At 40.1% G+C, this 143,746-nt stretch overlaps 4 protein-coding genes across 4 annotated transcripts; all 4 read right to left on the reverse strand.

Moving 5' to 3' along the window:
• Window positions 1-989: 989 nt before the first annotated feature.
• Window positions 990-4,602, reverse strand: bhlhe40 (basic helix-loop-helix family, member e40). Its single transcript, XM_068316038.1, has 5 exons — window positions 4,151-4,602; window positions 3,977-4,040; window positions 3,765-3,872; window positions 3,275-3,398; window positions 990-3,089 (listed from the first exon to the last, which is right to left on the reverse strand). The coding sequence occupies exons 1-5, from the start codon at window positions 4,225-4,227 to the stop codon at window positions 2,230-2,232; spliced, it is 1,233 nt and encodes a 410-aa protein (XP_068172139.1). The 5' UTR covers window positions 4,228-4,602; the 3' UTR covers window positions 990-2,229.
• A 3,021-nt stretch (window positions 4,603-7,623) lies between these two features.
• Window positions 7,624-77,866, reverse strand: itpr1b (inositol 1,4,5-trisphosphate receptor, type 1b). Its single transcript, XM_068315183.1, has 62 exons — window positions 77,745-77,866; window positions 76,207-76,320; window positions 73,575-73,645; window positions 70,346-70,461; window positions 70,078-70,164; window positions 69,289-69,447; window positions 68,893-68,991; window positions 68,669-68,752; window positions 68,334-68,480; window positions 68,140-68,244; window positions 67,980-68,024; window positions 67,869-67,898; window positions 67,186-67,340; window positions 64,335-64,434; window positions 64,087-64,247; window positions 63,829-63,970; window positions 63,571-63,729; window positions 63,310-63,482; window positions 62,778-62,897; window positions 62,503-62,694; window positions 61,845-62,096; window positions 61,607-61,748; window positions 61,361-61,514; window positions 61,007-61,200; window positions 60,782-60,920; window positions 60,611-60,665; window positions 60,352-60,517; window positions 60,045-60,212; window positions 59,875-59,943; window positions 59,635-59,772; window positions 59,420-59,545; window positions 59,087-59,287; window positions 58,734-58,985; window positions 57,937-58,062; window positions 57,625-57,753; window positions 56,464-56,584; window positions 56,167-56,351; window positions 54,596-54,744; window positions 53,624-53,735; window positions 52,017-52,052; window positions 47,044-47,079; window positions 46,171-46,218; window positions 45,422-45,551; window positions 43,616-43,800; window positions 34,301-34,484; window positions 32,482-32,738; window positions 31,543-31,743; window positions 29,422-29,532; window positions 28,881-28,976; window positions 28,648-28,782; window positions 28,156-28,263; window positions 27,441-27,633; window positions 25,033-25,155; window positions 20,952-21,127; window positions 20,325-20,489; window positions 19,923-20,112; window positions 19,590-19,682; window positions 18,553-18,701; window positions 17,237-17,402; window positions 15,717-15,877; window positions 10,248-10,409; window positions 7,624-8,880 (listed from the first exon to the last, which is right to left on the reverse strand). Exons 2-62 carry the CDS (start codon window positions 76,296-76,298, stop codon window positions 8,794-8,796), a joined length of 8,307 nt encoding a protein of 2,768 aa, XP_068171284.1. The 5' UTR covers window positions 76,299-76,320; window positions 77,745-77,866; the 3' UTR covers window positions 7,624-8,793.
• A 7,084-nt stretch (window positions 77,867-84,950) lies between these two features.
• Window positions 84,951-91,614, reverse strand: setmar (SET domain and mariner transposase fusion gene). Its single transcript, XM_068315819.1, has 4 exons — window positions 91,518-91,614; window positions 86,814-86,885; window positions 85,924-85,985; window positions 84,951-85,819 (listed from the first exon to the last, which is right to left on the reverse strand). Exons 1-4 carry the CDS (start codon window positions 91,612-91,614, stop codon window positions 85,022-85,024), a joined length of 1,029 nt encoding a protein of 342 aa, XP_068171920.1. The 3' UTR covers window positions 84,951-85,021.
• A 5,207-nt stretch (window positions 91,615-96,821) lies between these two features.
• lrrn1 (leucine rich repeat neuronal 1) lies at window positions 96,822-112,784 on the reverse strand. Its single transcript, XM_068315467.1, has 3 exons — window positions 112,656-112,784; window positions 108,088-108,535; window positions 96,822-100,008 (listed from the first exon to the last, which is right to left on the reverse strand). The coding sequence occupies exon 3, from the start codon at window positions 99,845-99,847 to the stop codon at window positions 97,694-97,696; it is 2,154 nt and encodes a 717-aa protein (XP_068171568.1). The 5' UTR covers window positions 99,848-100,008; window positions 108,088-108,535; window positions 112,656-112,784; the 3' UTR covers window positions 96,822-97,693.
• Window positions 112,785-143,746: the final 30,962 nt, after the last annotated feature.

Raw genomic sequence — 143,746 nt, forward strand, 5'->3', positions numbered from 1 at the left:
GACAAAAAAAGAACAGAAAACACAATTATAATTAGGGGTTTGACGCTGACATGTGAACACATTCCCTAATTATTACTCATATGTTCTCAGTGGTAAAGTTTCGTGTGATCCCTCAAAGGTCAAAGCCAGAAGGAACCAGCTTGGTTTGTTCTACTTCCACAAGATGGAGCTGGTGTTACAGATTTTGAATACATTTTCTCTGTCGCCAGGCATGTGAGCAGGAAATGTTGGAGAAAAAAAACTGTGTTGGTATGACTCCGCAGATCAGCAGACCACATTACGAAATATTGTTGTGACTACTTGAAAAGAAAACGTGTCATTTCCACATTTCCCGGGGAGGCATGGTGGGCGGTGAGCAAAAGAAGCAGGTTTTTTTTTTTTTGTATTTTCACTATAATGGCATCTACTAAAGTAATACCAGCCAGGAAACAGACAGAAAGCAACAGACATGGGGGGGTTGGAGGGGAGTGCTCTTTCATAATATCAAATGTGAAACTACATCACAGTTTTAGTCTTCCTCTGCCACTTAAAATAGTATTTCCTTCCACTGTTGCCAGAGAGATGTTCAAGACACTCCGCCAGATTCTAGAGGCTGCTATGCAATACATAGACAATACAGATTGAGAAATTTTTATATTAAAACTTTAAAAAAATCTACACATTTTAAAGAAAGCCAAAAATCTCTAGTTTCTAATATGAATCGAATCATCATGGTTCAGATTTGTGGCTGTGTTCAGTGACCGAAACCCCTTATCTCAGGAACTTAAGTTGTCAAGATGATAAAAATGAAAGCCAAAAAAACGCCAAAAACCATTCTTCTTATAATTCCTAAGAAATGTTCTGGACATGTTTACAGCCTGTAATCTAAAACATGCAATTGATTTACACCGGCTCTGCTGCATTATGGGTTATGTAAGTGTTATGTAAGTAGGCGCTGTTATGATGAGCTGTCAGGTTGGACGTCCACAACACGTTTAAGCCCTGTGGCAGAGAGAGACACAACTTCCACGGGGTGAAAAAAGGCTTTATTAATATCTTAATATATATCAATAATACTTTATATACAAAATATGTACAACAAAAACAAGTTTTTTCTGACATTTCCCAAAAATAATAATCCCCAAAAAACCTATTTTCTATATGAAACTATTATTTCTGGTTTGAGCTACATTCACTCTCTTCGCCACAGACACCACATTTAAAGCAAATACATTGAAACACCTGCCGTCGTTGTGTCTGTGTTAAGTGAGTAAAGGCAACAGCATGAAGCTACGGTCAGGCCTTAACTTGACTGGGAATTTTTGGGGTAAAAACTGCAAATGTGGCTGAGAGCGTATAGCGTATATACCATACACACGCTCTCTTGGCAAGACAGAGAACAACATCGGTCATCCTCCGCTAGCGAAGGGGGAATACACTCGTGTGTCACGTATCAAAAATAGAGATGTACAAGTAGCATGAACTGTAATTACAAGAACTGACTTAACAGGAGCTCCGTGTAGAATAGTCACGAGTCTTAAATTAAGTCATAAAAACACGTATGGCCAGATCAGTCGAGCAGACATGACTGACACACCTCGTAAAGCGACAACGCCCTGAATTCTTTGAACATCACGAATGCTCGTGCTCGGTTAGCTTCTGATGTAACCCGAAGAGGTCGAAAGAATCCTTTGTGACTTGTGATGGTTAAACGTGAACATTTCTGCGTACCATTCTAGTCCAAGAAAAAAAAAAAAAAAGTTTGTTGCAGTTGCAGTAGCGACAGGCAGATCCTCGGTTCGCGGATCTACGGCAGGTAAAAACAACAACAACAAAAAAAACGACGCAAGCAGCATTTACACGGGGCTGTTTTTTCAATCTTTACATTCATTACAAACTTGTGTGTGTGTGTGTGCAAAAAATAGGTCCAAATAACTTTTTTTAGGGGGGTACATGGGGGGGGGTGGTTAAATGTTGCCCTACATTCTGGGTTTACCTCTGACATTCAACAGAGAGATGAATCTCGCTGAAATGCAAACCTCTAGCGGCCTCTTCCAAACTCATTGTCTTTAAATCAAGATTACGCACCCCCAACCCCGCACCCACACCCCAAGTTGGGCGATGGGTGATCTGGGAACTCCCGCGTTCACTGTCGTTTGAAGGGATGCCAGTGCGTTTTTGCGTGTTGACTCTACTTTCAGTGGACACAACCGTTCAACCCCGACGACACGCCGTCAGAAAGGCATCTGCTTAGTCTCTGGTCTCCATATTCAGGGGGGGGATGTGCGTTAAAGCTTTGTGAAGAGCAGACGAGTCCATGGGGTTGTAGTGGATGACTGGAGACCCCGCCCTTGGGGACATCACCAGAGATGACGGGCGCATATCCGGGGGCAAGCTGCCAACGGAGCCGCCAGCGCCCGGGTACATCACCGGCATGCCGCCGTGATACCAACACTTCTCCAACATGGGCAGGTAGGCTGCCACCGGGGCAGTCGCGGGGGGGACGAGGTAGAAGGGGAGGCTAAATGGAATCTGGTTTGGAGAGAAGCCCATGTAGCTGCCGGCGCCTCCCGCCGTGTGACCGGAGAGAAGCTCCTCCGGGGAGTCAGGCCTCGACTTCTTGAGCGGGGGCTCGTCGCCCTCCTGCTTGATGCCGCCGGCCGTCATCTCAGACATCACGTGTTTGAGCTCCCCCTCCTTCGCGTGTCGTTCTGACCACTGTGTTTTGGGGTCACGCTTGTCAGGCTCTCCCCCGTAGCCGCTGTCAGTGTCTGTGTCGCTGCCGCTCTGCTCCCCCATCCCTTGGGGGTTAGTCCTTTGAATGACCGGGACACAGTTCTTAGCCGGGCCCTCGAACATCTTTTGCGGCTGCCCGGCCGGTTTCTTCAGTTTTTCTGCAGCCTGAGGTGGGTACTCATCTGCTTGCGGGTTACTTCCGTGCTGCAGGACTTCAGCTGCTACTTTCTGGATGTGGCCGATGACGTGGGAGGGGGTCAGGTCTCTGCTTCTGTCTTGGCTGGCCACGTACTGGAGGACCTCTTTTGCACACAAGTGGAAGCCGGAGCGGAACATCTCCTCGCTGGTTTCTGCACTATCGCCTCCGTGATCACCTGTTCAATCAGAACGGCAAAGGTTAAAAAATAATAATCTCGAGTGCTCGGTCCGTCCACACTTCATTAAAGTCGTTTGTTTGCATTTCACACACACACACACACACACACACACACACACACACACACACACACACACACACACACACACACACACACACACGACATCATGCCATCGAACTTACTGATCTGCAGGTCTTTCTGGAGGGCGATAATTTTCTGCTGCTGCTGCTCCAGGAGGGTGCTCAGGGCTTTCACATGTTTGAGAGTGAGTTCCAGCACCACAGCTTTCTCCAAATGACCCAGTGTCTATAACAGGAAGACCTTCGATAAGCATGTTGATCTTTCTTATGTAACTGCATTCTGCAGCCAAACAGAGGACAAGCACTCAAACACCCGGGAAGCCGTGCAATCCACGTCCACACACACACACACACACACACACACACACACACCATTTCCAAAAAAAAAAAAAACCCCAACAACCCCAAATTAAATTGTTTTAGCTTGTGTAAACAGCCAAACAAATTTAAATTATTGTCATAAAAATTTCCTGTTGAAATCTTTTTTTTTTTTACACTATAAAAACTGAATGCTCATGCCGGAAAAGGCATTCGACGTTCCCAGATTACCTGGACGTTAGCAGACATGCCATATGTAGAAGATAATACTCACTGTAAGCTTAAGATGTTCTGGCAACAAATCTTTCAGCTGAGCAATGCATTCGTTGATTCTGTCACGTCTTTTCTTTTCGATCAGGCGGTGTGGCAACTTGTACGTCTCCTAGAGAGGGTTGGAAAGTTGTCAGTGAAATCCACATGGCATTACCTGATTGAAAAGTAGGAAAGTTTTTTTGTTTTTTTTTTAATTTAAAATGGGATTTTTACCTTGCTTTCATTCCCGTGCTTCATCCCTCTTCTGGGTTTGTACACATAAATGGGAAAATCCATCCTTTGGGAGGAAATCAGATCAGTCAGTGTACGATTTGGGAGGGAAGGTTAGGGATCTGGGTAAAATGTTAATACAGAAGAAGAATCAGAATAAAATAGATTTTCTCTTACCCTTGCATATCTGCTATATCAAGTGATGCGTGTTTTGGCACACACGGAGGTGGTTGCGCACTGGTAATCCTTTCCATGTCGCTTTAATGTAAAAACCAAATAAATTACTTTAAAAAAAAAGCTTCCGGTTGAAAACGGGAGAAAAGTTGTTCATATAATAATAATAATAATAATAATAATAAAAAATATATAATAAAAAAAAAAGTATCCGTTGCGTTGGAGTTGCGCGTAAGCTGCTGTTGGGAAACGGCGCGCTGCTCGTCACGCTGAAGTCAGCCTGGACTGTGTGAGGACGATCCACGCCCGCGTCAATGTGTGAGAGCTGGGTGGGTTCCTGACTACGTGTTAAATAAACCCTCTGACTGCAGGCACGTCTCTCGGCCTGAGACAGACTCCACGCCGTCACATGAGCCTCACGTGTTGGACGGCGCTCTCAACTCCTCACCCTCCCCACAAGCACACTCACGCAAACGCGCCTCCTCCTCCTCCTCCTCCTCCTCCTCCTGTCGCGGCTGCTGCCAGAGTACAACCCTCTTCTGTAGTACTCCTCCACGGGGGCCGAGTCCCGTGTACCACCATGCTCCAGCTCTGGAAGCCCACGTCCGTGCCACGCGTGTTTAGACCGACTGAAATGGAACAACTGTTATGGAGCGATGAGTCATTATAAGTGATTATTAATGATTATAACCGCTCACAGCGGCGCGCAGAGATTCAGAGAAGTGTGATAGAGTAGACGTTAAGTTTTATTGGGGCACACCCCCCCCCCAACCCCACTCCACTTCGCCCCCCTCCCTCAATGAGATCACATTTTCTTCTCTGCTGTTATGCGATATGTGCTGAATGCATTCTATCAATCCAGCCTAATATTACTGCCGCTGCCGATCACGGCTGGTCAAGAAGATAAAAATAGAGAGAGATTCATCTCAAAATATTCCTAACGCCGTATTCTAAATGCGTTAAAGTAAAAGTAAAAGTTTGCACGTGTAAATAATGACATAAAGACCATTCATGCTGTTAAACGTCTTACCCGGGCCTCGACCGATCCGGTATGGAAGCCATAGATTTGATTCGCTTGTTTGATTTGGCAAAAGTTTTACGCCGGATGCCCTTCCTGAGGCAACCCTCTGTATTTATCCGGGCTTGGGACCGGCACAATAAGACACTGGCTTGTGTCCTCTTGTGGCTACATTCAGTAATAATAATAATAATAATAATAATAATAATAATAAGAATTATTATTATTTTATCAGTTATAATCAATAAGAACTACTTTTAAGTTAATACTGTGTGTATTTTGTTTTAACCACTAAACTGCCACATTAAGTTCATAAATTCAATAGCCAACGTCATCATCCTAATATTCAATAATAACAACAACAAGAACAACAACAATAATAATAAAAATAATAATAATAATGATGATAATAATAATAATAATAATAATAATAATTTCGGTGCGTCACGCGCCCGCTCGGGACGCCGTTTCGGTTCGGCACGTGCGCCAGCGGCGGTTTGTTTGTTGTTTTTACGACCGACCGCCGCACCGACGGCACAGACCGGCTTGTCCCCGCGCGGGTGTCACGTTGAGCTCCTCATGGTCGGGAGGAAAGACGAGCGGATCCGTGACGCTGACGTCACGCACGTCCTCCTCCGAAACCGCCCGAGTGGTCGCTCGGTTCCACCCGCCGACGTCCCGGAGATGACTAAAGATAGACGCGGCGCTAATCCAGCGGATCCGGAGTTGGACGGCGGCCACCGGCGACACCTCTGCCCCGATGATATCTTCCAGGAAGTCAAACTCTTGTCTGCTTCTATGGAAAAGAGCCGTGGGAAAAAAAAAAATCCTGATGATGTCATTGCGTGGTCCTCACGTCACCACATCCACTCCAGTGTGTTTACACCACAGAATGACAAATACAAATACTCAGGAATAAATCCTTACATTTATGGACAGTTTGAGAAACATGAAATCCATCATGGCTCCAGCTGACGCGGATTGATTTGTTATCTTTGAAGGTTGTGTGTTATGGACATGTTTGTTTGTCTGCCTGTTTACAGGATTACACAAATACCACATGAAACCAGATTGGGGGGGGGGGGGGGGCAGGGAGAGGAAAGAATCTGAAGGAAAGGGCAGCACAGTGCTAAATTATTTTAACACAACATCAAGACATCCAGGAACCCTGTTGGCTCTATGAAATGTGGCCCCTTGCTACTGAAGCCCAATTTATTAGTCTTGAGTTGTTTGCCTTGACCTCTGTCACCTTTGAGTCAGAACCAGGAAAGTGGACCATATGAGTCCAGTGTGTTCACACTGGCTGGAGCTTTCAATTCTGATCTCCGCAGTCAAAACCAAATAAAAGGAAGCAGCATTTCATTTTTATTTTCATTTTTATGACCCACATTTTGAACTACCGTATCCCCTAAAGAACAGCAGCTCCACCACAAACCCCACCGTGGTCTTTAAGTTTAATTTAAAACAACAGTTTACTGCCTCAATATAATAAATTAATTAGTAATGCATTACGTAGCAGTGTAACTTTTACTCTTGTGGTTCTTAGTTCCTGTTTAATTCTTTTTAATTACTATTCAAATGAGCCCTTTATATTCTTTTATTTCCTTTACGTGTAGTTTCAATGCTCTTTAATATCTGTATGAACTTTGAATTGCCTTGTTGTTGAAATGTGCCACACAAATAGCCTCACTTTGCCATCGCAGTCTGCAGTTAAAGTTACTTTCTGTTTTCATTATGTCACATTATGGGTCTACATGTTGATTTGATGTTTTTAACATCGAAATAAATTTAAAGAAGGTCAGCTTAGGCATAGTCTCCTCTTACAGGAGTGTTAGCCTTACAGTAGAAATCAGCTCGACCCAAAGTGGAAACAGTCATGCGTCTGAAAGGCAGATCCGAATCAACTTGTCTGAAGAACAGCAGGGCTTGAATAAATTTGTGGAATGCAGAGAATTTTGGGGGAGAGCTGCTGAGTATTGATCATGCACGCAAATTTAAGAATGTTTTACTGCTGACATTCGTTTCTCAGGAAACCTCAAAAAAAATTTATTCAAGGCTTGACCTAGAAATGAAATGATTAATTCTGACTGAAACATATTTTTTAGAACTCACGGTTCACTTACTGGATCAATTATATCTCAATGTTTCCACAGTCAAAATATAATCTGTTCTTAATTTTTTAAAAATTCATTTGCATTATATTCCTCATTGTGTTTTCTTTTCTTATGAATATCTCCTTTGTATTTATTTGACTGACTTTTATAGCAATTGAACTGAAATTAGTATACCAGTATTTACAGAAGCTGTTTATTTTAGAAGTCTTGAAGGCTCATAGTGTTTGTTCAAAACACACATTTTTAAATACTTAAGAACATTAATGGTTTGCTTGTCATGGATGAGTTCTTATGATAAAATAATACCTTGGAAAAAACCAACAAAATATGAATTAAAGGATAATTACAGCAAATTTTAATAAATAATTCTACTTTAATATACAAGTTGACAGTGTTTGATTTTCAGTCAAAGTTAACACTTTTCCCCCGTATCCTTTTTTTTATCCAGAAGTAAGGATGAGTCACACATTTATGTACACAAAGTTGTTCAAAACAGGTTGTTCTAAAAGCAGCATGAAAACCAAATAATACATTTTAGTGACATTGAACTTAAATATGAGTACCAGCAACAATCTTGTATCCCACTTTAAAAATGAGAATCCAAACAGGCACAAATGGAAAGAAAATTTGCTGTGGAACTACAAATTATGCTAACAACATTTATTTAAGTAAAAGTTTTATAACTCCTGAGCAAACTGTAATAGCACAAGTGATTCCAATGAGATTTACAGTAATTAAATTTCTATTAGATTTCTCATTAATGAAATAAGAAAGCAAATGATCATGAAATAAGTTAGCATTGAAATATGACACCACTGGGCTTTAACAGGTGAAAGAAATCTGTAAATATTGCTCTCACATAATATGCTATCTCTATTGTGTCATTGACATGATCAAGAAATAACACAGGAGAAATAAAATTGAGAAGGCCAGCTTATTAAATATAACTTATTTATCTGTGTAATTTAAAACAACCAGCTACTCCCTATTTTATCCATTGGCAATACAGTACAAACAGAAACATTGGCTTTTAAATAAGACGTAAATGATGGAGCCTAAATACACAAACCAATGAGAGTGCATATTTAAGATAAGATATTGCACAACATACATAAAAAAAGACATGAAATATTGTTCTTTATGTAATAAATATAAATAAAAACACTAAAATAAAATAATAAAAATGAATGAGACTAGTCCCCCTGTCCAGTCAGCTGTGTCATTTTTCAAGTTCAACCAGTGAAGGCCATGTATTGAAGAATCCAATTTATTTCTACAAAGCATTTGGCACCAATTTCGACTGGACCCAACTGAACAAGGTGGAGGACTGTTACTGCTGAGGGTACCCGGTGCATGGGGCACAGCTACACATCGCCTTATAACTAGCTATTCCTTACTGTTCTAAGCCACACTCAGTGCAGCGTACATAATGTGCAACCTCAGAGCGAGGATCTCAAACGCCGTCAAGACACACAGCCAATGACGGACCGCTTCAGGGCCGCTTCAGGTTTGTTTTAAGCAGGCTGCTGGGGGTTGACGTTCATGTGCTGAGGATGACCCAGAAGGCCGATACGTTGCTTCTGCTTCCTCTGCTCAGTCATCTGGAAAGCACAGAAAATGCAAAAAAAAAAAAAAATCATCCCACCTGTACATCTTTTGCATGCACATCCTCCTCTGGTAGCTATGTCTGCACCCTCTTCAGTCAATCTGCCATTCATTCTTTCATATCACTTAGCAGAAACTAACAAGTGAAGAAGCAAACTCTACACCGAACTGCGAACGATACTTTTGAAATCGTGCCACTTTTGTTACCTACGCTGTTTAGTCTTCTGACGAAAGCAAAAGAAACAAATTACTAATAGTGAAACTTAGTCAGAAGAAATTTTGGAGATCAAGCAAACATGTGAGTCATAACAGATGTTAACCTTCATACCAGCACTGAAAAGAAGGGTTCTCTGCTAAGGGCTAACTTTAAATAACATAAGGTAGTGATTTGCACACTGAAACACAAACAATATCATCAGAGAGAGAATGGGGTTCTTCACAGATGGACGTGTTTGACAGAACTATTAAAACACTTAAAGACAAGTTTAAATTAGATCGTTTTCTTTGGAATGAAACAATGTTGTGGTTTTCTTCACCACAGTTGTGTTTTATTCTGAGAGGACACCAGTTTTTCCTTAAAAAGAATGATCATTTCATTCCAAGAACTGTCGCACTATGCTGTTTGAATTGTTTATCGAGTAATAACGGACCCTGTGACTTGAAGCTGAAATGGGACCGATGCCACCGGTCATGACTTTTAGCAACACAGCGATCACCCCCCCCCCCTGTCTGGGTTAAAACGTCTCAGTAACGTTTACTTCCTCACATATAGTTCTCATTTCTAGGGAAAAGACACTTTTACAACTTTGTTTACTAGGAACAGTGGATTGCAGAATTGAATTGAAAGATTGTGCAACTGAATCCAAATTTTGTTTTATATGCAGTATCAGCAGAACGGGCTCTCTTACGCAACTTTATCGAGTTTGACTGTAATTTCTTGATAATCTTTTGAACTATTCTCCAACCGGGTTAATGCATCATTAGTCCAGCTGAAGAAAAACATATTCTTTGAAGTAAATCACTTGGAAAATGCTCTTATTGTGGGTGTTTTTGATTATTAACAAAGGCTTCATCTTGTGAATCGATTCGTAAATAAATAAGATATACACGATAAGATAGAAGCTCAAATGTTTGTCGACACGTGGATAATGAAATCCGGATAGATTGTTACTCAATACAGCAAACAAAATCAAGTTGTTTACTGCACATTGCCCTTTAGATACAGCGCTGACTAAATGCAAAAGTTAGTGAGTCATACTTCGCAGAACAGCTTATGAAGCTCTCAAACAAATGTAAAGCAACATCTGCTCTCCGTACAGTTTCTCCATGATGTCTCTGTCAGTGCTGCTGTTATTGAACCCACCTGTTCTTTGAGCTCCGTCAGCTGACCCGACAGGTTGGACACCAGCTTCATGGTGGACTCCAGCTTCTCCTGCAGGCTTCTGATCTCGTTCTGCTCCCCGTCTGCGTCGCTGCTGACCAGCGACATGGCCCGCATCCGTGGGAACCAGTCCAGGTTGTGTTCCTGGTAAACAGAATTTTGATAGTAATAGCCAACAAATCAAAAACTGTCATGAAGCCAATATATTACGTTTTTTTAAGAGTAGTGGTTTCTGTATGTTTTGCAAATGTCACCTCCTTCAAAGAGATGATATTTTCTGTTTCTTAGGATGACACAAAAACTACCTGATGGATCTTTGTCAGACTTGGTGAGACTGAGCACTTGATAGAGAAGAAGCAGACCATTTTTGGAGTTGACCTGGTCAAACATTCTAAAAACAAACTTGTTGAGACTGGGCCTTTTTTAATTTCTGTCTATAAAACATCAATTTAAGAAAACCAGACAGGAGGACTGGTATTAAGGGCCTTTAAGTTTAAAAAAAAGATTTTTTATCCTTTTACTCTTTGGACTGTCAGTTACACATAAATTATGTGATGAATTACCCTAAACCTGGATAGAGTGGTGGAGCCTGTGTCATAGAAAATGTCAGAAATCATCAGTGTTGAAACATTTTCATGATTAACTAGCATAGCAAAGACATCGTTGTGATTCCATATTCTTGGTTTACATGATCAGAGTCTTATAACGAGAGTCAAGCTATCATGGGACCATTAGATGATGTAACGGGGAAATAGAGCTGCGTTGGCATTGGTCTGCAGTCTCGGGGTTGGTGTCTCGATTTAATTCCTCAAATAGGCTGGTCGGGTCTAAAGGTGTTTTTTGAAATGACCTGTAACGAACGATTCACTTCTGGCGAAATCATAAATCTGGCAAACCATAAATATACCTGTAAATCAATTTAGAGAAGCACAGTGCCTCGGTCGATGATATCACTTGTTATTCAGAGTTGGCATAAACACACAACGCTAAAAGTGAGGAATTGAGCTGGTGTGAATTCTGTAGACTTCGTCATTCGTTGACGTTAAACCTCGGTTTGAAGATGCAGCTACTGCACAGAGAAAGTCATTATTTCAACATCGTCCAGAAAAACTGACTTCTCATGAAGCTCCAGCACATCTGGTAGGGAGTAACATCAAATGCACGTTCTCCTTTGGTCTGATGAGTCCACATTTCACACAGTTTTGGGAAATTCACGTCACGTCCCCCAGGCTAAACAGGAAAAGGAACGCCCAGATTGTTATCGGCTCAAAGTGCAAAAGCCGGTCAGACTGACTGAACGTTTGTAGACTCAGGCTATAGTTTGTCACATTATTCTGTCATATACGTGCTAGATCATATTTTCCTGCTATCACGGTGGAGGTATTTATTTAGTTCAGCCAGTCACAACCTGCCAGTAGCACAGTGACACCACTTCATTGTCATCTCTCGTCTTGCTGTTATATTTTAAAATAAAAATTCACCTTCCTCCCTGTTTTAATTCAGCAACTCCATTATTTAGCCTCAGGAGGCTCATCGGCCACCACCACCAGTGCCTAGACTCCAAGCAAGGATGTATATTTTGCTGCTGTTCAAGACAGAAGTCCAATGTTTTCAATCTACCTTTAGAGTCTAAGCGCCCAACACTGAAGAGTTTCTGACATAGTCGGTATCATATATCTTTCAATCACTAGTCTCTCATGATTTAAATACATTCCACTCATTTGCATTCTTTCATGTCTCTATCTCCTGTGGGATTTGAGCACCACATGCCGCCGTCATTACGTACCGTCTGACCCCGCTTCTAAATGAGCCCAAGTCACAGTAAGGCATTCACGCTTAAGTCAACATAAGTCCCTATGCAACGCAGCCATGACAAAGTCATGCGCCCTCAGTCCTGATGCTGCATGAATGAAAAGGGAGGATGCTCCGAAGCCACTGAGGTCAGTAACTAGAATCAGAGCTTGTGTCAAAAAAAAAAAAAAAGTGGTCGAAAAAGTCCCTGGGTTTCAGTGGTTGACTTCGAGACAGAGTGAGTGAGGTGTCTGCAGGAACCACAGTGGCCCCGGGTCAGATGGCAGCTCGAGGGGAATCACACGGCACTTAGATCATGAGCACACACACTCATTCTGAAAGGAGGAGACAACTTCCTGAATGCGAAGAGAACGAGATTTTATTTACCAACACCCTCTCAAAACACACACACACACACACACACACACACACACACACACACACACACACACACACACACACACACACACACACACACACACACACACACACACACACACACACACACACACACACACAGTTCTGCTTATATTCTCACAAAAAAAAGAAAGATCCAAAAAGACATATTTCATTTCCCCATTTTGAACTCGGTCAACCAACCGAACAACTTTGTCTTCTGCAGCCCAGCCTTCCTTCCATGCCCAGTGTTTACAAATGAAAGACTTCCAGTAAACTGAAAAAAAAAAAAAAAAAAAAGTGCAACCATATCTTTAAAACTTTTCACCAAACGCCAGTTCGATGGAAATGATGGAAGCACATTTTTTATTGTAAAAACCGCAATGCAGTGACACAGAAACAGGATGCTATGTGGTTTTAAAACAGCAACAAAACACGTCACAGTGATGCCACAAGCCACCTGACAAGATGACATCCCACAGAGTCAACAAATATGCCCATGAATGCCAAAACCTATCACACACACACGCATGTAGAGATATGTTTTGAGCATATTTTGTTTCAAATTGGTTCACAGAGATGGACGGATGACTGTGGGCCAAGCATCATCTTTTTACACCTTAGATGTGACAATACAGTCAGAACCCCGAGCCATTGACGTCAGTTCCAGTCATTGTCAGAGTAGTCTGAGTTTGACACCCCCTTCTGTAGTGTTGTTTCTTCACAGTCAGAGACAGAACAGCTCAAAGAAACTGATTCAACAAATTATGCTTTATATGCAATTATGAGTCAAAACAATGGGATAAATCTATATTAAAACCTACATTGAAATACTGCAGCGGGATGCGACTGTTGATACAGGCATCTATCCAATGAGTAACTGCTTACTTTTTCTATAGCTGATAGTAATTTTATTCATTTTATTTCTTAAATAGGTAAAATAAATTAAAAACTCATGCTTTATAGAACATATATTACAGTAACAACTTTTATTTTAAGAAATTATGGACAAAGTGTTAGGTAAGACTGATTCATTTTTTTCTCCACTGGTATAATTATCAGTTAGTAAAATTTTATGTAATATGAAAACACACATTTTACACAGCTAATTAGATTATTTCCATGAGCACACGGTAGTTTTGCATACACTTTTGTTTTTTAATAAATAACTGCTGAATGCCATTCCTCTGTTTCTCTCTCTCTCACTCTGTATACACAAAAAAATCCAGAAATACTAAATTTATTGCCAAAAATGGAAAAAAAGAAGATTTTTTTTTACTCAATATTTTAGATGTGGGAAGTTTTGTGAAGCAGCTCAGACATAGGGAGGCTCAGCATCAGACACATGAATGTGAAGCTGATACTTAAAGGATCACTTGGTCAGCTGATGGGTCAATGGGGTCTTTTGCACCACATGTGCCCCCCTTTGCTCAGCTTTCCCCTTCAAACTGGACCCTGGACAAACTCGTTTTTGGCTCAGTCGGGAAGAAGGTTAATGGGAGCGAGGATGGGGGGGTTAATCCAAGAGGTGGTTCCTCACATGATCAAGTGGAGCAGATCAAAGCTACAGGCTGGAGAATGGACTTATTGAAATCTACCTAGAAACTATGTCAGAAGCTGACAGCAGCACACAAGTGCGTCAAGGAAGCCACCACTTCATAAGAAGGGGCTTTCCTTTGTCAGTTAAAAATACTCTCTGGTAGCTACTAGGCTACGATTGTGATGCAACAATCCAACCATTCCATTTTCATTATGAGTTTTATTTTTGTAATCGTGAATTTCCAGTTAATCCAGTTAAAACAACTGTGATGTTATCTGGGGTAAGCGCTAACCTACCAGTTGAGATCTCCTTAGTTTATTGTACTTTTTTGCTTCAACCCACAAAACTTTACTCATTTTGAATGTTCTGTTTCATGTCCATCAAGGAGTCGTGGGGAGGCTTTGCTGCTGCAGGTCCATGATGACAGTATTATTACATGAAACATGAAATCTGCTCCCTTCCAAACAGTTCGTAATTCTGAGTGTCATCTACAATTTGATGGTTGAGGTTAAAGCCCAACACGATCACGCAGCAAGAGAGTCATTATAAACATAAGACTAAGTCCAACACTGTAAAGGAATAAAAGTTAAGATTTGCAGTGGCCTAGTCAAAGTTTGGACCCGACCCCAATGAAAGGCTGTGGAGAGATGTTGGTGCTAACATTGCTTTAGCAACACTAAAGCAATTTTGTGATGAACAGAGGGCCAAAATCACATCACGGTGATGCCAGAGACTGTATTCCAGCTGTCACAAGTGTTTGGGTGCTGGCTGATCATGCACTGGATAAACCTCCTGCGTTACACTTGCATTTTGTGTTTACGTAGGTTACCTATGTTAAATATTGTTAGAAGATATGACAGTGTAGTGTGAGATAAGAACAGAAATAGTAGAAAGCATCTTCTTTTTTTTCACAGCACTGTATATAATAAAATCTACATGTTTTACGTACAAAAAATATCGCTTTTTTTAAAGATAAAATCATGTTACTGCTAAAAAAAAGGATAAAACAAGGCTTTGCTCTGCTCTGTGGCCACCATAAGAATGTGCAAGGTGAAACCGGTGTGTGTCAGAGTGTGTGTCTGCTTTCAGCAAGGCATGACTGCTTAAGGGGATTAACACATTTTATGCCTTTGGTAGACTGTCTTAATGTTCATTCTCCATTCACAAAGCTGACTGATGTGATAATGCTTTGGGGAGATTTAAGGTCAAGGCGGGGATTACATAAGGGAGTCCCGGTAATTGGGGTCAGATCAGGTAAAAAAAGAAAAAAAAAGAGTGAAAAAAGAAATGCTGGTCATTAATTTTTTTTACATGTTTTTTTGTATACTTGTCTGATCCCTGAAGGGAAATTATGGCGGAACAAAACAACAATTAATTCTGTTCAATATAAGCCTTGTTTCTGGAATCACAGCACCTTTTGTGCAGTACCTCTACATGGATGAGACGCATGAATTACCCCCCATAAATCTGTGTAGGTTCTCATTCTCATACAGGTCATAGTTGTCCAAAGTTGTATAAGTCAATGTACTGCACTTTAAAGTCCTGTGGATTGACTTAAACAACTTTGGATTGTCACCCATAATAGTAAAGAAGGTGTATTTTTTGAGGAGAGCCTCAAGAATTGAAAACTTTGCAGAAAATACATATAATCCAGAAATTATTCTTAGTTTACTACATGAGACCTGGCAGTGAAGTACTAAAGTGTTTTTAGGAGTCATCAGTACCCTGATCATTTCAGCCACGTAGCTCTCCGGGCCGGTGTACTCAGTGGAGTCCTTAACCTTCACCAGGACGATGAAGAACAGGTAGTGCCACATGTTGTGCTCAACTTTGATATGTTCTTCAAAGGTGACGGTCTTATTGTCAAACTTGTCTCTCTCCAAACCTGAAAACAGAAAGGAAGAGCAAGCAAACATAAACACACACACACACGCACGCACGTACGCACACACACACACACAGACACACACACACACACACAGTGCTCTTATTTCTTCGGGAGAATGAAGAAGTACATTTTAAGACATGATGATTCTCGTGACCTTAAGTGAAGACAACCAAAAAAACAAGAGGAAATGGGGTCACAAGGGGATGTTCACATAAACCAAAAAAGGATGTTCCAAAAATAATTTGTTTGTTGTGCTGATCTAACCCTCATGTGTGGTTGAATTGATTTGTTTTCTCATATATATCAGTTATACTTGATTCAAAGTATGGATGGGTGACGAGGACCCCCGCTTCTGTTTTGGTTGTTCCAATTTTACATACAGTACATGGCTTCATGACTCACACAAGCCACTTTTGTGCTCAGAGAGAAAACGACCCCCTAACAGTGTGTTTGACTCAACTGTTAACTTGTGACCTTAACAAATGGGTTGGCGACTTCAGAAGAAGAGTAAATATCTGTTCTCCCCCAGCAGTCTACTGAAGGAGCTTCTTAGATAAGAGGTGAAAATATCTGTAAAATCTAAACACATGTCCAGTTCAGAGTTAACCTTGAAGGAAAAAAAAGTGGAATAATCTCAGTCCAAGACAAAGCAGTAAGAGTGGCCACAGCTGACCGAAGAATGATATGATGCAAAGCAAATAAGTGACGGTTTGGTTATGGATGAGTGTGCAGTCTGACATGGTCAGGACCCATATGGAAACAGGAAGACACACTCCTCCTCCACAGCAGCACCTGCCATGACTAACAGTTCATTCTGGGAAGAGGAGGCGTATCGTTGTTTATACTACCCAGAAAAACAGTGCGCGTATATCTGCACAGAGCAACGCTGCAACACAGCAGTCGCATGTTCGTACAAGAGCAGACTCGGGTCAGACCACCAGTTTGATGTGGTCGTCTCCTGTATTCACACCTGCTGATCACACCTCCAGACTATGGGGACACTGTGGGGACGATCGATTGCAGCTTTGACTTAAACGGAACGCAATTTGTCAATTCTATGAAGGGAGTGCAGCTATTAAACAATGGAATGTGAGTCATGGATTCTTCGGGAAATATCTTCCTGTCTTATTCCCATCACTACTAATTTTGAAGAACCATTGCATCACATGTCACAGAAGTAAAATGGCTGTAAAAATAAAATGAAACAGAACTTGGCGTCGATGATGAGTGTTCAGTTAGTTGTAGTCTGGACTGATGGATTTGTTTTGAACCCTTTACTATTTACCTTTAAATGGTCTAAAAGAATCATTTGAAAACATCACCGTGTCGACCAACGCTGAAAATGAATTTCCTCACCACAAATGAAACACGTGGTTTTCAATATTTCTTCTTTCTTCTGCTTCTCACTCCTCAGGTCAGCAAACGTATCAATGATGACACCAAAAATAAGGTTGAGGACAATGATGATGACCATGAAGAAGAACAGGAGGTCGTAGATCACCCTGGCAGCGAAAAGGGGCTCCTGTTGAGGCCGAAGAGGAGAAAACATGTAAGAATAAGAAAATACAGGTGACACACAGGGAGAGCAAACCTTATCACTGAACGATGTGTGTATTTCGTTTGCACATATTGTATGCTAATGCTGCATGCTCACAAAGTGCATTGTGGACCAAAAATAATATGTCACCAATATGAACACTACTTTAGATGCTGATGCGATTTAGGTGAATTTAACAAAGTTGTATATAGTTATTAGTAATATGTATTCTAAATTACACATATATACATTTCTCGTGTATACAGACTTGGATCTATTGAGCAATTTTGAAAGTTGAGAACAAAATCTTTGCTTGCTATTCTGAACCTAACATTTAGGTGTGATATGATAAGTCTCATAACCAAAATATATCAGATGTAAAATCCTGTTTAAAACTACAGGAGGAAACATGGAGTCAAGTCATCATGGAGCCATTTGTTTTAAAGTTCGCTGGGTCAACCCAACACATAAGAATGCGTCATCCTGGCCCGTCTGTATAAAGGGATTTATCTCACCAAACATAAGCTATGCTTAAATGTTAAACACAGTCTGACAACCAAAAGCAAGGAATTCACATCAGTGCTGGGGTTATATACTGTAAGCATGAATGAGTCCAGAGCTCATTGTGGATCGAATGCATGTAGTAACGTACAAGTTTATCTTTATTCTAGATAATATTCAGTAATGTCTTATTAGGTATTTTCAGTATAATGAAGCTCATCTATATAAACTCTTTGACCCTCCAGGATTAGAGCAGCCTGGTTGGACATCCTGTAACTTCTCACCACATATCTTACAAGCATAAATGCATTATTTTATTCTTTTTGGTTAATTCAATAAATTAATGTCCTCCATAAACATCTTGGTCATCTTAGCTTTCTCCTCTTTAATTTAATTGAAGTTGATTTAATTTTGTGTCGGTGTGTGTGTGTGTGTGTGTGTGTGTGTGTGTGTGTGTGTGTGTGTGTGTGTGTGTGTGTGTGTGTGTGTGGTAGGGGTTTGTGCAGTTATATTTGAAGTGATTGGTAATCTATTTTACCATTAAAGAAACTAAAACAAAAGAAACACACAAACAATAAAATAAAGCATTTGTGTTTTTTTCTTTTTACACTTGTTCCTTTCCTGTTCTCTGTACCTCTTTGGACGGCTTCCTGAGAACGTCCCCAACACCTCCTCCACTCCTTAGGCCGTGACTCAACACTGTGACAATGCACATGAGCAAGGAGTCACACGTTCGCTCCTTGTCCTCTATGACCACCGCTGATGGCTGTACTGCAAGAGAAGCTATAGAGACAGACCGCTACTGTTAGAATCTTTATGGGCTCAATACAAAAATTTATCTGCCTTGTAAATTGCACTACTATTAACAGCCAACGAAGGATTTAAAACTAATTAGATAAAGAAAAATCCTTACGGCTACCCCAAACATAGATCCAACTTAAAAAAGGTTATATATATATTAAACTGTCATTTCATACTCTATTATATTTATTGAAGTCAGGCCATTTGGGGTTTGTGAGACCATAAAAAGATTGGGACTGTTCCATCTATATACAAAAAAAACAACAACAAGTCACCAGACCTCCACAATTACAGTTCCTACTGATGATGGATAGGAAAGTCTTTAGAAGGTCAGGCTCCAGGCATTTTGGAGATTTGACACAGATGGTTGATCAATTTTAAGGTTGCACACGTGGTCTTTTTTTGATTGGAGGACTTTCCCCATCAAGGTTCACAAAAACCTTTTGTTTGCACTAAGAAGCTCTCTGCACCATCGCAGGATGGTCATATGGACCTGCTTCTATCTGGTGGCAGTTAGTCCCTTATCTTAAAACGTTGGGCTCTGTCGTAGCACAAGAAGTCCAAACCTATATGTTTCACACAGTTCCCTGAAAGTCCTAAACCACATTTAATCCTGTGATTAAATCACTAACAGGGACATGGGCACAGACAAAAACACTCCCCAGCCAGAGCACACAAACACACCCACACACACACACGCACGCACACACACACACACACACACACACACACACACACACACACACACACACACACACACACACACACACACACACACACACACACACACACACACACACACACACACACACACACACACACACACATATATATGCATTTTCACGATACCTTTGACTTTTATCAACTTACCTTCGATCACAGCCTCTGCTGAACAGTTCTCCCCATTTTCTTTCTGGCATACCCCACCAGAGAAGAACTCTCCAACCATACTGGTCCCACGATCTATTCAGTTTAAGAACACAGATATTTGTATGATTTTTAGTGTGTTTATAAGTGTATGTGTGTGTGTGTGTGTGTGTGTGTGTGTGTGTGTGTGTGTGTGTGTGTGGTGTGTGTGGTGTGTGTGTGCGTGTGTGTGTGTCATGCAACAAAATTCCATTCTGGTGCACCCTGTCTGTCTGGGTCATGGACAGCCAGTGCTTTATGTTTGCCCTGGGAAGCATTAGCAGTGTTTTAATGTACCTAATGTTTTGTTGGGTATCCTGTCCACAGCCAAGATAAAGTCATCTTTGAAGAAGATATAGCCCACAATGGAGAAGAGGTAGACCAGAATAAGAGCGAGCACAGCCGTCAGGACAATGGAGCGGCCATTCCGGGTGACGCTCTTTATGACGTTCAGCAACGTCTCTTCTCGGTAAACGACATCAAAGAGCTAGAGGAAGAGGAAGGGTTCAAAAAATTGTGTGTGGAAAGTATGGAAGAAAAAGAGAACCATGTGTAAATATGAGTAAGCTATGGGTAATTAGATTATTGATCATTAAATGGTCCACTAATCAAACAGCATTTAATTCCACCTTCTTTTATGTGCATATAAATATGTATTCTATGGTTAAGAGTGCATGCTTTTTACGTGTGCTCACATACTAGCAGGCTGTAAAAGAAGACATGGACAAAGACCCCCAGGCTGCAGATTATCAGGTAGAGCAGGTGGTACAGAAACTCCACATCCGTGATCATGGCTTTATAACCACGTGTGAAGGTTCCACGGTTCCCAACAAAGCTCATCAGGAAGATGACCTTATTACATAACTGAAGAACAGCAGACACGTCAGATTACACGGAGAGACCACGGCAGTGTCATGATAAAAGCGAGAAGAGAAGGCTTACGTGTAAATATAGTACTTTTTAAAAATAACTACAATTTAAACCATTAAAAATAAAGAGGATATGATTTATCACTGGCTGCCACTTTCAACGCTCTGAACGACATTCCCATTAACAGCTTTATTGCTACGTTAGCTTTTATCCTGACATGTCAACATATCCACTTGGATGTGCAATCAGGCTGAATGCTTGATTTTACAATGCTTGACTGGAAGTCCTGCACTGTCCTGTAGCAACAAGTCAAGTATTTGGTTAGATTTTAGCATGTGGGGGTACATATTTTGCCGATGCAAATTTCAGTCAACCATGTACTTGGATATGAAACCTTTCTAAACCTGATGAAACGTGTGCTCATCAACCTTTATCAACACATTCAAGCGCACTTACATTAAAGCCCCCGAGCAGGAGCAGCGTTGGCTCCAGGCCTACAGAGAAGATCAGGCGCAGTATGGTGGATGCAATAAGAGCCCGAATGCCATGAGGCTGAGGCAAGACGATGACTATAGCTAGAGAAACCAGCATGGCCATCCACAGCAGGGCAGACAGATGGGGCTCCAGGGTTCCTGAGGGTGAAGGTCAGAAAAACTTGTTGTTAATTGTCAAGCCTCTCTTAACTGAGAGAAAAACATGACTTTAAACACACATCTATGTGTTTCCAATCTAAATGCAAGAAACCTGAAACAGACATGTTCACTGTTTTCATACACTGGATTTCAGATGTCTTTCAGAATCTCCCTTCAGAAATAAAAACTTATAATTATAAATTATTTTCCTTTGTGTGTCTGTTGGGCATTATGGAACAACTGATTCTTATCATGAACTCACCTGGCACTAACTGAGTGCCAAGTCCGGATAATCACGCAACAGAAAGTCTGCACCGCATTGTTAATTCTAATTCCTCAGTCAGGCTTTCTTTTCACCAAGACCACAACTCTTAAGATCTCTATGATCCCATCCCCTCCCTTGTGAAGGCCTCTTTCTTCCCGCCTCTCTACGGGCAGATCACATGACAGGTACTTGTTACACAACCCCAGTTGGCTAAAAATACACTGCAGCTAAATTCATCAGGGACAGTCATGGGTATTGCATCGTAACACGCCACCTCGGCACTTGGACTTGGCAGCCAACCCAAACTCAGCAGCTTGTGCATCACCCACTTATAGGTGAAGACCTTTCAACTCTCTTACACGCTCTACAGGTATTAGAAAACAGGGAGATGGACCTCCACACCAAAGTCTACATCTGATGTTCGCTGATGTTTGAGCTGCTGTAGTCATTATTTCTTTACACAGAAATAAAACAAGAGATCAATAGGAGATGAGAGAATGGTGGGGGAAAGGGGAAGGGATTTCCCGTCTGCTTGGTGGCACAGTCAACTGCTTTTGGTCGTCTCTTTTATTGTTATAATGGGGCCCTGTTCTAAAAGCACTGACATATCCAATTAGAATTTAACGTCTGGAGGTCAAACACATTTGAAAGTTATCAGGACGGCCCTGACGGTCTGATCGGATCTGTAAAAAGGCCTCACACAAACAGAATACTGAGACCACTTCCAGACTACATTTAGGCGTGATGGGAAAGAGGAATCCACGGAAATCTGTCGGATTATCCTGAGGTGTGAACCCACATTGAACTGTCTTTTGTCTGTGTCTGAGCTATAGCTCTGATGTTTGCTCTGATTCACATTCAAGATATGCCTGCTACTGGGAGGAGGCTCTGGCACTAAAACATGTCATACCTGACCCCTAACAAAGAGCCATCTGACTTGAAACTCAGCATTAATGTGCAGATGCTTTTTTGCCTTTGTTATTTATTGTGCTCTTTTCTTTTCTCAGGTCACTACAAGGGTAATGTTTCCAGTCCCTATTTTTTTTTCTTTTAATACCTTTAAAACTACAGAAGTGTCTCAATGTCAAACTTGCTGTAAATGTTTGTCATGTCCCGTATAGTCTATTCAAGGTTTGCAAGCAACTGACTTGAATATTAACAAGAGACCTGAGAGTGTGGAAGAATGAGGACATAGCCAGTATGTGTGTGTTTGTGTGTGTGTGTGTGTGTGTGTGTGTGTGTGTACACATCCCATCAATATGAAATATTCCCTATTCAGCAACTTTTTTCACTTGATAACTCAGTTGAAATCAGTTGAAGCGAAATGAGTGTCCTGGAATGAACTGCTGAGCACTGCGACCTTTGACACTGAAAACCACACGGAGCTTCTCAAGCTAAGCTAACAAACTCTTTCTTGTTTATTCTATACTGCTGTGAGGAAGTTCAAACAAAAGGGACCTCGCCGTTTGACCCGAGACCAAACAATTGAAAGTTTATGTGTATCACAATGTGTGTTTTCTCTCTGGCATTCTGCACTGGAACAATGCAAGCCTGGTTGTGGCTTTTCACATCTCTGCAAATATTACCATAAAGGAGAACCGAGACAGATCTAACGAGTAACCGATGGAAAAACAGACCAAAAAAATATATATATCTGACGTAAAACGGTGGAGTTTTTTCTTACTACAAAATATTACATTTGGACCACATTATTGACCAGGGGTTAATATGGTGTAGTGAGCAAGATCCCATATGCAGCTACCACATGGAGGTTAATAACATCAAGCTTTTTATGTTGTAAACCCTGATAAAATAGTCCAAACCAAAATTTTTGTCCCTATAATTCTTTTTAGTCATGTTTATTTGACTCTTTTCCACTTAAATATGAAATTATTTCAAGCTGTTTGTAAACAACTAAAAAACTTCACTTGGTTTTTTTGTCGGCGTTCCGTGAGACAGACGGAAGAAGATGTTTACAACGTATGTGCACTTCCATGATCTGACAACTCAAGGCGGCCGTTTGCCTGGTCTTTTGTGCAAATATATTCTACATCATTAGATCAATTTAAGGTGGGAACAGTAACCTTAAGTGATCAACTTAGGATAATGACTGACAGGTTTATAACAGTGGTGAACTTAGGGTAATGACTGACAAGTGTAGAACAGAGTTCTACAGTAGGAAATTATAACTTGAATGTCGACGGGATGTATAAGTACGAAACAGATAATTTGAAAATGCCTTTTGAATGTTTGTGTAATAAACATGACGTGACCTACAAAAACAGCTCGTAATAGCTTGAAGTCTGACAGGTTGATTAACATCTTAATTTAAGGCTGCATTCCGTCTACTGAATCAGATCAAAGTCAGAACTGTCAGCTGACATTTTTCTGTCTTTTTTTTGTGAATCCCCCTGTTATCAGGTAGATTTAAGTCACTTTAAATAGAATCTCAATTTAAAACACAGCCACTCGCATAGCATTAAGCATTAAGATATCTATGAAGTGAAACACACATCTAATTACCTGAAGTGACATATGTGGAAAAATGAGCTTATTTAAACCCAAAACAGTGTGAGAATAAAATCTGATACAATGTTAAGTATCAATAAAACAGGTTCGAACCTAACTAAGGACGACAGCACTGCAGCTCAGCCAGTTTTACTTAATTGCACCATCACTTGAGGTGAAACTCACATTCTGCCCTTTCGCCTGTGGTTTGGGCGCAGCCTCACAACTGCAAAACCAGTGTGCTTTGTAAGATCCTGTACACACCTATGAAAATTAATAAATCTTCTGATCACATGCCAAAGGCAATAAATGCATAAGTTACATTATAAATGTCACATGGAGATATTTCACACGCTATCAAGTGTCTTTGTTGGGCTCTGTTTGTTCTATATTTATTTCCATTAATTCATACAATTGCCAGCCATTTTTAAATGTAGTGTGCAGTTTCAGCTGCCAATAAATCAGTCAACCCTTGAGGGGAAGTTTAAAATTCTTCATGGCTCCTTTTGGAGTAAGAAAACATTTTCTTTAATATTTATTCGATATATAACAAATATTTTGGTAGCATTTGTCTCTCTGTTCAAATTAAATTTTTAATTTAAATAACAGACTTTTGGGATGTGGACTGATAAAAAGTGTCTTTTGAAAGGTTTTTAAAATATTTTGTCTACGCAATGCTTCCGTCTTTCAAAATATTAGAATAACAGTTCAAACTGCTTTGTAATATGAAAAGGTCCCATGGGAAACATCTCTGCAGCAGGTCTGGAGCAGCCGGGGTCAACTTCCTTTCATATGCACTGAGCTACGCAGTTTATTTTTGCTTCACAACATGGAGCTGCATCTTCAATTTGCAACACGCACGGGTGGAATACTGTCGTTCCAGGGTTTTAAGTAGGGCACAAAAAGACGTGACTCCACTTCTTTTCATTTTTCATTTCGGCCTCATGCATTTCTGGCAAATCACATTATCCACTTAATTCCTATGAAACATTCTACATTGTAAGTCACACACATTGTGTTAGCCAATAATATAAAATCTCAAATTGGGCACTGAATACAAACTTAATTACAAACAAAATGTATTGCTCTGCAAGTATTAAAGGTACAACGGATAAAAATTTAGCACACCAACCTCCACGGACACCCTCCAGGGGGTAGAAGAAGGCCACCAGCAGGTTCATGAGCACAGCCAGGTTGAAGGAGATGCTGCTCCAGAAGGACATGTTCCTGGAGCACCAGTACAGGATGGGCTGAGCTGGAAGACAGTGGGTTCATGCAGGTTAATACTGGTGATCATAAAGCAGGGGGGCAATTTACTGATCGTTTCAAGGAAGTAGATAATGTGTTTTTGCTACTCATATTTAAGGTTATTGTAAAGATAACATGAAGATATCCATTATATCAGAAATCCTCCACGGACATAACTTGTCTCCTGTGTTTGGTGTGAAATAAAATATCTCAGAGAAAGAAGTCTTTTCATGACTCCTCAACAACACTACAGTTTTGTGTTTGAGCTCATGCTTTATCCATGTGACAAATGTTATGAAGTAAAAATGGGATGGTTCAGGTGATTGGAGACACACACTCGGACTGGGATCAAAAACATTAATAGGAGTGGTCTGTGTGGTTTTAAATAGTGTTATAAACATTAAAATATAATAGAAATAATTCACTTTGAAGAAATCAGACAAAAACTTCAATTGTCATGCTTATTTTAATACAACTAGTTTCTAGACATGATGCTACACATACACTTCTCAGACCAGGTCAATAAATCATTATCAGGAAAGGTTATTTCTTCTTCATGTGAGAAGTTGGATGTGGGTAGTGACTTTAATAAGAAAAGTCATTAAAGTCATGGTAAGCCTTTAGCACGATGTGTTTTCTAAAAGTTGAGTTAAATTTGCATATAAGAGAGTCATTATACAGTAGATTATCACATTATAGACACACCATCGCTTTGTGGCCTCATGATGGGACAGGCTACAACATGAAAACATCACTTCACTGCAGAAGCTGACAGAGAATCACCAAGGGTTGTTGACAGAAATCCAGAATAGTATTTATTTGTGCATAGCTGTGGTGCTTTTAAATGAAGACATATAATATCCTCACCAAGATTTTAGGATTTGCACCTGATGACATCGTCAGAGGATTCAATGTTCAGCCTTTAAAGTAGTAAAGCCATGTTTGATGTAGGAAATGTGTGACTCGAATCGACGGGTAGAGAGAGTGAATCAATGATTGCTATTAGTTACAATGTTCGATATTTTTGTGGACAAATACAATACAGGAAGTCTGTGGAGAGAATACAGGGACTATTTTGGCCTGTATTATGGAGCTACTGTATTTGCATGCTGACAGGTATACCATCCATTACATCACATTCACTGAGCTGGCATTGTTCTCTCCCTTCTGAAAAACATTACGTTTCATCTTTTTACACGTCTTACTTTGCCATCTTTACTTAAATCATTCAAAAATGGTAGCTTAAATAAGGCAAGGTGCTTTAAAAGTTCACATGCTCTCTCCATCTGCATTCCTCCAGGGTTTATAGGTAAACAGTGTGCAGCCCCGTTCACACAGATTAATAGACTTTAAAATCATAAAATAGATACAGATGGTTTTGAGAAAGAATATGAATTCATTTGGCCAAACAATGGTTTTAGAGTTGTGTTTCAATAATGACAATTGCAAATATTGTCAATTACAGGGAACAGTGGTAGAAGGCTTGTCCTAAACTCAAATAACAAGCATGTTTTATCGTCTGTATCATCTTTTTATCCCATATGATATTGCCCAAACATTCTTATTTTACAATGAATGTTTTGGCTCTTCCTGTTCTGTTTGCCTGTGAGCAGCTATGTGAAGATTCTGTGGTTTGCACAATACAAACAGAAAGTTTAGGGTCAGGCCCTGTGTGACCGTCTAACATCAGCCCGCACGATTTAACTTCTGTTTGTATTGTCATATTTAGATTTCCTGGAGTGCCAAGTAATATATGGCTGTAAGTCATGCAGCTCGTCTTGCTCCGAGCTTTATTTAAAATCCCTATTGGTTTTTCATTTCAAGTTCCAAAGATGTTGAATAACACAGAAATAGCTTCAAAAAAAGTACAACCTGTTATGTTTCCTGTCCTATAGCATTTTAATAATCAGAAACAGGTGTTTTATTTGCTTTTTGAGCAGGACCTTTTGCCCTCTACTGCACTGCATGTCACAGCTTCTGATCGTACCACAGCCGTGGAAGAAGAGTTGGAGAAATTGGATCTTCAGTTGGCAGACTGGAAGAGTAATATGCTGGGATCTTTATTCTGCAGCAACAATGATGTCAACAACTCCAATCGACATGACATTTACTGGGAATGTGCGTGTGAAAGAGGCTTCAGTATCTGTTTCCATTCATAAAGGAAAGGAAGGGAGGTCCTATTGGGCCTGGAGGAATGCGAGAGGAGTGTTTAAACAAAGAATATCAGCAAAAAAGTTGAGGAAAAAGACGCACAGGGAACTGTATTTGTGTTACCAGTAGCCTCTTGAGTACCTCGCAGCTTCTTCTGCCAGTTCATCTCATTAAAGAGATCTTCAGAGCGCAGGAAGAAGTCATTGATCTTGCTGCCTTGCTCATCCCGCTCTGTGGTATAGTAGACACGCAGTTTGGATTCTTGGGTAAGAAATTCACAGATGTTGGGCACCGGAAAGACTATCTGCTCCATGGTGCGATCCATACGAATAATCTAGACACAACCACAGAGATGGTCGTCAGTCACACTCTGTCACTGTGGTGGAGAAATACACACAGACTTCTTTCTTCTTTGAAGCATTGAGAAATCATTAATCCAACCTGTCTGACCGATTGTTGTTATAAATTGTAATACAAACAAAAGGGCCGGTCTGTTTCCAAAGAGACTTAAAGACTGAACCAACAACTTCAGTTTAGAACACTGTCAAGAAGCAGCTTTCCTTCTTCTCAAGAAGAGCACACAAAAATGTGCAAACATGCCAAAGGTAGTTGCCATTCTATCAAGGTACGCAATGAGCTTGTAAGCAGGCCAAGAAAAACACTGTCACAAGCCGTAAGTCAATTGCAAACGAGGACCTGTCACAAAAGCTCCGTAGTTACCATGTATGACTAAGAACAGACATTTGAGTCGGGTAGACGAGAGAGAAACTGTGGAAATGTTTCTCAGTAAAGGTTAAAGTTAAAAATAAAACACAAGCAGATTCAAACTGGTTCAGACCTGGATGGAACAACCAACCTCAATCTGAGCTGTGTGTTTGGCATAGAATTCCAGGGCCTCGTCGCCCTCTCCATACGTCCCGCCCGGCTTCAACATAGCCTGCAGTTCCTTGTTGTGACGAGCTAACTGAAAAAACACCATCAAATCAATGTCAACCAGGCCAGTGATGGATTGTCATCATGTAAACAATTCTTAACCGAGCAATTCATGCAATCCCAAGATGATGTTTTTGGTGTTTAACTACTGGTCAAGTTTATGCCATTTATACTTTCTTGAAATTCAAGAAGCTCCATTTGCATAACGTAAGGCTGTAAAATGTGGACTGATCATTTCATTATTGTAAAAACTTCAACACGTGGACTGCATGAACTCCAGTATAATTCTAGTAGCCACAGGAAATGACACAGACATACAGCCATACATCCTCTGGCTATATACTGTGTAACGTCACAAACCAATTCCTGGATGATTCTGTCTCCCTAAATTTTTTACAAATAGCTGGTGACTTACTTGATGCGCCAAGATGTAGATATTGTGGCCGACATTTCGTGGAGAAGCAGAGTGCTCTTCTTCCCCATCCTCACCCTCCTGAGGTTCCTCCACCTCTATCTCACCCTGCATGTAGGCCTTTTTTATCACTTCCACCTGAAAGAGTGTAAACTATCAGAAATCATCCAGTGACACCAAGTGATGACGTGCACGGCGTGTCACACACGCGTGCACACATTCACACACGCACTCACCAGCTCTTTAGGCCTCATGTTGTACAATATCCTCTCAGCGTTCTCGCTGTCATGGCGACTCTCCATAATTGCGAGGAGAAGCTTCGATGCGTTATTCTGTGAAAAGACGACAGACGAGAACAGAAACAGACCAAAAGGAATCACATCCTGTTCGCTTTCTCTCAGTGGTGGTGTTTACCATTCCAGACTGGGAAATCCAGCTTCTCTTATTGCTCCTTATTGTGTGATGAAACACTTTATGTTGAAGTGTTAAAAAAATACTTTTTGATACAGTCACTATGTAAATAAACATTTTTGTTCCCTTACATCCTTATGTTTGTCAGTTTCTGAGCAACATACCACAGATAGACAGACAGATATTATATAAATTTCAGAGGAAATCAATTTTTAATTTTTTTAAACATCTTATTATGCTTTACTAGAATTGCAAATAGTTTTTCCTAGGAATAGGAGCACTTACACACACACACACAGGCTGTGTTACAGTGAAAATGTTTTCAAGTGATGTTTCAAAACCACCAAATAAGCAGTAATCACTGACCTTGAGCTCCAGCACCAGATCCATTCTCTTCTTGCCAAGGGGGTTGATATCATTGAGAATGAGTGCGATGATGATGTCAATACCATTACATTCGTGCGTGGCAATGCAGTTCTGAGAAAGAGATTAAATGGACGTAAATAAACGTAAATAAATCATTGGAACAACGGAGGTTTTACTGGGAAACTCTGCTATGGGCAGAATCTTAATTGACAGGACATGGATGTGTACAAACCATACGAGTCAATGTAGAGAACATAAGATTGGTCTCTTCTGCTGCTGCTGCTGCTGCTGGAGGTTTTTGCATTTATTTATCACGCAGTGACTGAACAGTCAAGTCAAACAGTTTTATAGGAGTTTTAAGAAAATTAAAAAGTGTTCTTGAATGGTTTTTCCATTTTTCTGATCAAATGTACTTAGACTTTTAGAACCTACAACCTAATAAGTGTTTTATATGTAATCTATATTATCACCAGTCTTGTACTGAACTCTTAATTTCACTTAACTATGAAAATGGATTAAAGGAAGTGAACAGACTAATACTGTAAAAATGTGCTTATCATCGGAGATGACAATGTCCAACTTGAGCAACATTCTGCTGTGTTTTTCTTGTGCCACAGCAACAAACGACTGAAACTCAGTGAGAAAGGACGAAAAAAATCACTGAGGGACTGAACTACAGAAAAAAACACAATTTTAATGGGACTATCATTGATACAAAAATACAAATGACATTTCAGGAGATAGTCTAACAAGAAGATGTGTCACATCATGTGATCTGGCCTTCACAATTGATATGCTCTAAACCCAGTTGAGATGATTTGAGATGAGCTGGTCTGCATTTTGAGGGGAAAAGGAGGCAAAAATTTTTAACATATTTGGGATCATCTTCAATGCTGTTGGAAAACCATTCCAGGTGATTGTCAGCAACCCAAATACTATCTAAAATATTTCACTTTGTTACTACTTATTTCACAGCTTTGATATCTTCACTACCATTCAAAGTCATGGAAAGGTTATGCCCAAACTCTAGAGTGGCACCGTGTGTGGGGAAGGATATAAATAAAATCCAAATTCTTGAGTCATGACCAAAAACATGTTCTGTGAGTTCACAGTGACCTTCAAGTGGACATTTGTGTCAAATCTGAAGAAGTTCCCTCAATGCGTTCCTGACACATTGAATTCACAAGAACGCCTCCAGCCACATTTATTGCCAATGCACAGGCTAAAAATAATTCCAGCTCTCTCCCTCTTTACGGCCTTGGTAGATATGAACAGAGAGCTTTGTTTATTCTGGCAATTCTTCATCGACTCTAGCACTGTCTGGAAGAACTGAAAGCAGCTCGAACAGTGACTGCATTCATATAGTTGCTGGTTTAGTCATGCCAGTGTCATACTTGCAATAAACTAACCTTATCATGTGCATAACTTAAGTGTGGCAATATAAATTTAGTTCAATTTGCAGTTCAGAAATAACTGATGCTCTCAAAACTAAAAATGTAATTTCTTTGATATTCAAGCTTATATATTAAAAATATTTTGAAAAAATGTATTTTTTACATTTTGCTTCCACCTTATTGGATTTTGCTTCCACCTTTTTGGATTATTGCTTGCTATGCAAATGAATTTCTACATGAGCAAATGTTTTTAGTTTTAAAATACAGTGCGCCCTCGTTCTTCGCAGGTATTGCATTCCAGGAACTGCACGGCATTAGCAAATTCTGCGATAGAACGACAAACTATTTATCTTATTATTTACGGTAATTTAGACGTTTATGAACCTTCCTCATGATATTAAACCAGCTTATATCTGTATTACCTTTTCCCACACTGCTAACGAATGTTTAAAGCACTTTTGTGTCTCACAGAAGTCCAAGACTCACGGAACATAGCGCACTTCTAGGATGCCGTCAGCCAATAGAATGCACGTACAATATCACGTGACTGCCTACCAAAAACCCGCGATGAGGTGAAGTTGCGAGCGTTGATACGTGAATGCGCAAGGGCGCACTTTATTTGTCTGTCTTTATGTTGTAAAGACACTCTGCTCTCTGAATGATTTGAATAAAATCCATAAATGCTCTGTAACGCAAAGACATCTCGTAGTGTGTCTATATGGATCACCTGGTTCTCATGGCAGGGACCCTGGCAGTACTCAGTCAGGCTCTCCACAGTCTGGTTGATGAGTCCAACATTCTTCTCATTAATGTAGAGTCCTAGCAGCCCCAGTCCTCCTGTGGTGCTGCCACAGATACAGTCCAGGAACTGAAGTGTCTCACATACCAGGTTGTAGTTGTTCTTGTTATTCTGATTGCGCAGGAAGTTCTGGAGTTGGATGGAGATTATATGCATTAGCATGACATATCTTTTTCCAGAATCATGTAATTCCCACAGCGCTGGGCATTAGGTATTTTTTTTATTTCAGACCTTATACTAGCAGTAAGAAAGTCAAAACTGGCCAAATGGATTTTGAGAAAGTCAGTGATTAATCATTGTTCAAAGAGTTCTACTCAAAGAGTCTAAAACATATTTTCTTTCTTTCTCTGAGATGAAAAATAAATATATCAAGTTAGGAATTGTGAAACTCATTTAACTTTTCTCCTATGATGCAACAGCCAGACAATTACATCATGTCTTTGGAAGGACCAGAAAGATGAAATAATTGATCATCGGTGCTTCGTGGCTGGCAGTAAATCAATATCTTTCACAGACGCCGGGTCGAGATGGGTGAGACGCAGTGGTCCAACACACAACACACTTCATTATATAAACTGACCTGATTTAAGGTATAAAATGAATCCTAGCAGTCTTCTGTGTGCGTCTCTGTAGCTACAGTTGGCTTTACCAAACAACAACACACTTCTCATAGTGAAACTAGACCAAGACACCCCAGAAATGGAAACAGCTGCATCAGGAAGTTGAATGGTTAAAGTCAGATGTGAATGTGGTAAAAGACATTTGGAGCACAAGTCATGAAATGTTAGCATGTGAGGGCGGTTGTTGAGTTAAAAAAAAAGAAAAGAAAAAAAAGCCACAATGCAACAAGTGAGCGTGATGGCTGACCTGTAGTTCTCTATTGTGGTTCTCACAGAGCAGCTGCATGAGTCTCAAGATTGGTTGCATGATGGTGATGATGACACTCATTTCTCCCTCCTCCTGGCCTTTGTCCACCGGAAGCACGTTGGTGCCATCGGCGGCTGCTTGGTGCTCCTCAGCTTCGATCTCGCGGCGGTAGGTTGTGAAGGCCTTCCTGGTGACAGCGGAGGCCTCTAACAGCTGCTCCTTCACCTCCTCAGTCACCACGGCGACCAACGGCACATCTTTGATTACATGTAATTCAAGTTAGGTCAAATCCTCCGTCAGAGATTACTTCAGAGAAACAAAAAATATGTGCATGATTAATTAATAATTTGCTTGCCTTTTTTCCCCCTTTTTTGTCTGGATTGAGTTGATTTATTAATGAGCTCATGTATAATTTTGTTCTTTGGGCAGATGGGGTTCACTTTACAATAATCAATAACTGCATTTGGGAGTTTGATGACGAGTAAGACTGAATGAGATCTATACAGAAGACCACAGAGGTGTGCTTTCCAGATTAGGATTATTTTATTATGTTTTCCTTATTGTGACGGTTATAGATTCTGGAAGTAAGGCTGTATCCATAGTTGGTGTGATGGCAGGAAAACTGAGACAGGAAAATAAGCGGTATACTTTTGTGAATGAGGGCAGTAGCAAAAGTTAACTCTCTAGGAAAAAACCATAATGCCTGTGTTAAGAGATAAGGAACCTTTTCCACACTGAGACTTCATTAAAAATATTTAGTCCTTTTTACCTAGCAACCAGACAAGCTTTTCAAACACAGACAATGTTCTGAAGCTTAGCCTAAAGTGTTTCCCCCTCTAAAAGGCTGTCTGGTGGAAAAGTAAAGCAGATAAAATACTCTAAATATTTTCTCTACCCCATCCACCAACTACAATCCATTCAGTATGAGACATCACATTTCTACATGCCCTTAGTGAAGACATCCCTATGCATGCCTTTAAAGCAGATGACCAGTGTGAGGTCCAGCCCACACATAAATACCCCTGTTCCCACAGGGGTCCTTAAGTTCTTACAACAGGCCTTCCCAAACACGACCGTTATGAACCAAAATGTGTCCTTGCTGTCTCCGATTGTAGCTCAGATTTCAGGTGCATTATACTATATTCCCCAGATAAACTAACCAAGGTGTTTTGAGTGTTAACATGTTGTTATTGCCTCATTGAATGGGCCTTTTTGTTCACAGCCTGAATGTTTAAAATGTTCTGCCAAAATCAATCAAGACCGTTCAGAGTGCTTCTCTCAATGAAAAACAAATCACATAAACAGTCATTAGATGCCTTTGCCCTCCGGCGTACCAGTGGGTATCATCTCCACTCCTTACAGAGCTTGCAGTTCATCCCCATTAACATGCATGCAGACAAGTCATGGTGGATCGAGATCTATTACTAAGGGTAGCTACTTACCTTTCCAAGTAATGCCACCATGTTTTATTAATGTTACACAGTGCTGTGCAAAGGAGTGGTGAGGTGACATTTGGTTTCCCAACCGACCAGTTAGGTTTGGTGAAGACCGGCTGTCCTGACAACAACCTGTACTAAGGTGTTCACAAACACGTCACCACAGGTCATCTGTCTTTAAGGTGTGAATAGACATGTGTTCACTAAGAACCTGGAGGGCTTGATGTGTAACACTAAATGTGATGGACCAGAAATTTCGATCATCACATTCTGGTCTACTATCGACCATAGACTGTGGATGAGTACCTCATATAATTCCACTTCAGGAAACCATCTCATTAAGAACACGTTCTAATATTTTTTGGTTTGCCCCCCCCCCCCACCTTTCTTGCGTGCCGGTGTGTCTTTGTCTGGTGGCTCCTCATCCTTCTTCTTGCTGCCCAGGTCACTCGTATTCACCGTCACTGTGGCTTTAATCTCCTGCTGAGCCAGCTTCATGCGCTCGTAAAACACCTTGAAGAATTTTTCCGACTTGTTATCCCCAGTTAAACGCTGATAGAATGACCGCTGAAGAAAAACAGACACAGGAAAATGAATGGAATATGCCCATCACATTTTATGACCTCTTCAAGCCTATCAAATTTTTGTAAATGTCTTGCATACATACTGTTTAAAGATGGTGACTTCAATGCCCTTTTCCTGTTTGATAGTGATGAACACCATGACTTTACCAGTAACATTTACCTTTGATCAGAGAAGATCTTCAAGGTTATTAGTTTAATTACTTGGCTCTAACTCTTAACGTTTCAACAGCTTTCAAATGATTAGAAGCAGTCACATAAGTGTTCATTCAGAGTACCAAAAAAATGCTGTCATGCCTCACTGTGGTCACCTGACATCTGTTGTTCGCTTCTTGAACATTTTGTGGTAAACATAACAAAAGGCAAGACACTGGATTTACATGACAAACACCGACACAATTACACCCCTCTGAGAACACACCAAGCATGTGCAGGGCACGGTGCGGCAAAACCAAAATGTGACAACATGTATGACATAACAGACAAACGTCTTCACAGAGTTTGCCACACAAGTCAGAATAAAAGCTTTATTTGAAAGATCGCACAGCACTAAATCCTTCTTCTGTGGTCTGTTCAAAAAAATATGACAGCAAATAGTTCATCCAGCATGAGTTAGACGTTTAGGAAGTATAGGGTTGGGAAGGAAATGTTCAGCCTATAGCAAAGTTACACAAAGGGCTGACTTATACGCACATAGCTGTTGTTTCTCTGCAACAGGCTCATATGTTCTGTCCCATTTTCCTGCCGACAATCCCTCCTTACATAAGACCTGTAATCAGCTGAGTGGTTACAGTGAGGGCACACAGCGCCTCAGCGCTAACACTGTTACATCAGCCCACTGAGGGTGAACATTGGACGGAGGCAGAGTGGAAAAGGAAAACCCTGCCCTACTTTTCAGAGCTGGAGTGGCATGAAGTCAACGCGTGGTGTGAGGGAGAGGAGGGAGAGTCGTGTGTGTGTGTGTTCGCGTACTGTACAGTATGTGTGTTGGAGGGACGTTGAAGCGATCAGGAGTTAACGCATAGATTCAGGGCAGTTTTCAAAGCCTGTTACACAAGAATCTTTCCAGGTTTAGCACAACTTTGAGTTTCTGAAAGAGTGAATTAACATGCAAGTGCAATGCAGAGCATGTGTGATGTTATCTGCATAGAAAGCCTCTGGAAATATGAAGTCTGTTGAGCAACAATCTTTGTCAACTGACTTAAGTCTTGTGGGATACGGAACATTTAATGGATTGATCACCAATTTCACACAGAAGTTTCTTCATGCTTGTATTTCAAGATGTCTCCATTTTTTTATGGACAAGACAGGGACATTAATGGATAATAATCTGTTCAAGAGTTAGAAGAAGTCTTATGCAAGCAGGCCGACTTCTGCAGAATACAGCTCTAGGACATCAGCTTTATAAGATTATCATATTCAACAGATCTCATGACTGTGGTCATGAAAATAATGTTTTTTTTCACTAATGCAAAAGGAATCATTTAGTCAACACTTATCTGTCATACGTGCCGAGGGCTAAAGGATCAGTAGTCAACAACTGCTGATCTTGGTTGTGCCTAAAGTCACTTAGACCAAGTTTTTGAAATAAAATAAAAAAAAGTGCTTAGATTTATAATTTATGTGTCAAAATTATTATTACTGTATTTACAATAAGTTGACTATAATTTTTAAATCTCATTATCATCAACTGACTGCACACTGCCCTGCTTTCAAAAACGTCAAAAGAGATAATCTAACTTTTTCGGAAGGCAAGGTCATGCCAGTGATAGAGGAGATTGCAGCCAGCATATTATTCAGTGGACCAAACAGTGGGTTGACAAACAATACCAAACATCAAGCTTGGGAACGTGTGAATGTTGCTGTGAATGAAGCGAAGCAGAAAGACAGAACTGTTGTCTATTTTAACAAGCGTCATCTGAAGGTGACCGATGACTGAAAAGACAGAAACTTCTGCAGAAAAAAAATTGTATTTTTCTCAAAGTGAGGTAAAAATAAATTTACCGTCTGTGCTAAACTGCAGGGTGTTTTAATCTCTTCCAGTAAATCAATCCATATTTCAAGAGCCAAACAAATGTGGATCTTATGAAAAGCAGATGTCATATTGAGAAACTGCTGAATGAGTCCATATAAAAACTGTCTTGGTTAAAAATGTCAACTTTACAACATGAAATTCTGCTTTTCTCCAAAACTCGACGTTACGTAGATACGTTTGTACTGGGAGCCTAAAGGAACGTTTACTGGTACTCCTGGTGTTTCACATCTTCTGAGGTCATCACAATAAATCTCTTCCATACTTGCATGAACAAAGCAAAAATTCAGCTAAAATAATGAAAGCAGGAAAATTCAAGCAAAAGACACCATTCCTATGAACGGTTGATGCGTAAAGCAAAGTTTCATGAAAAAAATAGAAAATGTCTTTGGATAACTTGGACAAATAAAAATGTTGACAGATTTATGGACACTTTTGATGCTGTGTTAGTTAGCTCTATGACTTAGATGAATCATGAGAAGGTCGCCCACTGAATTCAGTTAATACATTAATTTCCTTCAACATGTTTTGATCAGGCGGCACTGGCGTCGTGCCCGGAGTGTCCCCCTCTTCACGCCCCATGCCAGCTGAGTTAGGCTCCAGCTCCATGTGACCCGCTACGGCGGATGAAGCAGCAGAAAATTAATGAATGAATGTTTTGACCAAAAAAGTGATTAAGCAAATTAGTAACTGCTCAAGAGTGAGAATTGGGGCACATTTTCCACGCTCTATATTAACAGCTATGCCAGTTTCAATATTATTAAATTCTCTTGAGATATATATCACTGTGCGCGTCTGTATAGGTTCTCTGTTAACCGAGTCGAGGTGAATCAAGAAGAGCAAATAAAGAATCAACTGGACTTGCTTTAGTTTGGTTGAAGACGTTTCACCTCTCATCTAAGAGGCTTCTTCAGTTCTGAAGAACCGAACTAAAGCAAGTCCAGCTGATTCCTTTTTGCTTGTCTTGATCACTGCGCTCACATTCAGCGCTCATCTTCATTCCATTGACCGCTGAATTAATTTCAAGAAAATTATCAGATACTAATCTGTATCAGCTGTTATCCCCGAGAACTTTTATGCCTCTATGTACTCTCCTGGGGCAAAGCTGACCCTAATGCTATCAGGCATACAAAGCACAGCCTGTTTAAATTGGCCGATGATTTACTGTTTTACAGATTTAACATGGTGGCAAGAAGGACCTTCTTCTTGATTAGTCTCTACTTGCACTTTTCTCTCCACTTCCTGTTGACTGCCATGTCGGCTTTTGGCATCAATGCGATCAGGTTATGAAAGCCCTGTTTATAACACCAGAATTCTTTATCCATCCGCCACCATTCCAGTCTGACACCTTGGTGAGTGTCAAAGTTACCTTTGTGATTACTGCAGGGCATCCACGCCGTACCCTGCCACACCTACCGTATCTGTCAAACGTGGAGATCTGCTCTTTGAAGTTATGGCGTGATTAAACGACAGGTGATTGGAATGAAAAAGAAATGCACGAGTACTTGCACTCCTGCACAGGCAACAAGCCAAATCAGAAAGTCTGAAACACGATCTGTGACTCTGATAACAACAAAAGGGCATGTCTACTAAACTACAAAATCAATGTCAAAAGGAGAACGCCTGCCCACTTTGTCGGTATGCTGATGGTAGTCATGCCTGGAAAACTCGCTTGGCTGCAGGTTTTTAAAGCATTCCAAATGGTAGATGCAGACTGAACTTGAACTGAACAGAGGTGGGGGTAGTGTAACGTGATAGCGCACAATGTGTCACAACAAGCTTATTGAGTAAGAGTGGCGGCACCTGTTTGCTTCTGTGAGCTGAGGTCATGAAGGCAGAGAGTGAGGGATGGACGACGGGTTGGGTCGGGGTGAGCTGAGCGTCTACATTTCATCTCTTACATAACACACTCGCTCTCTAAGGGCTGTTTTTGGAGTAACCTTTTCTGCCTCTAACTATATCCCGGAGTGTGTTTGTGTGTGTGATATTATATGTGTTCATAACAGAGCAACAATGTGGAGGATTGTGACAAAAAACATGATCTCGTGAAGGTGGTCTGCCGTCGGTGTCAACTCCTAAAGAAATGTCTTACAGATTTTCTGCACTTCAAAGCACTAAAAGAAACAGAATTTCTGCAGGTACATGTAAGACATGGCAAATCTCACCACAAAATTCCTGCATGTCCTATTTATTCTTATGAATTTTGGGTAAATCTAATAATTATTTTTTTATCTGTCTGCACGAATATTTATATATTATGCCAGTTTGATGAAAGCAGTTTGATGAATTGCAGCAGTTGAACATCTTTTTTTTTTTTGCATGCGAGTCTGCATGTGACCAACAGCACCTCTATATGAAAGACTCCCCTATTGTGTTTCATTCAGAACTGATATCTATCTCTCATCAAAGAGAGAGTGACACACGTGCAAAACAGAACAAATAAAAGGACAGGCAGTAATGAAACAAGGGCTTCTGAAAACAGATGACATTTTGGTCAGGCTTCATTCATGCTCTTATGTACAAACGTACACGTTCCAAACAGTTAAAAAAAAGAAGCTGATTGTGACAGGACGGCAAGCCAGTCAGAACACTAAATAAATAATATTATTTACAACATACACATTCAGAATTGTGAAAAAAAAAACAAGCTTAAAATGTCAGATCTGACTCCTTACTGGTTTATAAACTAGAAATAGCAGCATATTTAATTTTGAACGTTCGAGCATTCTGTGAAATGCCCTCTTGCGTGTTTAGTTTACATTGTACACTACAATTTCATCCAGCATGCTGGTGGCCCCAATGATATCCCCATAGCAACACAAAAACAGCACAAATGCATAGATTGATTGATTTCAAATTAAAAAATGCAAGTATCAACCCATGGAATAATTTCCTGTATTATTTGTAACATAATTATATGAATACTGTGTTAATAAATGTTCATATGACTTTCTAAGCCACTCTAAGTAATTCTAACCTCATTTTGACCATTAGTTAGAAAAACTGTCAGGTTGATATTTAGCGTCCATCAGATCTGAATGATGTTAAGCATGTATAAGCAAAAACATGCCATGGTGACAGGGCTAGAAGGTTGGAAGGGTTGGAAACCTAAAGAGGTCTGAGCTGGTCCAATCACAAGGTAGTGATGTCAGAAGCCACTGGTTGTCCCAATCCAACAGATTAATTTTCCATAATAAACTAGTCTTGATGAACTCATTGAATTTACTTGTTATTTTTTACAGTTCATGTGAAATTGTAGTTTTCATTGAAATTAAGTAATGAAATGCTGCTGTACAACGGCTGAACATTAGTAATGACGCAAAGTAAGGGCTTAGATTTCTCTGGTGATTAGTTTAACCATTTAAACAGTCCTGCATTTGAGTTGAAACATGCTATACTGTTTTTTTAAATTATTTTAAAAAAAGGAAACAGTTCTCGTTCACCCATTCTTTTATTTTGTCAGGAGCATCAGCAACAGATAATTAGAGATTAATCAACTGGTAATAAGAACTTTTTGGTTTTTAATTGATTGATTTTCTATAATCCATTATTAATTCCCTCTTATTTTCAAGCAAAAAAAATCCAAAATTTGCTGTTTTTCATCTTCTTATGTATTAGTTCACTGCTCTTCTGTGTAAGAAAAAATAGATTCTGGATTTGAGGCAGTTGGTTAGATGTCACTCTGGCCTGCAGGGTTGGACCAGTTAAAAACGATTATCAAATCAGTCCCCTGATTTAATTAAAGGTCAGACAGGAACGATGACCGCACAGTAACACAGCTGACATTAGCAGCTGTAGCAATAAAAAAAACCAATCATTAGTGGAGAGATTAATATATTATATAAAATATATATTGAAAGAAAGCCCTGAATAAAAGAATTATTTTAAAAAAGGAGACTGGATTCACTCAATCAGCAAAAGAGGAATTCAGAAAACGTGGAGATATTTTACAGCCAAGCACAAGTTGAGGATTGTTATTTTTTTAATACTACTGGTGAATAAACATTATCTTGACAATAACATCAGTTGTGAAATCTGTGCCAGTCAGGTCTGCATCTCCTGGGAATGTTCAAGTGCGACATTTGTTCAGTTCTGCATGGGTACAGGTCAAATAATAGATGGGTGTTTAATTCTAGACAAAAAATATCTTGGAATGATGTTTGACAGCATGAATTTCACCCACTCATTACTAATGAGAGCTTTATAGCAACAGGGGAGGTGGCAACAAGTGATGATCAAAGCCTATCCAGAGGGCTAGGTAAGTCACATGTTTTCAACCTCACCTATCTGACAACGACTGCTTCCGTTATTTTAAATTGTTGCCCCACAGAAATTCATGACAAAGAACAAGATCCGTTTGAGAGCATTTTTGCTCTAAATAAGAACAGGGCTGCGTCAAGCGACTCCTTTGATGACATTTAATTATCTTCACATGGTGCTCCCTCTTATGATGTAACAGCGAAATCTCAGAATGGGGAGGTTCCAGAGATGATTTGGGGATGGGGGGACTTGGTGGCACATTCAGTATTTTATGTATCATGCAGGGGGGAAAGCTGGGATTGTGTACAGCTGGAAGTCCTTTAGTGTCCAGTTACATAAACTATATTGCTAGAAGTATTGGCTCGCCTGCTTTCACACTTAGACTTTCATATCATCCAATTCTTAAAGAAGGCATTTAATATGATGCTGGTTTAACCTTAGCAGCTATAGCTGCCTCAACTCTTTTAGGAAGGCTTTCCACAAGATTCAAGAGAGTGTTTATGTGAATTTTTGACTATTCTTCACACTGATCTTGGATGAGAAGGCCTGGCTTTCAGTCTCCGCTCTAATTCATCCCAACGGTGTTATAAAAGGTTTGAGGTCAAGACTTTGTGCTGACCAGCCAAGTTCTTCAAAACCAAACTCACTCATCTGTATCTTTATGGACCTTGCTTTGTGAACTAGTGCTCAGTCATGATTGAACAGGAAGGGGTCATCAGCAAACTGTTCTCAAGTTATCCACAAGGTCTTGGTATGCTGAAGCATTAAGAAGTCCTTTGACTTGAGCAAAGCCCAAGTCCAGAAAAGCAACCCTACACCATAATGCCCCCTCCACCACCTTTACACTTGGCACAGTGCAGCCAGACATGTACCGTTCTCCTAGCAACCTCCACACCCAAACTCATTCATCAGATTAGCAGACGGTCTAGCGTGGTTTGTCACTCCAGAGAACACGTCTCCACTGTTTTGGAGTCCAGTGACGGCGTGCTTTACATCAAACACTTTGCATTGTGCTTAGATGCAGCTGCTTGGCCATGGAAACTCATTCCATGAAGATCTCTACGCGCTGTCCTTGAGGTAGTCTGGCAATGTCATGAAGGTCAGAGGTCTGCAGCTGAGGACTCTGCAGGAAATTGCAGGCTTCTGCACACTATGCACTCCAACATCTAATGACCCCACTCTGTGATTTTACTTGGCCTCAGCTGCTGTTGTTCCCAATCGCTTCCGTTTTTTATAGTACGATTAAGTTGATTGTGGAATATGATTGTGGAAGTGATTGGAATTTCTGAATGTAATACTTTGGATAGCGGAGCAATACTTTTGGCAGTACAGTGTACGTCCCCTGTCCCATGGCAATGCCTTGAAGACTCTAGTCAGCACTGAGCTCTGGGCCCACCATGGTCTGAAGCCAACCAACGGCTCTCGATCTCCTCTGATACTTGCTTTTTCCCAGAAATTATGCTGGCCGGGCTATGAGCCTGAGCTACCTTAAAAACAAACAAACAAGACTGCTTGGAGGAATCTGTGGGCATGTTTTTGTCCTGTTTTCATTTAGACAACAAGAACCCTTCTGTCCCAAAAAGGGGGCAAGCAACCCATCGTTATGTAAGGCAGGGAAATGCGGTGCATCTGCTGATATGTTGTAAATTCACTCTGAATCATCCGTGATCATTCAACAAAGCTCACTTGTCCCTGTAACATACCAAAGGAGGAGAAAAACACCTAGCTTCAACTCCAAAACAAGAAGCTTCTTTATAATTGCTTCTTGTTTAAGCCCATAAATTGCTCAGCTTATAAAGTTCACTTTGAGGTTCTTTTCTACAGGCAATGTGAAAACTTCCCAGCAGGCGGAGGAGGAGGAAGAAATTCAGACATTAAAGGAAGATTTATGTTCTTTCCCTGGATGGCACAATGACAGGCCCTAAGCCACATCCCAAGTGCTTTTTAATATTCTGAACATTTGTGTTTGAAATATTTACATTTAAAACTCAAGATAAGCCACTTTGCAAATATTTAAAATAGCCTGAGGTCTTAAAAAAGATATAAAAGAAGAGGTAAACATAAGGTTCCACAGTTAGCTCAATATGCATGCCACAGGCTGCATTGATCATTAAGCTCATCACCACACTTTAGCCTCAAAATGAGTCAATCCGCACATAACTGTCAGCTATGTCAATAAGTCAGATGAGTCAACCTATCCTAAGGTTTGATGAACGGTGGCTTCTCCTCAGGTGGAGCCACTGATGTCAATATCTGGAGAGGTTGTACCTTCTGACTGCCTGGTTTCCTTCAGCAAAAGCGTGAGGAGTCTGTTACTGGAGGCCCGCCACTGCAGTCATGTGGGTCGCCTTATCAGATAATGACTGATAATGAGTGATGTCATGAGGTTGTTATGACAGACGAATTGCAAACCTTCCTCTTCAGTGGTTCTTTATTATCCATTTGCACCCAAAACTTGCTGTTTTTCTTAATACCCATTGCTGGATACAAAATTCCGCAAAAGGCTTGTTTCCGCTCACGAGGCAAAAACACTATATTAATATAAAAGACAACACACATGAAAAACAAAACTAGCATACAGTGACAGATGGATTAAAGCGGGATTCCCCCCATATATGGTACCAAACACTCACTAGTATTGTAGATCGTGCATGCAATTTCTGAGATAACATTTCCTTGTTGATATTGTGCTACTGCAGCCTGAAGGGAAATCTGTTAGTAGTCCCAGTTAAATGGCAGCTTGACATGCCTGTTTGACCTCACTAACACTTCAATCTCACTCTCCACGATGCTATTTGTGCAGGTTCCGCCTGAGGCCCACTCACCTGGATGACGGTGTTTCCACCCTCCAGCAGAGCGATGGCCAAAAGGATGCTTTCCTGGAAGATCCGGTCACTTGTAGCATTCATAATGAGGTCAATGACCAGGTCAGAGGCCCCCTCTTTGTCTAGGTGGCACTGGACCTCCGCCAAACTCAGCTCGCCTCGACCTCCGACCCCAGAGCTGACAACTGAGGTCACAGATGTGAAAGGTTACACAGTACATCAGAGCAAATTCATGTTTGGTTATTAAATACTTACTAAATATTAAATAAAGGGTTATAATAATTATATGATGCCAATAGGATTTATTTGAAACAGAAGTTAACACATTCATGTATAGAATGCTAATGCTACTGCTAAGACAGATCACTGGTAGTTTTAATGTAGCTCAATTTACCTTTTTTTGTTCCACATATAATTCATTATTTTCCAACTGATATAGAAAAATCCCTAGAAATATAATGACAGAACTACATTGCTTCAAACAAAGACACAAAAGTCCTAAAATCAGGATATTTATGAAAGCAGTTTGAAGAAGGTAAGTTTGTAAATCTGACTGAAAACAATTAATTACATTCAAATGAATTATGAAGATTTATGAGTGAAAATAAATTAACCGATATCTAAATAACGGCAATGGCATCAATTTAAAAGCAGACCTTGTTGTGAAACTGAGATAAACTAGATTGCAGCTCAAAGACCGTACAATTTTTACAACAAGAAAATCAATAGAGATGCTCAGAGTAATCAGCCTGTTTTAAGGAAACCTCCATACACAATGTAACACCTCCATAAGAGGATGTACAGATCAGATCTCTGATAAAGGGGTGTTGTGTGTTGTATACAATGAGCCACGGGTGGAGTCTCGATCATCAGGCGTGTCTGCAGGCCGGGGAGACGGTTGAACTACTGCTGCGGCTGGCTAACACGACTAGCTAGACAAGCAGTGGTGAGATAACAGCACCCATCAGAGCCATCTCTGGTTGAGCGATCCACTGAATCAACAACACATCCCATTCTAGACAGCTCTTAGCTCTCTGGTCGCCTGGCAACAACACGGTCCATACGCTGCTCAGTGGCGGAGCCAAGGTCTAAAGGGCTTAAAGGAGTACAAGGCCACGGCTGTGAATAAGATCTCATTTTTTCTAGTCTCTAAGGCACTGGAGATGAACGATGAGTCATAGCTGTCATGGGAGTCACAAAATGAATAAATGGCACAAAGAACCTATTACATTAGTGAATGTCAGAGTCTCAGAGAGACTGTTTTTTTGTACATACGTATATGTGGCCTTCTGTAAATGCCACCATGTGAACTCAATGCTAAGATACACAAACATAAGATGTTGTAGATGGACAGGTTGGAGGTGTGAGCACAGATTTGGGCTATTTTTGTTTACTGCTAAGCCCAAAGATAGATGTTAAATGGATGTCACTCAACGTAGAAAAATTCCATAGAGGAGAGATACTTCTACAAAACATGTAAATATTTCCCTTTGACATTGAAGTGGTTGAATAGACTTCTTCAGTTTCTTCCAGTAAAAACAAGCAGTTCCTTCCCTCATTTTTTTTTCCTGAGGAGTTTGACTGGCATATCTACCTTTTTTCCTTAATCTATGAACAAACTGATCTATTGGCGACTGCATAATTGTTGTTAGCAGGTACAGTATATAATACATTTTAGTCTAACATGAATGTTCAGTGTAGTGTGTTGGATTTATTACAAAACTGGCCAGGTTTCTCATGTTAAATCATTGACACATCATCTTTATGAGCACATCTAGACGTGTAGCTACTTTATCGTTTACACACCTGTAGGTGACTTGCCCTGCACTGCAGGAGCGATCGGGCCGTTGCTGAACGATGTGAGGCTATCTCTCCTCTGGCCAGACTTGACATTTCCATAGTATCGATTCACCAAGACCTGCCGCAGAGCTTCGCCCTATCAGCGCAAATGGATGTAAGGAAAATGGACGTTACCAAGCCACAGTACAATAAAACATTAAAAAATACAATTACTGAGATCAACAGAGGAGATTCAACTGACAACAGAGCGAACATCTTCTCTTGGTTCTTTCAGACCTACACAATTAAATAACAGGACTTAAAATGACCATCTGAATAGAAACTGTCTTAACATCACCTTAAAGGCTCATTTTAAGACATTCTTTGAAAGAACTTGGAATACAAAGCCTCTTCTTTTTTGATCTTTACCCTCTCACTTCAGTCATGGAGGCAATGCTGTGCCTTCTCCCATATGAGCATATGTTCCCACTCAGTGTTGGTTCAGCGCAAATTAGTTCAGCACAGTGAAAACATGACATTCTGGAGCAAACAAGTTACCAGGCATCAAAGAAGAGCCAAACACCCAGAGATCATGTCCACCTTGTGATGTGCTTCACATTTTACACGCTTTATAACTACCAGGGGAGAGAGAGGATGAGAGAGTGAGTGAGTGAGTGAGTCAGGGCCATGCTGTGGAATCAAAGTGGCAGCGAGGGCATTGTGAGATAAGGCGCCATCAGGGACCCAGACCACAGCAAACTAAACTCGGTACCTACCCTTGTTTGATCCTCCAGTTGCTTCTGTGGCTGGTTGGGATCGAGCTCCTTAAAGGTGAGGTGAGTTAGGAGAATATAAAGGTCGGAATGGAACGAGAAAACAAAACCGGGTGTAAAGACAGTGCTTTAGATACTTTACTGGCATGTAGGAGAAACAGGTGAAAATAAAATTGTGCCATTAAGAGAGAATGTTTATGCCAGCTATGTGTCATAGCTTTTATACAAGCGTCTTCAAATTGTCTTGGACTTGAACATACTCTTAATTGTCCAGTACAGGAAATTTCAAATATTGTACTTCATCGTGTATTTGCTCAATCATCACTTTACAAAGTGGAAAAAAACACCAAAGATGAATGAAACAAAAGAATGACAAAAACTGCCAAAGGAGGAGAAACACAAGCTATGAGAACACAAAGGAAAAAAAAAAACACATTACATAATGAAACTGTGAGCTACTGACACACACTGCAAGAACCAGAATCTGGCATGGAAAAACACCTCACCCGTGACTTCAAACCCACCCCACTGCACGGAAAGAAGGTCAGGAAATTGGACTTTGCTCAAAAGCCAAGAGGTGGATGGAATTATGAAGGAAAGGCAAGAGGGAGGGAGGGAAGAATGGATGAGTGAACATGTGGGAGGTGGTGAACAAACAACGGCTGATATGTACTGTAGCGTAAATCAAGATCCATAGAGTGAGCAATACGCATGAGGGGACTATCAATGGAGCAAAGACAACAAGGGGATGGGCTGTAATTCTTATCTATTCAGGTAAAAGGATGCTTTAGACTCAACAGTTTGATGGGATGAAGTTAGTTTTAAAATTTGACACATGATCTCTCATCAGCAGTGCAGGACGGGGCTTAAACACACCTCTGCAGGGACTTCAGGTTCAGGTGGAGGTGCCAGCTGATTGGAAATAAAAGGATGATGTTAGTCAGAGTTTGAAGATGTTGCATTAGTTATGTGGCCTTCAAAGAGCAGCAGCCTCCCTACTAACATCTAATCCCTAAAAGCAAAGTCACTGATGAATCTACCTGCATCTAACTGTCTACTATCCAATAAGTCACATGCACATCTGTGCATCTTTAGCGTGCATGACTTGAAAAGCCAGGGTGAAGATGTGACAAAAACATGTTGCTCTCTGAGGTCTTGGTGATAATGGATTGCTTGTATTATGCAGGAAATTTTTTCATGTCAGCATGTCTTATGTCGTGTTTTTATTGAGCAGCACAGATGATTTCCAGTGTTAGTATGATTCACCAAGAAAGTAGAAAAGGTAAAAGAAGGTCTGTTGACAAAATCCTAAAGACCCTCAGCAACACCTCTACACTGCTGTACATTTATTATTCTGTGGTTACTTCCTCTCAGGTGACCAGAGTACAAAAAACCATAAATGTACACACCCTGAGGATTGATACGAACATTCATCAAGCTGTGTTGATTGTTTGTAAAAAAAAAAATTCAAATTACTGGAACATACAAATGACTCCAACATGTTATTTTTTTAAAAAAAAAAGATGAAATAAATGGAAAGAATCAAAAACGTAAATGCTTTTAAATATAATAGTGAATATCAAACTACATAAAATTGCCCTAAAACACAACAATGAAGCATGGATTTCAAAATAGTACACTTTTAAATAAAATACTTCGTCCTTTAATTCATGAAATTAAATGGAAATTTTATTGAGCACAATAAAATCCAATTCTATGATGGCCTGCAAAGCACAGAGGCAAGCAAATTCCAGGTCAAATAAAGAATCAAAGTAAGCAAAGAATTAAGTGAACCATCAAAGCTTATCAAAAATAAATATATTCCTGAACACACAACTTTTGAATGTGAGAAACTAAATTGCAGCTTCACGATCACTGTCTCCTTTTATAACCCAGTCATGACAGTTTCCGCTGATTAATTGTGTAACTGGATAGGAATTTCCCTACTTTCACATCAACACGTTGATTTCCACGGATAAATGGCGATGTGTCACACACACAACTGACGCCATACTCAACACCCATTGCTAATGCTAAATAAATTGAAACATTTAATGTAAATGTCGTCAACAAAAAAAAAGTGACAAGACTGGCTTGATTCATTCAATCACTGGTCGCCAGTAAAAATAAAGGCAATGCAACATAATGAGAAGCAGGACATCTGAAGAAACACAGATAGTCAAAGGCACACAGTCTTATTGAGCAGGACTGAGCTCAGTCCTCAGTAGTTTGCCTCACTGTTTACAATAACAAAACTATAACTAATAGACTTAAACGTGTGGTAAAACATCCAGATGATATGCCTTGCTTTAATGCAGTTCCCTAAGAAAAAAATTGCCTGTTCATTATTAAACAGAATTATGCTTCAGGGAACAGATCAGATCCTTGTGATCTTTTTCCCTCCACATTTGTGCAGCACTCCGTTGACGACACGACACTGGCTTGAAACACAGACTTTAAAAAAAAAACTTCATGTTTGCCTAAGTGAACACTCACAACTACAATTAATCAAAAGACTTTTCCAGAGAAGACTCTTCCACCCCATCCTGACTACAGGTCAAAGGGCACTACTGCTACTGTCTCCTGCACTTTGATTGCTAATTTCCAGTGAAGGTCACACATCAGAGGAGAGTTTAATATTCCAGGAAAACAGACAAAAAGAAAAAAAAAAAGAAGCTTGGTCTTATGTAACGGCTTCCTGAGAGCTGGCTAGAGCACAAGAATCGTGCAGCATTAAACTAAGGAAACTGGGACAGTGCTGCTTGTTGCTGAGGAACATCTGCAGCTCCCCCTGCTGTTCAAAATACAGTCTGACTTCACCCCCAGTGACGGACAGGAGCATAAACCATGACACACATAGTGTATCTGAGTTAGTCTAGCAGAGATAGAGATGGGTGTGTCTGAAAACACAGAGTAGGGAAAACAGAATGAACGAGAAAGTTATGAGGGATGTGGCCACAACAATAGCTGTGAAGGCATCAGGGGGGACGTGAGGAGAAAAATGTATAAGGAATAAATAAAGCAGAAAACCCCTTAGGCAAGATAATGATTTTGGTGAACGCAAATATGGGGAAAACTAGAGAAACCCATAAATACGCACACAGACCACCACCATAGCTTGGAAGTGTTCTGTTACATAACCCCGATGTATGGATTACCTGCTCAGCTCTTCACCAAACCGTTACATCACAGACCTCTCATGTCCATCTGACCCCTTCAACCTCCCACAGTTTGACAAACAAATAAGCACCCATGCACATGAGTGCAAAACAAGCACAGCACATGCATTAAACCATATGATTAGGAATGACAGGGAGGGTAGTCGGCTAGTCAAGACTTGTTATCCCCCGGCTCACAATTTTATCTCACTTCTATTTCTGGAAGAGTCAGACACCCTCTACCAGTGGGCGAGTCGTTACTGGGCTTTATTCTGCTCTCTCATCATGTGTTCTCTGCATGAACACACAAACTGCAGCTATCAAGCCCATAGACTGAGCATGCACGTATAATGGTCCTGCTTGACAGTCTTGAAACTGCCTTCTGGGAGGTAGTTTGGGTGTATTATGTTTGGTCAAAGAGCACACTGGGGTTACATAACAGCTATCATGGACGTCCATATCATGTCTGCTGAGAGGAAGTTGGTGTTTTTGCCTGCCTGTCTCCTCCTGTCTGACAGATCCTCACACATGCCACCAACTAACTGTTGGGGTAGTGTATGCTGGAGTTCACATGAGTGTTTACAAGAATGAATGTTATGGAGCATGTCCTGCGGGGGTGAGGGACTGTCTACATTCTTGACATACATTTTGGACAAGCTGATGGAACAAAGCTCTGGTCTCTGAGAAGCATTTCTGTTTGGTGGAAGCGGGGGATTTCCACCACTACAGTGACAAGTTGCATGTATAAAGAGGGAGGGAAAGAGGGAAAATAAGACAGACATAACAGTGAAACTGCAAGCTTGTTGCTTCCTGGCAACCCTGGAAAACCCCTATCCGTCAATTTCCTCATTTCCTCAACTATCATCATTGTTCCCTCGCTTTTGCACCCATTGCACTCTTGATTATGTAATTAGTCCACTGTTAATTTGTTTTCTTAGGACTTGGACTTATTGTCCAGCTGTTATAGATTCTCCTCTGGAATTGTGTGTACAGATTTTTTTTTTTAAAAGACACCAACTAAAGTGGGAAACAATTCCAGCACAAGATCCTCTTTCTGGGAACTTTCAGTCACATAAAGTACTCCTTCTCAGGAAAGGTCTGCTGACACGCAGGTTCAGTGGCTGCTATGATTTCATTCATTACTTGTCTGATAAAATGTTCCAAGATCAGGAATGAACATGGAATGAAAGTAGGTGAGATGTCCTGAAAGTGGTCTGAATCAAACTATAATAACGTCAGACAGTTTGGCTCAGTTTGACAGATGAAGTGTTCCCAATAATTGTCTTTGCCAAAGACGATTGTGTGATTAGTTCAGTTTACTTGTCTGTTTGTTAACAGGATTCCACAAAAAGCTAAATGATGGATTTGAATGAAAGTTTTCTGAAGATTAATTCTGTAAAAGGTGATCAAAATTTGGCTGGTGATCAGTTCAGTATCTGAAACTGGAATTTTCCTCAAGGATTCTTTACCATTAAGCGATATGTCAGTTTTCAACATTTTGGCTTATAATTTTAAAGCTATGCAAATCGCATTTATCAAGAGGAGGACAAATCTTTTCAACAAGCTTCCCCAACATTACGGTCACAGAGGAAGTTTGCTGAATGTTCTCTAGCTAACAATAAAAAAAACCCTCCAGACTAAACAGACTACTTGTCAAAACCTCTGGTTGTTTATCTATTCGTTGATATGCTTGGTATCTCATCTATCTGCTACACACACAGACACACAAACACACACACACAAACACACACACACCCTCAGACACACACACACACACACACACACACACACACACACACACACACACACCCACACAAACACACAGACAACTGCTTTGTGGCGGGAATAACACTCTTAATGTGAACGTTTGCCAGTGACATGTGAGACGATTCCTGTGAAATCCCACCCATAACCACTGTGGTCACCCGTTTTAGAAGCAGAAAGGAGAAACGTGTTTTATCCGCTTCCTTAATGCCATGGGTCACGACTTATTTTTGCAATGCATACTCATGCCATGCATGCTAGCTGATACAGCCGAGCCTCTCTGTTGATAGCCGGGGATGCTCCAAACAGGACGACTGTGCTCTCCTACCACCATCCATCATGAGGGGCTATGTGGCATTTGACAGGAATGCTAGTTTGGACATCAAGACAAAGAAAAATAATCTACAGTCTATAGTTGAAATGGGTTCATAAAGTTTGTATGGTGGGTCTTCATTGGGCAATACGGGTATTTCTAGACCCTTAATAGAAACAAAATTCCTGACAGAAGACTATACCACTATTTTGGGATGAAATAAAGTCTCGTACTAATCATCAATCTGTCAACTTCTGATCAGGAAGCAGATTGTTACATACATATAGCCCTGTAGAAATGAATAGAAATAATATTAGCATTCTAAAATTATTTTTATCCTTAAAGGTGCATTCCAATACATTTAGTTAATGACCATATACAGGCACAACACAAAAACACATTGGATCATGTGTGTTCAATGTGCCAGCAGTATGCTACGTTCTGTAGCGACTCTTACAAGCACAAATCAGGGATGGGTTGACTCAGCTACTGACAGGTGTCACAGATGAGGAGGTGATGCTAGAGAATCTACTGGCAGCACAATAAGCATGTCTATGTTATTAGCAGGGGAGACAAATCAAATGTAGAGCACAAAAGTAAGTAAAATGATCAACCTCAGCCACATCCATCTCATCATCAAAGGTAATCAGCTGCAAGAGAAAACACACAAGGGGTTAGTAGAAGGGGATTAGGGAGTTGCAAAGCGTTAAGGTTATCACAAACAGCGATTTGAGTTAGTGGTAATTGTAAAAGTACAGCATGCAAAAATGTCAAAACATGTTGGGTACTTGGAATTAGGTGCAACTGAGTAACACACACCCATGATTAACTGTTTCACAATACTGACATAACACATTGTTTTACCACTGCTTGATATGGATTCATAGAAGTGCATTTGAATCCGTATCACTGCATATCTATGAGTGATGTGTGAAACACTTTAAGTTATTTATCATGTTGTATGCAGATGACATTTTATGTTCTAAACCAGAAGATATATTGTTTGTCAGGAATTCAAAGCAAACATATGTGGACAGAACAAAAAGCTGCAAATTTTTATGAATGTTTTTACAGTTAATGTAGATGTTGTTAACGTTGTTTTTACAGTTGTGTGCTGTTTTTAGTTTTGAATATCCATTTCCTAACACAGACTGCCCATGAGTTGAAGCCAACCAACTGGATTCACTACAAGGACATGATCCCTCACTGACTTCCCGCTTGTCACCACTGCTAATTGTGTTGGGAAATGAGCCTAAGAGGTCAGAAATACTTTTTAATCCCCTGCGAGACAAATACGTTTCCATATGCACTCAAAAGATTTCTGATTTTATAACAGCTAAAAATAAATCTGCCTTTGATAAATGCTTTCAGAGTGTAAAAACATTCTTTTGTTCTCCTTGTTTACAGGTCTATATGGTATGTTGATGAAGAAGATGCTTGACTATTGCTTTGGAGATGATAAATATACACTCTATAATACCATACATACATTTCTCAGAATGCAGTGTTTATGAGTTTATGAGTTTAATAGTTTATGCTATATAGCAGAATTGTAGCTGTTCTGTTTCAATGTCGATTTAAGAGATTTGTTATAATTTTTTGCAGAGGCGGGAAGAACTAATCTATGGAGTTAGAAGATATTGTATGTACATTTGAAGTCTTTGTAAAAAAAAATCCTTTCTTAAATAAATCTGCAATGTTTATATTCTTCTTTATCGAAACCTTCTCATTCAACTTTACCCATTTTTGGCAGGACCCAAATGTGTGGAAAAGTAACTTGCTAATTCAAAATCCATTGGTCACCGCAGGGCAGGAAGTCCACTGGGAATTTCAAAACAGCCCTTGTGGAAATAATGGCTTTAATCTAATGTTTGTAATGGGAGTTAATACTGTTGATATCAATTACTCCAATCACTTGGAATTGGAATTTGTATTTGAGGAACTATTTAGGGAAGAAAACAATAAAGAAATCTGTTCATTAACTATGTGCTGTTATGTCGACATGCCACAGAACTGCTCTCGCTGCAACGGTTTCAAATCGTAGACTCTACTGGGTGTATATATGGATTTCTACCCCCTCAAAGAATGCCATAAAGGCCCCAGGGGCAATCAAACAGAGCTCAGTTTCTCTTTATTCACCAATTTTTTTGTTTTATCCTACATGTAGGTATTTCCTGGGCAGGAAGATGAGAAACAGGACCATAGAAGGTATGTACTGTACCTTCTCCCCATAGCCCCGGTCTTTGGTCATCATTTCCCTCAGTGTCTGCAGTACTTTGATGCACAGGCGCTCCTCATTCTCCTCCAGCAGCTGCTTGGTGTGTTTGATCAGTCTGGTCAGGGGAAGAGAAAGGACAGTCTGGGCATACAAACGGACTGATGAACCAAACTGAATGTGCTGTTGAACTTTTATTTTTAAAACCATTATTTTGGCTGGTCTTTGTTACACAGCGTTCTTCCTGTCCCAGAAAACTTGGATGTAATTGGATGTGACAGAAAGCCATAGTTTATACGTTAGGCTCAATACCAGGGAAGATGTTTTTGAGCTCTCAGAGACCTATTGAGGTCATAGTAGTGGTGTGAGGGCTAACACATCTCTTTGTGACAGCCTTACATACAAGGACAATTCATGCAATCAGAGCTCTTAGAGAGCAGAACAAGTGCTATGATAACAGCCTAGTAGGATCCACTTCCTGGTTTTGTTCCAATTTAAAAATATTTATTATAAAACACAATTCTTATTATTTGCAAGTGTGATATTCTTGATCTCAATTGTAATGATTTTCTTTTATTTTTATACATGTTGGGTGATAAAAAAAAAATCTGCATCAAGTAATTTTTTAAATATATTTTATACACGGCTCAGGAACTTGTAGGTTGTGGAACTGCACGTTGCTGCGAAAGTAGAAGCAGATAGGGTTAAACTTAACTAAACTAAGAGACAAATCCTAACACAAATATTGACACATGGCTGCCCTGCTCAAAGGCAGCGCTTCCCCTAGGCTGTCCTATCCCCTGTTAAACTGGCAGAATCTTTTACAGGTGAGGCAAGCAGAACTCCAAACTAACAACTGGCTTTTCTTCCCTTTGCTGTTCCCACTGCAAAAATAAAAATCAATACAAAAAACAAAACTGTGAAAAGTAGAAGAAAGTGTTTATAGAGACACCTTTGTGGTTATAGACTTTGACTCACTTTGATATGAATCCTCCACTTTCACATTTCTTGCGAGCTTCGGTGTTCTCAGGGAACAGAAGCTCTGGCCGATGCAGGACGTCCACCAGCACCGAGAGCTCAGCCTGAACCAGCGGCCTCAGCCGGTCCTCCAGAGCAGACACTATATCCTACAGAGAAGACAATAAGACATACAAAACGATTGGCATGTCTGTCTCCCTTACTGACATAACTAATGACAATTCTATGTATTTACTGGTTCTGAGAGTTTATATTTAAACAATAATTAAAAATATTAATAAATATATTGTTTTTCTTATAACAATGCAGGCTATTTATTAGTACTTATAACTTTTAAATGTTAAAAAGGCACATCAATTTTACAATTGAAATTTGGTACAGCAGCTCATATTTTGTTCATTTTATAGTATTATTGACAGACGCTGTCATGCAGTATATCTCTCACAGTATCTCTGCGCATGCATCTATATCAGTTATTTACCTGCCTCATGAATTAATATGAGAAACAGGTGATAAACGCAGTACAGTACATGCTGTACTTGTAGAGACATGTGAAAAGTAAAGACTTCAGGTCTGTTGGCAACTAACGCTGTGGGGGCCTGTCTTGTGAGAGGCAGAACGAAATGTCTCTGATGAGGTGCTAAAAACAAATGGTGAATAATGTTAAAGCTTTCATTCAAAGAAATGCTATTTAAGCATCACTGTGTAAAATGATGTGTGTGCAAACGCAATAAGAATTGTTTTCACACTCACTGCTGAAAGAATACATTTTCTCTGGGCTCTGTGAAGACCTGGTTTTATGTATTGTGACATCACATTTTTTATAAAGTCAACTTTGTATTTTGTAAACTCAATTGTGATATGGAAAGTTGAAGGCCGCTGTGTACAAGACAGATAGACAAAGAAGAATAGACAAAGAATTGACAAAGAAATAGGACATCTTGTGTCCACCAGTTCAACCAAAAGACAGATTTTAGATACATTTAGATAAATAGATATACTTAATTCATCCCAAACTTGGAAATACACAATATGGTTTAATGTGGTGAGTCTACATTTCTCACCTACAAGCTATCTGAAAAAAAAAAGACCATTTTTTTGCATTGTACAGGCCTTCTGGCCAACAACCCACCCCCAACCCCCACCATGCAAAAAAGATATTTTTATACATTAAATATGAAAAATAATAATTTGTTTCTGGTAGCCAATAATGCTGCACTGTGCAAGTGGGGGAAGAAAGGATAAGGATGGACGTGTGGGACAAAGCAAAAGGGGAGGAAGATGGGAGATTGAGAGGACACATTTTCTTATGTGTGTGTGAATTTTGGCAATGTACTCATTTCTTTTTATGGGTGTGACAACAGTTTGTTTATTCTTCATTATTAAGATGAATATACACACACTTGAGGATTGAGCCTTTGCTGTAATACACACCCATTAAAAATAAAAAAGTGGATTATTTTTTGTTCGTGTTTCCTTACTAACTTACTTTAAATTTGATACAACACACCATTTAAATGAAAGATAATTTATTATATATTTTTTATTCATTTCAAACATGTGTGACTAACCTGTAGCCTCTCAATGATGTTTCTGTAGTCTTTGGATGTAATCTGACCGGAGTCTCGTCTGGAGGTGTTCTTAGCAGACAGTCTCCAGCTGAGGATGCTCTTCTGCACAACATTGTTAGACTTAACAAACAAGTTGTTCACCTGGCTGTCCAAGTCCACTGGGATGGCAATAGCTCTGCTCTTAGCTGGGTAGAGTTGAGAACATAGATATTTCTATTTAATGCTTTTAACATGTGCCCCAAAGCCAATTCTGATATTACGAGAGACATCACAGATGTTGCTAGCCAAGTAGCTTACCCACGTCTGACAGTACTTTAATACAAGCCTCCACTGAGGCCTTTTGAACAGGATTAAGCCAGTTACAATGATAAACCCTGAACACACCCTGGAGCAGTTGTACAAAAACTGGTTGACGAGTCTGTAAGACAGAGAAAGATAGCAGAACGAAATTAAATGAGGGACATGAAAGAGTAAAAGGGGAAAAACAAACATGAAGGATAAACAAAAGGACAATGTAATTTCTTACAAGATTTTAATTGTGTTTCCCAGCTAATTTTCAATTTATTCATTTTGTGCTAGGGATGTTGACGCTACAGCATCTACGCTTGATCTACAGCTTTGGGTTCAACGGGTCAGCTGCTTGTGATCATGTGCACTCCCTAATTATCACACCAAACAAGTGTCCAACAGAGTTTAAATTGATTTCTACCACCATGTTGAAAGAACTATCTATCAGCTGGCCACCAGCTGGAATCAGAAAAATACCTCTGTTATCTTTCCAAGAATGGCGGCCTGTTTGAGAGAAAGACGGTTGTGATATCATTATGTATGGGGAAAACCTCAGCAAGCTCAAAGTTCTTAGAATCTACAAAATATTCCCATAACACACTATTCACTATTATTACATGGGGCCAACATGAAACAAGACAATTCCATGTAGAAAGAAAACAGGGCGTGGGAAGCTCTATTTCTCTATTACACCTCATATTACTAGACATGGGATTTGGGAGACATTGGTCACAATTATATGGAAAAGTTGTGGGTTACATTAAAGTAACATGAACCAAGTCATGAGTTGTGTGACAACATCCACATCATTTCCAAGTAAAATCTTGTGCAACACTTCTACAGATCCATGAACAACAAAGTCCTAATCTATAAATAGATGAAACAAAACCACTCAGCAAACATATTTCTTAATATTTAGAGCCTGCTGACAAGCACCAAAAGCTTGGTACACACATGGAGGGGGTTGGGGGGGGGTCACTATTACTTACATACATACAGAGTGTCATCTATGCAGAGGGGAGAATCATAGCCAGTTTAATAGCATGCATTGAGGTGTGCAGGGTTCCTGTCTATGAAACACTCATGTATTGACATAATTTGAAAGCTAATCCTTGTAACTGTTTGTATGGTGAAGATGAAATGCAACACTCTATAGTCCATCCAGATTACCTGTAAGCTTGTGCTCTGGTCAGAAAACGGAGAGCTAAAGAAACATGTGACAATGCTCATGACTGTGTCGGTTACATAACGCTCCAGCGTGGTATCAGCGTGCTTCCTGTCGCTGGTATTGTTGCACACCTAAAAAGGACAGACAAGACATTAGCATGGCACACAGCCACTGGATCACACTTCCTTGCATGTGGGCTATAGGTGAGACACTGTGTGCATACATCAGTCACATTACTGATATAACAGATGATGCTTTCTGCCTTTTGGTCACATTGTGTGTGACCGACTCATTTAAAGATGCCAAACACTTACCCTACAAATGTCCACCAGGAAGTTCTCAAACAGCTTCCACATATGGTTGGAAGTATAAATCTCCTTCATCTCTACCTCTGTGTCAACATAGCAGTGGTTCAAGAAGTTGATATAGGCGATCTTCACCTATTAAGCATACATGAAAACAAAAGACAGACAAAACGGTGTTTATAGTCTGCCTTTTATCATTCATATCTTGTGACTGGTGAAGTGCAGTAAAGCCAGATCCCTTTGATGACCACAGTCAATAACTGGCCTCTCTTATCCCCCAGTAAGTCAAAAGGCTTTGTGGTCTGGATGAAAGCATTTTGTGGTTGGACTTGTCTGTTTGCTGACCACACATTTAAATGATGTCAGCCTGCACCTCTATTTCATATTTTTGCTTTAACTTCATTGAGCTACAGCACATCCTCAGGACAACAAAGATCTGGCCAAACGCTTTTTATAGAGACTGCAACATATGTATAAACTAGGGCTGAAAACATTTGTGCATGAATGCAAATAATTAATCTGGAAATTTTGATTTATGTTGTTTTAATATTTACTATTTTAATATCTACTATGGGGCGGCAGTGGCTCAGCGGTAGAGCAATCGTCTTGAAGACAGGATCGCCCAGCCATCGGGGGCTCGAGTCCCGCTCCCGCCAGGACAACCATTGAATCAACAGTTGAATCACTTGCTCATGCACACACCATTCCTCTAATCTCAATGTCGTTTGTCTCAAGGAATAACAGTTCTGAATATTAAAAAAGACACATTTCAGCTGCAAATTTAAAAAAAAAAAAAGTATTCACACCTCAGGGATGCAGTCTTCATGTGTGACAACCCGTACGATATCATCCAGAGGGAGCAAGGAGTTACACTTGATCTCAGTGTAAACATTCTTGCCCTCAGTGCAGACAGCCAGCAGTTCCACCAGGTGGATGTGGTACATGAGAGGGCTTTTTTCATCCATGCGGTCCCGCTCGGACCGCATCATCTGAACTAGGGTCTGGAAGGAGGCTCGATCATTGTAGAAAACCAGCACGTCCTCACCAGAGTTCACCATCTGGGTGGTTTAGTTACAAGACGCCTGTCAGTTTTTATTGCCGTACGATACCAGTGGACCGTTTTCTCTGTAGTGTCTGCTGTAAATGTTATAGAACTCACCTCAGCCATGACAACGTCCTGACACTTCTTGATGAACTTGTTTTCTGCCTTCACAATAGTCTGCAGGAATTTGAGATATTGGACGTGTCGGCCGTGAGTCTCAGCACAGTGGACAAAGTGTTGGACCACTCGCTCGTTGATCTCACTGCAGAGCGGGAAGTTATTCATGAAGATGTGCTGCATGGTGACCGCCTCTAGGATCTGTCAGTCAGACAAATAGGGATGAATAGGAAAGAGTGTGTAAATTAATATGAAGTGAATTCAGGTGTTTGCCCCACCAGAAATGAAACAGTATCAGCTGTAAGCATGACATGCATCAGGTTTATTACTCACTCCTGGATTAAGAAACAAGTTGATATGCTTGTGGAGAAGAGCCTGATTTTGTTGATTTCCTGCACAGAAATTCTGCAGAAACTCATGAGCAAGTTTCATGATTTCCTGCATTCGGACATCCTCGCCCTGAGATGCAGAAGAATAAAATGCATGAAAGCTATGCAGGAGGATAAAACTTCCTTTTTATTTCACAACATTCAGCTCCAGTGTTGCACCTTCTCGTAGGGGATCTGTAGGAGCTCCAGCACCACACTATGAGCTCCCATGTTCCTCAGCAGCCGCTGCTGCTGTTTCTTTGTCTTCTTCCCTGAGCTTCCCTCCTGGACACACAGCATGCTGAGACGCAGCAGGATCTGAAATCACAGAGGTGTTTTAGTCACAGGAGGTGTTTTAGTCACAGGAAACAAATCAAAAACATCAGTATAGAAGAACAAACTACAAACAAATGAACATACTTCTTTTACAACCCTGTAGTTGTAATTGCTGGTGCTTTCCATCTTTTTGTCTGATCCAGGTGAATCTCCCTGGAGCAACAAAGAGCAAAATGTCTTGTATTACTTTTAGAAAAATCATTATAATGATTTATCGAGTAAAATAATTATAAGGTTCGTCTTTCACAGTGCACCTTCTTTTTGTTGTCAGACTCTGACGGTCCGTCTGCATCCATCCCCTCTTCTCCTTGTCTCTTGTAAACCCACAACTCAGACTTCTCTACAATAGAACGAAGCTGGTCCAAATCTGACTTTATCTGCTTATAGTTATCCACATCCTGACTGGTCACAAGCAACTGGACCTAAAAATAGGAAGAAAGTGTCGCTTTGCACCACAAAAATTCTACATTTGCCAATTTTGCACTTTTGAACGTCTGATTTTTTGGTCCACATGTGTGCATCAGACGTTAAAGTGAAGTATTAAGGAATAGTAAGGCCTACTTGTTTAAAGGCCATGAGGACCTCCTGTCTCTGGCTGAAGTGTCTGAAGAGCAAGTGGAGCGCTCCAGACACGAGGGGAGGGTAATCATGCATGGTGAGGTGCAGCAGTACCCGCAGGAAGGTACGCCCTCCATGGTCATCCAGGTCCAGAGGAGTGTTCTCCTCACTGGAGATCATTGGAGTAGAAATTAAACAAACCTCTTCTTGCTTCATTATGCTTAAAGATAGTTCAGAAGAAACAAAATAAGCTATGAATTACCTTCCTCCGAATATCCCCTCTGCCTGTTCTTCAATGTTCTCAAAGTCGAAATTTCCTAGATATGTTTTCAAAAATTATGTTAGGCAGATATAAATTAAAAACATCAAACAAAGAAATTGTTAACCACAATGTCTGCTGCAAAATGGATCCTTTAATCAAGTGGCATCATACCTGGCATCTGACCCGGGACGTTGTTAGTTCCATTTTGATTAGCAGTGGAATCTGTTTGTGGGTTGTTCTCATCAAATTCACGTTTGAAAATACAAAGCAGGCAGGAGATCCTGTAGTCTAGTCGCACATTCAGGATGAACTTCAGGAAGACACAAACGGTTAGGAGACACATTCAGGCATGAACTGTTGTCCACTGAAGAAAGAGCTAGGGTTCTGATGTCCTACCTGTAGAATCTCAATGACCTTGAGCTTTGTGTCCATGACCATGATGTCCTCTCTCTCTGGTTCAGCTTGTGTCTTCACCGCATCCCCCGCTGGCTGATGGGATGGAGTGCTGTGCAACAAGCTGCCTCCTCGTAGCACAACTTGGGTCATCAATTCACCAACTCCATGGATGGACTTCATTACATTACTGCCGGCTACAGCGCAAATGAGATGTTATCTGGTTTTTAATTCAACGAGCTGGTGTCTGTATAGTGCGATCGTCACAGAGATGTGTTTTAATATTTTTATATGACGATACACAGGAGAAACAGAAAGCATCTCCAGTGACAGCAAAACGAAGAGATGGATGGATACCTTTGTTTTCTTCTCCCTTCTCCATCTTGTTGATGGGGTAAATTGTGCTGACATGGACACAGTCTAAAATGTTCAGTAAGATCTTTGTAAGCCTCAACAGGTCACTGAAGTTGTAGAATCCAAAGTATATGAGATTCCTCGCCAGATTCACTACCTATGTTCAAGAAAAAGCAAAAGAATGATTTACAAATAAATTAAACCCATGGGACTGATTTTGTATTCATACCATGCACAAACAGGCTTTACCTCAAAGGTAAGCTTGTTTTTCTCCTTGTCAGAGAAGGGAATGTTCTGTGACACCACCTCTCTCAGGTAATTCTCCACAAAATCCATTGTGAGGCAGAACCTCTCTTTGATCTCATCTCTGGTGGTTCCATCATTGTCGTAACTGAACAGTTAAAGGAGAATCACATCTAAGAGATGCTGTGACATCTTTGAAATGCCAATGCGAGTCGATTAAAACGTATTCATGAAACAAACCCACTCATTAATAGCAATCTTGGAGGGAATCTCAGACCATAACCGGGCATATTTGACAGGTGTGACCTGCTCCTGGGGGTCACGGTCCACGTGCATGTGCAGCATCAGGCGGCAGAAAGACGCCCGGAGGTCAAACTGTAGGTCCTCATCAGACATGCAGCGTAGGATCAAATCCACATCCAGCTGAACAGAAATCTTGTTGATGGCCAAGTACTGACGGTCCAGACACATCCGGGCAAAGAGGTTCAGCTGGCACCTGAGAGTAAACATTACAGTGAGTTTCGTAGTCACATTGTTTTTGTCTGAGTTGTATCTCTGAATATTGGTTTTGGGCAATAATGTCTTTTTGCATAACAGGTCTTGCTCGATTCAGGTGCTTATAATATTTTTTAAAAAAAGCACGACTAGTTTTGGTTTTTAAATTGGCACATTAGCTTGAAATTACAAGTTTACACCTGTGTAGCTGAAGAACACATTTCAGTGTGGACCATATTACTTTGCAAACGCTCTCTTCAGATTGATGCCAGTCGAACGCAGAGTTCAGACAACACAACAATTTTGTCTGATTAGAATCACCAGACCAGATAGGGTCACAATCATGCTACAATCACGTCATCTGATACAGATTGGATATTTTAGATATATGTTTTCATAAATCTCACCTGTAGTAGCTGACCACCTCCAGGTCCTCCTTCTGGCCCTCCTTTGCATCCTGGGCCAACTCTCGAATGCTCTTACTCCTGATCTCTTTGCAGTTATCCTTCCAGAACAACCAGACCTCCTCCTCATCCTCTGCTTCTATCGGACTTTCACCATTTGATGTGGCCTCAATCTCAAATCTTGACAGGACCAATCTGGTAAACAGCATAAATATGATTCCTTAACACTAAATTCAGCATAAACTTAATTTGGAGGTATGTGAGCATGAGAAGCTAACTTGGTCTCAATGAGGATGTCTGCATTGTTGGGGTCCAGTACAGCATTGCAGATGAGCTCCTGTGTGACGGGGATGGATTTGTTCATGGATACACAGAGATCTGAGAGGTAGTCCAAAAACCTGAGGAACAATCACAACATTTTCACTTCATTTCAAGGGAGCTGGATGGTCAGAGATACTCACAGTCATTTTTAATTTATATGACAGGTAGATATGGGAATAGACGTTGAAGCTCACACTCCTCACCTTACTCCTACACTCTCAACAGTTAAAAAGCCGAAGGCCGCCTAAACTTCTGAAATCGCCTGACAGGATTTTACACAAACACGTGAACAGCAAATTAACTACGATGCCAAGGTCACGCACAAGAGGTCCCACTCATAATCCTCTGCACACATTTGTAGGCATTTACATTAATTTGCCTTCCTTGGTAGCTGTTAAACAAACAACTTTGACCAAAACTGGCCACAGATGAGTAATCTAAGCCAGTTTACGACAGGATTCAAGGCCTGCCACCCCCTCTGGGCCTCACCTTGGCTCCCGGTTCTTCCGCACGAGAGACACAAACGTGTCTATCTCAGCAGCAGTGATGTGTTTCTCCAGCAGCTTGCGGTTGTTGTGAAGCAGAGCTGTTATTGTGTCTTCAGCCAACACATCATATCCTATCTGCTTCTGCATAAAGCGGAATTGTTTGGCTATGTATTCCTGGACAGAGAAGGAAAGACAGGATGATTACTGCAAAGAAAAGGTCTTGGTCACAGCCGTCAAGAGTGGAGGTGTTGTGTCCATCTACCTGATTCTTCCTGTAATCCTGCTGGGAATGGCGCAACACTCTGTAGCAAAGCCTGCAAATATGTCTAAAAGGAGCGTGGCGCTGGTCTCCAAGCTCCTCCAGCCTGAGCATGGGACCATCACCGCTGTCTGTGAAAGGGGCTTGGAGAAGTTTGAAAATCTGAAAAGGATAATTCGAATACCCCAAAGTCAAGTTATCACTAAGTTTGAAATCAGCTATAGTCTCTTTGCATTGCAGTCTGTGTGGTTTAGGGCCAACCTGCTTCAGGATATTCTGCTCTCTCATGAGTTTCTGTCTTTCCCTGTTGGGCTTGTTAACCATGATCTCCAAAACATCTTGACCACTATTAGGAATGTCCACTACAAAGAAAACTAAATCTTCAAGGAGCTTGGTCACAAACCTGAAGATCACGCATACATGATATAGGTATGTAAATATTATCAAAAGGTATGTATATGTTCAGATGTCATTTAATTCAATATAGCATTACAATCTAAAGCTGAAATTTGCACAAACCTTCTTTCATTCTGCGTAATGGTTCCCTTTTCAAGTTTCCCAGCGATGGACGCCAACACTTTACTGGCATCATTGGCAAAATCTAAATCACGTACTTCTGCAGGCGGCACCGGTACAATGGCAAAAGCCTCCTTGTCTTCTTTTACTGCCGATGTTCCAATCTATGAAATAATTTGTTTTTGATAGCATTTTTATTTCCAGAAATCCTAGTCACGCAGCACAGGCAGACTTAGCCATCAGTTACTCACCCGTAGCATAACAGGTTTCTCCTCCTCTTTGTCAATCGGGTTGTTGGTGCTGTGAACCCATGTGTTGGTGCACAAATGTCGCAACCTCACATAGGAGCTCCTGGAAGTAACAGAAGTGAATCAAACATAAGTTAATGTGCACAGGATAAAGTGTGATACTGCTTTGCAAATCAGACCATTATGGAATCCTGAAAGGCGGTAAAAACTCTCGGCGCCAATAAAAAGGTACATTTGGGTTTTAACTTGTTGTAGATTCATTTTGATCACCAAAAAACTCTGGGGTTTTTTATATCTTATGGATTAAGATAGGTAAATCCCTTAACTCCCATCAACTGCATGTTAGAACACATTTTTCTTAAATGGTTATTCAGTTGGACGAAGGGTTGAGAGTAGCCTTCAGTTCTTAACACAATACATAGTTAAACCTTTCGAGGAAATGTGTGTTATACTGTAATACAAATACCTGTGCAATGACTCCGGTTAAACTTGACTGAACCATGCTGGTAACATTTATCACTTACTAAGAAAAACATTTTATAAGTTATGACAGTAAAACAGTAAACATTTTATTATCTTCATCAAATAATTAAACCTTTTTCTGTTATTTGCATTTCATTTAGGGGCCCAACATAGCTGGCATGATGAGAGAATACTGTTTAAGCAACATTTATACCTGCGTTTATGTGGAACTAATTACTGTACAAGGAAAAGGAAGTTTACAGGTTAATTAAGTCGTTGACCTAAAACACACCACAACCTCTGCGCTAGAGCCACCCTAAAGTTAAACACAACACCTAAAATGTGTCACAGCTTAGCGAGACAGTTCCCAGGAGATGTGACTTCAGGTCATTCATCCCTTTTCATGTCCCTGACTCTTTAACATGTCAGCAGCTGGATCTAGTTTTGTTTGAGTCTATTTTTGTGTGTGTTGTGTTTTATCTTATTTTACGTTGTTTTGTTTGGGTCCAGTTTTGGGACGCCCTTAGATCATCCTAGAATTAGCCTGACTCCTACGAGGGATTTTTTTGTTTTTGTTTTATCTTATTTTATGTTGTTTTATTTGGATCCTGTTCTGGTCGCCTCCAGACCCATGTGGGAGTGGGCTGACCTTTGATCCCTACGATCAAACAGCTCCCAGACCCTTCAGAGGGTTTTCTTTTTATTATGTGAATCACCAAACGTTTGATGGTGATTGTTGAGGGAGTGGAATAAGCTGATCTTGGCTTTTTTCATTTATCTCCACAATCCAGAGAGACATCCGGATGTCCTGAAAGAAGCCCCTGCTATCAGAGACGGGGGGTTTAACCTGTGTGTTTAGTTTACACTGACTAAATAATCGCTGTCTCCTCCACTTTAACTTCACTCGAAGAATAACAACGAATACCACATTCAAACACAAAGAGGACAGATAATTATGAAAAAGATCTACACTTATACGTGATTCAGAAACGATCTTCAAATAATACTGCTCTAACACACAGAAAGAAACACAAAGACATGATTTATTGCAATTTAAATTCCGCAGTTGCACCTATTAAAGAGGTATGATGATGTTTTTTGTATCCTTGCTTCTCAGAAGTGAACAAAATATGTAATCAATCAGGCACGTCAAGGAAGAATCCGCTCACATGATCCCTCCATTAAGTGCTAAACCTTTATACATAGTAATGACTAACTCACTGCACATGCAGAGGAGCAGGTGTGTCTGTAGGCTTGTGTGTGTGTGTGTGGGGGGGGGGGGGGGGGCTTGTCAGGCCTTCAGCACAGACAGAAGGCCGTATATTCTTGGCAGGCATTGCGTACACGCCCACTGCAGCTAACAGGCTTACCTTTGTGTGCCGGTTCTTTCAGGCATTAATTACTCCCCTGGCTAAAGATTGAGTGATAGGGTTATTTCAGGTAGGAGTGGGCGGCACCAGCAGCGGTAGCCTGCAGCATGCAAGCACACACCTGATGATGTGACACAATGGAAGCTTTGACACAAGCTGGAGAGCTTCTATTTAATCTGATGTGTTGTGACAGGGACAAAAGAACTATTGTAATTTTTTTTTGCAAAGCATTACTTCATACAATATTACCGACACGGATAAAGCTGTAAAAGAGTCTTATTACAAATGTACAATGGTAATAATGGCGGACACAATTACATCATTTTCCACAACAGTTCCAGTAGATTCATTTCAAACAAACGTGGAAGTTATGATTAGATTTCCTGAAAATAGGATTAGCTGCCAGTTGAAGTGTCTGTGTGTGAAAGTATCTGCTGTATTTACACAACATCATGACTGTGGTTTTAATTCAAACACATAACAAATTTTTAGTCGTAATAATACACAGTGTTGAATATACTATACACAACACACACTTTTGTTCTGAGAAAAATAAATAAAGAAAATATTCCATAGATATTTCCACAAACTTTCTGAGTTTGTTCTCTTGTTGGTTTTGACCGAATGCAGAAAACAGCAATACAGAACTACATTAAATAGACGTAACAAATATATAATAAAGATACTTCAATCTTTTGTTTGATTAGACAAATGGGTGTGTTGAGAAATCAGCCATTCCATCCATCTCCGATGTTATTTTTTTTAAATTTCCTTTAACACCTCTGACATTTAAATATCACATCGTTGTCAGTTGTTCAGCAATAAGACAGTGTCTGTACATTGAGCGTATGTGCTTGAGCAGCCTTTAGTACTTCCTGGAATAAAACAAACATTGCAGTTGTTGCCATCAAGTTTTTTTCTTAAAAAGCCCTTAAGCCTTGATCCATCAGTTATTTAAAGTTCAAATGAGGCACCCTGGAGGTATTACAGCATGTTTGATGTATGTGTGTCATAAATTTCACCTGGGAACCATGGAGTCCCCGCCTCTTAGAGTAGTAGGGTCCAGTTCGAAGATGGAGGAGATGTCCATGCCGTCTGGAACAGGTACCAGAGTGTACATGATCTTTTCCTGAGGAGCTCGTAGGCGACCTCGTAACGCCTCATTGTCTGCATCCAACTGTAGCCACAAAACATGCAGTGAGAAGGAGCAAACAGCTGTGGAGCTCACAAAGCACAGAAAGAGGACTATCGACCGACCGTTGATGATACAGAGATGTATGCACGTTTTCGTTTAAACCTACTCTTCAAGAGTTTTTCTGATCAGCTCTCACTTTGAACTGAAGGGTGCAAAGTGGAGAAGGATGCTTCAGTCATCATTACAGATTGTTAGGCCACATTGGTACATTGTAAGAAAAGTAAAGCCACACACATCATCCATGTGGAAGTCAGTTTGACTTGTACAACAGCGACACCTAATGGTGATTTTTTAGTAAAACAACATCAACTGAGATGATGATAGGGTGACACCATGTGGTCATTTAGTGCTATTAAAATGAAGGTATAATCTGAAGAATCAGAAGATAATTAAGTACTGTAAGCAGAGACATAGTGGACCACTAAACAATAAAAGGCAGACATATGTGATGGCATGACAAAGATGTTTGTGGAAGGTTGTGGCAATGAACTGAATGCAATGTGAGAATACCTGGAAATTAAAGGGTGTGAAGTCCCCCACCTAGACCAGAGAGCAAAAACCCAAGTGAGAATTGAATGGATTTGATCAAAAGCAGTCGAGGGGGGAGGAGGTGTCTCTTACTGATGACCGCTGTTCAGCACTCTCCTCTTCAAATTCAGGATTCACCTTCGGAAAAACACAGAATAAATTTCCTATTGTATGGTACATACAAAAGGCAATGGATAGCGAATTTTCACAGTGTAAAAACAAACAAACTGTAAGATAAAAAATTGGCACACACCTCACCCACTTCAGCAGCCAAGTAACACCCCGTGGCCAAGTGTTTAAACCTGAACAGGCTGTTCCAATAGCCTGCACCTCCCCGGCAAGGATCATGGTGGACTACCTATCGCAAAAGACAGGAAAAATGGCATGAAGGAGCCTCGTATACAGTCAGTGTGATTACGTTTTGTCTGGGGAACAAGTCCTGCTAACCTCTACTTCCCACAGTGCTTTGCTGCTGGTGGCAGACGTAGCAGATTGTCGGCCAGTTGTTCTGAGAAAAACGTATTGCTTCTTCCTGTGGTCGTCACAAGTGAGGAACTTCTCCTGTTCTGCGTGGAACAACCGGACCACATCGCCCTGCAGAAACAAAAACATAAAGACATAAATGATAAGAAGGCTACATTTCATTTGTGTTTTTTTCTTCTTTGCTTTATATTTCATAATGATTTAGCTTCTACCATGGTTATTGTGACTACTGATAAAGTTTCATTTCAGAAACATACTTGTAAAAAATGACCTGCCGGTAAAAACTTGAAGGTACCTACCCCTTTGAGTATCGTTTCCTTGTTGTCACTCCATTTCATGAACAGAACAACTTTCCAACTTGTATTGCAATTTACAGAATTAACCTTGACAGCAGAAGAGATAAATGTGTTTTATTAAATTGCAACATAAACATAAAATAATTACAACAGTGCAGGGTTTTACACCTGAGCCTCAGAATAAACTCTAATGGAGAAACCTGTCAGACAACAAGTGGTTCTCCTACCTCATTGCATCCTGGGTTGTCCACTAGCTGGTGGCTGCTGGCATGTAGAGGCTGTCCTGCATTCACAGGGTTAAGGACTACTTTATCTCCAATCACCACCTGAAAGAGCAAAGTAATTATACAGAACATTTTGCCTCCCAATGAGCGTTTAATTTAAGCAAATACAATTTTAAGCAAATAAAATTAAGTGAATTACCAATTAAATTTGTAATTTCCATTAGTATGTTAAACAGGACAGACTGCTCTGGATATAGATTGGGACTTTTCTCACAAAATGTTACTGATTAATTGTGTACTTGAATAAAAAGGTACATGAGTCCATTTTCCTTCAGTTGTAAAATCAAATTATCAAGACACAGCATAATTAACTCGACTCCAACTCTCCACGCTACCCACACTATCTCCCAGGGATCGCAGCTTGTAGAAAGGCTGGATGTAGAACCAGGACCCCTCATTTCCAGCTGAGTCCAGCGTCACTCTCATGGCATTCTTCTCCAGCAAAGCAGGTAGGCGTTTGTTCACAGTCAGGTATTTATTGCTTTTCAAATGCAGCAACTGTTGGAGAAACAAGGAGCAAAGTTAGATGATTAAGAGACTTGTGGCTAATTTCCTCCAGTCATGCAAACAGAAGGAAGAATGGAAGAAGCTCAACATGACGAAGGGAAACGCTTCACTAAAAATGCACGTCTTAAAGTGAAAAAATATGTCTTCTTGTCAATTCTAAAATATTTACATATTTGAAATCTCTTTTGTCCTGAAATGCTTCTCTCTGCATCTAGTAAACAGTTCCCAGGCCTTTCAAAAATAGACTGGAATCATATAAGCTCTGAAGATTTTTTTTGTGGCCCTTACTGACTTAACTAAAGGCATAATTTAATCCTACAAAGCTGCATGACGTAATCATGTAATCTTGCACATCTGTACTTGGTAAATAGCTTGGGAAAACTTCGCTTTGCAACTTGGATGTCTACACTGCACCCGCATCATCCTCATATGAGTGAAAGCGGAGATCCATCAGCATTTATGGCGTTACAAGCGAGATAAGTCATTACAACGGTCAACTCTGTGCTGTAGCAATTATTCAAATGCCTTCTGATCTAAACCTAATTACTGTCTTTATAAAAAGCACACAGTGTCATATATGGCACAATGAGCACATTATCTCAGGAAAGGCAAAGAACACACTTGAATGACATTTCCATATTGGATAACCGTTCCCAGTAACTTTCGATTTTCAGACTCGTTCTGCTTCTTCTCCAGGTCAGCAGCATGCTGCAGCAAAACAAAGATGAAGGAGAGGATAAGTAAAAATATTTCAATACCATTTTTGGAAAGAATGATGCTACACACAAATCACATTAAAACCACTGAGGCTTTACAAGACTAATGCCTCAATCCGCTGTTTTCATCATGACAAAAGACAAAAACAAATGAAGGTGAAGAGGGTACGTGCATGGAGTTTGTTGAGGAGGAGTGTGTCGGTTGTGCTGTTGCCTCCAGGCTTTGCTGCTTTCCAGAACTGTTTCTGTGCCGAGTATCTGTTCATAGGACACAATCTAAAGAGGCAGTCTGGGGAAATAAGAAGAGAAAAGCAAAAAGCCAAACCTCATCATTTTGTGTTTTTTTTTCCTCCCTGTCTTTTCTTAAAGGGATGCAACTTGACCCATTTTGAAAATCCACTGGTTTTATTGGTCAAGGGAAGAGGGAATATAGTAGTGGTTTATCACTCCATAACAGAACTTCAACATTAAATCCTGCACACATTGGTAAGAAGACTCAAGTCTTAATTGCTCAGAGCACAAACAACCAGAGTTTGTTTTAAGTTGATAAAACTATCACCCATGACTCCATCTGTCCTCATCATACCAGGAAAAAGCCTCTCCTGAGGTTCTACGAGATCGACCTCAGACAATATCATGTCAAGGGTAAGGATATAACAGGATACACCCCAACGCTGACCCTCAAACACAGAGATACCTGTAAATCTAGTTATGGATCCACAGTCATTGTTTTTTATTGACTCGATTAAATTAGACGGGCCAGTTGGGCCTCAGTGGAAGAATGTGTTCTCTTATTTTTGTTTGCATTAATCAGTCAGCTGTTCATCAATAAGAAAATGTCTAAAGCAAACACCGTACACAACGAATTAATTTGCTGTCTGGGTCTGGACCTTCTGTTTGAAGAGGAGGAAAATAATGTGAGGAAAAATGATGTGTAAACAAGAGAGAAATATAAAATGTTTGAATAAGAAATCATTATGAAGAGCTTTATGTTGACCTAATGAGCTATAAAGATGATAAAAATAGCCACTCTAGCATCCATCAAAAATGGGGTCAAGGAGCCTCTGGGGATTAAACGTTTCGGGGTATGAAGTGCAGGAGAGGAGGCCGAGAAGCGATGCAGAAATAGGGTACTGGGAGAACTGGGATGAGCAGGTGGAGTTATGGAGAATCAGAAAGAAATCAACAGGAAAGTATGTGGATATTATGGGCAGGGAGATTTTAAGCAGAGGGCAAGTAATCATAAACATAAAGTGAAATTTACTCATCAAATAGTAAATCCATTCACAGTAAAATAACTTGATGCTGTTGTGCGATATTATGCTTTAGTATCAGTATGGAAGACCAGTCCACACACACGGGGCTCAGTGGCCCATAAGTACAGCAGTAATGGAGGTACACGTGCATCTGCTGTGTGTCTGCTGTAAATAAAGGAGGGGACATGCTCCAGACACGTTGCCAGTGCATTCGTGGAACCACACAAAATACGAACAACCACTCACACACACTCACACCAAGACCACTTAAAAGTGAATCTGACCTTGGAGTGTCTGTTGCCACGACAGCACAACACCTTCCACATAGAAATTTTCCATCCAAGTGTTTCCTCTGAACAATATTATCCTTTTATTAGAAAATATTTTATGCCAAAATAACAAATAAATAAAGTTAAGTATCTGGATTTTTTTTAAATTTATTGACTGAATCAAATATTAAACAATACAATAAAAATGCCAAAAACACTCACTGCACTCCTGCAACAGGACGTACACAATCCGACCAAACAATGCAACTTTTTAACCAGCTAGTCAAAGGAACAGCTTAGAGTGGTCTACCTATATTAATAGCATCTAGAAATACATTACATAACTAACGTTTTACTATTTATAGGTGATTTCCTCTCAAGTTTAAACTTTGCTAAAAAAATAAAAAATCCCAAACCACATCCAGTAAACGGAAATTGTCAATATATACTTGTCAAAACGCTGTTGGTCAGTCTGTCCACTGTTCGGACATTCCCAAATGTGGTTAGGTCAAAATAAACGTGGCATTACCGTAAGTCATTTCCCAACAACTATGTCGGTAACACTCATAGATTATGGAGAAAATTATAGAGAAAAACTCTTACTGTTATTTAAAGAGAGGTTTTACTGGGGTTTTTTTTTACAGAGTTTGCACTCAGAACACAGCAGCAAGCTGATTCAAGTTACACATGGTCAATAACATAGCTAGAACACTTACATAAACGTGTCAGTTATTCTCATGTGAGCAGAAGGCAATGGGCAACTAGAAATAAAATATCTTTCACTGATTTTCTTATCCTATGACAATAGGACCGCTAATTGTTAGTTTTTTGAATCTCATTGCTACAGTATCTACATGTCAGACCCTTCATGAAATATGAATTTCTCCACAAGCACTAACAAAACACAAGTTCTTGAGGCTGTTTTTGACACGGCGACTCATGTTGTTAAATCTGACTCATCACATTGTCCCCTGAAGAACTTTGTCCAATCACTAGATGCCTGTAAACTGACACATCTCTCTCATATTGTAATGAAGTACAGATGTGGTCAGGTCAGGGATAACAACAGGAAAACATATTTTTCAGCTGAACTATTAATGTTGAACTAATGCAGGGAGTGGGCGTGTTCAGGGGGAATGCCTGAAGCTGAGAGCTTTGCAGCAATTTATAAGTAATTTACAGTCAATTATTGATAAGAAAAATAAAATACATGATGCAAAATAAGTCATCATTCATTCATTCGTTCATTCATTCATCTACTCAAAGAAAGGACGATCGTAATCGTAATAAAACAATAACTTACTATTTAGAAAATTTATCCAGTCACTGTTTTTCTTGAATGTCATTTTCCAAGTGTTTCGGTTATCTTGTGGTACTATATTCTATTTTTTGCCTTTACAATGACTTTTTGCCCAAGCCAATCCCATCTTAATTTGTTTTTAACACGTTAATTGACTTTTGGACTAAAGCCTCGCAATCTCTCCTTTAAAAATTAATAAATCTGTTGAAAATGGCACCAAAATGTGGAAGTGAAATCCTACAAGCATTTTCATTGGTTTAAAATCATTTCATGTTCATCCAGTTGCAAATCTGTTAACAAACACACCAAAGTTATTTGATTTCCCGTTGTCAGCAGGAAATACATTGCAAAATTGAAGTGACAGCAATAACAATAAGTTAGCTAACCTCCCCCCAAAAATGTGTTAATGGATTTAAACACATCACAGAATATATGTATTTAAATTGAAATTGACGCAAACCTGCTGATCAGTGGAAACGAACGCACACACACACACACACACACGCACACACACACATATTTATACCAAAGAAATCAACACATCTACTATAGGCAGGAAGTGACTTTTAGGTCTTACCTCTAAATTTCTTGGGTGGGTTGTTGAGGTCGCCTGTGTCTGGTTGTACCACACAGCGGTCATCCACAAGCCTGGGGAAACAGCATTACAACACACTCACAGCCAGGTGCAACTTGATTAGACTTAAACTTCAATATACTATATAATATTTGTCATCTACACTCTCATCTATCAGGTAGCACCTTTTTTGACAATGTATCAGGTTTAAATGTTTCCAATTCAAGATGTCTTTGTTGAATTTGCTTTAGATAATCTGAGGTGAATGATGACATATGAGTGGCAGAAAAAAGACATGATATTGTTATATATTATATCACACTGGAATTATGATCAGGCTTCCATGTTCAATGTTCTCCAACACCTCAAAGGCAGCACCTTCCATCCAACATACCCAAAGAATATTGAGCAACCATACCAGCATAATATGCTGCTAAAACACTTTTATATAAGCGCCATCATAACCGAGAACTTTATGGAGACCCCTGGGAATACTATCCAATACTAGATCACAAAGGAAACATTCCATTATGTTGCTCTGGCCAGTCCAGTCAGTTACATCTTTTCATAGCTCATACACTTTATTTCACACTTGAGGAGCTTCGTTATGATGAGAGAAGAACGAAAGCGAAGTGAGAATCACCTTCATAAGAATAAAAACCCACAACAATGCACTGTTGGTCAAAGATCCTGAAAGAACAGGAGTTTCCAGGGTGATAAATACCCAAGAACAATGGAAAACTCGCTTTCTTCCAGGTTACGGTTTTATTCCCGTCCTCCCAGGTTCAACCCATTGGCTGGCATCTTCTGTGAGATCAGCAGTGGTCCAGGTGGTAACAGCTCACGCAGGGGTCTCAGTCAGCACAGAGAAAGCAACACGTAACACAATCACGCTATTTATAGCTTTCTTTAATAGCAGCGGTCAACAGCAGCAGTGTGCGTGTGTGTGCATGTGTGTGTGTGTCTATCTGTGCACGGGGTGGGCAGATTACTAGGCATAACAATATGAGATGGTAAATTTTGACAAACGAGCTCCGTCATGGCAGCTTTCAAAGCTGTGCACATTTGTTGCTATGGTGGGTGACGCACAACATTAAACTGTGAAAGAGCACGGTTTGGCAAGGAGGCAGGCTCGGCACGTCCTGTGGTGAGTGGCAAATAGAATAATGGCAAGAAGAGGAACACTGCAGCACATGGAAAGGTGAAAACAACACAGGTGCTTTGCAATGTCACCTTGGAGGAAGAAAAAACAAACATCCCTGGGGAGAAAATCGTAAAAGAGCGGGAGACTGGAATGACAATTGAAGTTGATTCACTGGATTTGCTCTCAGATGTGGGGAACTGGGAAATTCAGCGACTGCCTTTTTTCTGACCACATCTTCTTTAAGCCATCTTGTTCTGACTGTCAAGGTTTTGCTAAATTTGCACATAATGGGATGCACTTTTAACTTGTTTCCTACCATTAACGAGGAGGAAAATGTCAAGTGCGAAAATAAACAGTACTCAGTAAGTGGCAGGAAGAGACGGGGTAATTTGAGTCCAGAGCACCAAGCGAGTCCCCGGTATCGAGGAAATAAAAGACTATGTCAACAGGAGGACCCACTTCTCAGATAAGACCCTTTTCAATGAGACATTACCTTGGTCTTTAGGAGATCTACAACATCTGACAGCACTGCTTAAAAAATACCTGTTTTCATAAGAGAGCAGTTAGATAAAAATATCACGGGGGGGGGGGTCATCAACCTTAAACATGAAAAAATTTGCTTGTTTTCAATAAAAACTTCTATTTACAAATCTGATTCAACTGAGAAAGTGCTCAAAAATCACCAATTCTGGCGGATGAACAAGTTCATCTGTAAAATAAGGGGAATCCTCAAAAGGCTTGTCATTCACAAGGAATGAAGGGGAAAAGGTTCTTAAGGTTTTAACACACAGAATTAAATGAAAAAATAACACAGTGTTGTTTCAGCTGTGCTTTCTAAAACAGCTGTCTGTAATTTGTTTTGGAATTGTTCTTGTATTTAAACTTGCAAATCTATAAATGTACCTGGACAAAAACTACTTTAAATTTGATTTTATTACTTTACCTTCTTAAAAGAAAACACACAATACAACTTAGGAATTTTGTGTTAAATTATGCCAGTTATTTAAAGCAAGAAAATTATGTTATGCATAAATCTAAATAGATGTCTGAGCATAGGGAAAGCTCAGTCCAGATTTTGTCCATCTTTTAACAAACACAGGTCAACTGCAATCTGTCTTGCAATCCAAAGTTTAACTATTAATTTAAAATGAACTCCCTGCACATCTTAAATTAATTGTCATGACTGGAAACAAGTCTCTGGACTAATTTGTTTCTCTGAAATCAGATCACTAATTACAGACTGTACAAAGCAGTGGGACGGATGGGTAATTCTTATGCCGCCAACCGAACACAGACATTTATTCATGCTATTCTATTGCCCTACTGCCTCTGCACAGCAATCTTTGGCTCAAAAAATGGCAGCTGTTTCCATAATTATATGATTTCATCGTTTATTATGACGTCTGTAGTGTGCTTTCTTGCACAGTGAGACAATCGTGGGTTAGTGGGGTGAAAGTGTCATGAAACCTCACAGAAGAAACAAACACTTACCCTAAAGTGCTGATAAAGCCACTGGTGGTCCCCTCGGCATACAGGGAACAAATGTCCCCGATGTGGAGGAAACTGGACATCTTGTCTGACATGGTTCCTTGGGATTGACTGCACCTTGACAATTATAAGATCAACAGACAACTATTACTGAAATTTAATCTATATAGTGTTCTAAATCATTTATAAAGTATTTCCTGAACACATAAGCTACAATTTAGTTGCTATTAAAACAAAAGCAGCTGTGGAGGTACAGATCATACATTTGCTACCAGTTTGTCATGCACATTTGAGTGATATAAATTCCCCTATTTTTTTATTCAGAGACATTAAACAGAGGCAAACAGGCTAAAATTAAAGCAAGCTTTAGTCTAAAAGTCATTCATTATCTACCCATTTATACAAACCATCTGCATAGAGGTATTAGAATAATAAATGAATAATAACAAAATGTAAAATCTCTGCCAAGAAAACAATGTTTCCCTGTGCACTGCGCTATTGTTAGCTGTGTGAACAAATAGACTGCAAATATAGTTTCAATTCAGGTCAGCACTCTCACGTCTGGACACAGGTTGAGAGAATAACACTGCAGGAAGGTGTTCTAGAATCAAATACCACTTACAGGTGTTAAGTGGTTTGCAGGCTCTTTCATTTTTTTTTTCTGTTGATGATGATGTTCTTACCATTACTGCAATAACATTTAGTTATAACAATGAATAAACACATTTTTTGATACATTCAGTATCATTCCTGCAGGATACAAAAAAACCACATCGTCCTCAGAACTGTGAGACGTTTTCTCAAATCTGTGTCAAATGTATAAAAATGTAAACAAATTGGATTCCAAACGTTTTTTCCACAGTGAATGAGTGAATTACTCTGTAAGATGACATATAAGATGATTTATTATTATTTCACTACAATAATACATACTGATTTCAAGCTACTTGTGTTCAAAACATAGTTAAAGTTGTGTTCATGCTTTGCTGCACTCTGCCACGTGTTTTGTCATTGAACGGATTATTTACTGTATTTGCGACCTGCAAGTGGAATAAATATAAGAATATTAGGCTTGAGATGACTCTGGTGCAATGCATCGAACGGTCACATTCATGTCTGTCAATGTGCATTGTTTGTCACAAATAAATAACATGAGATAGAATATTATATTAAAACGACAAAGGGTCATAAGATGGGGAATTATGATGTTTGTCATGAAATGTATTGATTAGAGAATTTGATGCTGAAGGTCATTTTAACCAGGATTTAAATTCAAAATACAATTCCACACAGTTGTGATACACGAATTCTTATTCAGACTATAGCTTTTGGCCAAAACATGAAAACTACACTTATTTAAACGTCGTTTTTTGACGTTTTTTTTAATGTCTTCTGCGATCCAAAAACACCTCTGCTAGCTTAACTAAATATCAACTGGATTTCTTTTACAATCCCACGACAACAAATGAACGTGGGCTACTTCACGGACAGAAGACGCTCACAACTCAGCAGGGAAAAGTACACACGGATGAAGTCTTTACCTGTCGGGAATGAGAGAAGACGTCAGAGCCAAAGAGAAGGAGAAACGTGGGAAGAAGTGGGTCACCACGGGATAATTTCCACAGCGCTATCCTCGGTAAAGTCCATGGCAGCGGAACCCCAGGTAAGGGCAGGCTGAGCGGCGTTATCTCTGACAGCTGAATGCGTCTTCAGCCGCAATCCGCTTCTTCCCTCCTCCACATGTCACTGTGGACACGCCCCTTTGGTTACTATTTATACTGCCGCAGAGCTTTCTGGGTAACGTAGTTATTTAGGTGAGAATTGTTTTAGATATTTAGATGAACATTGAACATGAGTATTGAACATTTATTTGATAATCAAATTCTTAGTGGCGTGAGTAAGTTTCATTTTATTTAAAAACAGTTGTCTTTTTATTTGTTGTATTTATTGTTGTATTGTTGTGAGACAGAGTACATGTGTCTGAATGAGAGGGACCCAAGTGGAAGAGTGAGGTTAAAGGGAGAATAGATCAAGAAGTTGGAGGATTTTAAGTACTTAGGGTCAACAGTGCAGAGCAATGGAGAGTGAAGAAAAGAGGTGAAAAAGCATGTCCAGGCAGGATGGAACAGGTGGAGAAAAGTGTCAGGTGTGATGTGTGATAGAAGAGTTTCAGCTAAAATGAAAGGAAAGGTGTACAAAACTGTGGTGAGACCAGCGATGTTGTTTGGTCTAGAGACAGTGTCACTGAGGAAAAGACAGGAGACAGAGCTGGAGGTAGCAGAGATGAAGATGCTGAGGTTCTCTTTAGGAGTGACCAGGAAGGATAGGATCAGGAATGAGTACATCAGAGGGACAGCACATTTTAGAGGTTCTGGAGATAAAGTCAGAGAGGCCAGACTGAGATGGTTTGGACATGTCCAGAGGACAGATAGTGAATATATTGGTAGAAGGATGCTGAGTTTTGAACTTCCATCAATGCTTAGCATTGTTTGACACCATTGTGATTGTGACCATGATATACATCTTGATGTTAACACTTAACTCAATTGATTGCTAAGTGCAGCTTCGCATAAGAGCAGCTGGAGTAATTGACTCTCCTCTGATTTCCCAGCAAATGACACTTTAATCATTAAATGATTGCGAGAAAGATAATAAACAGAGACTCGCAGCTGCTCTAAGAAGGCAGCATGTTTGTTTGCTCCGTCTAGACTACCTCCAATTTGTCACATCCGTGGACTGGAATTAACTCATAATAATTAATACATATTTGAATGATCAGATCCATGTGACTAAAGGATCTAGTCATTGTCAATATTTTTTTCATCTCGGCTGTATAATGTCAAAAACAGAAGCGTGCATACTGCCTTATAAGGAGGGGGCCATGCTGTGCATGTCGAAATGTGAAAAGACATGAGATAAAGACATTGGTTGCGTGTGCAGTCTCCTGTCAGAAACACTGATTCAACCACAAACAGTCATGAGGTCACACCTGTGGAGTCTGTTTAATTGTATTTCATGACATCACAATATCGATTGTAAGGAACTGACCTTTTTGTTTCACAAAAAAAGGATTTCCAGGTTTTGGTTAAATCTGACATTAAATAAAGATGAGTACAGATCACAGAGCGCTCAGTTGTCATGGATACAGTGTACAGATGACTGGCTACCATTCAACCGCAGAGAAATAGATGGACCGCACTGTATGTACATAAAACCGGACATCATTTCTGATGTCTGTGTGAATTAGGGAAGCTCTGATGTCACACGTGATCTTACTTGGTTGTGGGACGGAGAGGTGAGACATGTTGACCAGTCGTCTCATTTGTAGCTGACTTATACAGATGGTGGCTCATTTTAAAAGAATCAACAAATGACTAACAAAATCATGAACACAGCTTTCGAATCCATGGACCAGGCATGACACAAAATGCTGCAACCGTCTGTGTGGGTGCACAGATTGTAGGATTCATCAGTGTGCATGGGTTGGTGTGTTTTCTCATGTACAAGTTCAGGCGTTTCTTTAAACAGAGATGTGTGGGCACCATGGCTGGTGGTTTTCTTGTCTGAGCTCAGAAACTCCTCCGTGTGGGCCATTCCAGCACACTAATGCTTGTGTTCATTAAAGACATCAGAGTGAAATCTGTTGTTATTACTTTTGCCTCATTATTTCTTGATTTCATTTAAGAGATCATTAAGTTCTGCATCAAGTCTTGTCATGAAAAAACAAAACAGGTTGAGCTCCTTTACTCTATAAATAATGGGATCCCTTCTACAGCAAAAGACTCTGAAGATGAATCTATGGATATAATATTTCACTTCAGCCATCTGAAATGAAATCTCCTATTCCTATAAAAGGAATGATGATCAAGGATTTCTTGGGATCAGTATGTAACATGCTCAACTAAAGGGCAGAAATATGAGCAAAAGAAACCATTTGATGAAGTGAGCACCAGACCCCACGGTGCAGCAACAGTCGAGTATCCTGTCTGCCAGTCCTTTTGAGTCTCTGACAGAGACATGATGTCATTAATAATCTTTTAATGACATCAAGCCCCTGTACCATCGCTTCAACAGCCAAAGCTTAAGAGGTTTAACATACCTGAACATACACAGATCACGCACACGATACTCAGACCTAAGCGAGAAGATTCCCACATATCTGTTAGATCTTGCTAAGATTGTGTGCATGAAACCAGTTTTTTAATTTTAGTGCAGATCATATTTGATCATTGAGCAAGACGTGGCATAAAAAATGAACAGTTGAACTATCAGACATGAGAGAATGAATACTTTGTGTGTTATTTAAAATTATTAATATTGACTGTGATTATTTATGTTAAAAAGAAGCATTCCGTATAAAGCATCATGCAGGTATTCATGCAGCCATTTAGCATAAGGTAGAGATCTACCTCGCTAAAAATAAAAAATAATTATGCTGGTGTAATAGCCTGCATATTCCCAGGGGAGATCATTTGATTAGACCAGAGATATTCTAGGTCTTGAGATTTTGCTCCATAACTTGTCAACTGTGTGCTGCATTTTTAATTCAAGTGGACTTTGTATGCTGATAGTAGTGAATCTTCTGTTTGTGTCCAGCACCAGGTGCCACACAGAAAACAGAATTAATGAGATACTCAACAACGTTCAGCTAATTCCATCTTTACAAACCGGGCACAGAGAGGAGGATCACTTCACCTCATCACCTTGGTTACAGCATAATCAATAACTCAGACCATTTACTTATTCCAGGGTAAATTATTTGCCAGGATTTTGATTAGGTGTATGGATCCCTGCAGATTTTTTTTTCTCACACTGTTGCTACTTAAACACTGTTTGAGCTACAGTAAATCTGCTGAAGGAGTGCAATCCCCAATGAGTCTGTGGTAGCAATTCACTTATTTAACCTACAGAACATGTGCTGTAATCTGCTTTAACTATAGGTAATCCATAGGATTATATGGCTTAGAGGAGTCCTAGCCTCACTTTCACTGCAATGTATGACCTATGCATACGTTCATGTACATCATTCTAAAGTAGCTTCATCTATTATAACTAGCACAGACACAGCAAACCTTCTTGCCACAGCTCACACTGATGGGCCATCCTGGATGAGCTGCACTACCTGAGCCACTTGTGTGGGTTGTAGACTCCATCTCATGCTTCCACTAGCGTGAAAGTGCCGCCAGCATTCAAAAGTGACCAAAACATCAGCCAGACAGCATCATCTTCTACTTTTCAATACTCTGTCCAAATTAAAAATGTGCCCAACCCAACATGATTCAGTTCAGATTGTTTTACAGAAGAGTGGGTCAGCGCAGGAGGTTATGATTGCACTGGAAGATAAAGATTTAGTCAGGATCGATGTAGACATTTTAGAACATGGTTGAGCATATTGTTACATGGTTCTTCAGATAATAATACTTAAGATAATAACATTTTCATCCATTATTTCTGTTTTATTTACATCTTGATTTACACATTGGTTCTAAATTCATCTCAGCCACTTAAGTCATATCAAAACAGCTTAATTAATAAATAGTGCACTATCAACATAGTGTAAGAGTAACTCAGATTTGTATGCATGTGTGGTCTGATCAGTGGTAAGAACAGCTGTGGAGGTGGGGGCCTCTCGGGCTCCAGAACTTCCTGCTGAGCCTGCTGCAGGTATCCTGGGCCAAATTTAACTTCACATCTGTGATGGGAGGAGTCTGTTTGAAAAACCCCAGTGACATCCCCCTTCCTGTATAACACTGAAGCAGCAAAGCACCACCTGCACAATTGTGCACATTGTAATCACAGCACACGATATAATAAAAGGGCAGATGAAGTCTGCTGGTTAGTTACGACATAAATTTGTTTAAAAAAAAAGAAAAAGAAAAAGCATATTGAATTTCAAGAAGCAATCTTGTTATTTGATTCGCCTGTGCCTGCACTGACAGTAAAGTATTTTGTATTATGCAACATAAATAACTCAGGTCAAATATTGATCTGATTCTTTCTGTTTAATGCCTTGTTTTAATCAATACAACCAACAAAAGATCAGACAAAATAACAATTGCAATTCCCCATTATTGCCTCTCTTATCACCCACATTCAAAAGAAAGTTAGTAAGTGAACTTTATTTTTAACTGAACTATTTTTGCTGAACAAAAAAAAAAAGAAAAGTTGGCAGTAGGATTCAAGGCAAGGACATCTGTTTGCCCAAAAGGGCCGTGATCCATTTTTCAACAAATAGACTGCCAGCTGCAATTTTTCCAGTGGTCACTCAACCCTAAAATAGTCCTTCCAATGTGATGCATGGCTCTCATACGTATATGGTGTGTCTGTATCTTTTGACCTCTCAAGAAACACTTGGAAATATATTTAGATTAGTTTTATTAGCCTGAACTGGGCCATGGGGCTGCAAAGAAGGGATCCCACACTCATTATATACACCAGTATGCTATTTACCAGGAGCGAAAGCAGTTCTCAAAAGCAGACTATGCATCTTTAACTCCAGTCACATCTGGCAAATGACAGAATGTTTTTTCTGCTCATATCTGAAGGTTGTTTTGATTTATTCCCTTAAAGGAATAACTTGAGATGTTCAGAAATAGGCTTTCTTCCTTATTGGGAGCTTGATGATAAAATACAGAGGCTCAAAGATTTATGTCTGTGTAATAAAGACAGTATGTCAACTACATGGAGCCAGTATGATGAATTAAGACTGGACCCAAGAGAAAACCTCTGTTCTGGTTCTGATGGAAGGTAAAAACATCTGGCTAATGACTATCTCTGGTTAGCTCACTAACACATTGTCTCGTATTAGTTTAATCTGGACAATTTTATTTTATTTCTTGTCTGGGAGGAGTAAATTCTTCCTAGTCTCCTGAGGGCCACTGGCTTAGAAACAGGCCGAGTCCAGCACCAGCCCCTTGAAACAATCTTTTTTTTTGCACAGAACCCAGAAAACTATTCCTGGCATTCATACAATACAAAGTTAAGCTAAAGAACAGTCGATCTTGGGGTGTGTTTAGCTCAGTTGGTATATGCACATCATCAAAAAACAACATACAACTCTTGATATATTCATATAACTCTCAGAACTGAAGCAAAGAGACAAAAAGTTTAGCTAAGGCTAGGCCAACCATATTTTTTGATTGGGGGTGAATATAAATGTCATCTTTCATAAGGTAAATTCACCCTTTCTTCTGGCAGACAACAGTCAAGAGTAGCAATAGCATTAGAGGAGAACCTGTGATAAACCAAAAACAAAATTTTCAAAAAATATTGTTTTTTTATGTGTCATGTGCCAGAATACTTGCAAAAGTCATAGCAGTGATGAGACTGTGAAGTCACATTCTCTTGTTTTTAGGTGTTACATAAAATAAATTCAAACATATGTAATAATAATCTCCTGCGTTTTTAAAGGTCCTGGTGGGTGGATCTTATTTTCAGACGGATCCAGGCTAGGCTAAGCTACCTGGTTTGACTCTTCAGCTACATATTAAGCAAAGAGAGTTTATGTGGCAGAAAGGGTCTCATGAATCCCGTGGCTTAGGACAAGGCTGAATTCAGATGCTGGGATAACTTCTATTCTTATTATGTGCATAGGGACACAAAAAACTAACAAACCAATTTCCCAAAATATCCATCTATTTCTTTGAGTTTTTAGTTTTTGAGTGCACCTCAGATAAAGTGAGAAGAGCTGCCTTATTTGAACAGAAAGAGATCTCAGGTAAGCCTCACAGAGGATAAAATATAGGTCAAAACAACCTCCTGCCCCATTCTGGGTGACACCAAAACCAATCAACTTGACAGAGGTCTGTGCCCGACAGGCGGGGCTCGTATCTCCCGCCATCATTTAGTGGCTGTCAGCCCCAGTGTGGCTGGAGCGTTGGTCCCATTTCTGGATGAATCACTGGGTCTGTCCTAATTAACCCAGATGATAGATATTTTTAAGATGAAAGCAGGCCTGGACTGGAATCGGGGCACATTGAACAAAGTCCTGATTTCAGGATGGTCACACTAAAGTGGGACACCTTCACTCCTCCTTTGATGTGGGAATAAAATACATTTCTATTAAAAAAAAAAAAAATCCCCTCTGGCTCTTAATAATTGCTTCTACTTCTCCAGAGATTTGAATTCAATGAAGAGCTGAGAATATCTGAGACAAAATTGCGCAGAATAAAAACTGCCAAGAATTATTGAGCTGATTGAAATATGATAGCCATTATTTCAACTGAGAGTTCTGTCTTGTTGTGGACTGACATAATGAGATCTAAGTACAGGGAGCTTCAGAAATCAAAAAGGTGTGAGAATTCTGTGGAAGAAGGCTGTGGAATACCAGAATTCCTCTCTTCTGTCAGAGAATAAAGATGCTTCTTCTCTTCTCCTTTCATTTTAATTGGCCAAAATAAGAGTAGCACCAACAAATCTTGTAGAGAAATGTTCTACACCCAAACCAGCCATGCCATGAAATGGGTTGAATAAACAAAAAGTGCAGTTCACCCTCTCTGAAATAGAAAGAAAAGTTTGTCTTGAGATTGAGTTTTCATTACATCGTGTTACACTGAGTGGGAGTTAGTTGCAGATCACAAGACAGGAAACAGAAATGAGTCACCCAGCTGATTGTCTTCATGGAACTACCACCATCTCGTATTGCTTCGTACTAATGACAGGCTTCGGGGGGGGGGGGGATGAATTTAGATAGAAAGATAAGTAAATGGACATGGTTTAATGGAAAATATGGAGAGAAGGCACCGGGCTGACTTAAAACGTTTGTCTTTATTGAGATATAAAAAACAAAAATGCCTTATCAAATTTAATTTATATCATTTCAGTTAATAACAGATAAATCAAGAGGAAGGAACTTTGCACAGTTATTGGCACCGCAGCGACACTCTTTCCGCTGGTAGCTATCGTGCTGACTGTTTCTCATGGGAGCCTCAGCTTGAGTGGAACACAGCTCTACAGGAGGCTGATTACTGTCTCCTCCTGAGTAGTCAAACGTCAGCTCCTCTTGTGCATCGATGTTCCGTCCAGCAAACAGCGCCAGTCGAGGCACCACAGAGTGGACGCGGACCGGATGCATTAACAGGTTGGGCTGACAGGAGTGGTTTAGAAATCGGCCTACGTTTCCCACCACGGCAGGGTCCACAAACGTCTCAGTGATGGCGCCTGCACCTGCATACTCTCTTATGGCAATGATGTAGTTATTTTCCATGGATTTCTGGGCATGGTGTCTTCTTCTAGCTTCCTCAAAACTAATCACCTCTCCTGCATACTCGCACACAAATGAACCACGTTGGATTGCCTCCAGTGTCCGTAATCCCCAGCCCTTGTTCTCGGTGTTGTAAACTTCCAACCTGACATTAAGTCCTCTCTGCACCACCCGGTTTGAGCAGGCATCACTGCAGGAACACAGAGCGTTACATTCAAACACAGGTGAGCAGTAGCCAGAGTCTATTCTGCAAGCGTGCAACAGTGTGGAGGTGTTGTTGTATGCCTGTCCGTGTGTCTGCAGGCAGGAGCAGCTCTGAACAAAGCAAGATTGAGAAACACAGAAGCATCCAGGAAGGGTGACTTCACTTGGGTCAATAGTGCATCCTGGTCCCTGAACATTATCCGGGGAATACTGGAAAATTACAACAGAGAGCAGTCAGTTCAACAAAAATGTCAATAGAATCATCCAAAAAAAACCCTGTTATAACTCAAACATTATCTTCAGAGAACTTTTACCCGAACACCAGACAAGAACCAGCTCCAGTTCCTCAGACGAAGTTTGGTTGCTTGTCTTTCATCTATGATAGGGTAACTTAATTATTTTGGATTGTGGCCCATTAAATCGGACAAAACAAGCCTTCTTTTGGCAAAATGTCACAGGCAACATTTAATCCAACAAATAAGCTGTAAGGTGTAACTCTTGAATGAGGAGAAGGGCGTCTGAGCATAAAGGTGTTCAAAGTACCAGCATGAAACCATCAACCTGTTCATATTCAACATGACTTAAAAAGCAGTTTTTTATTGACTGTAATGAGGATGATGAGGCAGTAGCATACAATGATTTGCTGCCACCTAGTGGCCAAATTTATTTTAGTTGATTGATATTACAAAGAGGTCTACTTTGGCCTTACGTCGTTCTTGAAATTTTTTTTGGAATAAGTTTGACATTAACGATTATTTTTGAAAATAGAAGAGAACGACATTTGAAACCAGCCATATGTAAAACTAACTCTTCTAATATTAATGTACGTAGTTACATCTTTATAAAGCACATGTTATGCATCAGTGTTATGCAGGTTTAATTATAGTACATGTAGATGAAAACCAATCTTTCGTGCAGAGAAACCCTCGATTGTATGAAAATTGACAGGTATCTAGTATTCTATGATCTTCATTCAAAACATCTAAAATTAATAGAAAATGTGCAACATGTCAAATCATAGTACAGTCATGGGATTTAAAAAATATCAACACTGAAAACTAAAATCTGCGGGAAAAATACTGAGTCTACGGAACTCCTAAAACATTTATCTAGCTAACGATATCTACAAAAATATGATGGGAAATTGTTACAGCAAATAAACGTAATTTATTGGTTTCTAAAACCACAAAGAACGTAACGTTACCTGAAATGTTAGCGTACAAAAACTCCCCGAGACTGATATGGGAACATTCTCGAGTCCATTGCTCAAGTCCATCTGTTGGTAAAAGCAAAATAGCAATACCAGAGATTTCAGCGAAGAAGAGGCAACTTCCGGTAATCAAATTACAGCTTAGCGCCCCCAAGTGATGAATGTGCGTTACTACGACAGAAGGACGTTAAACTGGTCCTCGTACTGAAATATGAAAATATTATATTCAAGTTAAAACGGTAGCGTATATTGGGCATATTTCAAATTAATTCAATCAGTAAATAAAAATGGGAAATAATTATTTGTTATACAATATATTTGGGTATTGATTCTTTGCTATAAACTTGCAACTAAGAACAAATTGTTGCTGAGACGACTTGATTTAGTCAGGTGGAACACTTTCAGATTTCCAGAAGTAGATCACGAAGAAAATCACTTACTTTTCTTGAATAATTGTCAAACTATAGCAATATACCAATGAGATTTTTCCTGCACAGTGAAAACCTGATAATTAGAGGTATGAGCATGATTTAGGATATACATGTTTTAAAATTCAAACAGGGTGGATATTAAGGAGAATAAGAAATTTGATATTAGAACCTTAATGTTATTCTTTATCTCCATTCCAGAGAGTATCATAGCCAGTAAATAAGCAACTGCGCTATTGTCATTTGGCCTGTAGATGGCAGCACTAATAAAGAAATATAAACGTGTGGTATTTCACTCGAATTAATTAAAGAAATGAACAGGGAGCTAAACAAATTGCTCATTAAGCAGCAGAAGGAAGCATTTAAAACATGTTAAATTAGCTAAATTCCTGAATTAATTTAGCAATTTAAATTTACTCAAGTAGCATACTCTGATTTAAGGGTTACAAGCATTCCTTCATGATTTCCATATCTATCCATCCCTCCATCCCTCCCTCCATCCACCCATCTCCTATAACTCGTTTCATTTCCTTTGACAACTTATGGAGGACTGGCACATATCTCAGATGATGCAGGGTAAAAGTTGTGTAACCACAGGTCTGGATGTGAACCCTGAACCTTCTGCTGCCTCTTTAACATTCCCCATCCTTATTTCTAATTCTCAAAATAAGATTAATAACAACAATGACTACAAAAATAATGTTTGAACATATTCTGACTGCCTGTATGACCAAATTCAGTTGAAATGTGGGCTCAGGCTCGCCAACAGATTCTCAAAGCCTTTCCTCTGTGAAGTTTAGTTAAACATCTTTATTGATGTAAAAAAAAACCAGCTAATGATTGTAGAAAGGTTTGGCAGATATTTTATTTACATTCACTGAATGTTTTTCTCAGAGGAACATAAAGCGTAATTTGCTGGATTCTTATTCCTTTTTGAGCAGACACAACAAGCTGTGTGTTTCCCCGTCTAACCTTTCTGAGGTGTTCCGGTGTTGTCCTGAGTAATTGCATGCACCAGTTCGATTCTCCGGTGGCTTTCTGAAGCAGATGTGGAAGGTCACATTGTCAACTGTCATTTCCACGCTTCACACAAATGACCAAGGATTTTCCTCAGAGGATCAGCCTTCATCCTTGTCCTTGGGCGTAATTAGCACTGTCAGTCGTCGGTCCTGAATGTAGGTTTCAGAGATTGCAAAATCAATCACCAGCTGAAACGTTAGAAGTGGATGCTTCAATTATTTGACAATGAAACGATAGACAGCTCGACTGATCCGACAACAGAATAAAGCCAGCTTCATGCCTCAACTGCTGTGTATTTTTTAGTGAGATGGTGTCACTTTAAAAAATGCATTTCAGTCATTTGTATAGACTGGTGAGTTCAAGTCAGGTGATCATTTGGGAAATGTTCCCTGTGCATTAAAACAACCTTTTGTTACACTTGATCAGGAGATCACAAAAGATATTATAGTTCACCTTGAGGATATCCTGGTCATCAAAAGATATTTCCCTTCAACCTACAAATATCTGCCTCTGGGTTCCAGAGAGTGGGTTTGGAAGGGACCAGAATCTTTGAGGTTCTGTTCTCTGATCTCAGCGAATGCACAAAAGGACTTGTCAGTTCATCTGGCAGATCTCTCATAGGATGAGTTGACGTTTTGTCCACTTGGTGGTGGAAGAAGTCAGAAAAGGATCAGCGTTGATGTTAATTTTGTTTCAAACAAGGATTGAGATCAAAGTAGTGGACTAACCGACTGACAGGCCGTTGTGGTCTCCAGAGTCCTGCTGCTAACGTGGCTAAAAATAAAACCCGCTTCAAAGGAGATGCTGTCGAGATAAAAATAAAAAGGTAGCAGACCTCTGACCGTAGATCCGCTCGCAGAATTAACAGAAACACACCTACAATTAAGTATTTCTGCAAAAACACTCAATAAGCAATTCACTTACATGAACCTAAAAAAAAACAATTTAACCTCTTAATCATCAAAACTATGACCCAACAGGGACTAAGGGCATGAAAGCAATCTCCTTACATATCCTTGTGTTAATTAAATATCTGGATTTTAATTACGACCAGGAAATTTGTGATGATGACTGAATTTTTCAGCGAAATGGTGAAAAGGTTGCTTCGTGTGCCACAAATCTTACAAGCAGTAACACAATTTACATAACTGTGGGCGTGCCCCTTTAATTGAATAATTTAACATATGCTCATTTGTTTCCTTGTAGCCTTTCAAAGGGTCTTTCCCACAGAACATAATGTGACTTGACGTTGTGGTTCTCTCTGTCTCAGCCCACCCCCCCTCCCGCTCCAGTTTGTTTTGTGGTCTTACACGGGCGTTGTTGTCAGGGATCCTTTGGCTTTAATGAGATCTCACACACACACACACAGACACAGACACACACACACACACACACACACACACAGACACACACGATGATGAGGTTGGACTAGGCTACAACCGGTTGGAGAGTTAATGAACCCAAGTCATGCTCCTCTGGGGAGATAATCAACAGCGTTCTGACGCTCCCTCTGCTGCCCCGTTGATTGACTCGGCCTCAAATTGGCAGCGATGCTCTCCTTCCCCCCACCTCACCAACCCACCATCACATTAGCTGTGGGGGGGCTGCACCAAGGCCATGAAGATGCACTTTTGTCTGGCTTGCCAGCAAAGAACAAAGGTAATTTCAAAGGTTTCATCCATCCAGCTTTGTTGAGTAGGCGAATGCATGATGTGCTGAGCCCAAAGGTTTCCAAGGCGCCTTTTTCTGACTGCTTCACTGGGTTCATTAAAGGCAGTTGAACAAAAACAAAACTAGAACAGGCACTCACTGGAGTGGTGCATGTCTGAGTCGCCTTTCATTCAAACTCATCAGAGAAAGCAACTCATAGTCCTGTAACTCCTGGTGATTGTGTCAGGACTCCAACAATTTATTCCTGTAATGATCTAGATTCAGATTTTTATTTGGATCCTCACCAAACTGCACAAACCTACAAACCCCCAACTTCATAAATGTTTCAGGCTTTTTTTAATCAAATTCCGTGCATCATTCCCTGAGAAACTAAGGAAAAAGAGAATGTTTTAAAAATGCCTTGTCTTGCAAAGAAAGAAAATTAAAAAATGCAGAGAGAACTAAACAAACAGATTCAGACTCATTATCTAACAAACAGAAAATGTTGTGCACTCAAACTTTGGGGTGGAGGGAATGTTTCACAGGAGGATGACTTCACCCCTGCAGCAGTCAGCCTTCTGGGTGCTGCCAGGCAACGGGAGCGACTGTGATTTACTCACATGACAAGGTTTTGCAAAGCAATTAAACGAAGAGTCAAGAGGGTTCATCTGCCTCCTGAGGCAAGCAACATATTTAGCTCTTCCCTCTGAGTTTGAAGAATAAATTAAGTTTGATTAAAAAATAAGAAAGTTAGTGGAGATGCAATGCAGCTGCACGAAAATCTCCGTATTTAATAATTCAAACTTTCTACTTTATGAAACTAGGTGAAAAACAAAGCAGACTTATCTTCATACACACAAAAAACAAGGGAACACACACCAGACTTGTTCTATTTAATTACAAAAACTGTCTCATATACAGCATCGATGAATCCTAACTTAATAATCTGGGGCACATGACACACGGGAGGTAGGAGATATTTTCCAAAGACTGTCAAAGCATTCCCAGTGGAGGTTTGGGTAATGACAAGTTTAGAACTTCACAAGTTTCTCACAAGTTCAAATATTGGATATGCTGTCTGAAAGCGTAATAAAAATATCTTCTGATTTAAGTGGGACAAGAGCTTCAAATCATTTTTGTATGCCCAGCAAAAATTTCTTTTGTTTAAATAATATTCTGCATTGATAATTTGACGCAATTAGGTTTCAGACAATTCTTTATCGTCGAAGTGAGGAGAGTCCATTAACTTCTGCAGGTTTTCACACAGTTCTGACCTCACTGACAGGACAGAACAAAACTGGATGCTTTTTTTTTTTGAGAGAATAGAAGGTGAAAACAGGTAAACAAGTACATTTTTCTCACCACCACTCATATCATTTGATTTATTCTAGAATGAATTATGTAGTGATATTATAAAGCATTTAGCATGTGGGATAAAAATCAGGGTGTTCTGGTTCAAACTGGTATCCTAGCAACAAAGAATACTGACTATGAAAGGGACCCCATTTGGATCAGAGGCCATAAGTCACTCTAGAAGTTCAGACAGACGGCATCAATGAGGAAGAGAAGAAACAAAGCGACAAAGAGATGAACTGCGAACACGTGCAGGAGCAGCTGAGCTCGGAGCTGAGGGGAAACTCGGCCCGCCTTCGCTCAGGCTTAGAGAAGCCGGCGGTGTCTCTGGATGTTGTTGACATGTTGCTTTCACTTTGCATGGTGGAGTTTCAACTTGCATTTGTAGATGTAGCAACAAACTGTGTTACCTGGTCTCCTGAAGTGTTCCTGAGCCCATGTTGTATTATCCGTTACACACTGATGTTGTTTTTTATGCAGAGCTGCCTGAGGGACCGCAGGTCACAGGCATTTAATGTTGGTTTTTGGCCCTGCCACTTGCTGCAGAAATTTCTCCAAATTCTCTGAATTATTTGATGATATTATGGACCACAGATGATGAAATCCCTATATTCCTTGCAATTGTACATTTGAGAAACATCCGTAAACTGTCGGGCTATTGCTCAAGCAGTTGTTCACAAAGTGGTGAACGCCACCCCATCCTTGCCTGTGAATGACTGAGCCTTTCATTGGATTCTCTTTTCGTCACTAATCATGACATTCACCTGTTTCCATACAACCTTATCACCTGTAGAATGTTCCACATAGGTGTTTAAAGAGCATTCTTCATTTCCCTGTCTTTTTTTTTTTTGTGTGCCCTTGTCCAAGATGTTTTGGAGTGTCTTGCAGGCAGCAAATTCAAACTGAGTGAATTTTCAGTTTGAAAATGAAATATCTTGTCTTTAAAATGTATTCAGTTGAATAAAGGTTGAAAACAATTTGCAAATTGTATTCTGTTTTTATTTAAATTTTGCACAACATTTTGACTTCAATGGAATTGGGCTTGTACATTAAAGCTATATCATGGATGTAGCACTTTTAATAGTGTAGACATCCATCAAAATTAATGATAATGAGTAAAAAGCCATTATCTTCCAATTACACTGATGTAAAATCCATGTAATACATTGAGACATCATGGGTCATTTTCTAACATGTATTTCTACTTCTATTAATAAAGAGTAAGGCTATATTGTAGATGGATAAAGAGTAAGGCAATATTGTAGATGGATTTCCAAGAAACGGTAAGACATACTGATAGTCAAATGTGAGGAAAGTCATCTCTGAATCAATGTGTTTGAACCTAAAAACGATACTGACGTATAATCTCCAGAGGTTACGTTCTACCAATCCAATCAATACCCTTTGTCTGTTTCCACTCAGCTGGCTGTGGGTCAGTGTCTTCATTTGAAGTGTGGTGACAGCAGGACCCCCTCCCTGCAGGAGCTATGATGAGCTGTTTACCCATTGTTTTGTTTAAAAAACATTTAAACTATCAGACTCAAGCTGGTACCTACATTAAATCACACGTTTTTTACAGCAGAGCAGCAGAAGGAAACCCGTCAGTCAGCGGTTACGCTCACGGATCACACAAAGGCAGAGGTTCCGCATAATGTTTTTTATGCATGTTTCCATTCCATCTCTCCGTCTCGTAGATCTTGTTACCGACAGCAGCAGCAGAAAACCGTATCTGTGCTCACTGTTGCTCATTGTAAATAATGATCCTGCAAGTAAACTCACTTTCTCCGAAGTGAGTCGACGTTCTGCCTTCAGGGCACGCTCAGGTTTGTTATGGACCAGGTAGTTTGTGCCAATCACAGCGGAGAATGATTGCAGCATACAGTGCAATGAACTCCAAAGGTTGATGGGGTGTCACCATTAGAAGCACAGAAGGCCACATGGCTTTGGTTTCTTGCAGGTAACATGCATGGATGCATGGATGGATGGATAGATGGATGATTGATGGATGGATGATGGATAGATGTCTCTGTTCCACTAAGATGTTTGTATTTCTATTAATGGACACTAGCTCGGGGACGGACTGATGTGTATTGTACTTCCTGTGTTTGCTAAAGAGAAAATAACAATGACAATAACAATAAAAATGACAAAAGCTATTATCAATACGACATCATAATGACTGATCATCTCCCACGACGCTCACAAATACCTGATGAATGCCAATAACCTTCCGTCTCAGCTGTTGAAAACTTGACTCATCCTAATACAAAGCCAAGAGAATACTCCCACGCTCATAGTCTCTCTCTCTATTTTATTAAAGCGAGGGGATTCATAAAGGTGAGATGCTCTGAATTTTTGCAAGTCAACAGATGTGTGAACTTTTCTGACCTGCTTTCTACTGTTGCCGTCTTGCTGCAGAGATTCAGATCAGGAAGTGTGTTCAACATGTTATGCAAGAGTGAAAGAGTTACTGCATATATTTGTCCAGCCACAGAATACAAGTATTCAGTATAACATTTTGCCCTGTTACATAGGGTAAACTGAGGCTACTACTGTTGTTCCATTAGTATTTCAAAATGGATTACTATTTATGAAATTATTTTGAGATCAAAACAAGTATATATCTACTTAAAAAAATGACCTCTTCTGTATTTTGTACATCCGGCGCCTGTGTTCTCCATGGATTTTGACTTTCATTACCATAAAATGCTTCATACGCCTGTTTAAATAAAGACGGCAACAGCGGGAGCTCAGCTATGTCTAAGAAGATGGAAATGAGCTTCAAGCCCCGGTGTCAGCGGTGAGATTTAGCATGCATTCGCTCTTACAGAATACAGCAGGCAAAAGAACGAAAGCTCAAGCTCTTTAATTGGGCCCTGAGAGAAAACACTGCAGCAATCCATCCAACAATTCATTATGCATTTAACAGATGATTAAGATCAATGAAGTGTATTATGGTTCCTCGCTTCTGTTGCAGTCTTTCCCACAGTGTACCTCCATTATTCAGAAAGAAGCAATAAGCTCCTTGCAATAAAGTCTATAAAATAAAATAAATAAAAAGACCCACAACAACAATAACAAGGACTAAACCTAACCTGTTTAACAAACTGCCTCCTCCCCTGGTGATAGTTTTCTTCATTATTACCTCCTAAGAGGATGGAGTGTTTCTGCTGGTGTGTGTTTGTCCATCTGTCTGGAGGATTACACACAAAGATATGAAAAAATGATTTTGATTGATAGTATAAAGTATAAAGTCGAAGTATAAAGATGTGCAGAAGGTCATGAGCCTACTCAATGCATTAAAGCTATTTTTAAACCAAAGGAAGTTATATTTGGAAAGATTTGTTCACTTTCTTATTGGTCTGTCCTGGTTGCTTTTCTTTGCTGCTGTACTTAGACGTGTGACAGCAAAGCAGGGATTCTGGTTCATTTCCACGACGATGTGGAAGATCCAATCTGTCTTAAACAGACTTGATATTCCACATCACTAAACATCATCAATAAATAACACTGAACATTTAAAATATACTCATGATCCCATAGAAGAAAAAAGTACTGTAGGACTCGTTTAAAGTCTGTAAATAATTGTCGAAAATTTACGTGACTATTTAAACCATCTAGGAGGTGTTTCAAGGTGTCGATATGGAGAATACCATGCTGACCTAACTCTGGGTAAATGGATTTATAAATGGCCGATTATTTATAATTATTTTAAGAGTACCAAATCTGCCCTAAACAACAATACAAGCTTATCACTGTAGATGCTATTTAAAAATGGAAACATTGGCCGGCATTAGCATGAATTTTCCTTCTCAGTGACTGCAGTGCGCATTTTAGAAATAAACTGAAAATTAAGACAAATGTCTCTCTTTAGTTGCTGGGCACTTGCCACTAATCAGAACAGAGCGCTGAAACTTAATCAGTGCTTAAGTGCTTCAAAGGTGGCGTCTCCTTGCCGTATGTTTAATACTGACCCATTTCTGTCAGATGAGATGATTCAGAATTAATTATTGGACTATATCCAAGCACTGAAATGCAGATGAACCACAAGAACTGTGCTAACATTTGAACAATAACATTGTGGTTCCTCCTCTGACACGCTCTCACAGAAGAGAGCAAGGAAGGCTCTGCTGCCATTCTTCCTCACCTTTTGTGTGAAGATGAACCTTTTCTCTCTTCGCACTTTTGAAAGCATGTATGATGTAGCAGTGGTTTCCCACCTGCGAGGTGTTGACCTTGTCAGTGGTATTTCAGGCTCCGGGGACTTCTTAGCTGCCAGCAACCGCAGGTGGATGGATGGAGGGGTTGTCATGGAAACAGGCCACTTGAACGGGACAGCACATGCTGTGAAAAGCTTTCATTGATAGCTGTCCCAATGAGCTGATTTCCGGTCTGTTACTAGGCGGCCCGCTGAGAGGGTGTAAAGGCGAGTTGGTGTTGTGCAGATAATGAATGGAGCGGAAGAAGGTGTTTGAAAGTGTAGGTTTAATGAATTTGCGCTCGTCTGTCCATCATTCTGAGTGCAGGACACCGATCTACCTAAAGGGTCCACTTTATTCTGGTTTAAACCAGTTGAAAATGTTTATACTCAAGGTCAGGCATCTCCATTTCTCTCTTAAGATTCTCATCAGCGTGAGGATCTTCCATTATTAGAAGAATGAAAACGTTGTTCAGTGTTTACTTGCTGTCATTGAGGAAATCACAAAGGAGTGTGTTTTGTCTTTTTTTTTTAAAAACAGCAACAATTCTGGATTATTGTGTAATTCATAGGACGGATTTTTAGGGTTTTTTTTCCAGCACCTCTGTATAAGAATAGACGATGTCAGGAAACAAAAAAAAAGCAAGAAAGTTGAAGGTTTTGTGAAGATTTTTTTCAGTTATTCCTTAGATTTAAAAAAATGTTTTAGATACAAAGTTATATATTGCCTCGACTTATATAAAAAGGAGTACACAAAATCCAGATTTTTTTTTTTTAAGAAGTTGTTTACAGTTGTATTTTACTGATTATTAATCGTCTGGGGACAGGTTACAAGCATTTCACAGGAGAGCGTGTTGTCAGGGAGAGATTGTTTGATCGCACAACAAAGCCCGGTGCTGTCAGTCAACATGAGAGCTCCTCGGCTCGCTGTGAAGGCCCACTTTTCTAGACAGATTGAAACCTGCACCTTGTAGAGAAATAGATGGGCTGCATCTCTCAACATTTTACTGTCTTATCATGTTTGCAGACAAAGCATAGGAATGTTTGACATCCTTTTACTGAAAGAAATGAACAAAATCTAGTAAAACCATTCATTTGCACCCTCAGACATGCTTTAATTCCACTTCATGTAAACCAGATAGGTTGTGATTTTTTTTCTTTTAAAGATTTTTAGTTGTAGAGGTATATCTAATGAAATAGAAAGCAAAATATCTGTTTTACTGCACTTGAGTGTCTAATTTCTTTTTTTTTTTGTTATGGAATGTTATGATTTTCCCCCCCAGTTATAATGAAGTCTTTAAGCCTTTACTTCAAATGTACATTTGTCAATGGAAATATATTTGAATTCCCTTTTAAAAAAAAAAAAAGGACTCTGTGTTGAAATCATGGTTTAAAAAATATGAGGAAAGAAGATTTTATTTCAGTTGCTCCTCAAAAAACAACATGTTTGTGTGTAAAACACAACAAAACCAGTGATTGTAGACATATTCTAGCAAAATAATAATTAAAAAAAAAACAATCGAAGAAATATTTGAGAAATCTGAAAAGCCTTACAACTATTTAACTAGTTCATAACATTCATATTTCTATTGCTGGTTTACAGTAGCTGCTCTGCAAACTTAAATCTAAATCAAGTGTTTTCATGTACAAAAAGTAACTTAAACTATAGCTGATACAACATTACAGAAGAATTGCTAACATTATTCAATAGACAGTATATAAAGTCTAAATGTACTTTGTCAGCTTATATTGGAGTTGATAGACAAATTAGTATATATATTTCAGTGCACAACAGTCAACAGTGAAACTGTTTTACAAGAGAAAGAAAGATGGCAGTTTCTAAGAGTTCAGCCAGACAGAGTTTCAGCTTTTTCCTTTGCTTGTGTTCGCTGAGTCCATGACAATGCTCATGCGGCGTTCATCAAAACAAATGCTAAAAATAAAGCACGGTGACTACTAATTCCAGGAAGCTAAACAAAGCTGCCATATTGTGTGTCAAAACAGGTGAGAGGTAAAAAGGCAATATGCTACAGTAAAGATGTGAAAGTTTCGGGCTGTCGTTTACTTTAAAGAGCAAGTCTGACAGCGGCGATGATAACAAATAAGAAAAACGTGGGGGGGGGAAAAAAAAAAAGAGTTCACTTTCACACAAAGAAGCAAGTATGTATATTTGTGCTCCTGAACGAAAGATATCTTTGTGTCTCTCACTGGATCGATTGTACCTCTCACCACATGTAATAGCTACGTGTGGTGTCTACCTGACTGGGTTTGGCCTCCGATGACCCTTCTTTCTCTTTCTCGCTGTCTGCCTCCCACAAATTGATAAGTGGAGGGTACAACTCGTTGAGTGGTATTGATGAGGTTTTCTGCATGTACTTTTTCAGGGAGTGGTGATAGTTTTTCCTCTTCCACCTCTTGGCGATGTAAACTCCCAGGGAAGCCAGACTGATGATGGCAAACATGGTTCCCATGACTGCTGCAAGAGCGGTGTTGGTCCCTTGGTCAGATATCTCCACTGTGAAGGCTGCTTGCTTCGTCGTCACATTAACACAGGATCTCTGTGTTTCTTGGTGTATGCTGGAGACGGTCAGGCACACTTCGTACTCCGTAGCTGGCTGTAAATGCGTAAGGTTGTACTCGTGGACATCTACGGGTACCCTGGCAGTGTAAGTGATATGTGGGTTGTCTATTTTCATGGTGGCAGATGACCATTTGAGGTTAGAAGTCATTACATTGGAGTTTATTTTCCAGGAGACCAGGATGGAGTGAGATTCTGTTTGTTTGACGTAGATTTTCATAAGCTGAGTGCTATCCAACAGAGTGCCGTTCACCCGTATAGCCGTCACTCTTGTATCAGCTCCCTCCGAGTTTTGAGCCACACAGGTGTATCGGCCAGAGTCTTCTACCCGGATACGAGAAATTCTCAATGTCCCTTCGCTGCTGAGGCTGTACTTGTCAGATACAGTGTCCATCATCACCTTGTTTCCCATTGGTGTCACCCAGTAGATATCAGGCTCAGGTTGAGACATGGCTCTGCAGTCCAAATCAACAGTCATGCCAATGTCAAGGTTCAGGTGGCTTGGGAATGTATCGTGGGAAATCATGGGCAAACACTGGTTTGCTAAATTCTTCTGCAGGACCTCTCGTACATGCATGCCTCTTACTTCTGTTGGCATGGCACAAAACATGGACAGAGGTTCCATGAAACGGACGGTGGTTTTGTTGGAGCTCATCCACTGAATAATGCAGTCACAGCGCAGAGGATTGCTGTGAATGCTGATCTCACGCAAGTTGGGAAGAGAGTCCACTGTAGACTTGTAGAGGGAATTCAGGGCGTTGTTGTTCAGCATCAAACTCTCCAAAGCTGGAACATCTCGAAATGCCTGACGGTTGATAAAGGAAAATTTGGGATTGTTGGTAGCCTCCAGCTTTGTGAGCTCAGGAAGGTTGTCTAGGGCGTACTGGTCAATAGAAACCAGTTCTCCCATGTTGTTAATACCTAGCTCCTTCAATCTTAGCATGTTCTTGAAATCTCCTTCCTGAATCTTGTGAATTGGGTTTTTGTTTAAATCTAGGAATTTTAGGTTAGGTAGTTTCTGAAGGGCTCTCTGAGGAACTTGGACCAGCTTATTGTCATAGAAAGAGAGACTTTCAAGATTTTCAAGTCCCACAAAGGCATTTCCTGGGATGTCTGTCAAATCCATTCCAGCCAATACCAGGCTTCTAAGGGAGCTCAATGGCTTAAAGTTGAAGTCCATTATTCCAACAACAGGGTTCTCCCCAATCATGAGGATTTCTAATTTGGGAGTAGATTCAAACCACTGGCTGTTGATGGTATTGAGCTTGTTGGAATTGAGGTGAAGTCTGAGCAGATTTTGAAGGCCAGAGAAGGCATTTGCAGAGATTGTGTTGATCTGATTGTGGTTGATGTAGAGCTCCTGTAGATTGGCAAGGTCTTGCAGACAATAATCTGGCATTTCCATGATCTGATTCTCCTCCAGATGAAGTGTGGTGAGTTGGGACATATTGGCAAGTCCAACATCACGAATGTTACTGAAGTTGTTCTGCGACAAATCCAGCTCTGTGAGGTTGAAGAGCTGCTCCAGCTCCTCACTCGTTCTGGCTATGTAGTTGCTCTGTAGGAGGAGAACCTGAGTGTCACTGGAGAGGTTCCCCGGGATGCGGGTTAAGCGAAGGTCGTTGCAGTCCACGGTGATGGCCTCTCTGTAGGTGGACTGGGGAGTAAACCAGGGCCGGATCTCACATACACACAACTGGGGGCACTCATTACTCTGGACAAAGGATAATCCTATCACTCCCACAATCAGACCAGAAAACACCTGGCTGAGGAGAAAGCAGTCTAACCTCCTTCTAGCCATATTGTTGAGGAACAGGAGGAGGGGCAGATGACTTTGGGAGAGAGTGTCTTTTAGTCATCAACCAGACTTTCTGTTGACTCTGTTCTTCTGTCCAGTGAAATTTTCAGAAGTTGAAGCATTGGGCAGAATGTTATGGTTAGGTCCTAGAGTAGCAGAATAACCTGGAAACAAAGAGAAATCCATGTTATTATATGGAATAAAAGCTCAACAGTAAAAATCAGAGGTCGTTGTGTAAATAATTACATTAGTAACCACATTAATAGGATCACATATTAATGGAGATGTCAAACTGAAATATCTAAACAAAAATTTAATTGTGTATTTCTGAAGGATTGATCTATACAATTTGGATTACAACTAAATACTTGGTAAATTAATGGCATAATATTTGTTTGCTGCGGTAGTCAAAGTGGTAATCATTATAAATGCTAGCATGAGTGTTTAGTTCAAACCAGCTCTGTCTAAATCGGTGCTTCTCAGTTGGTTTCTGTTAAACATTTTCTGCAATTACACTTTGTGTTACTTCAATAAAAAAAAGCAAATGATAGTTTCGACATGCACGTTCCTTGGGGTCACGCGTGGCCCCCTCCTCCCACAGTCATCTCAGTGCGCCCCCGTTGGATGGTTCATGCCACTATTTGAGAATCACCGGTCTAAACTCTGCCTCACAGAATAGCTACCGTCTCTCAGCTCATTGTATTTAACAGCTACCACATTATTGTAATGCTTCAAGCTTGTTGTAAATGTGGCCATTAAAGACAACAGACTAAGAACATCATCTGGCTCCTGATTGTGAGTTATGTGCACCATTAACAGTTCTGAGAAAATGCTAGTTCAGCTCATTACAAAGCATACACAAAACTCTGAATGACTTGGGGACAGATTTAATTCCATTGAGAGTTTTCAGATATCCATAGGCCCAGAAGGACTCCATCGTTATCTTCTCCAAACATCATTAAACACTCTGAGGCATTAGCATGAGCCACACCTTAATGTTAACTTGTAATGCAAGCATCTTATTCTGGATTCAGGGAACACATAAAGTTTTTTAGCACAACTAGGATTTATTCAAGATTATTGGGACCAGGGGGAAGATTTTTAAAACTTCAAGAAGCAGGATTTTCCTACGACTAAAAATGGGGTCTACAGACTGTGATCCTCCCCAGTCACTTTTTATACAATGCGCACATAAACACTGATTACAAAATAATTCATTATGAACATTCATATTTCAGACAGCCATGAATCTCAGCTCTACTTTGTGTTTAGTGCCAATATTCAAATGTCAGCATGTTAACTAGCTAAACTAAGAAGGTGGACTTGTTAAATGTTATACTTGTGTGCAAGCAACCCAAATTCAAACACACACACACACACACACACACACACACACACACACACACACACACACACACACACACACACACACACACACACACACACACACAGGAGATTCAATCATTTGTGAGTCAAACTTCCTAGCCAGGTTTCATCTCCTTGTAAACTGCAATCAAGCAAGAAAAACATAGTAATGTGACATAATTATGTGCGTTTGCCAATGCAATTTTTTTATTCATCTATGAAAAGGCACTGGAATGACATTCTGGACTGTTGTGACCTGCTTTAACCCAACTATAATTATATTAGCATGTGCACATTTGCATAATTTATCTCACACCATGACTGCGCCCAAACACCCGATGCTGCTAACGTGCTTTAGACCCTTTGTCTCGAGATAAACTACGCTTGTCACTTTATGTCACAATCAGATAAGTGTGTCACTTGCTTGATAATTGTTCATATGCAAACATTGTATACAGACTAAGTGTGCCTATGCAACAGCTTTATCCCTCACCATTCCTTATTAATAGGATTAGGTTACCAGCACTTCTTTAAAAACGTCTGTGCACTTGTGGTATCCTACAGCAACATTTAAGAGATCCAATCACTCACTTAGATCTATTTACTAAAGGAGGCACGCCATCCAGTCGAGAGCCATACGGCAACACCGCGGTGCCATTCCCCTCTCCACCACACAGCTTTGTGGTCAACCCCAGCTTAAGAAGATAGTGCTTAAGAGGCTTTCAAACAAGAGAGCCGACTAATTCATCTGAATGCAAACTGCCTGGCAACAGCACCAGGGAGATGGGAGCACCTTACAGCTCCTCCTATGCTGGAGATTCCCTGAGGGACAGGGCGCAGCTTGGTTTGAGACGAGGATAATACACTATGTTGTCTTTCAGCTAAAGCAGTGTATATTCTGATGACTGCAGTCACAGACAGGATTAGCGGATGGAGATACTGAAGTGGAGATTAGCTGGAGGCAGTGTACTGCATACAACCCAGAGGAGGGATACAGGTCACTTAGCACTTTATTTAAAAGCGACATATCTGTGGAATCTAAGACACGTGCATCATAAAGGAGGAGAATTTATTCATTTTTAGTCTGACGTGATTGTTTTTAATTGTGTCACCAAGAAACTATTTTGTTCATACATACAATATTTAAATCTCTCTCTCGATTAAAACGTTGCATGAATGTTGTATAGTGTAGTAAGAGCAGATATCAGTGGAAGAGCAAAAAAAAAAAGAGTAAAATGATGTTCATTCTATGGTTCCTGGTCTATTTGATTACTTCATGTATACTTTGAAGATATTTTGTACTTTTAAAAGGCATTGGAAAAAAGAAAAAGAGATGCAAAATGTAAAAAAAAAATCTCTCCATGGCAACTCTAAACAAAACATATGTTGACTTTGACATATATGTTATCCTCATCCACTCAAATGTGATTCATCTTTTGGTAAATTAAACACATTGTCCCCTTAATTCCATTTAAGATCAAAAAGTTTCCGACCTAATTTCGTACAGGACACAACTAAAACCAAAGTAAAATAAAAGGTCTTGATGGAACTATGAGCTCTTCGAAGACACACACACAACAAATCCCTGTCAATATCCTCTGTTGATTTTTTAACAACAGCTTAAAGCTGTCTTACATCCTGGCATACAGGTCCATTGTGATCTATCACACATCCACAGGAAAGATTCAATCCACAGCAGGCGGAAGAACAGTCGACAACTCAATATTTGACAAAAGGCAGGATGGCAGGAAGTGGGAAGCACCAAACGTTTCAAACATGGTCATCTTTGAACTTGTAAATAGGAAACTTCAATGCAAACTGACAGCTTCCTTTGCTTCAAGAACCATTTCAAAAGTATTTCTGAAAGCTGCAGGATCCCTGTGGATAACTTTGTTAAATCAGGTTTTCAGACTGCAGAGCAGCTTTTAATCAAAGACAAAACTCAAACTCAGAGTATGGAAAAGATAATATAACGTTGTCTCTGGAGTCGTTCCCTCTTCTATCCTGACCTCTACCTGCATCCTTGAACTACCTGAACTGTTTCATGGTGACAGCAGTGTAACTGTCAACGCAATTGTGCAGAACAGCTGCGTGTCATGTTCTTTTTTTATACAGCAAATAACCCATTTGTGTTACATTCACAGTTGTTTCCTCTTGTAGAGTTGAAACTTGGGCATAGTTATGATAAAAAAAGAAAGTTCATATGATCATAAAGTAGGCTTATCGGACCATGAAGTTGAAGCCAATACAGAACTTTTTCATAATATTTAGATATTTATCCTCATTTCTGATAAACATTTGCTTTATTTAGTTCTAGAACTACAAGCCAAAAAAAAAAATTGCTCTCTGCTACAACTGTCAATGATTCAGATCCAAATCCTGATCAATATCATCACAAAAATGCAAGCAGCTATAGGATATGCTAGGGTCTAGTAATTTTTTGTGCAATCCCACAAACAAAACACAAACTGAACAAATCACATAATCTCCTTGGTGGAGGTGATTATTCTGTTACTGATAACAAAACAACACAAACACACAATTATTTAGTATTAAGGGATTTTTTTTTGCCCCAAATCCAAAGCAGATTCTATATATTACTTCGTCGCTGTTGACAATCTACAATCTATTTTAAATAAAGGAGTACCTGTTCATTGCTGGTTTGAGATCCTTTTTCCATAATTAAAGTTACTTCATAGATATGAATTCTAGATCATAAAACACTAATCATGGTTATGTTTCAGTCCCCAGGTTTTTTGTTATGTTCAAAATCGCAGGAAGCAGTGCAGTGAATCCTGATTTGATGCGTTACCTCCATCCATGGAAATCTTTTCATGGTATGAATAACTAAACTAACAACCACGACTGAGAGCTGAAAGCCTCTCCAAGATTCTCTTCCTGCTGCTGCTTCACTTATTTCTTCTTCTCTCCCTCCTCTACTCAAATTAGTGTTCGCTTCTCAGCTAAATAATGACATGGATTAATCTAAATTATGTTCTATGTATTCATGACAAACAGAAGGGAAGAGAAGGTACCATTGATAAAAGATGTGAACGCCATTTTTTTCTTTTTTTTTTAATCATTTGCATTATTAGTCATTCACACGGAACCCTCCTCTGTCTCGAATTTACATAGAGTTGAGCTGAACTCCAAGTTATGGGTCGATCCATACGTCTTCGGTGAGGAGCCTGAACGCATCTGACAGCCGTGAACATCCACGGTTTCACTACTCGCTATGAAAGTTAAACCCTGTCATTTTCATTTGAGAAACTGTCACTTGAAGACATGCTGACATCCAACCTGCTAATTGGCATCCTGATGTAGAACATTATCCAGACACCTCTGCAGGTGGCGCAGGAATAACCATTCTGACTATCAAATTTTGGACAGAAAGGTAGAATTTTATTTTCCTATCTCCACCAACTTTAGCTTTAGCTAACCGCTGAAAACAATCTGTGCCTCTGTGATGAAGAGCGATGGGACGAAAATAAAAAATGTCTTCTATATATCAAAGTTTATTTTCCCAATGTGACGTACAGAAGTTGTGAAAGCCCTTTTACAAACTTTTATATTTCCCAAAAGTAGAGAGTCTCCCTCTGAACCAATCCAAATGACTTTCAAGTCGTTTTTTTTCCTGTAAAAACTCCTGTCTGAGTCTTTCTGAGGACACTCCGGCTCACCGTGAAAGATATATTTCATTGAATGCCAGAAGTATTGAGAGTGACATGAGAAAATAAAAATGTGATTTAAAATGGTTAAGGTTCTGTTGGGAGGAGGACACGTAAACCTGCTGGCCCTGGTTTGCCTTGAGCATTAGTTTATTCATCTGTGCTCACATAAAACAGAATGAGGGAAAACAAATTACAGGCAGGAGATATTAATAACCCAAAGGAGCCTATGATCACATTTATTCACAAACTGAACAAAATTGAGGTGACAAAAACAATCCTGAGTTAGATGACAGACTTGAGTGACAAGTCAACTCAAACGTGGGGTTTAGGGCGAAACAGAGAACAGAACAGTACCTTAACAAGGAGGCTGAACGAAGAAAAAATGCGTCTAACATATGAAGTGACAACTGAACAACCTCTTCTCTAAGTAGGAAAAGAATTACTGAGCCACTTTGGAAACACATCCAGACTTACACCTACTTATCGGACTGATAAGGGTTTCCTCCATCATTTCGTTGGCACTCACATTTGCTTCTGATGCTTTCTCTCATCATCGCTCTGCAAAGATTCAACATAAAACAACCTACTTTACATGCACACAGCAGGTTTTGCAGGTTAAATTGCTCCTCTGGAGTTGTGGTCACCAGTCCACAACAATGTCACAGTTCTGTGTGTGCAGCGTTGACTGTATGAACAACTCAGTTGCACCATGAGCACCGAACATATATATGCAGCAAACACATGAAGCATATGAATGTAAAGCAGCACAGTTGAGACATCAGCTGCTCGGATGTCACTCGTTCCCCTGTTGGAGGCAACTGAACGGTTTCTTCATCAGCAACACTAGAGGTATTGATTTTACAGCAACTTGATTGCTGCATCTCTAAGAAAACAAGAAGCATAGCACCTCCAATCACGAGGCGCAAGTCCTCAATGAACTCTTTGTGCAAATCCTCAGCATCTACAAGCTGGTAAGCGTGAGCCTGACTGGTTTAAATGGAACCAGTGCTGGTAAGGCTGAGTTTAGTTTTGCACTGCCATCAAATATGGAAGTATTTTGACACGTTATCTCAAACCACAAGAGATAAATTGGTAATACTTGCTCGCAAAAGTGAAATATAATATAATCTTTGACTATGTCTGGTTGGGAAACAAAAAACAAAGCTGAGTTGTTTTTTTTAATCCACTGTGAATGGATTTCTAATTTATACTGTCAAAGTTATGGAAAGAGACTTGAAGATTTGAACTGAGCAAATAAAAAAACAGATAGGGAAAAGAAAACTGCAATTTATAAAAAACATGAGAAAAAAAGTGACAAATTTGCAAGTATATCCAAGTCTGAAGACCTTGGAGTAATTTTTTGGACAATTTCCCATCTTTCTGGCTCCATATTTTCTCCCCACCTACAATTTTCCTAATGCATATCTCAGCACAATAACAGCCTGACAAGGACACTGTAACATTAGGCCTGCTTACAGATTTACTACAGTGATGTGCTGCCAACAAACCTCCCTGGGTTTTTTTTTTGGCAGCCACGGTGATAGATTTGTCAATTAGCATTTCTTTATTTTAACATTATCATTGTGCATGAGCCATTATTAAAAAAACTCCACACCTAATACACATACACACACACACACACACACACACACCATTTAAATTTACCATCCAAATGACCGACATTGTAATCGAAGCTGATTTTTGTGTGTGTGTGTGTGTTTGTTTACTTGGCACCTGTCTGACTTAAATGATCATGAAGGCCTGCCCCTCGGGGGTTCCTGTTGCCATTACCCCTCACACCTCTGTTCCCGTGGGTGAAGCACACACACACTGTTATGCCTTAAAAAGTGAACACCTCCTCCTGTACTGGCTGCAGGACATATGATTGTCAGGAGATCATGGGGAGTGCGGAGAGATGAACCAGACCAAAGGGTTATTTTCTTTAGCCTCTAAATCTGGAATCATGGTTAAACGTCCAGCTCCCTCTTCTTCAACCTCCTTCACACCCTTGGGGGGGTAAATGTTGGTGGTGAATGATTTTACCCCCCTCCTCTCTCACAAGCTGTGTTGACTCCTAACAACATAGACACACAGACAACAACTGTCCGCAACACACGCCATCGTCAAGACGCCTAGAGAGAATAAACTTGAGTGTGCGATGACAGATTTATCCTTCATCCTTGAGACAACAGGTGAAGTCTGCAAGGATTAAGACGTGCAAAGAGGTGGAAAGGTTTGGCCTGGAAACCTCCAGATTTTATACACTATATATATTAAAAAATTAGACAACACTGAATTGTGTGTACCTGTAGAACCTCTTTTTATTCAACCTAGGAGAAATGACTGTTGGTATTTAACACAAGGGGGATTTGATGCCCTCGTCAACACATTAACACCTTTCATCAGCTAAACTTTGTGCAGCGTGTGTCTTCAGCTGAGTGATGCTGGTCGGCTGTCTCCATCACAAAAGCGCAACAGCTGCAACGACAGAAGCACCGTTGGTCAACCACAATAGACCCCCTGCTAATGCACCCCCATTCTCACCACGTCATGTTGAACAGAGGGTCTTTGGTTTTCCTTCCGAAGAAGATTTTTTTTTTCTTCTTCTTCTCCTTGTTAGAACAGGGGAATCGAGACATCTGCCGACATACTTAAACATTAATATGCAAATCACATTTACACCACGGTGCGCACGCAGCTCCTCTCGGAGAGCCAAGTACCGCAACCAGATGAAAGTTTCTTTTCTTGTGGAACATCATTTGATGCGTTATGATGGGTTTGTGCGTTTGATCCAATATGCTGTGAGGTGATATATTCTAATGTGGTTTCCGGTTTGGAGCTCCGAAGTGATGGGTTGAAACCACACTGCATTTAGCCCATTAAAAAAAGGGACCATGTCCTTGAGCGTGTCTGCACCCTGAATACACCCTGACTGAATGCACTACCCTCACGGGGAAATTTATTATTATTTGAAACATATTTTAAAAGTATGCCTGGTTTTTCCCCCACACTAGAATAACAGATTTACTACCGAAACCCTTGATTGAGCGTTTAAATGACTCGGCTCCCACTCCTATCATCCAAAACATATTTTTGTCCAACAAGAAATACAACTTAATAAAAGAAACTGACGGGCTTCATGAGTAAAAGTACAGTAGAAACACAGCTTTTGCTTTCCTCGGGGTGGTGGGTGGAGGGGTGTCTCACCTTGTTGGCATTCGTGTCCGACGTTCACCAAGCGCGCAGATCCTTTATCCAGATATGCGCGTCAATACGCACCGATAAATAAGATTGGACTGAGGGGTATCCTACTTGGGGGGGGGTCAGCTGGCGGCTGTTTACTGCGATTTGTCGCTTCGGTATCCGATCAGTCCCAGGGTGCCTCGCAGAGAGGCATGGTGCCGTCTGCAAAGAGACCTTCAACCTGCCGCATCTAACCACCGACCGGTTTGTAGCCCAGATATTCCTCCGCTCCGCCGCCGCCTGCTCCCCTTTCCGGATGGAGGAGAGAAAAATGATCAAAACACCTGGCGCTGTCCAGACCAGTCAGCTGATTCCCCAGCAGGCGATTGGCTTAGAGCGGCTGTCTGTCACCGTCGAGTAAAGCAAAGCAGACCACCATCTGCTCCTGGGCTTGTTGTGATGAGAACAAAGACTGGAGAGGGCGGTGGGCATGGGGTAAAGTGGGGAATGGGTGGGTGGGGGTGGTTGGTGGAGTTAGTGCTGAATAAATTCCCCTCTGTTTATATACCACACATTTAAGTCAGGCTTACTTTGTGTCATTAAAATAATAGAGAGAAGACTTAGGTGCGTAAATTCCTTCTTTTTTAAATTTTATTTCTGTTGAAAACCTAAGAGGCTGAACTCCAGCTTTAAACACAGTTAGAATGCCAACAACTGTAATGTTCCCGACATCTTCCTCATCTTACTTTACATGCACGCCCAAAACCCTTCATCATTCATATTCATTTGGCTTGACAATCACAAACCCATTAACAAAACAGCGTGAATAAATTCTGAATTCGTGTAACAGCCACAAAGTTTCCAAACACAATTAATATGTCAGGCTGAGTTATGGAAAAATATGCATTATAGGAGGAATATACTTGAATATTTTCATATGAGGGAATGAAATAAGTCTTTATAAACAATCTTGAACATCTGACTCTGTAAACATGATAAAGCTTTAAGCTGATGCAGAATATGTGCATACTAATGCCACATATTAGAGAATGAATACATTTTAGACACCCTGTTGTTCTTTCAGATAAACATGCATGAACTCAAAACCAGCTATTCTGAGAAATTGTTGTTTGTTAAAGAACAAGGTGGTTGACTTTATCAAACACCTTCATCGCTGTTGCAGGCAGTTTCACCCCCAGCTGTGTATTTGGGACATGTTGGAAGGATTTTAGGATATTTCTAACACTCACAGTCATTCATGATCAGCCTATGACAGGCACATGTACGGTGGCCCAACAGGAATTAATGCACCATGTCTTTGTTAGATGAGGAAACAACTCAAAGTGGAACAACTCCAATATGACTCATTAACTGACACAAATGTGCATCATGTATTTGCTTCTCAGAAGGTGATTGATTTAATTTCTCAAACATAGGATTAGCCAACCATTTATTTTACACAGGAAACAACGACATAGCCCCATAATCATAAAAAAGATTCAGTGAGCTGTTAATAGAACTTCATCTCAACACAGATCACAGGCATCCTGGCTCCATTAGCGTCTGTCTGACAACGTATGATGACCTTTGTGAAGCATTAGCATGATTTGAGGGATCAATTTCCTCACGACTCTAGTGAGGCAAGGAGATTATGAACCCAGAGTTGTCATAAATGCAGCAGCTCAATGTGCTGCTCCTGCTCCAAAGTGCACCAAAGCAAACATCAGCTCCACCAAATCTACCCTCCATTGATTGTCCTATGAAAAATTCTCTGAGTCTGTTGGACAGCTGCATGCAACATCATCTACCATCGGTTTACAACATGGGTGTCCTTCACCTTGAAGCACGTTTGTCTCATTGCACTCCTTCACATGACACAGCTGCAAGCATTTGGAATCTTGGGGAAACTCGGCTGCTAACGTCTTTCTGGCACTGAGTTTGCACACAGTGTAAATCTAAGCACTTTTTTAAAAAAGTCGGCAGGAAATTTTCATCTATTAACCACATTATGCTCATGATTTATCATTCTTTTAAACTGTGTATTTGTCACATTAGCCAAGTGCTAATTACCTACTATTTAGTACACGTTATAATGTCGTTGTCACAACCAATACTTAAGCCTCAAGATGCAATACAGCTAATCAACGAAATTGATAATTAAGAACAGTATGTCAAACAAGCTAGAATTGAAGTATCTCCTGTTTGTCTACCTTTATTGGAGGAATAGATTATATTCTTGGTCCTTTATTGATGCAGAGTCCAGTACTCCTCTTCATATTAGCTAGTTCAGCACCATGGACAGCAGACACACAGCAGCACACCTGGCGGGGTATGGCCAATAGTTCTGGCGGAAAAGTTCTGGGTAAAACCTCTCGTGTACCGATCCAATCTTTATTAAGGGAATGTCTTTCATAATTTGTGCTCATATTTAAAGTTATAAAAAAATTGCTTCTTAAAACTGAAATTCATCTGCCTCTTCCTTGATTGTGGAGTCGAACACGAAGGATAATCTGGCCGCTGCAATCAAACAGCATTCTGTCAGTCAGTCTGTTCTATAAAGAATGTTTATTGCGTCATTTCTCTCAGTCTTTTCTTCATCATAAGCTGTTGTTTTTTTTCTTCCTTCCCTTATGTGAAATCTTTCACTGGATTTATTCATAACGGAGCGTCTTTCCATCAGCGGTCTCATCCTGGCAGACACAGCTTTGTAATATAGTCTCAAATAGAGCCAGGCTAGATAATCATATAAAAACAAATACATCTTTCACTGTGGTGAGGCTTTGTTAGTGGCTCATCAGTTTATTATACAGACTTCCCCTCCTCCTCCTCCTCCTCCTCCTCCTCCTCCTCATTATCAAGAGTATATTGAGTACTGTCGTTGTTATTTGCAATCGTTTATCACTCTGCATCCTGAGTGTCAGATAGCAGAACCTTTTTCAAAAAGAGGTTGTTGGTTCAGGACACTTTTTTGTTGTTTTTGTTTTTCTGTGTCTCAGTTTCCAGAAAACTTAAATCTCTGAGGAACTGGATTCATCAAAAAGTTTTGGCTCCTGTGCCTTCCAGGTACAACTCAGTGATAGGTAGTTGTTTTTTTGTTTTGTTTTATGGCAACTTAGAGACAAGTAAGGAGAAGCATCGCTTAAATTAGGCTGGGCGATATGAGTTATTCTTGTTTCGAGGTGGATAACAAATCTCCCAGTCTGCACAATAATGGCACTACAAAACTTAATATCACAACGTCTTTTTTTCACACTCTAGAGCAACAATATAGACTTCCCAGCATACACAGCAGAAGCAAAGGGAGCTATAAATAGAGGCAAACAAACAAAAGCTTCTGTTTTTCATGTTGTGTCAAATAGAAGAAGGGAGGAGGATGGTTGGTGTGAAAATAAAAAGGGTGGATGTAGGTGTTATGAAGATGATTTTGGGCCAGACCCATGCAAAGCTGAGTGTGCCGTGATGTGGTGTTTTGGATGGAAAGCCAACCAGCGGGTCAAGCTGTCAGGATGACTGACGGTTGGTTGAGCAGGAGCCAAGTGATGCAGCCAGGAGGAAGCAGGAGCAGACGGAGAAGCTCACCAACCGGCCTGCCGCCCCCCCACCCCAGCGAACCACACACTCCTCCCAGCCCTCATTTAGCATGTCGCAAGGCAGAAAGAGGGGGAAGTCACACTCCAGCCAAGTTTGTTCCCAGATGAGAAGGCAGGAAATGTTGTATTTTTAGCCAACAATTTGGTGGATATATTTCAAGCAATGGGGCTGCACCTCCTTCTCCGTCAGTCTGTTCTGTTTATCTCCAGTTAGCTGCAGAGCTCACGCTGATTTTTGCAACCATCCGTTCAGGGTTTCCTCAAGTATCCCCCTTTCTCCTCAGCATAGATGTCTTCTGTCATAAAAACGTCCAATGCTGAGGTTACAATGTGCCTCGCTGATTGGTGGAGCTGGTGACGGATGTGTTACCTGAGGCCGGTGTGAATCACAGACAGGCTGATTTCACATTTTACCTTCATCTAATGTTCATAATACAATGCAGACTGTAATAGAGTTTTTATTGCCCATGCCAATGGGGGTATTAACCTTGTCCCTCCGTCTGCACGTCACACCTGGGGGAGTCAGGTCTATCCTATCTCAGTAACAGGAAAAACTCTGGACAGAAGTTAATGAAATTTCACACATACAGAATATTTATAAGGGTCCTTAAGGCGTGCATCTCATAACCGCTGACGGTCTATCCGCATTAACATAAATGGAGTTTTTCCATTAGCAGAGACATCTATGTCCTTGAACACAAATTTTTAACTTGTAGTTTGTTTTATGGGAAATACATGATGTCACCAAACAAGCCTCGTTTGTACACGCCCACATTATATGGGGACAGATCTGATTGGATGATTTCGTTGTGGTATAAATATCCAAACTGAAATAAAAGGATTATTATAGAACATTATTTCAGCAGCTGGTTGAGGCTTCAGATCACAAACCAGTGGCTGATGATGTCACAGAAGGTTCACACCTGCAGTGGTTGGCGCAAGTAATCACTCGTACGTGTGTGCGTGTGTGTGTGTGTGTGTGTGTGTGTGCGTGGCACCAACCTGTTTCTCTGCTTGTGCTGCATCTTTTTACAGTCAATAATCCACTCTTCATGCACAGGCATGCTGTGGAAATGAGCAGTCCCTCCATCCTCTCCTTCACATCATGTACAAACGTGACTTACACTCGACTCACACCACCAACCCCACTGGTGACATCACAGCTCGGGTGTGAGGAGGACAAACAGAGTGACCAAGCTGCCGGTTAGTAAGCTGATCATAGCTAAACTAATTGGTTGCCGGGCAGATTTAGCAGCTACGTCTTGTTCGCACAGTTCAATCACATTTTTTTTTAAATGCCCCATTTTTCTCCTGCTCCTGCCCCTCCCATATCTCCATGGAGCAGATTTGAGATGTGATTGTTCCTTCACCGGCTTCAGTCACACATCCCAGATGGAAAGGCACCAACCCCACCTGTAAAAAATGAATTCAAGCCTCTAGATTCCATAGAACACCAATGAACAGCTCACTGTGTCCGCTTGAGCACCAGAGGCTTTGGCATATGAATAAGCAAATGAACAGTAAGAGGGTTTCTCTGTACTGTGTCATCTATGCACCACTAAAGAAGTAAATTTACACCACGGAATGCACAAGAAAGCATCTTTAAATATTAACAACATCTGCCTGGTAACTAAACAGGAACTCTACGGGACGCTCACGGCGCCGTTGCCCACGGTGAAGCGCAGAATCAGAGAGGTCGGCCTCTCACTCGAAAGGATGGATTTATAGAGGAGGCATCAAGACGAGGAGAAAACTCTCACATCTTCACACAAAGTCAGTCAAAGTCAAAGCTAACTGACAATCGGCTTCCTTCCCCGTCTCTTAAGACGGAGCGGTGGTGTCCTCCTGCGATGAGGGAGCCTGCAGGGTAAAAATAGGGGATAGGCTGGGAGGGTCCGTTTCCTGGGACACCATGGAAGGTTTCATAAGCATATTTCAGAGGCCTTAGAGGTGTTAAGACTAGAACTGCTGCTTTACCAGTGGAAGGTGTCCCCTGAGGATTTCACCAAGATCAGCGAGTGTTTTCACTTAAATTGCATTTGTTTGTTTCTTCTCATCTATTCTTTGATTTAATGTAAAATGGATCTTTCTTTTTTTCTATTTCATGCACATTTCTTTATTTATAGGTAGATGACTATCGTTTTATATGAAATTATTTATTTCATTTATTTGAAATTATTTTTGGAAAGTCTTTGCTTTATTGTGCAAAATAAATGCAATGAATCAATTCATAAATTGATTGATATTACAATATAAGGCAAAGCCTTATACAGTGTGAAGATACATGCTCCTGTATGTGTAACATCTGCTAAAAACTAAAATACAGTTTTGAGTGTTTAAATCTGACTTTACTGGTTAGAAATCCCCTTTACCCCCTAAACATGAATCCATCTTCTTCCTAAATTCACATGATCTAATCACTATGATTTTATATCTGCTGAGCATCTGGTAAATATTGCTTTTTGGCACCTTTGCACCACATTAGGATTTTGGATGCTGATTTTAAGCCACGTCTACTTCAGTTAACTCTCAGTAATCTGCAGCTATGAAGCCATGCATTATGAGTGATAGAGATTCTACAACAGTGAACAAACTGACTTTGGCTACTGATGCAAACATGACTCCAAATAAATGCTGATGCCGTTTGATGCCTGCTGAAATTGTAAAGAGGTGACAGAGAATAAATTTAGAAAGGAAAATCCTCATTCTGGAATTAAAAGATTAATCATGAGAAAAGAGATTATTTGTCTTAGAATGCTTTAATTATTGTTATTATTTTATTCTTTTAATGTCTTTACTAGACAGTGACAGCAGAAACAGAGAGGTTAGGACCCTGATATTTGATTAAAATAATACATACAATCCATTTTGTGTCACCAAAAATCATTTATTCTTGCACCCTGCGCATACTATGATGAAGTCATCACGATGACATCACCCTACCTTGTATCAGACACATGCCTGATTGAGCCAACAAATTCATCTGCTTCAGTGCCAGAGGGTAGGATCATCATTGACACTGATATTATCTCCTCCACTGAACATTTATGATTTAGACTCAGTCATTACAGAATCACCTTTTCATATGCGGATTTTGTTTTTGTGTTGGAAATGACAAGGCAGTATTGTTTGCCACTAAAACATGATTCTCCTGACAGAATGTCATTACTGTCATCTATTCAAGAGTAAGCTTGTTCTGTCTTGTTTTGTAACAGGGGGCTGTTCAAAGCATGACGTTTATTGTATTAGATGAAAAGCAAAGGCCTGCCACATTAATCAGACTGTAGTGGTAGTTGCACCTGCTGGTCCTCAGAGGAGAGCACAAGCAGCTCTTTCAAACACAGTCACAAAGGAGGATTGTCTGTATTCAGTCCCATCCCATTCTGCCACTCCAGGTGAGTGTATCTTTTGGTCATTTGATATTTTTGTATATTCTGCGATGCGCTGGCGACACGTCTGGGGTATCCCCAACCTCCTGTCTGTAGCAAGCTGAGACAGGCTCCAGACGAGACGATCATGGTACATACAATCACACACACACACACACACACACACAAATAGTATGTGTGTGTGTGTGTGTGTGTGTGTGTGTGTGTGTGTGTGTGTGTGTGTGTGTGTGTGTGTGTGTGTGTGTGTGTGTGTGTGTGTGTGTGTGTGTGTGTGTGTGTGTGTGTGTGTGTGTGTGCGCATATATATACAGTTCATTCATTCATCTTCTGCCACTTCATCCGCAGTAGCAGGTCACGGGGAGGAAGGACAACCATGCACACACACTCACTCCTATGGGCAATTTGGGACCGGCCAATCAACCTGATGCGTATGCTTTTGGAGGTGGGAGGAAGCCGGAGAACCCGGAGAGAAAAAATGTCTGCAACCATCCAGAATTAAACACAATCATATTAATCTGTGCTGGATTGCTTCAGATTATGAGTGTGAGTCACTATGAAAGGTTGTGTGTGATTGAATTTCCTTGTTTGAATTAAAACATGTAAATAAATATAGGGGACTCAAACACGTTTTTAAGTTACTGGGGTTCAGAATGACTCAGAGCGGGGGGTTTGAGACTCGCAGCAATGACTTGCATTTTCACCGTGGCTTTGCATAAATCCTAACTATGTGAGCAACAAGTGAAACTGATGCCACTGAAGGTCTCGCATGGTTGCCCTTTGAGGCAGGAAAAGAGAGCAGAAAAAGGGGCTTGTCTATTTGCATTCTGCAGCCGAGCAGATGGGGCGTCCGTCATACATATGCATGAGGCAGACGGCCGCCAGCCTTTCGCCTTGACCCTTTGCTGGGGAGCTGTGACCTTGGACTCAATGGAAGAGAATGAGACCAGTCTGAGCTGTGGTGTCCAGGCTTTATCCTGGGACTGGGAAAGTGGGTAAGCCTGGTGACTCCTGTATTCCCGACTGTGTGGAGAAATGCCACTCTGCCCTCCAGCACCTGCCTGGTGGATGCATGTTAGTGGATGATGGATGGAGGGGAGGAGGAGAGAGAATGTCACAAACACGCCTCCATCTCAGACAGATGCCTCAGAAAGGAGCTTTCATAGAAGGATTAATGGAAAATGAACAGAATCCTATTATCAATAATAGTTTTTTTTAACAATAAAGGTCATAGCAACCAAGAAGTTGGTATATTTGACAAATTCATTTGCATTTTCTACATCACAAGAACTAAATTTACCTAGATAGGAACAATGGTGCATTATTTTTACCACAATTTCAGTTTCCCCCTGATAAAGTCGATTAATCATACAATTAACCTTTACAGTGTTCCAGGGAACAACAATCATAGTGAAAATGCAGAAGGAGTGACTGCAATCCGCAAATTAAATTTTTACATCCTTGTTTGGTCCCTTGTTTGGTTTTCGATGATGGAAAATTGAATTTTCAGTCATCAAAGGCCCTTTTGCCTCAGAATGCCAATGGAGGTGACCTTTGCATTGAGCAGATGGAAGTAGAAAAACAATACCTAGTGGCTCTGACTGAAGATGATGTCATCCCACAGAATAACATCATCCAATCTCATCCCTGACTTTAGGTACAGGCAGATTATCACTCACTGAAGCAGGGGTGTTATATTGTAGGGCACAAACAAATGTGCAAATATCCTACTATTATAATGGTTTATTAGTTTCTGAGATCAGCAGGGATTAATTGAGGACTATAAGAATCAAAGCGGATCCCCTTCTAATTCCTTACCATCATTGTTATTTTTTTTTAAATCCTAGCAGAGGAACTCACAACAGATATGTCCCTGTAACAGGAAGATTCCCATGTGGAAGCCGGGAACGTGCATCCTCTTGCAGAGAAAAGCTATCTGAGAAAACGAGGGCATGGTGCCGATGAGATGTGCAGTAAAACAAGACGTTTGTCTCGCAGTCAGAACGAGAGAAAAGTTCTGTTTAGGAGAGTTGGAGTGCGTCTACTTGAAATCTCACGTTGCTGAGGCAAGCAGAACGTAGAGATAGCAACTATAGCTGGGAGATGACACCGTGCATTGTGTGTGTGTGTGCGTGTGTGTGTGTGTGTGTGTATGCGTGTGTGTGCTGTTTAAATGTCTGACCAGACTGATCAATGCATTTGTCTCAAATCACCAAATTGTGTTACATCCAATCTGTTCAGTGTGATGCGTGCTTACATAATTAATGAAGCCATTTTATTTCCTAGAATTACCACCACACTATTTACTGTAATCATCTCATTCAATTTTGTTACCAGCTCAAGCCTGATTATTGAAGCCACACACAATTCTGTGACCAATAGGATAACTGTCTGTGTGCGGCGGGAGGTCTGGGAATCTTCCTGCGCTCTAATCTCTCCCATTGCAGGCGAGAGAGTCTCATTCTCATCGTGGCGTTGTCCTCACTTCCTGCAGGAAGCTGGCTGGTGTCGCTGATCTCTCGCCGCAGCCTCAGATGTCCCATCGGAGTAGAAAGCATTGAGGATGTGGGCGGGACAACATCATCACTGGCAGGTCATTGTCTCTCAAAAAGATTTTAACCGAGTGTATCTGATGCCCCTATTTTTAGTTATTCCCAGATCACATATTTGAAGATGTTGAACTACAGAATTTGATGTAAGTCAGCGCCGTCTTTAATTCCAACCTCATGTATTTTCCAGTTTGCCACATTCATCTTTTTCTTCCACCATGAAGCATCGCTGAGGAATGTCTCAAATAATAATCGCTAGTACCTTTCATCTCTTAATTTAATTTAATGTAAACCCATTAACTCCCTCTCTTTTATTAAACCGCCTTTTCTTTTTCCTAACTTCCCTCTAACCAAGTTTTTATTTACTTGCCTTTCATGTTATTGTTTCACCCTTTACAACTAAACCTACGTATGGTATCCAGGAATCAGAATGCACTCGTCTACATGGACAATGCAGATTAATAGTGAAATCTGGTTTGACCGGCTGATTATCTTTAACAGTTAAGTTAGCAGACTTTTTTACCCCCCTGATTTGGGTCGCAATGTCATCCACATAACGTCCAGGGAGGCTGGAGAGCAGCACCAGTGCTATGGATAACTATAAGTCCATCACACAGAGAGAAGCTAAGCTCAACGATAATCAATCCTATCGCTGTGGGCTTCTCCTCACCTGGGGGAAGGACACATTTTTAACTTCTCATCGCTGCTCCTCCAGAGCCACAGTCAGTTTTCTCCCCCACAGGAGGTGCTTTCCTTTTTCAGGGGCTGGACGAGCAAACTGAAGAATCCCCAAGGAACCAAAGTGAAAATGAGATGATTGAATATGTGTGTAATTTGTGATGAGAATATTAACTACAATCCTCCCTACAGTTTCCAGCACCTCCTTCAATCACGTGTCTCAGGATATCTCCTTATGTGCACCCATGATCTCACAGCTTAATGGGAGACAAGGCATCCATCAGTGCGGGTGGCCTTGGAGCGATACGGCATGTCCAAAGGAAACTATGATAAAGACAGCAAGAATACTCTCTATAGACCTGAGCACAGACCTGAGTGGATGTCTTGAATAGTTAATCTTTCAAGGACGCTGAAAGAGGGTTCTCCTCAAATGATTGCTGAAAATTCACCTGTCGCACCCAGAATCCTCGAGTGTGACTCTATTTTGCTGGGAAAACACGACTGACCTCGACAGCTTAAATTGCTGTGTGTGAGTCTGTGCGAGTCACAATCCGGTACAGTTTAATTTTCTTTTTAACAAACAAATCCCTCTCTTGGTGCTGCGTGCGCCGAACCCTCCGCGATGCAAGAATATCTCTCGTTTCATCAGCTCATGACCTCAGGCTTCATATTTCCCTGGAGACCAACATCCAGCTAACAACGGGTAAATCTTCTCTTTGTCTGTCATCATTCACATACTTTCCTCCTAGCAACCAGTGAAACGCTGATGTTGTATTACGCGCTTGAAAAGGACACCACTGTGTGTTTAATCACAACTCAAATAGCATAAATTACTAAATATGCATACTACATGTAAGGCTTTGCCGGCCTTTTTAAATTTTAATATCAAAGAGGACTCGATTTGCATATGAACTAATGGTACATTTACCACTGATACTGCATGAATTCCACCTGCCTCCATTTCCACTCCTTTAACAGTATGAAGATGCCGTCCTCCATCCATCATTAGGGAACAGACAAAATTGATCCAGCTCCCTGTTCCATTACTGTCACTACATTCTTGTGTATTTATGTTAATGCTGTTACAGCCCAGGTCTTGGACGGCAGCAGAAGATGAGCAAAACACAGGTACACTAAATAAAATGTGCTTTATTTAGAAGGGAAGAAGGAGGAATCTTTGTTGACAGAACAGGGGATGGATGAGTGAAAATGGGGCACAAAGTTGAAATCCAAAGGTGCTGAGGGTGACGGGTGAGGAGGAGGTGAGAGAGGAGGTGTCATTAAAACTGCCCGTTGCTGGATGGGACCCACTGGGCCCAGGTGCAACCCAGACCACTGATTGAAGCTCACAATTGGTGTGCAGCCCTGGTGGGAGGAAGTGGAGCGGCGAGCAGGAGGTGGTGTTACAAGACGCCATCCTGTAATGCTGTCTGGGTTTTTTTGTTTGGATTCGTATCCGATTTATGTCCACCAACAATCGAGGCCTGATTCCAAAATCCTGCTTAAACAGTTCTCAGTCCACGTCCGTTATCACATGGAAGGAAAAGTCATTAGAATGGTAATTTCATTCATGGATTGTAAAGTCCAGTTTACGATTGGTTTTCATCAAAAATTAATGACTTCTTTTTGTGTTTAGTTTTCATTGTTTCTTTTCTTCAAGAATATTGAAATACTGGTCTGTTTTTGTCATTATTTTCTATTATATTATTATTTGTCTTATTTTTATTGTGTATTCAGGGAGGACATGTCCGTTACAGTGGATTAAAATACTTTGATATGACAGTAAAAATTTGAGGTAAAACTCATGGAATTTGCTTAATTATTTTTTTTCCTGGTGAGTATAGTAATAAAAACTTGTTAGAAATAGCGCTCTTTATGTGTGCAAAGTTATTGTTTCCGATTCTATTTTAAGTTCTTTTTTAGTATATAAAGCAGTTCAGGGCAATTAACAAAGTGACTACGTCTCCCTTCTGTGCTTCTGTGGGTGGGTGTAATTTTAAAAAACGCAGTGCTGTATACTAATAGTTCTGGATTTGGGTTCCCAGTCAGTGGTCCTGTGAATCATTCTCAGATCAAGCACAACACAGCTGCTGCTGTTGCTGCTTCCCCGTCCTCTGGCTGGCCCGCCATCCTCTCTGATAAACATTTAGTATTCAGCTGGGGCTCGTGGACCGCTGCCCAAAACCAGGGAAGCACTCAGAAGCAAAGACTGCTCTCTGATTACTTGCTCCGTAGCAGGTTGCTTCTCGCTTAATAAAATATTCATCACTTTTTAAGTCCGTTTTGATTCTCCATATTAGAAACCGTGTGCAGCTGCTGATGGTTCTTTTTGCTTATTCAGAGGTTAACAGAAAACTTCAGGTTTCATGTATAAAATGCAAAGTCCCCTCACGTTTTATGAGTCTCAGAAAATTGTTTTCAACGTTCGGAGGGAGGTGGTGTTGAGGAATGCTCCTGAAATGATCATCTAAGTGCAAGATGCCGTTCGTCACATCTCTGAGAGGAAGAAAAATTTGACGTTAAAGATTAAATTGGATTGAGGGCTGAATAATGAGGCAGTGAGGAGATTCTCCCCACGTATAACCTGTTGTGTTATCAGCAGCTGTTCATTCCCCCGTCACGAGTTCTCACCAGGTAGCCTGGTTTTATCAGCGCTGAGCCATCGTCCTAATAACTGTTTCCTCATTAACGTGGAGGGGGCAGATCCCCGCTGATGGGCTTCGCAAAGCTGGAGATTGGAGAGGAAATAAGTCGAGACGTGTCTGACAAGCGCCGTGGCCTCCTCCCCTGTCACGCAGCAAGCACGTGTGTCGCATCATCAGACTTACTGTCAGAACTGGAAGGTGTTGTTTAACTGTCTCAAGCTGGAAATAAAGTTTGTGCAAACTTTAAGATCTGCAGTGAAAACAGGGAAAAAGCTGTCAGAATATCGTCTCATTAGATTAAGAGTTTGTTGTGCAATAAGGGTGGAATAGTGATGTATTAACAAGTGAAGGGGTGAAGTCTTAAAAGAGGGGTGGTGCTAAAAAGTCTGCAAGCTTTCCACTTGTTAGCACACAAACAGTGTCTGAAGTTGGGCTTGTAATTTAAAATGCACCACAAGAAACTGTGTGAGATAATAGACGAAGAGCACATGTTTCCCAACAGACATGTAGATTAAATTTAATGCTGCTGCAAACTTTTTACAAAAGTGTACAAAAGTACAATGAGCAGGAAGTATAAATGAACTTCCAACAGCAGAAAACGCTTAACAAACACACGTTTCATCCAGTTAAACTTGAATCTCTTGAACTGAAGTTAATCTGGTTACTGGTTATTGGATTGTCAACAACAACAACACCACTGTTTCCTCTATTTGGTTGTTTTTGCATTAGCTGCTAACTGTCACTACCTGCTTTTTAGATCTCCTTTCATACTGTTGTCTCTTTCTCTTTCCCCATTAAACAGACAAACACACGGTAAAGGGGGAAAGGCAGGCTGCCGTGTCACGCTGACATGAGATCACACCTGTGGAAAGAACGTTGCCGCCTCAGCAAAGAGGCTAAAACATAACATGATCCCATATGTTCATCATTTGGACCACAGGCTGTTCTGGCGGGTGACGATCAGCAGGGCGGCGAGACGTGTCAACACTCAGGATTCTCCTCCCGGTGTTACTAAGGAACCATTAATGATCTTTTATAGCCCAACAGGCCATGAACTCCGCTTTGTCACCATGGAGACGTAATGAAGACGACCGTGTAAATCAGACTGAGTAAAAATGGAAGCTGATTCACATTAGTGACGGCAAATTAGCTCACAGCTATGATGGCATGAAGCTGTGTGCAGCTCATTGGCTCCATATGTCGGCAGACAGAAAGAAAATAACACAAGTGTCATAATGGGTCATCTGATACCGCCCTGGGCCTACCCACAATGCACAGCTCCAGATATGTTAGCTACAAAGTGCGTAAATGAAAACGAAGTGATCTTATGTTGGTTGTCCCCTAGAATTTGATTCTTACCATGAAGGCAGATATCAGGGCGGAGGACTTCAGCTGCTTTTACAAGCCTAGCTAACACCTCCTGCCGTCTCCAGCCACCTATGTGGTTGTTTGAGGAAGAGGAAGTAGCAAACTTGGCATCTCAGCAAGGATGATTAATTTTGAAAGCACTTTGTAGTCATGAGGAACTTTACTCGGCTGACAGAGGCGATGCGCTCTGTCAGGTCTTTGAAATACAAATGATGTCTTCCACTTTGTGTCCCACTGATGGCTTTGAAATTTTCCAATAAAAGGCGAGCCATGGAGTTGGAACTGACACAAGCTGAAGGAGAAGAGAAAAGCAAAATCAAGTTCAACCCAAAAATAGAAGACAGCCCAAAACAGGCGAACGGAAAATAAAAAAACGATTTGGCTGAGGCCTGTCTAATGTTAATAAATGTAAATGTGCATGGCTGTTTTTCTTTCTTCTATTCACCTTTTCATTTCTATTTATAACAAATTGTGATACTGATAATCACAGGACCTGATGCACACACGACGCTTTTCAAACCTGAAACTTGTCTGCCAAACAAGCAGATGATGGCTTCATCGATCCAGAATCAGATCAGCCATGTCAGTGATTTTATTTCAAATGCACCATTTAGACGATCATCTGCTCCTACAGTCATACATGAATTGTTGGTAGGTGAGGAGAGACAAGTTGAAATGTGCACTTTATCTAATGCTTTTTATTTTGCCCTTCTCCGATAAATTCAAAAAATCTGGCTCTTAGATTCTGGCTCTGATTTGCAGTGAAGTGATGCCAGATTAATGCTGTAAGTGGAAGTTATTGATGAGCGCGTGGGGACAAAAGCAGCATGTCTTAAAAGCTCCCTCGTGGTGCCTGGTAATGGTGCATATTTTGTCAAGCAGACCACACTGCTATATTCCTGGAAACGCTTAAATATGCCTTTTAGAATACTCTCAAGCAATTTCAGAGGCTATTAGCATAAAAAAGAAGGCTTTATGGATCCTAAATGACGTACAATTAGAGCAAACACAATTCATACGAGTCTTGCAGAATGCTGTTGCAGAATGCTCCAACTGAGCAATCAACGCATACTGAAAAGACCTTCTTCATATCAGTCAAACTGAAGGAGCGAGGATGAAGTATCACGGATCTGTGAAAAGAGAACTGAATGGCATCATTTGCGCTAACAGATTCCATCCAATCCAGCGACTTTAAACACTGCGATCCATATGAGGAATAAAGAACGACGTTAAATTACAGGCAGCCTCCACTCACGGCTCTAAGAACCCACAGCTTGACATTTCCTGTTTGCCCTGTTTTGAATTTCGTAGGATTCCTATGATAAATTTTGGATTAAATCTAATACACGTGGTAAAATAAAGATGTGTTTCTAATCAAATGTAATATAATTTTTTCTCCACCAGTTTGGTGAATAACCAAATACTTTCTGCAGACTTTAAATGGATATTAAATGATAGCCATTCTTTTGTGACAGGTGTGACAGTTTAAAGACATTTATTCACACGTTTCCATCAGTTTCATCTCATCGCTGATAACAGAACAGCAAAAGCAGTGACAGCAGAAACAAGAAGAAGTAATCATTTATGAGTTAAGCAGCGTTATTGAGTATTTTAAGACCTGGAATCACCATAATTACCTCTTACGTCTGTTTATTGAGGATTGAACACATTATGTTATTTTTTAAGCAGTAAAATGATGTGTAACTATCACAATTACTCCCTTTTCTCCCGATCCCAATCTCTAATGTAAAATAGCCTTAAATTTGTGTTTCTCTTCAAGTTCCCAAATGGTTTAACCGTGACCCTAAAACAGAAACCACTGATATCGCTGAAGCTTGTTTGGTTAGTTTAGAGAATTTTTAAAGCTTTTTTTCTGAAATATTTTCAATGCTGAGATTTTTTTTTTAAAGATTGTATTTATTTAAATCAGCACACAAAGCTTTTCTGGTTTTTTTTTCTCTCATAGCAGGAAAAAAAAGGAAGGTATTTATGACACAACTGTGAAAATGTAGATGGATGATTTAATTACTCATCTGCACCTGATGTTACCTCACAGCTGGCATCCGCATGAAGAATACACACATTTCTGCTTCAATGGGAATCTGAGTGACTGGGTGTAAGGAGACCATGTGACACAAGAGTCATGTGATTGCATGAGATTACCAATCTAGAGCTCTTCATGTAGAATTTCGTGATTTTTAGACTCCCGTCACCCAACTTTATTTGACTTTCATTCACAGATTATGTCTTTTGTGTCTGCAGCAGTTATGCCACTCTGCAGGGAGATGCCCTGTAATCCCGAACACCGAGCGACTTGTTCTAACCAACCCTGGGAAATGTAAAACATCTGCAGCCACTGCAGGGAAGCAGGAACCCCGGCGCACCCCAGAAGATAACAATTCCCCGCTCAATTATTCAACGCAGACTAGAACTGAAAGTATATGAAGTGTGTGATAAATTATTTATCCTGCTCCATGCATTATTGACTTGGGAAGCTGGAACATTTGTTGGGACTTTGTTTTCCACATCCGTCCAGTGAAAACAGGAAATACCTGCAGCTGCTTCTCTTGTATTTGTTCCAATGACCCTCATGCTGCAGGAATATTGGAGTCAATGTGTTCACGCTTTAATTTCATTCAGCTGCTGCACATTCTGTCAAGAAACTCTCTTATCCTCCCTGGAGTGATTAGCATTTGCTCAGAGCCAGATCCAGTTTATGGAATGATCTGATCATTTCCATCATCAATATTCATGTCTGACATGAAAAAAACAAACAGCTGAACATATGGAAGTAAAACACCCTCCTGACCACTTTTCTTTATTTCCAGAGGATGTATGTTGATAAATTGCGCCTCCGTTGTTCGCAGTAGGTGCACACATAGCAGTAGCTGTACACATAGCAGTAGCTGTGTGATGCTGCATCGCCAAGTTATCTAATGAGGGGAATGTCATCACATACAGTCAGTTTAAGCTTCAGCTGCATTAGAAGAGGCAAAATGATGACTATTCTGCATCTGCAGAGTTGACAAAGGTTAAAAAAAAAAATTCTCTTTTGCATCAACTTCACAGCAAATTCACTATTTATGGTCACAGAAGAGGAGGTTTGAACTGGTGGAGGTGTAATGCACAGATTTTAGAGAAGCTAATAAAAATCCTGATGCTGGATTATTATATAAGACATTTCATAACAGCCTAACGTCTCCTATCTACATTATAATTGCAAAAGGATGGATTCAGAGCGGAGAGGAATAGTGAAAACTCTCCAGTGAACAGCGACTGTCCAATTATTCCTCAGGAAGTACAAAACAGCAGGACCCTAAAAGTTAGCTTTTTTCCCCCTATAGGCTGAAATGTTTTTCATGCAGCTGTAATTAAAGTGATATGGAAAAGTTTTATTCACTTAGGGTAAAATGTTTCTGGAAAGAGTAGCGGAAGTACAGGATTGAATTATTCTATGTGCCAGGGTGTTCTAAAGGAAACCAGTGCATTTCCAAGGATAATAACGCTGATTACTGTAAACTAACTTATTATGGGTTACACTTACAACTATGGGCAACTTACAGTTAACAGTTTCCCCATTTGAATGTTTTTGACATCATTTCAGTATCTTGAATAAAATACAATCTGTGCCTTCCCTATCACTGAATGTCGCAGTTCATTATCTCAAACATTACGAAATTCATAAAGATAACTTTCCACATTAGACGCAAATGGCCTAAGACACCACACAGAATTCACCTTCCTCATCTGGCACCGGGCCCATGGTTCTGAAACGGCAGCGGCTGCGTGGGGAAGTAATCTCCGCTGAGAGCTCAGTTAGAAATCCCTCTGTCAATTTTACACATGTCACAAGAGCCACACTGAGTAACATCAGGCAATTTAATAGTTGATTCCCTTCGAACCAGTGTTTCTGCTGCCATAATTGGATAAGCTGTCAGCTGAGGTTTCACAAAAAAAAAAGAAAAAAAAAGAGTTTGTCCTTACTGTACCTGCTGGTTTGTGTAGAAGGCGCTGGATTCCTGTAAAAACTGAGCTGTAGTTGGAGAATTGAGGTCTGAGTTTGGGTTCGTGACGGCCTAGATTTTAACATAAAAAGGTTTTATGGAGGGAAAAGTACAGCAACATCCACAGAAAGTTCCCAACAGCCCCTTCAGCCTGATCCACATCTCTCCATGCATGTATTATATCATACTTTAAAAATCCAAATATAGCTCAACATGTAGTGCCTGTCCTCATCTCAGCACAGCTACAGCACGACCGAGTATTTCCTTCTTTACAGATTTCCATCTGAATCTGTAAAACTCTCCTGTCAGTCTTCAAAGCAGAAAAGAATGTCATTAATACTCTCTGTATAGTTATATAAATATCTTGTGAATTCTATTTTAAATATGTTTTGACAAAGGTATTTAGAGACCCTTAATTTTTTTTTGCTCAAAGAAGTAAAAAAAAAAAAAAAGAGTGAAATTGAAACACTGCTTTCTAATTAGGAGTGTGATGCCATGGATTTGAACTGCAACGTTAGACACGCCATTAAAAGCTCGTTTGAAGAATTTGATGTCCGTGAAAGGTTTTAATATTTTTGTTCTAGACACTGTTTATTAAACTGGACCTGGACATATGAAGCCTGAATGATCAAAAGGATCATTCAACACGTTGTGATTCGTCTGCAACAAAATAAGGACGTTCTGACAGCCAGTCAAAGAAACTAGAGCTCACAAATAAAACTATCAGCACCAAAGACACCGTAGAGCTGTTTGTTGGTTTGATTCCTCAACGCTTAACGTTTGCTTTGTGTAAACAAAGAGAAATAATGTAGTAGCTAGGTCTAGTGTAACTAACTAGGTTTTGAACTAACTAGGTTTTGAATTATTATTTAACATAAACAGTATATGTTACTATTTACTACTTATGTTTATTATGTTTACACTGTTCATGTTAAACTTTTTATGTTTACACTGTATGTTTGCGCTTTTACACTAATCCTGGTTTATGTGCTTTCAATTGCCCCTTGGGTACAAATAAAGTTTTTTGAATTGAAGTTGTTAATTTAGGGTACAAAAACATACAAGTTCAGGCTGTTGTTTGACAAGCAAGTAAAACTTAAATAATAAAAGCATGCAGCACACTCGGATGTAGCAGCACATCTCTAAACGGAAGGGAAAACATGAAGGTAGGAAAGTTTGATAATGTTCAAAAATGTTAAGGGTTGTTCGAGACTGAACCCCAAGGAGCAGAGACTGACACAAGTGTAAAAATACAGTTTTATTGCTAAGGCTGAAAACACGAGGGAGCAAAGAAAAAACCAAAAGCAGCACAGCAAAAAAGGCAAAAATCCACAGGGCCCCGTCCACACGTAGCCGGATCTTTTTGAAAACGCAAGTGTTTTTTTTTGCGGTTACGCCTTCCATCCACACAACAATTCAGATATCCGGGACAGTGTGTGTGACCCGTGTGCACACTATTTTCTGACGTATAGCAGCTCCGCGTCAAAGATGCGTTGATAAACATGCTTGACAGCTTGATATTTGTTCATCTGTTTCTTTCTTTATGAGTCATAAAGTTTATATATTAATTCATTTATTAATTAATTCATTCATTCATTCATTCATGTTCCTCGCCAAAGCTGCCGACATCATTTCTGGGTCAGACCGGGTCGCGCTGTCTGCTGGTGGGAGAACTCTGTGGGGTGAAAAAAGGAAAACAGGTTCATTGTTTGACAGGCGACATCATCATGGTAAAGCAGGACATCTTTGGAGTGTTCAGTCATTTGCAAGCATTGTTAGAACTCTTCATACAATTCAAACTCACTTATTAGCCACCCCACCCCCACCATGTCGAAGGATCCTGACAACCGGGCCCTCAGCCCGCATCTCATACCTCCGGGCTCCATTATTGCTTTCCAGCACAAATCACTTCCCACAGTGCATGGAGACAGAAATCGGATTATCTGAACATAACATGTCCCACCCTATTCGAAGACCCCCACCCCGCACCCCCCACCCCCAGTAGCTGTCTTCATCAGGTGTCATTGTTTGTTATCTCCTTCTCCCACCGGCCGTCCTCAGGCCACAACACTTACAGCCAAACCAATTTAAACACATTGGACTGTCCATCACTTCCTGGGGAGGGAAAGCTGTTTTCCAGTGATTTTTTTTTTTTTTAATGGATTGCTTGAAGGAAAGAAATGAACCATTAATCTGATTGTTGGTGGCAAAATAATTATTTTCGAAAAATAATCTGAAAGCAACTTTTTGAGTCAAACTCTTCTTCTTAGTGTTGCTTTTTGAAGTCCAGTAACAACCGGCTCGTATCGATCGCTGTGATGGCTGCCTGAGGAGCGCTAGGGTATAATAGCGGCTTGAAGGCATGTCTTGACCTGACTCAGCTACCGTTGCAATGTCATACTGAGATGAGCAGGGCAACAGGGCGGGAAGCACATAAATAATTCACTGTGATCTCACTCTGGCCCTCATGTAATTTAGCTTGTATCCCCTATGGTTCCACCAAAAGACAGAAACTGTTTTGTTTCACTCCTCCAAAGGGTATCCTCCGTGGTGTTTTGAACAGGAAGCCGAGTTACCTGCCTTCCCCCCCAGAGGCAGGTGAGAGAGAGAGAAAAGGTGAGAAAACTGCCGCATCATCAATATTCATGCAATATAGCACGGCAGGAGGGAGGGAATCACAGCATGACCAAACAATTAAAGCATTCATAACAGGAAACCAAATAATCTCTCTTTACGCTGCTGCGGCGCTGACTAATACTTGGAGATCAACTGCGTGTCAGATATTACTTATTATCATTTCTTTCTTTTTTTTACATACTTTACATGTACGTACTGCAGCACTTAATGTCAAGTTTTAAGGGAGCATATTTTATTGTACAGCTACATATCATGAATCAGATATTCCTTATAGAGACAGCTTTGAAAGATTCATCAGTTAGTAGCTAAGCTAATAATGTATTTTTAAATGTTTTATAATTTTTCTTTTCTTATTGCTGGCTATAACCTTTCTAATCTGCTGTGAACAGGTGTACTGCGCTGCATCTATGGCCTGTGCATGGCTCACTGTTGCAAAACCAATATTAACGCACGTCCGTGTCAGATAAATAAAATCAACTTAAACATCTCCACCCATTTGGCAAAGTCTCCAAAACATAGAGAAGTCACTTACCAGCTATCGTCAACAGCTACAAATCTAATCAGTGGAGCCCAACAGAATGTTTGCTCTCTCAACCTCGGCTGCTCAATTTGTCAGATTCCATTTGTGTCCAAATGAAATTTATCTTCCATTGAAAACTGGAGGTGCGACTGGAAAACTGCAAGCTTGTCGTTGTTCATCCTATCAAACAATTCCTTTATTTCTAAATGTGTGATCTTGGCAATAATGTCACGTCAACAGTCTGGAGACGACTGTCACTAAGATGCATGATAAAACAGGAAATAACTGTTTAAATGAACTTTCTTTTATATTATACTACTATTATGTCTACAAATTGACAAATGAGCTCTTTGCACATTCAGGACATTGTTGGGGTTTGGTTTTCTTTTCTGAGATCTTCAGAAAAATGTCACTAACGAATAAACGAGTAATGTACAGTCAGAGCTCTTGCCGTACTGTCACACAACGACAATCCTGAAAATCAGTTTATTCATGCAGTTTCGCAGCTCCAAGGGATCTTTGACATGTTCACCAGAGGAGAGCAAATCCCTGCAATATTTTGATCTGATCAGCTTTGTTATGGGAAAATCCCTTGTAACTAATGACATAGACATATTTTCTCCAGCAAATCCATTTAAAAGGAGATGACAGATGGATCCAAAGGTTGCTGGGGGAAAGCGGCTCATCAGTCATGCCTGCATCACCCTGGTATGAAGCTGTCATTTTCATTCGCTCCGTTTATTACTATCTCGCTCCACAACGGCCTGCCGTTGGATCAGTTTGGATTTGTTAACAACAATAATTTAGCTCATAAAGCAACATTTGGCTTTTTAGCAAACATCCTGTTTGAAGATTCCACAGGAGAGAGAGGAGCTCTACCTGTCTGTAGGTAAACACAGTGAGAATGGATGTTAGCTTGGCTTAGCAAAGACTGGGAAATAAGACATAATCCATTGAGAGCCTCACAACTAAAGTCACATCAGCATTTGGATTAGGTTTTCTCATGCAATACAAAGAATTGTAATTTTTTTTTCAACAATACGTTGATGTTTATACAAATTTTACATACGTACAATTGTAGATGTTTTTCAAAGTCACAAGTTGTATGGATTTAAGAGTTTTCTGTCAATCCTAAAAAAACCCCCCAGAATAATAGAAGATTTAAAATTAAGGTATTTTTTTGGTGAATTTCGTGTTTAAATTTTGCCACTAGAAGATGTTATGTTAGAAAAATCTTAGTAGAATCTTTAAATCTCCACAAATTAATTCTCATTTGTTTGATCGACAGCAGTCATATTAAAAAGTAAGACCTGAGAGCAATGTCACTCCTCTCATCCAATATGAGCTCCAATATTTGTATTAAACATTTTTTGGAGTATTTAGGTGCCTTAAATGTCACATTTACCTATTTTGTTGCCTTTATGAGACATCAGGGAAAATCCAAGTCTGTTTGTTTGCCTTGGATCCCATGTGGAAATTCCAAGTCAGAATCAGCTTCTGTTAGGATTACTTAACAGAATCTCAGGAATATTCTTGAATTAGTTCTAACAAGTCATTTGTGATATTAGTGTATAGAATAATTTTGCTTTCTTAGTACTGTATATTAGAAAAGAAAATGCAACAATTGATCTAATCCCACTTGATCTTCCACAGATGGAAGTTTCCATACCGGGATTAACGAATCTTAGTTGTGTGTGTTGTGACAGTCAGACAGAGCTTTGCTTTAAAATGTGTGAGTTTATTTCTCTAAAGTTGTGTTTTCACTGTGCAGCGCTGCTAATTATCGGGGCTCCTGCTCTCATTTGTCTTCCAGGCTTTACAAGCTTTCTGTGTTTGGGGAGCAGCATCGGGAGCCCAATGTGTTGATATTGGCCAATTTAACTTGATAAGAATTTAATTCGTCTGGACCCGGGCTTGGTATCAGGAGTTAATCACAAACATTCATGGATAGGGAGCGATGTGATGTAAACCCTGCATTATCTACCACAAAACACGTATTCCTGGTATTATGGGCTGCCTGCCATCATAGAGACACCTGGAAATAATTTTTGAATATTGGTTAGGAATTGATCACCAGCAAGGACAGTAGTAGCCCAGACTAGATATGGCAGCAGAATGAGGAGATGCAAACAATTGATGGAAAGTAGTCCCTCACACACCTCACCTCTTTATTTAATAGGTATTTACGGCAGTAAATGATGCTTCATTAGACTGCAGGATGGCTGGGAGGACGCCAGAGGTCAGAGGAATAAATGTGAATGACCACATCCTGCAGAACCTCCACCACTGCCAAGCCTGTGTCCCTTACATTTGCATAAATTATACCCCTTTTTCAAACACCTAAATATACCAAACTCAGGTGTTTTTACAGATTTACTGGTTGTTAGATTTCATACTGATAATAAAACCACAATCTGTTCTATTTCTGTGATAAGAAAGTTCACGTTTGACCTCCTTCAAACAGGGATAAGAAGCTTTTCTACTCTGGTATTTTTTTTACCCCCCTGCAATCTATGGTGAATTTAGCTTGGTCAGCAAAGGATCAGCACGAGTTTCCTTATTCCCATCTGTGGCCGGCTGAATGCAGCCCTGTGAATAATCTGGATAAATAATGTGCAGTGAGTGGCGGCCCACGGCCTGCCATCTGCAGCAGCGACTCCTCTGCATCCTTTTCAAGAAGCTGATTATCCTCAGTCTCTGTATGCTGGTTCACAGTCCAGCACGCTTTCTGGGATAATTCTATGGTGTTTCATTTAAATATAGCTCAGTCTGTAAATGCACTTCTCAATCCGTCAGCGGACGAATGTCACTAGCATTGGATCTACATGTATTTTGAGACGTGCTCGTGGTGCTGCCTGCGCCGAAGTGCTGAATCATGTCTTGTATTGACAACCTGGGCTGTAACCTTGGACGGCGTCTCCTGTTGCATTATTGATGGCGGATAGATGCCAAGCACAACAAAGATAGAATGATCTATCCAGCCGGGACACCGAGCAGCATCACTGAGACCCTGACCTGCTGGATGCTCACAGTCAAGAGGAGGTCAAGTAAGAAGACGTTATCTTGTCTTATTATGTGGATTTAATGTGCCACTACTTTTAATTGGAGGACAAAGTGCTGTTGCAGCCAATGATCTCCCTAGAACCATTTTGGACCGTATTGCAAAAAATATCATTAAAATCCAGCCATTAATTTTCTTTGCCTGCTGGTTCTTTACTGGGTCACTAGTGGGTGGGGTCTGCAGCCAATCACAGCTTGATCCTTGACAGGTTGATATTTCATCACAGAACTGTGACTTAAGAAGACAAATGACTGTTCAAGCTTGTATTGAACACCCAGATGCAGAGAAAACTCCTCAGAGGTCCAGATTTGAACACATAACCTTTTGCTGTGGGATGATGGCGTGGACCAGTTCACAGTTAAAGTAACTCCTCCTCCACCTATTGTTCCTTATAATGTATTTATATGTTTTCTTGATTTTAAAGACAGCACTGACATCTGCAGGACGATGAACAACAATACAAGGCTGACCATGAATCTGAACCTTCTGCGTTCTGCACTCAGTTCTGAGATTTCTATGAATATAAGATCTGATGTTTACCCAATGTATTATTTATTTAAATGATTTAAACTATGGAATTTAGTATCTGCTGGGTGATGAGAGTTTCATCCTTTAATAAATCTTTTGTGGAGGTTAAATGCCTTTGAGTTGTTGGGGGTTTTTTTGTTTGTTTTTTTAGAATTACCAAAAAAAAAGTCCTTAACAAATTTTTGATACAGAAGAACAAGTCCATTTGATTTTAGCGGCGGTCTGGATCATCATCTGGATCCATAATGTTTTTCAAAGGATTATTTTACTGTTGCAGGAAAGAGGTAGATGTTTACTCAGGATTGTTTGCTCCAGAATGTTTTAACATGTGAATCCAAACTTTGAGGGTCTCTGTCATTATCAGCTTTATAACAGTCATGGGAATGTTTCTCATAAGTGTGATGACATGATGCAGAAACTAAGTCGTCAAGCTGTAGGTTTGATAGCTATCAAGTTAAAATATCGACTCATTATTTAATATTGTGTTTGTCCTCTTACATGGAGACCCTTGGACTCAAGTTGCTGAATATAGTGTTACTGACCTATAATTTCCCTTAGAGGGCGCTGTTACACTTTAACTCCTGTTCAGTTAGGTGCGTACAGTAATAGCAGGAAAGGAACTGCACTTGCTATGATCTCTAATGGAATGATTTATCCAGCCTGTCCATTTCATTCAAAAGTCCTGACCGCGCTCTTACGGAAAAAGATGATTGTTACGCTGGAAAGGTGGTCGGCAACAACTTAAATTGTAGCCCTATCAAATTAAAGACCTGCAGAGACTTTACTTTCTGCACAGACTGAACACTGTTCATGTGGACAAGACAACTCTTCAACGGTGTCCATTTTAACCTTTTGTTTTATCTTTTGGTACGGTAACCTTTTAGTGTACACCAGAAACCATCAGACTGTAAAATAATTGGCATACAGCAGCTCTCTTTGGATGACATTTATCACAGACATTGTGCATAAAGGACCGTCCAGCTTGACCGGCTACATCCGTCCCCTCTTGGAGAAATTTGTTCTCCCAATTATCAAGAGGGAGAGGTTTAAAGTCTCCAAAGTTCTGAGTGCTCTGGCCCAGCACTTCTTTAATTCACTAACAATGATGCCACTAAATATATTTATTTATCTATTTAATTAATTAATTTATTTTCAGAAATGATGTTTGTTTTCTCTCATTTCCTCCTGTCTCTAATATTTGTTTTTTAGCACTTCAGCACTTCCCCTAGAGGGAAAATTTTAAAAATGTGAACTGAACTGAACTGAACTCTAAGTATTTCGCTACTGCTGCATTACTAATACCATGATGTTAAACTGTTATCACCCTGTCATGTTTACCACCTAATATAGCATGCTAACATTCGAAATAGTCTAAAGGTTTTTCAGGTATTGTACAGACAGATCTTTTATAAAGAGAGGGCAGTCTGCACACTATTCTCTGAAACACTGAGTGTTAGCCTTGAGCTATTTAAAAATAAACAAGACCTATTTCCTTCAGTGCAGAGCGCTGTTTTCAAGGCCAGGACTTCAGCACTGCGATGTTTACAGATGCTTTCTTTCTTCAGGTTTTTAAAATCCAGCATTATTACCAAAATCAAAACCTTCCCAGTGCATCCTGTCTCGGTTTAATGAGTTTAATGACAATAAATGCGTTACTGGGTTTATTTTCCCCAGTTCTCCAGGACCATTTTCTGTAATTTTGTCTCAGACTCTCCAGCGCTGGAGCATTATTGTCTTGAGAGCTGTTTTGAAAAGCTGTCCATCCATTTCCTCAGATAAATGACTTGATGAGTTTTCTACGCTGTCATGCTCCAACGTCTATCTGTACCAGGCAGACACAGAACTTGTAACAGCTTCATTATTCAACATGAGCCCATTCAAATTAGTCTGTGGTGTTTCTTTTGCCTTAATCCTGCTAGGTTATTTACGGATGCAGAGATTAGAAATTAGAAATGGAACAATCTGATGAGACAAAAAAAGGTAATTCCTTCATCACTGCTTCAGTGCGTTCTGTTCTGCGTTGCTAATGCCTTCATTTCAGAGTCAAATACAGTTTTTCAAGAACTCACGAGTTTTGCTTTGCTGAAACAGCCCTTTCAGAGATTGGCCCTGTTTATCACAGATTAGAACAGATTGTTGTCAATAAGGGGATGTCATGAGTGTTCCATCATGAGCAACAGCATCGCAAACCTCAAGGCCAATCTTACTGTACATATGACTAAAACATAACATGTATTCAATGAGAATAATTGTCAATAACAATGCTAACATGGTGGTGTTGAGCATATTCATCATCAAAAGTTTTCTTTTCACCGTGTTTGTTCATGAGTAATAAAAGAAGCTAATTCATGTTCTCCTCTGGGGAGCATTAATTTCCATGCAGATTCCGTGGCTTTTGTTTCTATCAAATCAGTTTGTATCGGTAAATCGAGGATGTTTTGATATGCTCATCTCTGAAGCATCATCTAAAAATTATCTGAGCCCAGTTTGAGTTTGCCTGAAGAATTAAAAACAGAGTGGATATTTTTGAGCATGTTCTATCTGAACATTTTCTGATAGTCTGCCTGACTTTGTAAATAATTGGTTTCAGGAGCAGAAAGTCAACACAGCAGCAGGACAAGAGGCAATAGAAAACCTCCACTTAATTGTTGATTGTTGTAAAGTGCTTTCCATTCCTCTACCTGCCTTTTTTTCTCTCAGGGGTGCATTTCTTCTTTGCGTGTTTGTCCCTCCGGCAAAGATGTGAGTGGGAGTAAAACGTGGGAGGGGGCAGGAGTGTTTACCAAAACAAACCACTTTGCTCCATCAGTTGTGACATTGATGATGCACATCTGTGTTGGTTGTCAATCAGAGTTTTTTTCTCTTTTTTTCTCTGAAGATTTTCCTCCCACGCTCCACAACAAAGACGTAACTATGGTCTGAAATTTAATCAGATTGGTTTTTATGGAGCCTCAAAATGAGCTGGCGTCACATTTGGGGTGTACACTGTCTTTTTCCTATAGCTGGTTGAGAACTACAAGCTGGATGAGTGGCTGTAGACGAGATGATTGCAAAATGTAAATTCATTCATAATTGATTGACATTATTCCACATCATAGCGATTATATAACTGGTGTGTGTTTACCTCTAAAATAGCATTTCAATATAATAAATCAATTTTCTCACATCATATAGTGGCACAGTGTCACAATTTCTTGTGCGCTGTCTACAGCTGTGACTATCAGAAATTTACACACAATCTTTCTGTGGTTGGAGAATGTGATGGAAAGAATTGTTAACATGTTGTTTCGTGATGTTAGATGATTTGAAATATTCCGGCCTGTTCCAGAACAATGAGTCACAGATGAGTCATTCACATCATTTCAGTGTAATGAATGAGGCGGGGCAATAATGCACAGCATTAAATGATGTACAGGGGGTGGCTTTTATTGGAGTCAGTGATTATTTGTGTTGCTTCTGTTTGAGGTGACGTGACTGGAGCTGATGCGTCAATCTGATACATAACCTCACGACACTGAATAATGTTGTGACTATTTTGAAGGAAACTCCCTCCAGGCTGCACATCCATCTGGTTTAAAGTTGGATTTAGATGATAAAAACAGAATCGGTGATTGTGATTGAACTCACTATGCAGAGTCTGTTTCCTGGACATGAGAATTGGGTAAAATAAAGGCAATAAATGTGACGGTGTATTTTCACTGAGTGTGACGTCCAAATCAACCTCACGCAGAAATCCATCACACTGTTGAGACGTAACTCTGTGTGTGTGTGTGCGCGCGAATACAGTCTTTTCTTCTACATGACTTGCTAATAATAATTTCAAGGTCTATCAGGAAGGAAGAGGTAGGCTTTCCGACTGTGTTTGAATGCACATGATATCAGCAAAATCTCTTCAATGAAAATAATTTCATACAAATCTCATGTTCATTGAGTAACAAGTTATAAAAACCTTCAATGATTGGAAACTCAATTTTGTGGCAGCTTTCTATCTATCTTTTATCACTAATTCTCATACAACTTTATACTGTATGTAGTTAAATATAATTACAGAACAATAACATGTTTCAGATCCCAAAAGTTCCTGTTTAAGCAAAACCCATTTACTCATTTACTCATAGTTGATCTGTGTTAGAATTTACGTGGGCGTTATTTTTGTCCCAACGTTAGTAGATGTTATCTGGTGATAAGTTATAAATACCTCCATCCTGCCATGTAATGCATCCTTTAGAAGTCCCTGAACCAGAATCAACAACAAGTTCTAATGAACTGCTTTTGGGTCATGTCTTTGTGCTCCAAAAGTGTCATCAAATGTTTTGAGTAATCCTGCAAATAGACAAACAAGACAGATTTTTAAAAGAAAAATCATTTGTGAGTGTTATTAAAGCAAAGATCAATCCTAAATTTACCTGCACTACCAGTATTAGTGCTCCTGCAATCAAGCTTTTAAGTGTTTCACCCCTGGTGCATTTCTCATTCAAGTTGCAAACAATTAATCGATTGAGCACAACAACTGAAAAGGCTTTTTATTGACCCCTGCTCCGTTTACTCAACAGGGTTGGTTAATTAAACATATTATGCTCTTTATCCATCTATTCATCAAATTTTTTTTGAAGATGAGATGACAGTAATCATCTGATGTTTACTCGCTTTCCAGCCTTTTATGATTTAACAAAATGAACAACAAACCTTTTAATAATGTTTATAATTCTAAACAAGGACCACAGCTTTAAGCAATTGTGATGCATAATGTGTTCTTCGGGCTGAAGGCGGGTGTCATTCATAGCAGCAGAACATGTTCTGTTTTGCCTCCTCAGGATATTGTCCATATATGTATTTGAACGGTATATTTGTTCCCATCATTTGTCAAAATTTGATTTACATCGTGGGCCTTCAGGCATGGGCCCTTGAACTGGTGTTCCAGTAAATGTATTTCCATTGTTGTCTTTGTTATCATGAAGGTCGATGTCCATCTGGAAATTGAATTTCTCAATTAGCTTTAGCAAATTAACCTTGTTAGCTTCTTGGAACAGATAAGAATGGCTTTCGGTTGAGGTGATTCTGCATCGCATTTTATTGTGTTTTCACATTCTCGGTTTGCTCTTCCACGACACCGTTTTTACCTGATTAGAACCTCCTCTTGTCAGGAGAAAGAAGTGATCAATACCCTCCCTTGTGTCTGTCAAGTTGTGTGCGTTTCAACGGTTTCTGCGAGTTTTGATGGTGTGAGTGTAGATTAATTCGTGAGGTTGTCTAGATTCTGAAAATTACAGTTGGCACTTGAGCCACTTGTCAGAGCCAATGCACAGCAGATTCACAATTACTTGATGGAGTGGAGGGTCCTTGTTAGACAAGAAGGAGAAATCATTTTTTTAATCATTTGGTGCAGAATTTCCTGCTGGAACAGATCAAAGCTTTTGCCACTGTGAATATTTTGTCTTGTTTTATACATCAGTGGTTGCTGTCAGTCTTTCAGTCATCTTTTTCGATAATTAACCAGTGGGGATGCCTCAAGATATGAATCACCAGTGGTTGGGGACTTTTTCTGACCTTCTTTGCTTTAGATTCTTTTTCCACTTTATATCACGAATCCAGATTGAAAATGTGGAGCTTTTGGTTTTTAAAAAATATACAAAAATGTTTTTGTTACGATTTGTTTCTGCGAATCAAGTGATTAAATGTCATGTAAATGTCGCTGCATAACGCTTGACAACGATTATACTTTGTCAAGCATGAGCATTATCTTCAGGCATGCTCAGATGTAAGAGTCCATTAATGTTTAACAGCCGTCAGCGGAGCTCCAGCACTGTGCATTTCAGGTCGGGTAGGGAATCAAGTCTGGTAACCATGCCAACCACATGTATTATTACATGTCAAATGATTATTTCAAGGTACATGCAATTGCAAGTATTCTATACATCCAATGCATTCATTTATGTTATAGACATATCAAACAGGATGTTTGACAACTGAAATCTGCAGACAAAAAAGTAAATCCGGAAACATTTAACTTCTCAAGCATGAAATGTGTGAATTTAATGTTCGGATCGACATCATTAGTTTGCTAATAAACCCCTGATCTCTGAGTAACATTAATGCAAAGCGAGTGTGTTTCTTCTCTGGTGCAGTTTGGTTGATGAAGCGAGTTAATGACTATTTTACTGGCTTGTCCAAGTTTTCAGCGAGGACAGCGCTGATGCTGAATTTATCAAATAAAAGAGAATCAGATAACTCAGACAAACATCAACATTTGGTCATGAACTTATCACCACTATAGGTTTTGATCTTCACTGTGTATTTTCTATTCTTTCCAGTTGTATGGTGCTTATTTAAACCACACCAGATTGTCATTGGCATGAGGACAATATGAAGATAACCTAATGATCTGGTTTTATGACTAGTCGCTTTTCAGTCATATTTCCTTTCCTCTCTCTCTGTCCCTCTGCAGTCATCCAACTGCGCTGCTATATGGAAATATATGCAACCCACCTCCACCCCTTCACCGCCAAGGCCTCATAAATCATTTTCCTTTATTAAAATCAGTTGTTTCTCTGTAGTGTGTCATGATTGAACTGCAGCCGACAGAACCTAGTCCAGCAGCATCTACAGATGGTTCGACTCACGCAAAGAGACCTGACAGCACACTGGCAAAGAAGTGAAATTCCTTGACTCCCTAGTATATGGAATCATATGTTCATCATCATCATCAGAATAGGTTTTCGTCTAGAACTTCTTTGCTTTCACAGATGTGTGAAATTTGTATGCTACTCAAAAAAGTGAGAAATGACTACGTTGGTAAAACATACAGAATCTAACTCAAATATCAAATCTTCTTCAGCTTGATCTCCAGCCTTCATAAGTTTCACAATCTGTAGCTATGTTTTTGACATATCTGATTGAGGTGTAGGGGAAGGACCCATATGCAGGACACCAGTGGAGAAGCTTTCAGTCTTATTTTAATCAAATCAACAAAAGTCCCAGAAAGATTTTTTTTAAAAACCTCAAGTCCAACAAACTAGAGAAGTGGGAAAGGCGGGGTACAAAACAATCTGACACGGAACCAATGGAGAAGCCGGCTTAAAAAGCCTCCACACCTGTATCTGTGATCAGGTACAGGTGTGGAGACAAGGAACAGGTGTGGAGACAAGGCTCCGCCTACAAGCTCAGCCCCGCCTCCTGCCACAGCCCAGCACAGCAGAGCAACGTGACGCACACACCAAACCGTGACGCTGATCATACGAACTTGGCAAGCTATGGCTCTGATTGAAATATGCAAAAATGTGATGGCAGGAATCAGGTTGAAAATGTACTGAAGTCATTCCACATAACCGCCGATTCCTTTATTCCTTTACATTCATCAGATCAGAGGAGGCTCAGGTAGATAAACAAATTAAGCCGGTGCGTGAATATGAATCTCTTTTGATAATCATGATTATCTCTGTCTAATTGACAGCCAACACTTCTCTGTAAGGCTACAACACTGAGGCGTGCTCCAAAGCAGCCTTTCCTGTGCTGTTTTTGAACTGATCATTTATTTTTCATGGATTTCTTACGGATTTGTGATCACAGATAAATCTCTGATATACAGAAAATGACTTCATTCTTTCATTTTAAGCCTGTTGTCTGTTTGTCTTAGAGATATTTTATATCAACGCATTTATATTTCTCCAGAAGAAGAAGAAGATGTTCCTAAAGATCAGTCGGTTGATGGTGATGGGAGCTTTTGAGCTTGATGTGAATTGATCTTTATCCTTTCATCTCCTACGTCATTCCTTCATGCAAACCTTTGGGTCTTACTTCACTCTGCATGCTGGCATTACTGCTGCTGACTGCAACACCAAGTACAGATTTCCATCTCAGCCAAGTGTAAAAAGAACTTGGCTGAAATGATCTGGATCACAGTACAGCCTCAGGTCCACCTCCTCAAATGCAAATGGATTTTTAAAAAGTATTTAAGTACTATCTAGTTTAGCATCCTGAAAATCAAACTAAAACAAAAGTCCTGAGAGGTGTGGGATGTCTGTTGTTGTTTTCTCTGCTGAACCAGAAACACGCTCTGAGCAAATATCTCCACCAAACCCAAACAGCTGAAGCCGAACACTCCCTTAGAATTAAAATTAAACCTTAATCCAGGAGTCATGTGGGCCCTCAACAGGAATGCCCTGCAGGGTTCTCAAAGTGTTAAAGAAAACCACACAAACAAACATGTATCCACCTCTTAATCAAGATTGACGGTGAAATACAATAGTACCACCCACACCTGCACCTTCATTTAAAAAATGTTGACTTCTTAGTATTTTATTTTACCCTACGACATCATTACTTTGGGGAATTACGAAAACACAGGGTTTCCTGTCTAGGATGGAAAATAGTCAAGTTGTAAGGAGAGGGAGGAAATGATCTGTTCCTACTTCAAGTACCCAAATTTTACATTCTCAAGAGCTGTTCAGCATTTATGGACACTTTGACGACACTGAAAGCAGACAACACGCCTTTAGCAGCAGGAGATGGTCCATCCATGGCTCTAAATCCAGTCAGCCCATCTTTGTTTTTGGATATTGAGGATTTTACCCAATTGAATTACACTTAAATATTTTGTTCTTAAATATTGTGCCTGGGTGAGTCATTAATCTCTGCGACAGCAATGACTTGTACTGAAGTTAATTTGGTGTAAATAAAATGACTTTAAAATACTTTAACCATATCGCTGTGGATTGTTTCACCGCTGATGACTCAAGTAAAGAGATACATTCTTTCTGTTAATTCAAAATTATTTCATGACATCCACTGTGACACAACATTATGAACAGATATAGTCACACATGCAAATACTGTAACTCATAGCATCTTCTCTCATACCTGTGAGAAGAATAAGATAAGAGAAGATAAACCTTTGTTTGTCCCACAAAGGGGATATTTACACGATTGCGGAACTCTTTCACATCCACTACAATCCTCATCTGGGCTGTAATTGCGGCTTCTGATTAATGGACACAGCCCTTCAGCCTGAGAGATAATAAGGAGTCTGATCTATTTCTGGGACTAGCAGTCATTATGGCCTCGTTTCATTAATATTAGGGATGAGACAGGGGGCATGAATTATAAAGTGCTTTATTCATCTTTAGATTCTCTTTTAAGATCCTCGATTGAAACTCGCACGTGATGAAATCCCCCAATGAAACACTTGGACTGCATCTTTTTAAATAAATAATCCAATCATCCAATGTGTGAAACGCACATAAACAGTGGATAAACTAAATCTGAAACATCCCACATACCTTTTTCTGTCTGGATTGTGGCACGCTAATGAATGCCTCCTGGACATGATGTCATTTCTGTTTGATAAAAATATAAAACAATAAAACAAGGGGAGGAAAGGGAGGCACCATGACAGAATATGCCAGTTTTTTCTTTCAACAATGCATTTCACATGCACAACACACACAAGGAAAAAAACAAAAAAAAACCCCACAAAAAAACCCCCCTGAACTTCAGATGCAGGTGATTCTAGCCGATGAATCACTTCACAACTCTCAGCCAAGAGACGTAGAATGAAAGCACGGAACGTGTCAAACGTCCCCACGGTTAATTGGCTGAAAGCGGGATTCATGATTTTTCCCATTTTAAATATGCTTTGTGGAAACAGGTGTCTACTGATAGAGAAAGCAGTTATTTCTAAACTAAATGATTTTTATGGCTACGGGGTGCTAATGGCATGCTAATGGTGGCCTCCATATGTAAACAGGAAGAGGTGCAGGAAAGACATGGATGACTAATTAAATTAATTTAGTTGGAGATATTTTTAATTTAGGCTCTGCAGGGCACTGCCGTCATGACCGGAGTGTACCCTGCCTCACGCCCCAAGTCCGCTGGGATAGGCTCCCACAATTGGAGCAGGTACTGAAGATGCATGTGTGTGTTTTTAATCTGAAAACTTCGATTACATTTCTATTATTACGTTATCATTGAAGTCACATATTTATAATGGGGAAAAACAGATGCCGAGAAATTTCAGATCGTCCAAAAAATTTGAATTCTAACCAAACTTCTATTTATCAACAACCTATATTTTGTTAGTTATTAACTTTTTAAATGAATGTCGTCATTTCATCAGTAACAAAAGAAAAAAAAGAGAAAAGAAAAAAGACAGAAGAAAAACTCCAGAAACTCAAGCAAAATCCATTTTGTAAGAGTCAACATTTCCCACGACTGGTAACCAGTATCCCCAACCAGTATTAATTCCAGCAGAAATCCACCTCCTTATGGATGGCTATAACCTCTCAACAATGTCACTGCGGAGTGGACGACGTTTACGCTGTCACAGTCACTCAACGTACCACACAGGTTTTCATCAGGACTTGAATTATCGCTGCACAGTTCATGCCGGTCACGTTAGCTCAGAAATGACATTCTAGCTGAAGTAATTTTCTCCTCAATCTTTAGGGCCTCATTTGAAGGAGACGGCTATTTTAACAAGAACAGGACCATTTGAGATTGGTTGGAGAAAGTCATGAATGTTATCGGTCGGGGAAAAAAAAGATAAAGAAGGTGTTTCCAGGGCTCACATAAACACATAGCTATTTTCTCATATGATATGAATTATCTCAGACCCTGTCCATGCTGCTGGATAGTCAGTGCTGTCTGGTGATGCTCATTTTAGCAACATTTTAAAACACTGATTTCTTGTTTCTGAACAAGATTAACACCAGGCCAGATGTAG

The sequence above is a fragment of the Antennarius striatus genome, chromosome 5, assembly GCF_040054535.1.
Source record: "Antennarius striatus isolate MH-2024 chromosome 5, ASM4005453v1, whole genome shotgun sequence".
In the NCBI taxonomy this organism is placed as follows: Eukaryota; Metazoa; Chordata; class Actinopteri; order Lophiiformes; family Antennariidae; genus Antennarius; species Antennarius striatus.

Coding starts and splice junctions, on each gene's coding strand:
- lrrn1 (XM_068315467.1), bottom strand. CDS start 99,847: ATGGCTAGAAGGAGGTTAGACTGCTTTCTCCTCAGCCAGGTGTTTTCT.
- setmar (XM_068315819.1), bottom strand. CDS start 91,614: ATGTCAACAACATCCAGAGACACCGCCGGCTTCTCTAAGCCTGAGCGA. Junction 86,886..91,517: donor GCTCAGCTGCTCCTGCACGT/GTTCGCAGTTCA, acceptor TTTTACCAACAG/ATGGACTTGAGCAATGGACT. Junction 85,986..86,813: donor TTTGTACGCTAACATTTCAG/GTAACGTTACGT, acceptor ACCCTATCATAG/ATGAAAGACAAGCAACCAAA.
- bhlhe40 (XM_068316038.1), bottom strand. CDS start 4,227: ATGGAAAGGATTACCAGTGCGCAACCACCTCCGTGTGTGCCAAAACAC. Junction 3,399..3,764: donor CAGAACATCTTAAGCTTACA/GTGAGTATTATC, acceptor TTCCTGTTATAG/ACACTGGGTCATTTGGAGAA. Junction 3,090..3,274: donor CCAGAAAGACCTGCAGATCA/GTAAGTTCGATG, acceptor CTGATTGAACAG/GTGATCACGGAGGCGATAGT.
- itpr1b (XM_068315183.1), bottom strand. CDS start 76,298: ATGTCAGACAAGATGTCCAGTTTCCTCCACATCGGGGACATTTGTTCC. Junction 60,518..60,610: donor GAGGGGATATTCGGAGGAAG/GTAATTCATAGC, acceptor AATGATCTCCAG/TGAGGAGAACACTCCTCTGG. Junction 32,739..34,300: donor CACACCGGCACGCAAGAAAG/GTGGGGGGGGGG, acceptor ATGTAATCAAAG/ATGTGCCGTTGGTCGCCGTG.